Source organism: Toxorhynchites rutilus, chromosome 2 (assembly GCF_029784135.1).
Source record: "Toxorhynchites rutilus septentrionalis strain SRP chromosome 2, ASM2978413v1, whole genome shotgun sequence".
Lineage (NCBI taxonomy): Eukaryota > Metazoa > Arthropoda > Insecta > Diptera > Culicidae > Toxorhynchites > Toxorhynchites rutilus.
The window spans coordinates 344,695,313-344,803,673 of record NC_073745.1 but is presented as its reverse complement, the minus strand read 5'-3'; the positions used below and the strand labels follow the sequence as shown (position 1 = coordinate 344,803,673).

General features: G+C 39.1%; 7 protein-coding genes across 9 annotated transcripts in view; 4 read left to right on the top strand and 3 right to left on the bottom strand.

The window, feature by feature from the left end:
* LOC129767493 (facilitated trehalose transporter Tret1-2 homolog) overlaps window positions 1–6,342 on the top strand; it is an 18,131-nt gene extending 11,789 nt beyond the window's left edge. Inside the window, exons 4-5 of the mRNA XM_055768467.1 lie at window positions 4,332–5,468; window positions 5,529–6,342. Of these exons, the coding sequence (XP_055624442.1) occupies window positions 4,332–5,468; window positions 5,529–5,713 (1,322 nt within the window). The 3' untranslated portion in view covers window positions 5,714–6,342. The remainder of the gene's footprint in view (window positions 1–4,331; window positions 5,469–5,528) is intronic.
* Window positions 6,343–20,534: 14,192 nt separating this feature from the next.
* On the bottom strand, window positions 20,535–21,896 carry LOC129767712 (probable U2 small nuclear ribonucleoprotein A'). Its single transcript, XM_055768868.1, has 4 exons — window positions 21,667–21,896; window positions 21,452–21,599; window positions 20,914–21,383; window positions 20,535–20,686 (listed from the first exon to the last, which is right to left on the bottom strand). The coding sequence occupies exons 1-4, from the start codon at window positions 21,746–21,748 to the stop codon at window positions 20,661–20,663; spliced, it is 726 nt and encodes a 241-aa protein (XP_055624843.1). The 5' UTR covers window positions 21,749–21,896; the 3' UTR covers window positions 20,535–20,660.
* Window positions 21,897–34,883: 12,987 nt separating this feature from the next.
* Window positions 34,884–36,063, top strand: LOC129767977 (eukaryotic translation initiation factor 3 subunit G). The gene is made up of 2 exons (XM_055769313.1): window positions 34,884–35,034; window positions 35,159–36,063. Exon 2 carries the CDS (start codon window positions 35,162–35,164, stop codon window positions 35,990–35,992), a length of 831 nt encoding a protein of 276 aa, XP_055625288.1. The 5' UTR covers window positions 34,884–35,034; window positions 35,159–35,161; the 3' UTR covers window positions 35,993–36,063.
* Window positions 36,064–38,177: 2,114 nt separating this feature from the next.
* On the bottom strand, window positions 38,178–40,443 carry LOC129768801 (uncharacterized). The gene is made up of 2 exons (XM_055770688.1): window positions 40,143–40,443; window positions 38,178–40,087 (listed from the first exon to the last, which is right to left on the bottom strand). The coding sequence occupies exons 1-2, from the start codon at window positions 40,308–40,310 to the stop codon at window positions 39,221–39,223; spliced, it is 1,035 nt and encodes a 344-aa protein (XP_055626663.1). The 5' UTR covers window positions 40,311–40,443; the 3' UTR covers window positions 38,178–39,220.
* A 7,857-nt stretch (window positions 40,444–48,300) lies between these two features.
* On the top strand, window positions 48,301–49,422 carry LOC129769667 (serine/threonine-protein kinase Nek7-like). Its single transcript, XM_055772078.1, has 2 exons — window positions 48,301–48,481; window positions 48,541–49,422. The coding sequence occupies exons 1-2, from the start codon at window positions 48,411–48,413 to the stop codon at window positions 49,319–49,321; spliced, it is 852 nt and encodes a 283-aa protein (XP_055628053.1). The 5' UTR covers window positions 48,301–48,410; the 3' UTR covers window positions 49,322–49,422.
* Window positions 49,370–106,726, bottom strand: LOC129769666 (pancreatic triacylglycerol lipase-like). Of its 3 annotated transcripts, none has more exons than XM_055772074.1 (7): window positions 106,597–106,726; window positions 105,851–106,088; window positions 70,788–70,930; window positions 59,009–59,884; window positions 58,726–58,941; window positions 50,261–50,594; window positions 49,370–50,202 (listed from the first exon to the last, which is right to left on the bottom strand). In XM_055772074.1, the coding sequence occupies exons 3-7, from the start codon at window positions 70,915–70,917 to the stop codon at window positions 50,088–50,090; spliced, it is 1,671 nt and encodes a 556-aa protein (XP_055628049.1). In that variant the 5' UTR covers window positions 70,918–70,930; window positions 105,851–106,088; window positions 106,597–106,726; the 3' UTR covers window positions 49,370–50,087. The 3 variants fall into 3 exon arrangements, with proteins under 3 accessions (XP_055628049.1, XP_055628052.1, XP_055628050.1); XM_055772077.1 differs by having other exon boundaries at window positions 106,577–106,668; XM_055772075.1 differs by lacking the exon at window positions 106,597–106,726 and adding an exon at window positions 106,314–106,561.
* On the top strand, window positions 94,266–97,564 carry LOC129767178 (uncharacterized). Its single transcript, XM_055767801.1, has 3 exons — window positions 94,266–96,341; window positions 96,565–97,414; window positions 97,461–97,564. Exons 1-3 carry the CDS (start codon window positions 94,266–94,268, stop codon window positions 97,562–97,564), a joined length of 3,030 nt encoding a protein of 1,009 aa, XP_055623776.1.
* Window positions 106,727–108,361: the final 1,635 nt, after the last annotated feature.

Genomic DNA, 108,361 nt, shown 5'->3' with positions numbered 1-108,361 from the left:
ATTATAATGAAGGTACAGTAATCATTCGATAACTGGGCGAGAAGGGAAGACCAGTTTTCGACATTCACTTTTGAACTGAACCGGCAGGTAAAAGGTCAAATAAAATCTAGGGGAACTTCAATGAATTTTTTGGTTTGCGTTGATCGTGAAATTGGACAAACAAAAGATTTCCACTGGAAGTTTTGCATTGAGTGCGACAACAAGTATGATATATTAGGCTGTCAAAAAAGTCCTGCGGTATTTCCGCGAGGTGTCGTTGTAAGCGCGTAGTTCTAGTTGCATTCATTGTATCGAGTCATACTATAGCTTGTTGGAAAGGTATTTTTGCGCTATAATATAGCCCTTGACAGTGTTTTGTTTGGTTAAGTCGTTCGTGAGTTATAGTGCCGCAAATATGGAGCAAAATAAAGAGAAAATCCGACATATTTTACAATACTACTATGAAAAAGGCAAAAATGCATCTCAAGCTGCCAATAAAATTTGTGCAGTTTATGGACCCGATACAGTTTCCATTTCCACCGCACAACGATGGTTACAACGTTTTCGTTCTGGTGTAGAGGTCGTCGAAGATGCGCCACGCTCCGGAAAGCCTGTCGTCGAAAATTGCGACAAAATCGCTGAATTAGCCGAGAAAGACCGGCATAGTAGCAGCTGTAGCATCGGCCAAGAGCTGGGGATAAGTCATCAAACCGTTATTCACCATTTGAAGAAGCTTGGATTCACAAAGAAGCTCGATGTATGGGTGCCACACACGTTGACGCAAAAAAACATCTTTAACCGTATCGACGCATGTGAATCGCTGCTGAATAGCAACAAAATCGACCCGTTTCTGAAGCGGATGGTGACTGGCGATGAAAAGTGGGTCACTTACGACAACGTGAAGCGCAAACGGTCGTGGTCGAAGCCCGCTGAAGCGGCTCAGACGGTGGCCAAGCCCTCATTAACGGCCAGGAAGGTTCTGCTGTGTGTTTGGTGGGATTGTCAAGGAATAATCTATTATGAGCTGCTTCCCTATGGCCAAACGCTCAATTCGGACTTGTACTGCCAACAACTGGACCGCTTGAAGGTAGCACTCATGAAGAAGAGGCCATCTTTGATAAACAGAGGCCGCATTGTCTTCCATCAGGACAACGCCAGGCCACACACTTCTTTGGTGACGCGCCAGAAGCTCCGGGAGCTCGGATGGGAGGTTCTTTTGCATCCGCCGTATAGTCCGGACCTTGCACCAAGTGACTACCACCTGTTTTTGTCCATGGCGAACGAGCTAGGTAGTCAGAAGTTAGCCACAAAAGAGGCCTGTGAAAATTGGCTATCCGAGTTTTTTGCCAATAAGGAAGCGAGCTTCTATAACAGGGGTATTATGAAGTTGGCATCTCGTTGGGAACAAGTCATCGAACAAAACGGCGCATATTTGACTTAAAACAGATGATTGTAACTAATTTTATGAACAAATGAAAATTCAAAAAAAAATACCGCAGGACTTTTTTGACAGCCTAATATAATTTGGGGAATTATTTTTTCTGTATGTTAATCAATGTTTCTGCCATGCGAAAATAATGTGAATTTCTATAACATCTCAAATTACATTCGAATGCCCCTCACAGCAAATCTTCAAACTGAAAATAGCGTCAATTGTTTACGAAATTCTGTTTTCTAACTGCAACTCCAAAGACCAGTTAACGTTCGGCCAGTTGAAAAGTAGTCCAGTTAAACCAGGTTCAGTTTTCGATTGATTACTGTATTTACGTTGCCCAATGTGAATAAACATCCCCTGGTAACTAGGCTGACCAAATAGTACCGGACTAAAAACGGAACACCTTAGCATAAAAAACAAAAACCCATTTTTTATCAATTTTATTGAGTGAATGAAACCGAAAATTGGAGAAGTGCTGGTCAACCAGGCCATGTTGCATCAATCGAAAAAGGTAGTAATCTGACGGAGCAATGTCTGGAGAATACGGCGGGAGGGAAAGGAACCCCCCATTTCAGCGTTTTGACCGGTTTCGCGACATGCGGCCGAGCATTGTCGTGCTGCAAAATAACTTAATCATGTCTTTGTTCGTATTATGACTGTTTTTCCTTAAGTGCACGGCTCAAACGCATCAATTGTCGTCGGTAGAGGTTTCCCGTAATGGTTTCATTCGGTTTTAGCAGCTCATAGTACACCACACCCAGCTGGTCCCACCAAATAGACAGTACAACCTTCTGGCCGTGAATACTCCGCGCTGCTGTCGATGTTGATGCATGGCCGGGGTATCCATACGTTGCCCGACGTTTAGGATTGTCGTAATGGACCTACTTTTCATCGCCAGTAACGATTCGATGCAAAAAAAAACCTTTCTTTTATTGTTCGCACGTGAAAAAACAGCGTTCGACGTCCGTGGCTTCAATTCATACCATTCCCATGGCTTTTAAACGATCGGATATGATTTGCTGAGCTACTCCAAGCATTTCTGCAAGTTCTTGTTGCGTTTGTGACGGATCTTGATCGAGTAAAGCCACCAATTCTTCATTTTCAAATTTTTTTGGTGGTCCGGAACGTTAGTCGTCTTTCAAGTCAAAATTACCACTTTTAAACCGTGCAAACCACGACTGACTTTTCGCTCAGTTGGAGCATGGTCACCATAAACTTCCATTAAAATGCGATGACTTTCTGCAGCTTTTTCCTTTATATTGAAGTAATGAAGTTACACTCCCCGCAAAAACACTCTCGTTGGTACGAAATTCGACATATTCGAAGTGGAACAAAAACTATGTTGTTTACGCTTCAACTTTTTGACATATACTGAAAAAGACGCGCAATGACAGTAGCTTTCCAACGAATATCTGGAGATTTGATTCACTGGAATAATAATCAAGTTACGCCATCTGTTGTAAAACCAAAGAAACTTAACTTAAACTTAATAATATTTTTTTTTAAAAGAAGATTAGCCCATTGTATTCAATTTTATATGTCGACTAGCTGACCCGGTAAACTTCATCCCGCCCAAAATTTATTTTTCGTTATCGCATTCACCTTTTCTTGCTAAGCGCACGTTCATGGGTCCAATCGCAGAACTGTTCATTGATTGATCTTCTAATTTACCCTTTAAAATTACCTTTTACTATAAAATTCCTAGTACTTCTACCAAAACTCGTCATTATAATATTATTATTAGGGGATTATCTTCAGATACAATTCTCGTTCAAGATTTTCCAACCACTTGCAAATAACATGTTTATCCGTTACATGGAATAAATGTTTGATAAAGAAAATATGATAGAATAAAGACAGCCCTAAATCGGACAATACCTTCCTCGTGTTTTGCTTTTATCAACACATTCGGCGATCCCTTTTTATTTATATAGATAGAAGAAGCTATAAGAGTGAGTTTTATCACATTGAAATAAATTTCCACTTCCGAACAAAGATCAATTTCGTTAGTGCAAACATCAAATGGACTAACAACGCTTACCGCTATGAAATTGTAGAACATGTGGGAATTGAATTTTCGCAAATTTTCCCATTTTCTTCAGAGCATTCCGAAAATTGTTTGGTTGGAATATGTTTGATTGAAATATGTGTTTTTTTGGAACACCCCCACCATTCCAGAGGAGGAAGGGGTGTCATACCATCATAGAAACATTTCTCGTACCCAAAAACCCTCACATCTCGAATTTGGTTCCGTTTGTGTGATTCATTCTCGAGTAATGCACCATAGAATCGTTTCTTGTCCCCTAAAACCTTCACATGCCAAATTTGGCTTTATTTGCTTGATTGGTTTTCAAGGTATGCAGAAATTTGTGTTTCATTCGTATGGTAGCTCCCCCTTAGGGAGGGGGAAGGAGTGTCTAACGATCATAGAAATATTTATTGCACCCCAAAACCATATGCCAAATTTGGTTTCTTTGCTTGATTAATTCTCGAATAATGCAGAAATTTCTGTTTCATTCGTATGGCAGATATGGCATTGACATTGTGGTTATTGTGATAGATTCGTAGAAATATTTCCTATAATTGATGAAAACATTTTTTTATCTATTAGGTTATAAGCGTTCGAAATATTTAATTTTTTCCCACATGTTTGGTACCTAGATTTTCATTTTACCCCCTATATCATCCGGTTAGACGTAGTTTTTCATCAAAATCAAAATATTATAAATATTGTTTCAATTATTGTACCATGTATTTTGTGAACTGAACGTGATCGTTCGAATAGTATTGCATTTACCAAAGGTATTGAATATTTATCTTGGGGAGGTTAAAGAGAATTCAATATTCAATAAAATGAATATTATTTGATAGTCAGATTAGTTAGAGTAACTATTAATTTTTCCTTTTTGAATTTCAGCATCCCTATCAGCAATCGGCACTCCGATCGGGTGCTTGTTGAGCGGATACGTGATGGATAACTTTGGACGTAAAAGGGCCCTTCTACTGACCGAGATCCCCATGATCATTGGTTGGATTGTGATAGCGTGCGCGACCAATGTGGAGATGATATACGCAGGCCGCATTCTAACTGGCTTCGGGTCCGGAATGGTTGGTGCTCCAGCCCGAGTCTACACCTCAGAAGTAACCCAACCTCATCTACGAGGAATGCTTTGCGCACTTGCATCAACCGGTATCAGCTTGGGAGTGCTACTACAATATACACTTGGAGCATTCACGACATGGAAAATACTTTCTGCAATCTCAGCTTCAGTGCCCATATTAGCTTTTGTGTTGATGCTGTTCATGCCAGAGTCTCCCAACTATCTGGTGACCAAGAACAAATCAGACGAAGCACTTAAGAGCCTTGCTATGCTACGAGGATCTACTTACAACTTGGAACGAGAAGTGAATCAACTGCAAGCGTTTGCACAAAAAAGTAATCAAAAGAAAAAATTAACGCCGAAGGAAACCATTCAAGCTCTGTTGCATCCGTCCTGTTTGAAGCCATTCGGGATTCTGACCATCTACTTCATGATGTATCAGTTCAGTGGTGTCAATACTATCACTTTTTACGCTGTGGAAATTTTCCGCGATTCAGGCACTACAATAGACAAATACACATGCACGATTCTTCTTGGTGCAGTGCGATTTATTTTCACTATCATTGCTGCAATTCTCTTACGAAGATGTGGACGACGACCGTTGACCTTTATCTCTGGTATCGGATGTGGATTCACGATGATCGGTCTCGGAACTTATTTATACTTCAAGAAGTCATGGGAAATGGCAGACCCTCCGATTGATCCTGTTGCTACGTGGTTTCCAGTGGCATGTATATTTCTGTTTACCATTACTTGTACTCTGGGTTTTTTGGTCGTGCCATGGGTCATGATAGGTGAGCTTTATCCTATGAGCGTGCGAGGCATCGTAGGCGGCTTCACCACTTGCATGGCGCATACTTTCGTTTTTATCGTTGTCAAGACTTATCCACTGCTCTCGCATTTGTTGGAGCGGCATGGAGCATTCATCCTGTATGGATGCATTTCATTTATAGGTAATTTTTAGCACACCATCTTTGTCACACAACGAAATTATATTGAAATTCGTATTTCAGGAACTGTCTTCTTCTACCTCTGCTTGCCGGAAACTAAAGGAAAAACGCTACAGGAGATCGAAGACTATTTCTCGGGCCGCATACAATCGTTGAAGAAGTCGAAACAACTCGAGGCCGAAGGAAAATTGTGTAACAACATCAAGCCTCAATTACTGACAGTGGAAAAAAACAAGTTGCTTCCCTGAAATATGTTCATCCATCAAACCGTGCCATATAAAATGCTACAAGTATTCTTAAAACTGGAAGGTGATATTCCTATTCTCCCTTTTTTTAAACCGATGTTCTACAAATCAACAGAAATCAGCGCTTATCAACGAGTTTGTAAACTGACAAAAGAATCTAGAACGAGTTGTATATTCGATGGTCTATATTAGATTGTTCATTGGCTAACTTCTTTTTTCATAGTATTAAACTAATTATTGATTAACAAATAGACCTTGTTGATTGCTCCCTTTCAAAGTGTGCCACGAAAATGAAAAATATTGATCTGATTGTTCAGGGGGAAAATTTATACGTAACTCAGGAATACCACGAAGTGCTTTAAAGATAGAATCATGCGTGAAATGTAGGATTATAAGCTGACAAATTAGAATAAATGGTCATCCTGTTGTTGCCAAAATTTATTTCATTGTGATATAAGATTTCAATTACTGCGACGAACAATAGTTGACTTTAATGAGAAGATACATGATAGTTAAGTGATTGATGTTAGGTACTTAATAGGATATTATACGATACAAGCTAACGGTGCCACACGTGATGTTTATTCTAATAATTTCGAAATAAAAAAAACATACATTATTCTGGATATTAATTTTTCATTTGTTGTGTATGCTTTTAGAACGAAACTATTGGATCACTGAAACCATGAGCTTTGGATACGTTAGAAACAGCGTATGAAATATGTTCTGGAGCGTTCACTTTGAATCCAAAATAATTCCTAGGTCCTTAAAAATTGTAGTTCATCATCATTAGTCATCCGCATAAGAAAGCTTCTTACATACTAGAATCAAGTTGACGTCGTTGAGATACAGCAGAAGAATTGAAGGTCCTAAATGACTTCCTTGTGGAACACCAGATCTAATCTCGAATGGTAAGGATATAAAGTCATCTATTTTTACACACATTGTTCGGCCGATCAGATACAGTGACTCAAACTCGAATTCCTACACCACCATGCAGATCTTTTTTCACTACTTCTAACAGTCGAAAACAAGCTTTCGAAACATTATCATCCCTATTCTGTATTTCGATTGATTCGAAATATTTCAAACGACTTGACAAAATTCCATTCTGTATTCCGTTCGAGTTGTTTTTGCCTTTCGTTCGATCTGTTTCTCTTCGAACATTAAATGGACAAAACGTTCGAAATAGAAGAAATATTATTTTAAATACAATTATCTATATATTCAAAATTAAATAAAATCTGTTACATATTCAAAAATTTCAACAATCTCCATATTTATCGATAAACGGATTGAGCCGCTTGAGAGTGCTGCCCAGTCAAATGATTATATATTTTTGCTCATATCATTGAACTTCTTCAGTGAGATCTGTACTCTAAAAATATCTCACGTTAACTGTGAATGACCTAACTATTTTCTATGATCGAACTGTTATAGTTACATAGACGCTCATCGTGCAATCTATAAAAATGAAAAGATATTATAGAATTGAGATTTCATGATATGCGTCCACCAAAATAATTTCCATCAAAAATAATTTCCTACACATTTCGAGAACAATTAGTATGAGGATTATAATGTCTGTATAGTTTTTTTTCATACAGAACTGTGTGTGAAATCAATTTTCCAAAGTAATTCAATCTCGTCAATTTCTAGGAATCAATATTTACATTTGTATGAGATTGTCCATGCACCACTATAAAAATCTCGTGTTCGTGGTCGACCTCCTCCGAAACGATATGACCGATATTTATGAAATCATACACAAAACTTGGCAGGCATGAGAATAGGGCGTAAACTATATATGATATCGCTAAAGAACCGATTACTATACATGTAATACCGATAAGAGTTACCCTGTCCAGAAAAAAAAATCCGTTTTTTTTCATTTTTTCTTAAATTTGGCTTCAAAAATACATATAATCCCAGATTTTTATCTCTATTTTCGTCGCGATTTTATAATGTTTATATAAACATTATCCAAATAACGCTATTGTCATCAATTCTGATGAAGCACCAACTGGAGAGCACGTTCTTCTTCTTCAATGGCGTTAACGTTCCCTGTGGAACTTTTGCCGTCTCAACAAATGCCTTAACTAGCGTCATTTATTAATACTTAGTTGAGATTTCTTAAGCCAAATAACACGCCTTGAATGTATTCCGAGGGGCAAGCTCTTGAATACGCGTGACCACAGTGCAAGTCGAAGGAAATTTCTTTGACGAAAAATCCTCCGACCAGAACGGGAATCGAACCCGAACACCCGGCATGATAATGTGAGACGCTAACCACTCAGCCACGGGTGCACAACTGGAGAGCACGCGTGCATATCCAATGAGCATGTTCTTGAAGACTTAGCTGGAATTATGCTAGACGATTGCACAGTGACTAGGAATTGTGATGCGAAGAAGAAATAATAATCTGCCAAGAAACACGCCTTGAATGTGTTTTGAGTGACAAGTTCTAGAATATGTGTGACCACAAAGGTTACGAAACAAACGAGCAAATTTGACGCGATAAGGACAACGTCAATATCCGATGTAGTGAGCTGTGTAAATAATTTATGGTCGACATGTACATAATGGTAGAGATCGATCGACTGCACAATCAACAGAAGAAAAGTAAGAAATAATATATTTACTTGCGAGACGCTATCATGAGCAACACCGACGCAGCCTTCACTATTGCCAGACCAAAACGCATACAATGTCATGACATTACAGCACATGTGTTCAAACAAAAATTAAGTGATTCATGGGCTCCATTACCCCATTACACATATTCTGTCCCACACATTGCTGGATATATTCGGTTCAATGGCAACTACGAGAATTACTTCATACGCACATTTTTAGTTTGATTAATCGACAAAATATGTCTTGAGGAAATCGATAGTGCAATTTCCTCGGAAATTCCATATCCATCTACTGACGAACTACTCTTCTGTATTCTAAAATCTGCTCGAGTCAGAATTACCCGAACGGATCGCAATATTGCATTCTGTAGTCCGTTCGACTCAAATCCAATCGGGTTGTGCAAATGTGCCACACAATTCGACAGAGATGTCATTGAACTTCGTGTTCCATTTCTGCGAAGGGAAATGGTAATCATGGTTTATATTCGGATGCGAATTGTTCAACCGCATATTGCGCGTTTCCCTGTTGGCAAACCAGATAGCCGTTACATCTTCGCAGATAATAGCCATAAGACCTCAATGTGCCACAGCAAAGCGTAGCAGGGTACAGCTGGTAAAATTTGAAGCCAAGGGCCCTATTATAGAAATCGAGGCGATAAGAATTTTGCTCGTTAGCCTTATTTTACTATTATAGTAAAGCGAGCGAGTGGTATCTATCGGTGCAGCTTTCAGATTTTTTCGAGTTGTTTGGTTTGCTTGTTGTATACCTTCAGAGAATTATTCTGTTTTGGTTTGTGTCCATGATATTTTCCTTTGAGAAACATTTCGGAAACGCCTAAATAAATATATGCAATCGCAACACATGAAATTCGAGCTCGGTACGAGATTATCTCGATTTTTGCAAAAGACGAGATTTTGCTCGGTGTTACACATTTTGGCGATCCTGTCAGAGCGCTGAATTTTCAGCAGAAATTCTGAATTAAGGGTGTGTCACATCAAATTGCATCACGGAAAAAACGCTGTAGAAATTTAATTTTTAGGAATTATATCTTCAACTTTCGCTTATAATCAGATAAGAGTGTATAGATCACGTTGGCCATGCTTCACTGTCAATTTTTCGTAAATTTGGAAAAATGTCGTCGAACGAAAAAGAGCATCGTGAATTAATCCTGTGCACTCATTTCGAGAATCCGGAGTTGTCACATCGGGACATCGCTAAGATGCTGGGAATCGTCCAATCCACGGTCAGCAGAGGACTAAAACGATACTTCGAGAACCTAACCATCGACCGGAAGGTGAAGAACGACAAAAATGGATGCTCCGTCAGTGAAAAAGATCACAAGCGCGTAGTTAAGCAGTTTAGACGTGATCCGAGAAGTTCGGTCCGGGATGTCGCCAATAAGCTGAATTTGTCAAGTTCATTCGTCCAGCGGACCAAGCAGCGGGAGGGCCTGCGTACATACAAGGTTCAGAAGGCTCCTAACCGCGACGAAAGGCAAAACATGGTGGGGAAGACGCGAGCCCGGAAGCTGTACACCGAAATGCTGACGAAGCCGCATCGCCTGGTAATGGACGACGAAACCTACGTCAAAGCGGACTTTCGTCAGCTGCCGGGCCTGTTGTTTTTCTCCGCAGAGGGCAAATTCAGCGTTCCGGAGGAGATTCGCAAGCAGAAACTATCCAAGTTTGCCAAAAAGTACATGGTGTGGCAAGCGATCTGCTCTTGCGGAAAGCGGAGCACCCCCTTCGTGATGACCGGCACGGTAAACGAGCAGGTTTACCTTAAGGAGTGCCTACAGAAGGGCTTACTACCACTATTGAAGCAGCACGAGGGCCCGACCATCTTCTGGCCGGATCTCGCTTCGTGCCACTATTCAAAGGACGTGTTGGAGTGGTACGAAGCCAACGGAGTCACCTTCGTGCCAAAGGAAATGAACGCGCCCAACGCGCCGGAGCTTCGCCCAATAGAGAAATATTGGGCGATTATGAAGCAGGCCCTCCGGAAGAACCCAAAAGTTGTCAAATCGGAGGCGGACTTCAAGAGAAAATGAATTTCTGTTCAAAAAAAACTACTACCTGACGTTGTATAGAACCTTATGGACGGGGTAAAGAGGAAGGTGCGAGCATACGGGCTTGAGCTCGAAGTATGAATAAAAAGAAAATGCCAAAAGTTGTTTAATAGTTTTTATTTTACTGTCTAAAATTTTCAAAAGGATCGGTCTACTGGGCGAATTTCTACAGCGTTTTTTCCGTGATGCAATTTGATGTGACACACCCTTTATTCTTTTCTTTACTGAGGAATCACCCACACCGCAATTGAGTTTGTTTAATAAAAGGTGAAAAAATCGGAATCTACAACATGATCCGGGAAGTGGTCGCTGATCAATCGCCATCGCTGACGTAAACAGGGATGCCAGGTATTTTTATTTAAATGTCTTTCACATGGTGCGTAATACCAGGGACAGACATACAGCTGTACCTGCGCTGTAAGGGTACAGCGTTGTACAGAATTTTTTCCAAATTTCACCACATATTTCAATGAAAAAGGTTTTTATTTAGCGTCTAAACTATCAAACACAACAAATATGTTTCCAATCTGAGTTATTAACTCAAGAGAAAGTCAGTGAAAAGAATGTTTACCAAGTGTTTTGATTCGATTTGTTCATGCTACCGACCACTAGCCGTCTATGGCGCTGCGCACAGTACAACTGTAGCCATGTACAGCGGTAAAACAGGTCGGTACAGGTACAGCGATTGTACCGAGTTGCTTGCATGGTTCTAGCGCTGTACATGGTGACAGACATACAATTTTCGAAGTACAACGGTAGTACAGCTGTATGTCTGTCATAAGTATAAGAAAGTGTAATCAAATGTCTTCAGAATCATATCGGAGAAGATTAGGATTCATAGCTTACTTTTGAACAAGGTTTGATAAAATATTCTGTGTTTATTCTAATTGTTATTGTTATTAGCGCATTTCATGAAACTAGCCTTGAGGTTTTGAGGTTTATTTCAGTAGGTATGAACAAAGAATGTATCGCGCTGCGGACTTTGTTTAATAGGTTTGGAAATGATAGTTGGCTTGATAAACCATTGACTGAGTGCATGTAGCCCCAGTTCTTCCACAAAAACGGAACTGTGATAACTCAATTTGTTCATTTTAGCTTTGTAGTTTTGGTTGTAACTCAGACCATATCCATAGAGCTAATTATTAAAACGGTATGTGACCGGAAAATCTTTGATTTGTGAAGTGGTCGTTTTGAAAAAAAAGACGGGTGGGTAATGTCGGGGACATAACCGGAGTGACGTAGGACTATACAAAGGGGACAGCTTTTATTAAATATATATATTAAATATATTGTTTTATTTTCTTCTCCTACGTGAATATCTACCTTAAAAATGGATGAGTTTACTGTTTACTCTTCATGAATATGTTGATGGTTCTGAAAAGAACCTTTGGTGTTGTGTTTTTTTTATCACTCGATATTCCCATCTTGTTCGGTTAAACCTTCCTGTTTAGCTATTGCGTTTGCCACTCGCCACAGCTTTCACAGTTGGAATATTTCTTCCCATCCAGCTTGTGACATGTTGTTCAGTAAATTACATTTGATGCGACGTGCCGGAGAAACACTTTGCCACTCACTGAAACTAATTGTTGCCTTGATGAGCGCCGAACCGAAGCTGCTCTGTTCTTGATGCGGGTTTTCTGATTGTCGTGAGCAGCTTTGCAAGCCAACTCGAGCACTCCGACGGCCGAAACTCTATAATCGCTGGTGCTCCTATATACTGATGCTCCGGCACCAATCCGTTCGGCCTAGTTACCCTTGCGGAGCAATCAGTGAATGCGACCAACAGGGAACTGGAGACTTGCACGGTTCGAGTGAGACTTTGCCTTTCCCTTAACTTGTCCTCCTTTGTTACGTCCACGATGCCGATGCCGTACAACCACACGGGTTTACGGTTTGAAAGAAAATAAGATATTTATTTGGGGTCCGCGTGTTTTATACTCTAGCGGTACACACTCACAGGATAGAGACAAATCGGCAGACTCAGCCAGAGGGGCGAGTCCAACGAGACGAACGAATGAGCGTTAAAAGGGAGCGATGGCAAAAAAATACATTCATTACGATTTGTTCGCTCGTTGGATTCACATGCAGGCTAAAAAGGGTCCTTTTCAGGATCACAATCTTCAATCTAAAGAGTTTATTGTTTTGTTATCACTCGATATCCCCATCTTGTTCGGCTAAACCTTGCTGTTTAGCGATTGCATTTGCCACTCGCCACAGCTTTCACAGTTGGAAAATTTCTTCCCATCCAGCTTGTGACATATTTTACAGTAAATTACATTCAATGGCACGTCGCATTACCACCACTCAGTATCGGATTGGAGGTAATTTTAACCTGTAATTGAACATTTGCGATGACAGTGGTACAGTGTCGACCTTCAATGTGGGGTCATAATTTGGACCCCGAACTCTATGTTTACAAAAATGTCCAACTAAATATGTCGCATTACTGGTCCGTCCAATTAGCTAAATGTCGAGAGAAGTGTAAATTACTGTACTTTCAATCTAGAAGCAATTTAAGAATTGGTGAAAATCAATAAGCTCAGAACAACTGCCAAATTCACATACTCATCATATCCTGGCAAACAAATTATGAAAAAATCAATTTGTGTTTTATTATTATTTTGGATATTGTTTTAGAAAGCATTGAACTGTATTTCCTAAACTCTTTTTTGGAAGGTTTAATGGCCCTGAAAAGCGCCTTGTTTTATGGAATGGTTCCAATTTAGAAAACTTAGTACTCGTGGTTTTGAAAAAAAACCATTTCGAACGCCCTCGATGCCGCCTTGTTCTAGATTTGCCACCAAAGCAGTGTGTATAAAGAACAAACTTTTTTCTTCTGCTACCTGATGCCGTTTTGCGATTGCGTTTGCCACTCGCCACTCGCTGCAACTGCCTGTTGTCTTGATGTCCATAGAACCGAATGTGTTCTGTTCCGAATGCGGGTTTTCTTATCGTCGCGAGCAGCTTTACCAGCTAACTCGATCACTTCGGCGGCCGAAACTATATAACGCCGGCTAGGTGGACTGGTGCACTGGTACTAACGCGCTCGGCCTAGCTACCCTTGCGGGGAACTCCAGATCAACACGGTTCGAGCGGGATTTTGCCTTTCCCTTCACTTTTCCTCCTTTACCATGTCCGGACATGGCTGCTTGGGTTGGTTTGTTGATGTGTTGTGATGCGAACCGATGTGGTGTACGGTTTGAATGAGAATGATCGTTACGACAGCGGAGCGAGGATTTTTAAGCTGACTGGCTGGCTCGAGAATTACGCATGTGTGAGACTGCGACCAATGTTTCGTTCATTTTTTTCTTTTTCCTTTCCAATCGTGGTTCATTCTATTTCGCTGCTGCTCTGGTTGCCCGTTTTGGTCGGTTCGATTTGAGGAGCACAAAATGGACCAATCAAAAATGGGCACATAGTGCATTTTGACAATGCTCGATATTTCACAATTATTCAATTATTTATCTCAAGAAAAATGAAATGTTATTCGTTATGATAGATGCGTAGATATATTTCCTATCAATTGATGCAAAAACCTTTGCGGTCTATTGAGAAATGCTCGAGTTATAAGCGTTCCAAATCTTGCATTTTTTCCTACTTGTTCAGTGCCTAGATTTCCATTTCACCCCCTATATCTTCCGGTTAGACGTAGTCCTACGTCAATAAAAGTTAATCTATGGTATAGTATAGGCTCAATAATAAAAATACAATGTCATAATCATCAATCATTCGAACTCTTGAGTGCAAATTAACTAATGTCTTCTAGAGACAATATGTATTCATAACGCTGGAAGTTCTCCATAATTTGAAGTAAAAGTTGCTTCGTTGTTGAATCTATTCTATATGCTTGTGGATTTTATGCTTGGAAAGGTTTGAAAAAAGCAAGTGAATGACCCCGGGACAAAAGTTTCCGTTGATTACTAAGAATAAAAGTAAACAAGTGACACAAGCGAGCGAATGACACTGAGACATAAGCCCTCTCTTCTTTTCGGCGATATTTTCGACCAATAATTAGAATTTCATGGTAATAAGATCCCTCAAAAAATCCCACGTACACTATCATACTGAACAAAATTAAATGTCTTCACAGTATGTCAAATGTCTTCAAAATGAAGACATGTCTTCAAACCTAGCATCTCTGGACATAAGTGGTTCTCTTGAGCGACGGGGGCATTGGAACTCAAGATTACGAGTCATATAATAATAATAAGCGTTACTCTAAAGGAAAACGAACAAGTTATCAACATCGATATGTTCCACTTTTTTTAAATATAGCAAAGTAAAAATAGATAAATCTTTGATAATAAGTATGGATTGGGATGAGCGTATAAAAATGAGTGCGGATCGGGACGACCGCGCACAACCAGTACGGCTCGGGACGACCGTTTGGAAAATATAATGGTAAGAGTGCGGATCGGGTCGACCGTGCCGTGTAAAAATGAAAGTAAAATTATTTGCGGATCGGGACGACCGTAGGAAAAATATAATGATAAGAGTGCGGATCGGGACGACCGTGCTGTGTAAAAATGGAAGTAAAGGATTCTGTCGATAGCGACTCGAAATGACTGCGTAGGATTCGATCGATAGCTGCTCGGAATGAGTACGCGCAATTTTGTCGATAGCGGATCGGTATGATTGCGCAGAGTCTTGTTGACAGTGGTTCCAGAACAGTCGCGTTTTTGAAAACTGATAGCAAGCGAAATCATTCGCGAAGGATTTTAGTGCCAATTTTTACTCACAGCAGGTAAAAACAACTCACGACGGGTGTTATCGATAGCGTATCAGGATGACCAGATACTTTTTGACAGTGAATAACCGAACGATAGGTACAGCAATAGAATTTTCGAGAAATATTCTATATGAAACCGATGAAAGGTTAGCCAAATGATCATTCCGTTATTTTACGTTTTACTTTGCACTTTTTCTGTATTTTTGGGATGGGGGAGGATAACCATAAGCACCATAAGCTATAATAATAACCTTGCCGATATCGCCTGTTATGCCTCACAGTAATATCCCACCTTTTATGCATATACACACACGCGCGCGCGTTACCCACATCCACGTGGACAACAGAGGTAGCGGTATGAATATGTCCACACTTGTTCCCGGAGGGGAGTCTAAAATCGAGGCAGATTTTCGATTTTTCACAACTTGCAGAAAAAAAGTGATTTTCATTCACATAGAGTACTAATTTGATTGGGAAACGTTATTCTTCATTGATATTTCTCATTCTAAAAGCAGGTTCATTCCACCTGAAAAACCCATTATTGTCTTTGGGTCCTATTATATAAATCGAATCGAGAAGTCGATACAATCACTATCACACCGAGCGAAATTTCGTATTTTGTAAATCGAGATAATCTCGTACCGAGCTCGAATTTTTAACTGGTGGTATCGATATCTCAGGATCTATTCGACCGACTCGGCTGAAATTTTTTATCAGCATGTTGAAATGAATTATCTAAAGCGTTACATAGCCGTTTTTTGATAATTCATTTTTTCGATTTTTTATGAACTTCTAAACAGCGATTTTTCATGAAAAATAACTCATTTTTAACAAAAATGACCGACATTTTGGTAATTTTTCGGTTTTTCAAAAACCCGTATGTAACGCTTTAGGTATTGTCCTGAAGTTTAAAATTTTTTATTGGGATTCGTTCTGCGATATTTCGTTTCTTCAGAACCGATACCACCAGCTAGGTACCAATCTCCGACAGCATCTACGCATCCAGCTGTCAATGGCGTAATAATCATTATTCGTGCTATCAAAAAATGAAAAATTCTTTTTCAAATATACCTTAAACAATAACCAAAATACCCGTATACTTCACTTCATTCCTAAGGGTGGGTTTAGACTAGTGATATATTCATGTGAAGAAATATGATGAGATTTATAGAAATCGCATCAACCGTTTACACTAGCGTGAACTTCTATAATGAATATTTTCGGTGAATTTATTCACCTGAAGTAGAACTGCACCCAACTTCAGTGATTTCTCACCAGTGAGAAATTCACAAGCGTTTACATATGCTGAATTTATTCAAGTTATATATACCTCGAATAAGTGTATCATATTTATTCTCACCCGTTTACACCTATTTTCACGTGAATAAATCAATCTATAGCTATAGATCTCCCTAATGTAAACCCGCCATAACATTCGAAAAAAAACATCACGACAGTTCATTATATTTCGACCTTCTAGACGGGTGTCCCCCCTTAAGCGTTTTTGAAACGTTTCCCAAAGGAAAATATCAGGGACGCAAACCAAAACAGAATGATACTCCGAAGATACGCAACAAGCTCGGTATCTATCAGCATCAGCTATCAGCACTTCACGGTGAAAACTAAATGAACGGCACGCCATTGAACTACGTTTTACGAGTTAGTGAAGCGTCAAAGATAACTATGGGTTTTCAGGCAGAACGAACACCTTTCAAATGGAAATTATGAATGAAAATGACCTTCTCAGTATCAAAATAGTATTCAATGTGAATGAAAAACTTTGTTTTCTCCATGTGGTAAAATAAGCTCTCACAAAAATTGTATCTGAAGATAATTTTATATTGGGCCTGATTCTAGAATACACTTCACGGTGGAAACGGTATGAAACGCATTCGCGATGACAACAGTACGGTGTCGACATCTGGATGCGTGATTAGTTTCCCACTAAATTTATCATAATAAAATCAAATTATCTTCAGATTAAATTTTTGTATGAGATTATTATATCACACGAAGAAAACAAAGTTTTCCACTCAAATTGAATACCAGTTTGATACGAAGAGGTTAATTTTCATTAATGATTTTTTATTTGAAAAGTGCTCATTCTGCCTGAAAACTCATCATTATCTTCGACAGTTCACTAACTCGTAAAACGTAGTTCAATGGCGTGCCGTTTATTTTGTTTCCACCGTGAAGTGTATTCGAGAATCAGGCCCATTATAATGATAAGTTGTAGTGGGGAACTAATTTCGTATCCAGATGTCGAAACCATACCGTTGTCATCACAGAAAAACTTCATTTCGTTTCCATCGTGAAGTGGAAACGGGAATAAAGCCGTATAAAAAGTATAATAGGGCTAACGAGCAAATTTCCTATCGACTCGATTTCTATAATAGGGCCCACTATAACTATCACACCGAGTAAAATCTCGTATTTTGTAAATCGAGATAATCTCGTACCGAGCTCGAATTTCATGTGTTGCGATAGCATATATTTCCGAAACTTTTCTCAAAGGAAAATATCTGGGACACAAACCAAAACAGAATAATTCTCTGAAGGTATGCAACAAGCAAACCAAACAACTCGAAAAATTCTGAAAGTTGCGCCGATAGCTATCACTCGCTCGCTTCATTACAATAGTAAAATAGGGCTAACGAGCAAATTCTTATCGCCTCGATTTCTATAACAGGGCCCGATGAATCGAATGCATAACAAAAGGTTCATAACTGTAGACGAAACAGACGAATTTTGGGCATTTGATTTGCATCCCACGAGAGCAGTTTATAAACGATTTCAAGGAACTCCCGAGAGGACCCCAAATCGGTATTAGCCAGCTACATTGCCCGTGTTATTCGCTTAATAGTAACAGGATCCCGGTCATTGAAGTGGATCTCGTTTATTAACACTTTGGACGCCCCGTCACCAAGATATGGGTGAAACTTTCCTCGTTTGGGGAGGCGATCTGGCGTAGTGGTAACATCCATGCCTCTCACGCTAAAGGTCACGAGTTCAATTCTCACTCCCGACATTCTTCCAAAAATGGAAGTACAAGTGACGAACCAGCCAAATTGAGTTGAAAATCACAGATGAAAAGAAAACTTTCCTCGTTCAAATTGAATGGGATTTTCAAAAGGAATTTGACAGAATAGGCATCTAAATGTAACTGTAGGATATGTAGAAAAATAATAAAATCATAACCATATTAATATAATGTTTATAATATACTTTTTATCAATTTATAGTACAGATGGTTTGTACTGGAGTTTTTTTCGAAAACCGTATAATATGACTTTGGCATGTGCTATTGTTGTCAATTCGTATTCAAAAATTTCACTAGATCATGTAAAAGTTATCTACGAACTAAGTTTGATCATCATTTAATAATTCATCTGCAAGATAAGCCTCGCGAGAAACTCAAAAACGGCGCATTGAGCGATGAACGTGTTAAACGTTTCACATCCTGATCCAAATTTAGCGAACAACGAAAGCTATACCCATAACACAAAAATGACTATTCAGATTCTGTCGCTTGCTTCCATCACAGGAGAACAAGAAAGAACTTACCTTCACATCAGTTCCAGAAGGAAAAAATTAGTGGGTTATATCTATGATATAACCGCAAGGTTCACGTGGAACTACCTTAGCTTAGAAATCATTCGTTTGTATTGATTAAATTCTTGATTGATATATTTGCTCTGTGCTCTGTGAGTGAAAAAAATGAACAAATGCCATGTAAAGTCAATTCATTTATTGTGATTGATTGTTCTTCGTTACAAGTAAATTTAATGACGGACCTTTTACGTTTGGTATGATGACTAGATCAAAATATATGTACGGAAGAATTATCAAACGTTTGATGAACCAACCTAAGGCTGAAAATCTTTCCAATAAAGACAAAAAAAAAATTATCAAACGATTATTTTATTTTACATTTCCCTCTGAAGTTTACATCCCAAAAGTGTACATACTTCTCGAATCTCGAATTTGCTTGAAACTGGGAAGTTCATTTGCTTCTAGTGTCTGCACGATTTTCCCAGGTTCCTAAGTTTAGAAGATCATGTTAGGACAGACATATTCCACTCTGCACAAAGGCAAGCGAGGACAAAAGTACTCGCAGTTTGCATTTATTTGCAGAGCCGATTTCCCCAGAAACCTCGGTTTTGAAGTCTGTGTTAGGGAAACACATTTCAATCGGAACAAAAATACCCCCGATTTGTATGAATTTGCAATGCCGATTTCACCAAGGCTGCTTGGTTTTGATGGCTGTGTTAGGGAAACCGTGAATCGGGCCAATCAAAACGATGCAGTTAGGGCGTTTAGATAACGCCTAATATTTTACAGTTATTCAATTGTTTATCTAATGAAAAACAACATTTTGTTAGTTGCGATAGATGCGTAGAAACAGTTTCCAAATTCAATTGAGTTCAATATATTTGCTCTGTGAGTGAAAAAAATGAACAAATGCCGTGTAAAGTCAATTCATTTATTGTGATTGATTGTTCTTCGTTACAAGTAAATTTAATGACGGACCTTTTACGTTTGGTATGATGACTAGATCAAAATATATGTACGGAAGAATTATCAAACGTTTGATGAACCAACCTAAGGCTGAAAATCTTTCCAATAAAGACAAAAAAAATTATCAAACGATTATTTTATTTTACATTTCCCTCTGAAGTTTACATCCCAAAAGTGTACATACTTCTCGAATCTCGAATTTGCTTGAAACTGGGAAGTTCATTCGCTTCTAGTGGCTGCACGATTTTCCCAGGTTCCTAAGTTTAGAAGATCATGTTAGGACAGACATATTCCACTCTGCACAAAGGCAAGCGAGGACAAAAGTACTCGCAGTTTGCATTTATTTGCAGAGCCGATTTCCCCAGAAACCTCGGTTTTGAAGTCTGTGTTAGGGAAACACATTTCAATCGGAACAAAAATACCCCCGATTTGTATGAATTTGCAATGCCGATTTCACCAAGGCTGCTTGGTTTTGATGGCTGTGTTAGGGAAACCGTAAATCGGGCCAATCAAAACGATGCAGTTAGGGCGTTTAGATAACGCCTAATATTTTACAGTTATTCAATTGTTTATCTAATGAAAACAACATTTTGTTAGTTGCGATAGATGCGTAGAAATATTCCCTATCAAGTGATGCAAACATCTCTCCTATCCAGTACGAAATGTTCGAGCTATAAGCATTCGAAATCTTTCATTTTTTCCTGCATGTTCTGTGTTTAGGTTTTCATTTTACCCTCCATATATTCCGGTTAGACGTAGTCCCACGTCAAAATGAAACGAGAAATGAACTGAAGCTAATCTTCTACACCGAAAAAGACAGTCTACGGTTCGCTAGGTTCTTGACAGCGTTGTGTGTTCGATTGAATACAAAATTTGCAGTTTAATACCAAGTTCTCAACACTTCATTTAATTCTTCTCGGCCTTTACAGGAATAAGTATGTATGTATCTGTTATTATCGATGAATGCAAATGATTATCTATTTGACTCTCGGCTCAACCTAATCGGTTTCCATATTGCCATTTCCTGAAAATATAAAGAAGAAAGTATGAAATATTGTCGATTTCTTTCACAAGAATTGAAAATTGGCGATCCTTTTTCAAATTCTGAAAACTCTGAAAAAAATTTTGCATCAGAGCTTTAATCAAATAGACGAGTGTTCGACACAAATGATCTGCTGCTGGTCTATTGAATTCCACAACCCTAGAATGAGACAAATGCTTAGTGGTTTTATACGTCTTCATCAAAATTACCGTTAAAATTGAAATCTCCGGTAATTTGACCCGATTGTAGCATCCGTGTTAATCGTTCGACCTCGTGTAGATTCGTTGCCCTTTTGATAGCATCTCTTATTTTCTGAATATCGGCCGGGGTGGCATTGTGGACCGTTGGCTTATCGGGAACCGGAATCGCAAGTTTCGCTTTCCGCATAATTTCCCTTTGTAATTCTTTGCCTTTTTTGCTTTTGAACAATTCTTTGGCAGCTTCTCGTTCCTTCAGTTTTATTTTTCTGAAATCCAATAGTCGCAGATTGGGAAATCGAAAAGCCACATACTCTCGATAGTGTTGCTTTGTAGAGACCGGATTCGTCAGCAACGAAAGAGTATGCAGGTTGGTTATTTTCGTTAGAGGTTCGAGGTCTCCCAATTCCTGAATATTATTCCCGGTCAGGATGACACTCTCCAAATTTGGTAAGGACTCCTGCAATGTGTCACTTATTCTCCTGAAATGGTTGAAAATAAAATAAATTCAAATCGACGAATTCTAACAAAAGCTATAATTTAAACCAACACTATCCGATTATTGTTCATAAGTAAACACTTCAGCCGAGTTAAGTGAGGAAATCCATCTAATTTACGAATATCGTTGTCGGAGAAATCGATTGTGTCGAATTGATCCAATGTTGCTCCCATGTTCTCAATCTGAGGAATTTTGTATCCTGTGAATAAAACAGCGTCGGCTTGAGTGATACTAACCTATATTGCAAACCACTAGCATAAACTCACCTCGCAAGTCCAACTCACGATCTCTACATGGGTTCATGTACTGCATCGATTGATTGATTAAATCTGGTGTTAACTTTACCATTTTGTAATGAAATTACACAAAAAAAACTATGAAAGATTTTCGTTTTTGGGATTAGCAAGAAATAAAGCGAAATTATAAAGCGCTCTTTAGATGTTGACGTTTACAATACACTCCTCATGGACAAAACCAACGTATTTAGCCATCTAAAGGTATGCTGCCCTTCGAATCACACGCTTGTTTAGCAATGCAGATTTTTATTCGTGCGCGATATTTTTTTTATCTGCTCGAGTCACTGACAACTGACAGTAACTGACAGACTCGAAAAATTGTATAGAACTGAGTTGCGTGACTATATTGCTTTGATAATTTTCCTCAAGGAGTTCGGATGGTTGGGGTTAAATTGTACACATTTTCTGGTTAATAACATGACAAGAGAAATAACACATCTATCTCATTCGCTTTACCCATTTTGAAGAAAATCGCTTTTGTATACAAATCTACATTTTTTTTTGGGTATAACAGTCTTTAATAAGGATTCTAAATAGTTAATTTTTTGTTTTTTGCGATGCTTTGTATATCGTTGTTTTAAAGATTAAACGATAATTTATAATTGTTAACCTTAGGCTGTCGATGTCCCTTTGAAGTAATCGCAACCCCTGACACCCTCTTCTCTACTCATACAGTCATCCTCTTTGATGATTTTATCCGGAGAAGAGAGAGAGTGCTGGAGCCCGAGAAGTTAATTTTGTTCTTATATGTACACTAAAATCCCATGACTTGCATGGTGAAGAAGGTCCGCTCAGCTGTATGACACCCGCCATGTTTTTGATGCCAACATCTCAAACGTCAAAAGCATTTATTTTCTTCAAAACAGCAATCCGCTTTGGCGGCATTGTGCTTCGTTTACCAGTTTAGGGGAGCGTCAACGAATAGCTGATTTGTAGTCGGAACGAACGTTTTTCAAAACTAAAATTATGAATGAAAATTAGCTTTTCCATATGAAGTTAGTATTCTATTTGAATTAAAAACATTTTTGTTTTTTTCAGTTGGTGAAAAAGTCTCATGCGAAAATTGTTTATGAAGACAATTTTATATTATGATGAAAAAATTCAGCAACAATTTTGGAATTGTATAGCCATATGGTTGAATGAAAGTCAGAAGTACGTGTTTCAAGTAATTAAATAACATGATGTGAAAATTTTCATTCAAATTTTAAAATTTAAAAACCGGCTTCGTGTCTTCTAATCTGATAGAGATCACACTAACGAGTTTGGGACACAAATTATTGCCCTAAGTTGAAGCCGCCACCAGACGTCGACACCATCGCGAATTATCAATATAGCACCATCTGACATATCGTGATGTCGATGATGAATTTTTACAGCAGAGGGATAGTGAGATATGCGATGACGGTAGGTAGAGTGAGATAGCGATAATCGTGTCATACACCTGGGTCCGCTGCATCAGTAACTTAAGGAGGTATTCTATTGTAGAAGCACGAGGCACGAATCGCGTCAACGACACAAATCTGACGTCACACCATTGCGAATCATTGGAACGGATTACCTCACGTGTGACTTTATCGGGCAAAATACTTATTATGGGTGACTTTAACATGCGTTCTATTAGCTGGTCTCAAGGTTCTAGTGGCTATCACTATCCAAACATTGCTCGCTCATCTATGAATTCAGTCCAGAAACAACTTTTGGATGACTATAGCACCGCTGAGCTTATCCAACTCAACTTTGTTCACAACTTTAATGGTCGCTTACTTGATCTCCGCTTTATCAGCCGTGAACTCTCTAACGACATAACCGTATCGAATGCTCCTGCTCCGCTAGTAAAGGATTGTCGGCAACATCGACCTCTACTCTTGTTCATAAAAGAACGCGTTCCATACAAATTCACCCCGTCAGCTGAAGTTACTCGTTATAACTTCAGGAAAACGGACTTCAACAAAATTAACTATTTTCTGTCTTCCGTCAGCTGGAACGACTTGCTGCGCGACCTGTCAGTTGAAGCATCAGTTGATATTTTTACTTCCGTCATACTCTACGCAATCGACTAATTCACACCTATTTAGTAAAAATTCAATATATCCACCTTGGTCCAACTCCACTCTTAGCGTAAGAACACACTGGACGGCTCTCCCGCGCGGATTTTCCAAAGACAGACCGCCGCGGGACCTCGATAATGAAATGTGAATGCGATAAAACATATACGGCGGGGCGGGTGTGTGCAGTTCCAAAATCACTGTTGTACGGTTCCTTGTTCGCTGCGGTGGCCCGATGAAGATGATGCGCCGCAAGGGCTTTGCGAGAGTATTAGCGTGGAAACACACTAGACGGCTCTACCGCGCGATTTTCACAATGACAAGTCGCAGCAGGAGCTCGATGTAAAACACATTCAGCGGCTTTCGACGGTTTCACTATCTGCCGTTATTATATGTTTATAGACGGATGCAAGACGATTCTATGGTACAAGGTACAACTGTTTGGACAGTAAGCGGGTTAGAGGGGCGGTATATAAAGACAGAATGCTGGGAAACGGAAGAGGGGATGTTTACCTGAGCGAGAGGGAGAGAGAACTTGATCACAAACGTCTGAAATATTGCATTTCTCGACAATTTGTATGGAATACGATTATCCGCAGCTACATGACCGCAGAGTGGATTTCACGTATTGGCTCACCTGAGAGTACATTTATTATTGGCTTGCTTTATTTTCACCTTTCAAAAGCGCATAAACACTAATACTCTCAAAAAACCGTTGCGGCGCATCATCTCCATCGAGCCACCGCAGCGAATGGGGAACCGTACAACAGTGATTTTGGAACCGTACACACCCGCCCCGCCTTGTGTGTTTTATATCATACACATTCCATTATCGAGGCTCCGCGGCGGTCTGTCATTGCAAAATCCGCGCGGGAGAGCCGTCCAGTGTGTTCCTACGCTTAGTGTTTATGCGATTTTGAAAGGTGTAAATAAATCAAGGCAATAATAAATGTACTATCAGGTGAACCAATACGTGAAAACCACTCTGCGGTCATGTAGCTGTGGATACTCGAATTCCATCCAAATTGTCGAGAAATGCAATATTTCAGACGTTTGTGATCAACTTCTCTCTCCCTCTCGTTCAGGTAAACATCCACTCTTCCGTTTTCCTCAATTCTGTCTTTATATACCACCCCTCTAATCCGCTTACTGTCCCAATAGTTGTACCTTGTACCATATATTCTTCTTGCATCCGTCTATACAAATAAAATAATGGCAGATAGTGAAACCGACGGAAGTCGCTGAATGTGTTTTACATGAAGCTCCTGCTGCGACTTGTCATTGCAAAAATCGCGCGGTAGAGCCGTCTAATGTGTTTCCACGCTTATAGCGAATTCGTTTTTGTTCAGTTCCAACCAAGGCGCCTAGAAGTATATCTAAGGTGAGGCCATTCCGTCACTAAGTGGGTTAGGGGAGCGGTATATGAAAACAGTACAGAGAAAGCAGAACGGGAATTATTTGCTTGAAGCGTGAAAGAGACAGACTGATCACGAGCGAGCTTGGGCACAAACGTATAGTGTTTGGTTTACAAACAAAACACAGTAGCTTCCAAAATGGCTGAGAAGTGGTGTTAGCAAGTTGGCCCACCTTAGAATATACTTCTAGGCGCCTTCCAACCTTCCAACCAAGGCGCCTCTATATATACCAGGTGAAACAATCATATGAAATGCACTTTCAGCCATATTGGAATTGCTGTCGGTATTGTTTACAAACAGCTGCCGACGGCTCTATACAAACTGCTACGACGCTTATTCAAACGATGCCTACTATATTCGGCTTTCGCGAATTTATGTGAGGAAGAAGGGATGATTTTGTAGAATTTCATTCTCATCCAGTTCATCCACTACTTTCGCATGTGAAAATGCAAAAAATGGCGTATCCTAGCAATAACAAAACAAACAACCCCCGCTCCAAAAACCGTAATCCCCTTCTTATTGAAGTGATGATGTTGCTTCACCTGTTATACATTTATAGAAACACCTTGCTTCCAACCACGATAAATACAATACGGTAGCGCGACTTATGAGAAAGGCCTTTCAGCCATCTTGGATTTTGTATGTAAACAATTTGCAATATTTTTTTTGCTCTATTGCTCTATTTCCACCAAAACTATTCCACAAAGTTTTGGTGGAAATAAGAGCATTGAAAAGTTGAAAGGAAAGTCTTTTACGGTTAATGTTAGGTTTGTAATATACTCTATCTTATTATATGCTTCAGCAAAAGAGAATAAATCGACTCTCGGTGTCGGTTGGTGATGTAGATATTTTTCCAGCGTTTTGCAGTTAGTGACGTCGGTTAATCGTTCGATAGATTCAAATAATCGAATATCTGCAATTTTGATCGATGAATTTTGTATCGAATAATGAAAAATCAAAATATGAATACATCGAATAATTATCAAAGCAGTCGTGATTAATGAAAAAGGGAACCACTCAAAAAATTCTGCGCAAAATTTGTTTACCCTTCTGTTCTCGCGTGCAAAATCCTAACACATATGCTCGCGTACGGTGTCACAGACCGAAAGTTGAACTTCTTCGTAATATTGCTATTATATATTTTTTAGCTTTATTGGTATTTATTTGAAGAAGAGGGTATAATTGAATGCAAAATGTTCAGAAAATATGTCTTCTTCATCTTCATTCAGTTTTAATAATCATCTAATTCATCCTCTTCAAAACAGATAAATTTTTGATACTGCAACACAAATAACGAAATTCGACTTTTTCCTGTTATTAATAGAAAGTGAGCAACTGAATATAATTTATGAAAGTATAAAAAGCTATGATATAACATAAAAACGTATTTATCGATTTAGATTTCATTAGTAAAAGAATCAGAACATACCATAACAGCATGATCGAGACAAACATATTTTTTACATTTCTTACCGTTGTAGCGTGTTTTAGGGTCTTTTTCGAAGAGAATAATGTATAATGACCTTCTAGATCGTTACCAGATGATAAGGGTTCTGAAATTTCAAGTTTTCCTATATCTAATATTCTTTGTTTCTGTGTTCTTGGTTAACAAAAACTTAATGCCTGTTTTTTACAGGGCATGAAAAGATGACAAAAAGGTTTCTAGGAACTTCCAGCGATTTGTTTTATTATCGAGATTGTTCCCGAACCCGAAGCTGTAACTGTAAAAATAACCATAAGCCACCGATTAATTTATAGTTTACAATTTACAATTCTTTCGCAACTGCAATTCTTTCACAAATGTGTATATGTGTGACTATTGTATTTAGTGAACAACTATACTAATGTCAAACATTTGTACTTTACTTTTGCACGTATGAATCTAACGACGAATAATATATGTAAGTTACAATTTCAGCTGGTGGAGTTTCTTTTTAAAAAAGGGAATCACACCTGCTGTCAAGGGAGTCTAAATCAGAACTGACTTTATTTGTTGCTCGAAATGAATTTACAATAAAATGCTTATTCTACAAAAACCTACACCTGGCGACAAGTCGATCGGACGATCGATTGCGCTTGCCTAACTCAGCACTAAATGTGTATTTTGGTGCACTCGTGCGATGAGTTAATCGGGTCAGCAATATTATTTTTGGTGCCATGTGTATCTGCGTGTAACTGCCCTCCTCCTAAGTGTTGATCCTCCTGGTTCAACGGTCCGAAGGGTCAATGGTCAGACTCCTAACGACTGGGGTTGGAATAAAAAAGTAGGTTTATTGTTGCTAGCCATCTCCGGTTCGTCTGCTCTGGTTTCTGTTATGATAACTGTAGCTGACTGACGTCTGATCCTGAATAAGACATAAAAAGTAAACAGAAGCATTATTGTTGATGAGGAGGTTAGTCCTCCAATGAGTGTCCAATGATGTGTCTCCGATGTCAATTGCAGCTTTCCCAAACGTTCCAAATTCTTGTGGTGCAACTTGTTCAATGTATGAATATCCATGGGATAATCGATGTGGTGCTGAGAGATTTCTAAACCTATAGAGGGTAGGTAGATCGGTTGGTTTATTGTTTCGATCACTTGGTTTGTGAACGAATAGTTTCTTATTGATACCGAACAATTCTGATAAGTGATCAAAAATGATCCTGTTAGGTTTCTGTTCGATATTCCACAAGTGTTTCGTAATGTGTCATTCACCTCATTCAATAACAAAGTTGTTTGACTCATTTCGGTTACTATTGGATGATGTAAAATTTGTTCGTAATTGCATCTGCTGTTTTTGCCAGATATTATGTTAAAAATGCAACTGTTTTCTGGGACGTCTTCAAGATCAGACAGATTACATAGGCTCCAATTGCCTAATTTACGACAAATATCAGTTTTAATGTAGAGTTTATCGTCACCGTAGAGGTATTCGTTGCCATCCAGTTTTATGCGTTTCGATTTGGATATTACGGGTTCAATTTTAAGATGTTGGTACGTTAGGTTTCCAAAGTGGGGGATGTTGATGATGTACAAGATGATCTCTCCGTTGGTTCCAATGGTGGTGGTCGCAAAGCCGAGTGCCTCATCCAAAAGTACTGGGGAGATTCCCTGCTTGCTAAGAATCTGACCTATCAAATCGATCTCTTTAGAGTTGAGCAGTTTTCTGTTTATTATTTCTAGTCTTGCTAGTAGTATTGCATCGTGAATGTTACTGATTTCTTCATTTAGAATGTCTAAATTCATTATAATGTTCAAAAGATCTATTGCTGTATTCGTTTTTTCGTTAGAAATAATCAATTTGTTGATGCTATCCGTTATATTATCTACCCCTTGGTACAGTTCGTCATTTATATTGATTTGTTTGTTGTTGTTGTCCGAGATATCACTTAAATCTTTATTTATAATTTTGAGGTCGTCAGCGTCTGGGGAGCCGGACATCCATTTCCAGGCTCTGCCAAGTGCATCCCAGCGTTTCATTCGTCCGGGTTTGATTTGTTTCAGGTTGTTCTCGAGTTCGAGGATTTTTCGTCTTAGTATGGTTGTTATCTCGTTATCATTGTCTTGTCGAATAAGTACTTGGTCTTTTATGTCCAGTAGTGTTTGTTGTATGAAAGTGGTATTTATCTCATGAACTATCTTCTTATAGCCCTCTATAATCTTGCAATTTTCTAGATGGACAACAGCTACATGGTCTTGATTTACATTCCTGATAATAATATTTCCAAGCGCAGCTTGAACCCTGAAAGATTAAGATTTCAAACTAATATTTTTTACATTCGTTTTGTGTAATTTGGAGTTTCTCTCATTTTTGAAGGTGACTTCGTTATTTTCTTGCACATGGGTTTTTTTAAACAATTTTTTATGTTTCGGCTTTATAATTTTATCCTTAGTGTAAACCATTTGACCTACTTCTAACTGTGGGGCGGATTTTCTATTTTTATTGAACTTTTCTAATTGTTTTGTTTGGGCTTCTTTGATTTTTACTATAGTTTCGTCGTACATTTTCTGTCTAATTTGTTGTAGTCGATCTGGGTCGATTGGTACGTCTGAGTCTTGTCTTTTTCCAAATAGAATTTCTTTAGGTTTCTTTAAAGTAACTGAGTGGATCGTGTTATTATACTTTTCCACAACTATGTGAATTATGTTACGGGGAGGTAGACGGGGGGTTAGTTGTTTTTGGATTCTGTAAAGTTCGATGATGGTAGAATGAAATCTTTCTACCGGTCCGTTTACTTCGGATTTACTATTGGGAGTTAGGTATACCCTTACATTTAAATCTATCAATTTTCCACGAATATCGGGTGATTGAAAATCTCGTTCGTTGTCAACAACGATTGCATTTGGGACTATGAAGGTTGTTACTGTTTCCCATATTGCTTGACCAATATGGACAGCGTGTCGGGATTTGATGGGGATCATTCGTCCAAACTTACTAAATTTATCAAGGCTTGATAAAAAGTAGTTGGATTCGATTTGGAAAACGTCTATGTGAAGAATTTCATATGGAAGATTAGGTGTTGGTGTTTCTTGAAGTGGAATCACAAGAGGCTGTCTGTCATATTTGGTTTCATTGCAGAGATCGCAAACACGCACATACTGACGAATTTTATCAGTTAATTTCGGAAAATAATATTTCCTCAAAATTTGTTGTTTATTTTCGTCGATACCACGGTGTGCTCTCTCATGTGTCTCCTGTATTATTCTCTGTTGTACGTCCGGGTCGGTTATGTCTTGAAGAATGTTTTGCGTGAATCGAATTTTCAAAAGGCCGGATCGGCTGAAAAACTTTTTGTAAATTTCTTGTAGTTGGCCTAAGATTGCTTCGGTTGTGTGTAAACCAATCAGTTTTGAAGGTGCAAAAAATTCTTTCATTAAAACTGTTAAAATTGGTTCGTCGTATCTAGTCCTTTTTATCGTTATTCTTGTGAAACCGGGAAAGGGGTTAGTGGTTATTACGTCGGGTGCTGTGTCTGTTGTTTCTAAAATTATTTGTAGGCGAAAGGCATTCAAAGGGGCTTCTGTTGAGATGATATAATTATTATCATCATCATCGGCAGAGTGTTGCGTCGGTGTTAATGAGTTGACCTGCAAACGACTCAATGCATCAGCAACAACATTGGATTTACCGGGTTTGTAAACTATTTCGTAGTCGTGCTCTTCCAGGTAAGATTTCCAGCGTTTGAGCTTTGCATTAAAATTTTTCGCGGATAACGAGAAAGTTAACGGTTGGTGGTCAGTCAGTATGACAAATTTTTGGCCGTAAATATAATTCCTGAAAACTTTCAGTGCCCAGTGAATTGCAAGCATCTCTTTTTCCGTAGCGGAAAAGTTCTCTTCCGTACGATTAAGAGTGCGAGATGCAAAGTGAATAGGTTTGTCTTTACCCATCACCTTGGCTTAGAACAGCGCCAACCGCGTAATTCGATGCATCTGTAGTAATTAGGAATGGTTTTTTGAAATCGGGGTAAATTAAAATGTCGGCACCAGTAAGAATCGACTTCAAATTTTCAAAACTTTCTTTGGCATTGATATCAAGTTTGATTGCTTTTTTCGAATCTATATTCCTCTCCCCTTTCAAAAGGTTTGTAAGAGGTTTTGCTATTTTGGCAAAATCTTTTACAAATCTCCTATAATAGCCAATTAAGCCTAAAAAGCTTCTAATTTCTTTAATACTTTTTGGTTCTGGCCATTTCTGAATTACTTCAATTTTCTTATTATTCGGTTGGATCCCATTTTCTGTGATAACATAGCCTAAGAATTCAACTGATTTCCTGAGGAACTCAGATTTATCAAGTTGAACCTTGAGATTTGCCTCGTAAAGAGCTTTCAAAATAATTTTCAAGTTGTTGTTGTGTTCATCTAGCGTCTTACCAAAGATGACACAATCGTCAATATAAACATAACACCTTTTTCCGATGTGCTCACGAAGTACATCGTCCATAGCTCTTTGAAAAATAGCCGGTGCATTTTTGAGCCCGAATGGCATACGCACAAATTCATACTTGCCATTGTTAACCGAAAATGCGGTTTTTTCTATGTCAGAGCGTTTCATCTTTATTTGATGAAAGCCAGAAGCTAGATCTAAAGTGGTAAAATAACCATTTCCACCTAGCTGATCTAAAATATTCGAAATTTCCGGCATGGGGTAACGATCTGAAATTGTTTTCTGGTTCAAATTGCGATAATCGATTACCAGTCGAAATTTCTTCTGTCCAGATGCGTCCATTTTTTTCGGCACAATCCATACAGGAGAGTTCCAAGGGGATCTCGAAGGTCTTATTATTCCATCAGCTAATAATTTTGAAATCTGTTTATCAACCTCTTCTCTATAAGTTGCTGGATAGAGATAGGATTTCTGATATACGGGTATATCATCTTGTGTTCTTATAGTGCATTCGACATTCGTAGTACATGTTAGAGAATTATCAGGGCAGTGAAATACCTCTGGACATGAATTAATGATGGAAAACAATGATTGTTTTTCAGTCGGTGTTAGATGTGATGTTCTAACAACTGTACTCAAATTGTTGACATTGTTTAATCTTCTTTGTGAAGGAGTTGGGGAATAAAAGTATAGAGGAATTTTCAAATTTTGTTTTTCTCCTGAAACAGATAAATTTTTTTTATTTGTCATGAGGTTAAAACTCTCATTGAAGATTATTTCGGTTCCGATTAAACCATCGAAGAAGGGATGAAAATCGAAGACTAGAAATTCAAATTCGTTGTCTACGATAGGTTGAAAAATGTCTAATTTAACTACTTCGGAAACGTAATCTTTACCTATTACACCCTTTACTGGTTCATTTGGAATTTTATGTACGATTTTTCCAGAATTGTAAGCCCATTTTCTAGAGATTAAATTTATGTTAGCGCCACTATCGACGAGAAGTTTAATTTCACCTCTTGTCGTGGGCACTTTTATGTAAGGTAGCGGAGAAACTTGTGTTCTTAATCGCACCATTTGCTCATCCATTTCATGTCTCTTTCTAAAAAATTGACAGTGTTTTCATCTTCTGATTCGTTGGAAACTTCTTCTTGATCATAATCAGTTTTCACATCTTCAGTTTGAAGAAGATATTCTTCTTCTGTTTCTTTGGTTTATTATTTGGAATGGCTTTGAAGGCCGTGGTGGTGGAAGCGGTTGCGGAATATTAGATCTGGGAGCAGGAGCCGGTGCGTAATTATGTCCTTTGAAAGGAACATTTCTTGCGTCTAAATTTTGATAGTCTATACAATAGTGATATGCTCTTGCGAGGCTTTCTGGTTTAAAATTTTTGCAGAACATCGAAAGAGGTTCCCCTAGACCTCTTATAAACGTGTCTAGGGCGATCATATTGTACAGTTTTATTAGAGTTGACTCGTGGTCTTTCCATGCTTCGTCCATGACAATTGCTGAACTGATCAGCATTACAATTTCGGTGATCTTGCTGTAGTAAGATTCGATTGATTCACCTCGAGATCTGGAAGTAGATTTTAGTTGGTGATCTAATGTCATCAGATCACGTTTATCAGAGTAATAAAGGCGAAGAACTTCCTTTATACTCCTCCAATCATTTGGGGTGTTGTTCGTGATCAAAATATCACTAGCTTCACCTTTAATTTTTCGTCGAATAGTTTTTAAAATGAGATAATATTGGAAGGAATCTTGTTTGTCTTGGAAAAGTTCCAAGATTTCTTCCACATCAAGAATGAACTGGGATAGATTTCTGGGGTTTCCCACAAAATCTGGCAGATCGGACACGATAGCAGGAATTTTGCCTCTCTCGTGGAATGACAAGGAGGTATCGACCACGAACCGTGGAGAAAAATTTGAGGTTGAGGGAATTGGTTCGGGATCCGGGATCGGGTTTGCCATTGTGGTTGTTAAATGGAGGGAATTTAATGAATTAATCAATTCGTCTATTTTTAAAGTTTGTTTAATTAGTGTTAGTTGAGCACTTTTGTGATATTCAGCGTTTCGATTACGGGTGCACCCAGGTGCTCCGGTCTAGACGCTCGTAATTAGTAAAGCGAGTCGCGTTTAAAGTTTAGTTTTTAAATGATTGGGATTTCACACTTCTTAAAATTAATTTCTTTCTGTTCTTTTTATTGTACTCACAATAATATCAGGAAACGTCTCATTGAACGTCGCGGGACAACGCCTTGGTCCTTGGTCCTATTTTGTTGCTCCGGGTAGGTTCCTTAAATTGGTGCACTGCTTCGCGCCTTCACCCTCAAATCCTCTGGTTGACAGTGGACGGCTCTTGGTCCGGAATGAAAGGTTCCTTCCTCAGGATGCTCAGCGTGGCTTCGTTCAGCTCGAACTTATACTTTTACCAAATATAAAGGTCCCGTGTGAGGGCGCCAGTTACAATTTCAGCTGGTGGAGTTTCTTTTTAAAAAAAGGAATCACACCTGCTGTCAAGGGAGTCTAAATCAGAACTGACTTTATTTGTTGCTCGAAATGAATTTACAATAAAATGCTTATTCTACAAAAACCTACACCTGGCGACAAGTCGATCGGACGATCGATTGCGCTTGCATAACTCAGCACTAAATGTGTACTTTGGTGCACTCGTGCGATGAGTTAATCGGGTCAGCAATATTATTTTTGGTGCCATGTGTATCTGCGTGTAACTTGTATCCGTTCAATGAGGTGACAAGAAGGACTAAAATCAAATAGGAATAGTCCGAAAATGGTACTATGCATTTTATTTAATAAATATTCCACGCCACTGACATTAATTTATACATTTCATTGAACAATATTCTAAAACAGCAAAAAAGTCACTTGTACAAAAAAGTTACTCCTATACTCGTGTCTGTGTCTCAGACCGAAAGTGGTGAAAAAGTGATACCCATCTCCATCGTACCAACTTATACGATGACGAACGTAGTGACGTCGTAGTGTTGATGTTTTCTGAGAAATGAACGAAGTATAGCAAGTAGTCTCAGCTCCCGTTCTAAAATAGTAGTATTCAAATTCAGAGTGCCATGGAAAATATACTATACTAGTGATCAATGATTCTATAAGTATACTTCTTTTGAACTAGTAGCTATAGGGACCAAGCAGAAATATTCAAACAAATCAGCTATTTCAATAACATTCGAAGGATAGGTAATTTTGAACAGAAAAAAAATATGTTGGTGTAATAAAAAAATATTGTGCATCATTTTCATGGCGTGTTTTTTTTTCAATCGTTCTAAAAAATCGTGAAATGGTAAATTTATCAATATACTGAAATACCATTTCATTCAGAAACCATTATTCTGCACCATGTTTATTTCAAAATTATATTTAATGTAACTTTTGAAATCGTGACATCATATTTTTTTTATCATAAATGTCTGTTCTTTTTGATTACAAGACATAAATATTTGCTAGATTTATCGAATACTGAAAGACAATTATTCGAATCAGTCGAATATTGAAAATGACTACATGATTAATCGACCGTCAAACAAACGAAAAAATTAGACATCTCTATTTGCAGTCAAATCCCTTTTCACAGTCCTCTGTATATTTATACCATTTCCCCTCCCACACTTAAGGCTGATTTAGACGATGCCAGTCAGCACTCTAGTTGAGGTATCCAGTGAACAGAGAACAGACACTCTGTCCAAGTTACTTGTACCAGTATCGAACAAGTAATTGGCCTCTAACTTGAACAGAGTGTCTGTTCTCTATTCACTGGATACTTCAACTGGAGCGCTGACTGGCATCGTCTAAATCAGCCTTTATTGACGACACGGTCACACCTTTAGTCCATACATCTTGGATTTTCTTCTATCCAAAAATATTTACCTCACTTTCTGTACATTGCGTCAGCATACAACGTCATTTGTCATTCCACCATTTCTCGAGAAAACCAGCACCACAGCACCGCAGCTCTTTTAATTCAGATTATTCGTCAATGTAAGAATATTTATCTAATAGAAATATAATTATTGTACTCATCATGCTATGGTTCAACTTGTGAATAACATTTCCGTAGCATATGACACAAATTTTTCTATATAATTTTAATGTATTTTTTCAGACGATGCCAGCACTCGATGAAATAAAGTCTTCTTGGGCGGATGAGGTAGAGTTGGACTCTGGCGCACTTCCGCCGCCAACAGAAACGATTGAAAATGGTCAAAAAATTGTCACCGAGTATAAATACAACAAAGACGATAAGAAAATAAAAGTGGTGCGCACGTACAAGATAACACGATTGGTTGTGCCTAAAAGCGTGGCTAAAAGGAAAAGCTGGGCTAAATTCGGCAACTCGGAAAATGACAAACCTGGTCCAAATCCGGGAACCACAATGGTTTCGGAAGACATATATATGCAGTTTGTGAGCAACAAAGAAGAGGAGCAGAAGTCAGACAATGCATTGGATTCTCTCAAAAACGTTGCCAAGTGTCGTATTTGCGAGGGCGAGCATTGGTCCGTGCAATGTCCATACAAAGGAACTACATATGAAACTGGAAAAGCTAAGCCTGCTCCAACTATGGAACAAGAAAATCAAATGACTATGAACGAGAATATCAAGAGTGGAAAGTACGTTCCGCCGAGTATGCGCGATGGACAGAAAATGGGTATTGGAGGTGGCAATCAACGCGGACGTGACGATACCACCGCTATTCGTATTTCCAACTTGTCAGAGGCAATGACCGAAGCTGATTTGGAAGAGTTGGTGAAGCGGATTGGTCCGCACAGTAAAATGTTCTTGGCTAGGGACAAAAATACCGGACTTTGCAAAGGTTTTGCTTACGTTCATTTCAAATCTCGGCGTGATGCTGCTACAGCCATCGAGTTGCTCAATGGACATGGTTACGATCATTTGATCCTGAACGTAGAATGGTCTAAACCACAGAATCCTCAGTAAGCCAAACTGGATCAGATGGTATACATTTATAACACTCTAATATGTGTATTACAAATTACATTTCGGATTTATATTTGTTGTTTTTCTTCCATGTATACTGATATTACATTCCTTTATTTTTAATAGATAAGTTTAATAGATAATGTTTTATATCATTCCTCCAATGAATCCGATTATTCGTGCCTTCCTGGTTGGCTCAGAGTCATGTCCAACTCATTCATCCATCTCGCTCGTTGGATACATTCTTCCAATTCGACTGGCAAATCTTATCGTGGCCGAGCTGCTGTACAGAATTTCAATAACCGGTTATTCGGTAATGAAAATTTCATTACCGGTAAAACCGGTGAATTACCGGTAAGAAATACTTTAAAATAAATCATTTTCTTGAAGAAACGGCTTTTATCGATAGTAATTACTTTACAGAAAACATTTTTGAAGTCTTTGCTACTTAGTTTCTTGGTTAAAGTAATTCTTAAGGACACAAAGAATGATAATTGTGTTGTATTCTAATCTAGATCAAATCTTATTAACAAAATTTCCAGAAGAGGGAAACGCAGGTTCAGAGTACACTGATGTTGGGCGTACATAACGAAGAGTATCGAATACCACTGCCATGTATTTGCTTCTGATGCCCCTGCGTCGTAGTACGAAAACTCTTGGCTGAGGTTTTCATCAATCCGTTTGTAGACGTTTTGCTTGGGCTGGACATTGATACCTTTGATTGCTGCAATCGTCGTTCAAGTTTTTCCTTGATGTTGTCTTCCTGTTGTCCAGCTACTGAATCAATCTCCAAATTTCCTTAAGACACGAACAATTTCAAATGCCTGCTTGATCAGTACAGCTCGAGACGTTTGATAGAAAATGCCAAAGTCATCATTAATTGTGTCACGACCAAGAGCAGAATGATTATTCATATACGCGAACAAATCTGCATATACGAAACGCCTTTGTGCAATCCTTTCAATCAGGGCTTCATGCAGCTGCTTCAAGATTTTTGACGGTTGCTCCAATAGCTGTTCTAGCATAAATTGCGATTCTACGTCAGCTTCCTAAAGGGTGCAGTTCTTCCGGCATAGCAGCTCAACAGTTATCAGAACCGGTTCAAGGGCATCAACCAATTCCTTTTTCGCTGTCAGTTCTTCATCGCTGAAATATTTCTTGTGTTTCGTTCTCCGATCGAGCATCGATTTTTGAACTGAAGTTCGGAGGTCATAGAATCGGCGCAACATTGTCAGAAGACTGTTCCATCTGGTTTTGTAATCAAGGATCTAACAAATAACCATTCCGTAGTCCGTAATGACATGCTTCGTGAGAACTTTTTCACAGAAGAATTTTTGAAGAGCCTAACCGTTTTACTTACTTTTTACCATGTATTACCCGAAGACGATGTAGAGTTAGATTTTTGATACCACACGTCCGTCACCGCAAGCCATGTGCCATGTGTGAGGTGAACTTGATGCGCAGCTGATATGAGGCTTCCTACTTTTCTCAAGACGTACGCGCCATCAGTCTTGACACCCATTATGTCCTCCATTACCGATATTCCATATTGGAATGTTTTCTTAGAGAGTATGACAATACACCGTTCCGCGTTCAATGAGCCTTCAACACGTTACAGATCGAGGTTCCATGTTTTATCGGCCGAACGAGCGTTCACGTTCATGCAACGCCGATTTCTAGTCGACGTTCATTCTTCTAAGGGTAGGCTTAATTTATAACTCTTGTTAACAACTATTTCGAAAAACGTCTTGAATCGTTGGCGAGTTCCGTTGCTGGTTCGAGGAAGGTCCGTAAACCCATGAGCTAGCAGCCCTTGACTGATGTCTTCCGAATTGCAAATAGAGCTGAACTATCTCATCAATTCAGCCAGAACAGCATCCAGAGGGCTTGGAGAAATTATTAATGATGGTCCTCTTATTGGCCTTGGATCTGGATGTTGGTAGAACTTCTTCAGACGATTCAAATAGCGGCATAAAGGCAAATATTATTCATGGTGTAGAAATAGAAATCACCGAAATAACCGGTTATTGATTGTGAATTTACCGGTAATTCGGTAATGTAAAATGACCGGTAGTGGTAAAACCGGTTAACAATCCCTAGTGCCCAGGAAGGCAAATTGTTTGATAGACAAATTTCATACGATGATTTTTTCCAATTACTGCGTCAAAGTTCTCTCCTGAGTTGGCAAACCGATTGGGACACTGGAAATCTTGGGCGGTGGTTATATTCAATTATTCCAAATGTTTTTTTGAGAGCGTGGTTCAAAGGTTTGGACGTAAGTTGTGACTCCATTCGTGTAATGAGTAGACTTATGTCCAACCACTACTCGTTAGATGTGCATGTTTACAGAATAAATCTTGTTCGAAGCAATGTCTGTCGGTGTGGAAACGGTTCGATCACGCGGTTTGGCAATGAACGGATAATTACGCAGCCAGAAAGTACCTTTTGAATGTCCTTGAGCCTCAAGGTAGACAACCCTATGTTCCTATCAGAGACATGTTGGGAACTCGCGACATCTGCTATATGTAGTCGATCTATATGTTTGTGAAACGGCCTAGTATAAGAATTCAATGCCTTTATATTTTTCTTTTTCGTTATTAGTTTGTTTGTCTTGTCCCCTCATCTCACCTTCGACAGCCAGTCGAATACCAGATGCCACCCCTAGTCCTAATGCACAACTCTACAGTGCGAGTGGCAACTCTCGGTTGAGACAACTTTATCCAATTTTCATATCCCAAACCTGACCAGTCCCACAAACTTGTTACCCCCTTAACCTCGAGTAAACCGCGAGTAATCGGTCGAAGCCTTCTAACCATAGATTTAAGATTAATTAATGTAAACAAAACTGAATTAGCGGCTCCGTAAAGCTTCTGCGATTGAGCCTTACGAATAAACGATTTGGAAAAAACCCGTTGCAAAATATGCAAAAGTAGATGAAATGACGCGAAATCATTAATAAATTAAAATCACATATTTTTCTGATTGATTCAAATAAGAATGCCAATAAACAATTTCAATTTATTGGCAGTGAGCGTGTAAAATTTTCAGTTTAATTATTGGAAATTTACAATTAAAATTTTCATCACTATAGCACATCCTAACTTTAATCCAAACCCGTTGGAACAAGGGCCGGTCGGTCAATACATATACACTGGTTTTGACTGATATTCCACTTTAGATTCTTATAATAGCATGGTCTTAAAATAAATCCTTAATTCACTCGTAATTCTACATTGCATCATCGGTGATGGCATTGGCCAGATCATTGAGACCATTCGAGAGCTGTAGCAGCGCAGCCGACATATTGGTCAGGGCTTGGGCAATAGCATACTTGGAATCGTCTAATCGTCGTTTCTTAATCACAGATTCAAGTTTCTCTGACGTGCGTTTCAAATCTTCTCTCAGCCTTTCCTGGGATGGTCGCACTATTTTTGGTTTGAGAAATTCGCTGGTACCTTCTAGCGCGGATGTGGTCATTTCGACATACTCTGCGGTGGTCACCGCTGCTGCTTCTGCCATAGTTTTCAGCTCTTCGTTCGTAGGTTTTCGAATCTCCAACTGCGATGCAACATCCACTTGTGTGTGTTCCGTTACAACGGGTTTCGAAAAACTAGCAACAAATTCCTCGTCCAGGGGATCTTCTGAATAATGTTCTATCACAATTTCCTCTTTTTGAACACCTGTATCATCTGGAAAATATTCCTCATGATCGTTAGACATAGTTGGTGTTTCGAGGCCTGCAACACTTTGTTGTCCGATGGCTTTATTCCACAAGTCCAGAATATCGAAATTTCCGGCAGCTGTAAGGATCCTCACCTCGAGTGGATTTGGCGCAGTTTTTCTCGATCTTCCCTCGGCTATGAGCCGACATTTCCTTTTTAGGTTTATTATCACGTCGGCCCAATATTTGACCCATTTCGCTGTCGACTTCACCGTTCCTCCAGGGATATTGTTCAGTCGGTGCGTTGCATCGATCCAAAACCGTTGTCTTTCCTTGAAATCGGAATCTGGATTTTCCCCTTTTATGTCTTCATTATATTCCTCGAAAATACGGACTAACTCCTCTTTTTGTTCATTGGATGCACTTTTCGGCTTCTGCAAATGAACGAAATTGTAATTCTAACTTAAACTCAGCAAAAGTATTACTCACGTCCAATGGACCCATCCTGAATCGACGGCTAGAACCAGAAATCAGTATTGGCTTACGATCCAACGATGGTATACTCCCGTTGCTTGAGCCCGCCGATACCCCGTTCGATGTAAATATTATTGGTGAACTGTGGATCTGTACCGTAGGAAAAGAATTTCTCACACTCATTTGAGAAGAATCGAGCTGAAAACTCACGAAACAAAAATGGTACTTTCACATACGTGATGACGCTAGCCTCATTTGTGAGAGGCGACAGAAATTACGTCATAATATTTTTCCGAAATCTTGACCGACCATATTATTTCTAATAATTTCACTACTGATTGTTGCAACTATTAGAATATGTATCACATATTCTTCTGCTGTCGCAATTTTTTAGGAGCCAGTAAATGTAATGTATGTGTATTTTGTTACACTGTTTATGGAGGCGTCTTTTATTTGTTATGAGTTTTTCCCCATTGAAAAGAGGACGGCGAGTGTTTCAACTCACGTCGTTTAAAGACAGTGCTGCTAAAAGATATTTTCGTGGTATGAATTCGATTCAGAAAAAATAGTAGATTAGGGGTCGTCCACATACCACGTGGACAACTTTAGGGTGAGTAGGGGTTACGAAAATGTCACGGTGAGGGAGGAGGGGGCTTAGTTAATGTCCACGTTGACACGTTAAACGCGTATTTTGAAATGAAAATCATTTTTGTATTCAACAATAAGTCTATTCTGCATTTCCAAGAAAGGCCATAATTATGAATAAAAGGCTTGAGCCGTCTGATATGTATATTTTCTGGAATACACTTCTATTGGGTTGTCCGGGAAGTTTATGACAATCAAATCGAGACGCTGATCAAGAATAATTCTCAGTACGCTACACATCGAATAGCAGACTCATTACAAATATTTATATTCATGAGTACCTGGTAAACCTTGGTAAAGCTCTACACTTTTTGACCGCTTTATAAACGCAACGGAAATTCACAAAAGCAAATCTTGATGATCGATTAAATTTTTAATCATTTACAACAATGTTGATCGAAAAAAACTCAAGCATCAAGATCTAAACGGCTATCGATGCTATCGGTAAATGGGCTGTTGAACGAGGTTTCCGACTGGCCATGATAAACTCTTGAACGCTTTATCTCCGATTTACAGAAATGCACTGAGGATTATCTTTCTTGCAATAGGTGATACACTCCACCCTTCCACTGATAGCTTAATAGCTTTGGTTTGAAACCAATGGAGGATGCCGGTGATCCGAGTGGAAAACACCACCAGGAAAAAAACATCCGAACTGGGGCAAACTCAGTGAGCCTGAGACAGACTTTTGTAGAATTTATCTCACGAAAATACCACGAAAATAGTACGCATCATAACCAGGTTCGAAGGTATGAAAGTGATGAGTTAGCAATGAATCTTGCCTAGACTAAGAACCGGTCATTGCAAAATATCACACAGCTTCAACAGAAGATCCTTTCACCACCTTCCGATTTGTGCGAGATCCGCAATTCGATCGAACACATCGTTTGTGTTTGCCTGAAATACGAGAACCTCTGGAGCTTTTACGAGATTACCGGGAGCATTTGTAGTCATCCTTGGTGATAACACTTCAAAAACTGCTACACTGCTTCGTTTTTTCAAAGATGCCAAAGATGGGATCTTGGTAATTGGCGATCTAACGCAAAACGTAAACGATCGGTGAGACATCTGGATTTTGTTTTTGAACTAAGAAAATGATGCTAATGTAACCTAAAACTCAAAAACAAATCACGTATATTTTACTTCCGGGCTTTCCAAGGTAGGTCTCACATGCAGGAATCGTGCATTTTTCTACTTGTGTTTGATTGTGCTCTCGAATTTCCTTCTTTAATTCAACCATTGTCAACATTTTTATAGTTTTCTCTACTGAAAGAGGTAAATAAATAACATGTTATATATAAAATTGCGCAGAATTAAATTTCTTACAAACTCATCGCAATGAAATAATCTTTTATGATTATAACATTGTAATTTATGGAAAGAACTACAAAGCTTCCATAAGCTCACATGGCAAAATTTAAGACCATCATCACTTTCACCGCAGCGCCGCCTAGGTGTAGATTTGTACGTTAGATCGCCAATCGGAGATCTTCGTCGAAAAAAAGCACTCAAAGCGTAAATGTGTTGAAATTCTCGCAATATAAAAATGTTAAATTGTTTATCCGTGTCTGTATGTAAAATCAATTAATGTTGGTAATAAGTTCATTGCTAACACATCTCGTGGCACTGATTATGTCTGTTTTACTGAGACTAACCAACCCAGTAGTCTCTGATGAGGAGAGGAAAGCTGAAAGTCTAAAAAAATAAAGAATGAAAACGTAATATAACATAACAACAACGCCAATAGGAATACCTTTATCTCTGCTGTCATTTTAAAACTGCTTATCTTGAAAAATCCAATTTGGCCGCCGCTACAAAATAGCTGATTCCATATCATCTTAAAAAAAAGGTTGATTGAGATATGTGTATCAAACGAACGAACTTGACTTGGAGAACACACTATACATTTTCCGCAATCCACTCAATATCGGTATCAAATGAAATTTTTTGATTGATAGAATACAGTACAATGGTACAATGTACAATGGTAGATAAATATTCTAATGAAACAGATATAACTAGAAAATAAAATAAGCTAAAAAAACTTTTTAAGTTAAACGGTTTAATTGTGATTAAACATAAAAATGTACTATAAGCTAGAAAATAATTAGGCAAGCAGCAGTTAGCAGTTATCACAGCTCTCCTTCATTAGTCTAGGGCATCGATAAGACTAAAATGAAATCGTGGGGCACGTTGGATTTCCATTATCCACAATTAGCGATTTCATCATATGTCCCACGATTTTATTTTAGTCTTATCAATGCCCTAGACTAATGAAGGAGAGGTGTGATAACTGCTAACTGCTACTTGCCTAATTATTTTCTAGCTTATAGTACATTATTATGTTTAATCACAATTAAACCGTTTAACATAAAAAGTTTTTTTTTACTTATTTTATTTCTATGATGAATAATATGTGGACAAAAAAAGGTGACGATTGAATATTGAAAACGTTAAAGCTATGATAATTATCAAACAGAAAATGGACCTGGAATGTGACAAATTTTATGATAAGATTTCCATAAATCATAATCTTCTTTGCAAAATTGTTTCGTCATAGAAGGAATCTTCGTTAATGAGAACAAAACTAGTACACCTAAGAATGTTTAATTGTTTGGTTTAATTCGTTCACTCAATAAAATTCTTCGATAAATATTATAATCAATGTACATAAAAATGAATCGCCAAATGTGTTGCTTAGTACAAAACTCGAGAGCAGAGATGCAATGTAATGGCAAAGGTTTTTCAAGTGAAATAACGCACATTTATATGCATATAAATGTAAATGAATCACCAAACAAGTTCAAAATTCGAGAAGGGTTTGTCCGATTTAAGTTGTTTCATTTTGTTGTTTTCGTCTCTGCCCGAAGATGCTAAGGCTTGGTTGAAAGGTTGAAAGTTTTTGAAGAAAAATGGAAAAAATAATTCCCTTGTGTCCTACAGTGATGTTTATAATTTAATTGAAATTCGTGGAATTTAAATTCGTGTTACGTTGCTATGAATCGAAAATAGTTATGCATCCTCAAGCGGAATAACACATTTCTCTTCATTTATTATTATAAATACTTTATACTACAAAGTTCAGTGGTGGATAGGTTAGGGTGGAACAAAGCCGACGACTTTCATGGCAGCGATCATCACCCGATAACCATCAGCTTTAAAGGCCCGCCGCCGCTCACTACTCGCAGACCAAGATGGATCTTCGAAAGAGCTGACTGGACAGCCTTTCAAACATCCTCCGACTTCTTGATATCTAGAGACAACCCAACCACCATTGCCACTTTCAACAAAACCATTATGGAGGCGGCCTAAGCCTCCATCCCAAGAACGAAAACCACTCCGGGGAAAAAAGCGCTGCATTGGTGGTCCGAGGACATCAAGTGGGAGGTCAAGAAGCGGAGAAAGTTTCTGCGTACGGCCAAACGACTACCAGTAGGAGACCCAATGAAGGAAGCTGCTATGAACAGATATCGAGCGCAACACATCAGAGTACGGCGGATAATCCGGAAGGCGAAGTTAGACAGTTGGACTGGTTTTCTGGAATCTATCAACGAAAACCAGTCCTCTGCAGATCTTTGGCGCAGAGTAAATGCACTAAATGGGAAGAGAAGGCCACACAATCTCATTCTTCAAGTGGATAGTATAACCTTCAGCGATCCGGTAGATACTTCGAACACGCTCGGCGAATATTTCGCGGGATTGTCCTCGATCTCCGAATATGAGCCCGATTTCATCCGTCGACAGGGAGCGGGTATCACTTCGGTCAGCAACTTTGTGGTCCCTTTGAGTCGTCCTAATAATCCTTTCAACCGGAACTTCACCATCGAGGAACTTTCTGTTGCCCTACGTTCCGCAAAAGGTGAGTCAACTGGCCCTGACGGTATCGGCTATAAGATGCTGAAACAGTTGTCTCAGCTCGGACAGTCCACCCTTCTCAGCATCTTCAACGACCTGTGGAATACACACGAATTTCCCGAGGGTTGGAGACACAGCCTAGTAATACCCATACCTAAGGTCGGTCAAAGCAGCAACAACGTGAAAGGCTACCGTTCAATTTCCTTAACCTCCTGTTCATCCAAGATCCAAGAATGGCGAATAGACGCCTGGTCACCTTTCTAACCGAAAATAGGAAATTGGACTATCGACAGTTCGCCTTCCGACCGGGTATGGGCACCAACAATTACTTCGCGACCCTCGGAGACGTGATAGCCGAAGCCAACAGGAACCGTTAGCACACGGAGATGGTAGCACCTAGAAAAGGCATACAACAGAACATGGATCCCGTTAGTGCTGAGAACTCTGGCAGATTGGGGCGTTGACGGAAAATTACTGCACTTCATCAAGAACTTCGCCACACGCCGAACCTTTGAGGTCAAAATTGGTAACATCAGTTCCCGAGCTTTCCACGAGGAAACAGGTGTACCTCAAAGTTCTGTTCTTGCCGTCACCCTCTTTCTCGTCGCCATGAATAGCCTGTTCCAGGTCCTGTCTGGGGGAGTCTTCGTGTTTGTCTACGCGGACGACATTCTTCTGATGGCAGTGGGTGACACACATAGGATTCCACGCATCAGGATACAGGCAGCTACCAATGCCATCGGCCGGTGAGCGGCCGAGAGAGGATTTAGACTTTCAGCGCAGAAGAGCGGCCATATGGTGATTTGCAGCGATAGACATCAGGGTCCCAACTCCAGGGTCCAGCTATACAAGAACAACATTCCCCGCCGAAAAACGCTAAAGATCCTTGGAGTGTTTGTTGACCACAAACTTAACTTCCTCCGCCATTTCGAGGAAGTTAAGAAGAGCTGTGCCACCCGGTTGAACCTTCTGAAAACCATTTCCAAACCGCACCGGAGCAACAACAGAAATATTCGGCTACGGGTGGCCAAAGCCATCATCAGCAGCCGCCTCACTTATGGCCTTGAACTGACGTGTTTGGCTGGAGACAAGCTCCCAAAATCTCGGGCACCGATCTACAACAAAGCACTACGGACTGTCTCCGGTCTCCTTTCGATCTGATTATAGACTCGGCGATCGTAGCCAGGACTGCCAGTTTCTTGTCGAAAACCAGCGGTAGAGGGGAGACCCACCTGACCGCCCTTAGCAACACGATCCTGCAGCGGGTGGCGCACGCCAACCTCCCCCCAGTGGCAAAACAATTCTGGTTTGGTGCGAACGACTGGAGGTTCCCAACTGTTCTCGTCGAGAACGGTATTAGGGACAACTTTCGAGCCAGGGCAAGCTCGATCGGTCTGCTAGAATATTTCAAGGCCATCATAGCAGAAAAATACCGTCTCCACGAGATCAGATACTCGGACGGCTCAAAAGGACCATCGGGAGTTGGATTTGGGGTAAGCGATAATAATAATAGTCTGATTTCCAGCAAGAAACTCGCGGACATCTGCCAGGTCTTCTCGGCCGGAGTGGCCGGCATCTTCGAGGCAACTACAACATCATCTTCCAAGCCGTTGTTGGTCGTCTCCGATTCGGTAAGCGCCATTGATGCCATCGGTGCGACCAGGTCCAAACATCCATGGGTACAGGCCATCAGGAAGAACATATTGCCCGACACTGTGCTCATGTGGGTCCCCGGACACAACGGCATCGCAGGGAATGAAGCGGCCGACCAGTTTGCCGGAATCGGTCACACCAGACCGTTCTTCACTCGGGATGTGCCGCTTGACGATGTGAAGTTGTGGATCACCAACTCTTTCCGCACCTTTTGGACCGAAAGGTGGTTTGCAGAGAGGGGGCAGTTCCTCAGAAAAGTCAAGGGCACGATTGTCAGGTTTGACGATGTTAAAGGAATGAGAGAACAACGAATCCTGTCCAGATTGAGGACCGGTCACTGCTCGGTCTCACACGGATTCAATAGAGGACCCTTCCATCTACTCTGCGACCTCTGCCAAATCCACAACTCCTTCGAGCACTTCTTGTGTGGCTGCCCGAAATTCGATGATCTGCGAAACCTGCATGGAATCAGTGGGAGTGTAAGAGACATCTTGAAGGACGATCCAGCAAGAGTAGCAGCGCTTGTCTGCTACCTAAAAGATGCCGAACTATTTTTTAAGATCTAGTGTCTGAACAATGGATCAGTCAAGAAGATCCTTGTTCCTTCCCCTCCACGATGAAGGGGAATAAGAACACGTCGGCATCTTCAACGGCACGGCTTCCTCTCCACTGGCCTGGAGCCATGGTCCGAGGACATCCATGCCATCTGGTCCAACAAGCAAGTAGCAAGTTCTTTGTTAAGTCATGTCTCGCAAAAGGATTTATATGTGTTGAATTTTTACGTCCAATTTTTATGTGATAATTTTATGTGCAATCTGTTCCCAACGAAACCTTGCGGCAATGCCGTCGATAAAGAGGCGAACCAGCCCTGGAGGCTGAAAACCTCTCAAATAAAGAATAATAAAAAAAACAAAGTTCAGTCGTTTAATCCAATATATATAGTTCAATCATTGAATTGTTCTGGGATTTAACTCAAAAAACTCAAAAAGAAAAGTGAATGAAACTCAAATTTATTCATTCAAAATAAAGTTTTGGGCGGGACGAAATTCGCCGTTTCAATTAGTAATGTTTCTTTTTGGCTTGCGTGTCCCAATTTCAATAATGAACTATTTGGTCAGCCTAAAATGGCAAACACCTATACCAATTCATTATTTATATTTTATGAATTAAACAATGTAATAATACTATTACCTATGCTTTTCAGCGTAGAAAGAATACTTGTAACAGGGAAATTCAAAGAAACATTTAGATTTTCCTAGGAGATTCAAACTAAAAGTTTTTACTAGCTGCGCCATCTGGTTATGAATATAACGTCAATGCGTCAAAGCTGAATCAGCTCATGCGACATCTACATTAGAGCTCAGAACCACAAAAGTGAGGGTGTTTGTTTATTTTACGCACTGAAAAGCAATATTCGGTGGTGATTATTCATTTTATTTCAATTTAGGTTCATTTCAGCCATTGAATGTCGTCAGTATATGGTAAGAAAGTTGGAGTTCTGTATATTTACGGTGGTTTCAACACGCGATTTGACCAAAGTCATAGATAATCTTCGAAAATTTTAAGTTTGATAATGCATACCGGTTATTGATACTATGGATAATCGCGATGAAATCGATATCATATCAAACTGGCGGATATCATTGATTATGTAGGGGCCGATACGAGAAGGATTTGCAGTATTTTTAGCGCAAAACACCCTATTCATCGTTTACTTAGTTGAAAAAAAATAAAGTTACAATACTTATAACAAGCCATTCCTCGTAATATACATAGCACATTGTAAAATGTTGATTTTCTAACCTTTTCAGCGTGGAAAGTATACATGGAACCGGAAAATTTGAATATAAATTCTGATTTTTCTAGAAAATTTGAACGAATTTCATACCAAAAAAACAAAACATCCTCATTTTACTCGCTACGCCATCTGATTGTAAATCCAACTTAAATTCGTCAATATCTCTATGTGAAAAATGAAATTCCCTTTTCCGAACAATGTCGCTCGAAAATGACAAACAAAGTCGACTTTATGAGGCCGGTCATAATAAATTCATAAGAACAATAAACTCAATGTGAATTCTGTCTAGTTTTCTGTTATTTTGTATGTTTTTGTGCTATTAGGAAAAGTACATGATGAATATAAGCGTGGATCTGAACTCAATGGAATTTGAAACATTTCTGGGCGCAGGCTGTTATGGGGGGTAAGTCGTATATTTGTCGTTATATACCACAACGTCAATATGATTATTTTCACATGTAGCACTGTTCGATTGTATCGTAATAAGAAGGATAAGCGCAATCGTAGAATTGTGATAAAATCAATTCCTTACAACAGCCCAGATTACGCCTATAAAACCGTGCTCAAGGAACACACAATTTTATCTCAAATTAATCATCCCCGAATTTTACGGTATTTCGGATTTTTCCAAACCAGCGACTCTTGGAATATGATAACAGAGTTTGCAGAACGAGGTAACTTGGCTGACTTTCTCCGTAGACGCAAGGAACAAGAGACTTTTCTGCCACAACGTGTTGTCATGGTGAAATTTATGGACATGGCCGAAGCGTTGCAATACTTACATCAACGCAAGGTTATCCACAGGGATTTGAAGCCGGAGAATGTGTTGATCGATGCGGATAATCGCTTGAAACTGGCTGATTTTGGAATAGCAAAAATTTGCACTAACATTTGTTTGGAGGAAGAGTTCAATATGACGATCGTTGGGACACCATTGTATATGGCACCGGAAATAGCTAGTGGAAAAAACTATGATTATAAAAGCGATGTGTGGCCGCTTGGGATTATATTCTTTGAGCTCTCCACATTAGAGCATCCTCTCGTGGATGGTATGCTTGATATAACCGCAGAAGGAAAGAAAAAGTTTATCATGCCTCAAATAGATTGTAAAACAAAAGGATATCGTGAGGAAATGCAAAAACTTTGTGAAATGATGATTCAGGTGGATCCAAAAAAGCGCTGGACGCTTGAGAAAATTTTAAAGGATAATTGCGTGATTCGATTAATGGAACGAGAGTTATAAAACCGGCGTATTTCTGAGGAGTTTCGAAAAAATATCTTTTTGGTCAACTTGAACATTTTATTTTTATATTGGACAATAAAAAATGAGTAGAATAAGTAAGAATAAAGCAAACATTTTTATTCAAAGAATTATCACATTTCTTAGTGGACTAAGTCACTTCCAATAGTGTATGGGATTGTGGAATGATTTAGAATTATTCGATATTTATCTAACGACAGAATGGTTTTTGAATGACAGATGTTTGAAAATTTAACCATAACAATAGGCAAACTTTTCAAGTCAAATTAGAAAGTCAATTAATTTCATAGAAATAATCTAATGCATAAACAATCATCGTTATAGTATACTAAAAGCACGCGAAAAGTTTCATTTCTAAGTTGTTACACATTAGGTAAATTTGTACCATTGGATATAATCGTAGGGAACAAGGTAACAGTATAAAATTTTACTAACATCTTCCATCATTTCATTTCATTCAATTTTTTGAACGACTCAATTTTTTATCCTCGCATTCAACTCCTAAAATAATAGCCTGGATGCGTACATGTTCCATTAAACTATTATAATCACATATAATACTTCTATTTCATACAGCTTTATATCAACACATAACTGTCGGAACAATGACAGTGAAACTTAACATTGGTTAGACGTCGTTGTATAGTAAGAACAATATTTATAATCTCTCTTGCTACTCGTCGCCACAATGGGAATATATTCGTTTTCAACATTTAAGCCTTCGCAACACGAACTGTAGACGTTACTATTAAGAATTGTATCTTTTGCAATTGTCGTAGAATGAATAGGTTCCTCGGCTGGAAATGTCGGCAAATTCGCGCTTCTGTGCGCATAGTTTGTTGGTGTACTCTGTGTTACGTTTCCTACAAAAAATATCCAAATTATCACAAGCCAGCATAGGTTTCGCAAAACGGAACTCACTCTCTAGATGGCATCTGCATTGTTTCTACTTGGATCGATTTGACATAAAGATGATTATTGCACCAAAGAAGACAGAGGGTTGTTGGCTCCAGTACATTCATATCATGTGTCCAGGACAGTTCCACCTTTCGAATCCGATCTCCAAGATCGTGTGGATTTGTCACAACCACCTGGTACACTGTGCCATGCTCAAAACGCGCCGTTCCTTTAGGTGTAAGGTCAATACTGCGGATCGCACCTCGTTCGGAAAAGATTCCGGCTGTCAGATGACCCTGAACCCATGGTTCCGCTGATTTTGGCTTTGCCAGCTCGATGGTAAATCGATAATGGCGCTCTGGAATGGAAATATTGTAAAAAAAAACATGATAAAAATGATATGAACATTTCGCACAAATCAGTACCGTTCTGAATCATATTTCGGACACTTTGTAATAATTTCTTGAAATGGTTAATGCCCTGATGATATAAGTATAAAATTAATATCACGATTGGTTGTTTAGAGTAAAATCTTGGTTTCACTAGAACTAGCTGACCCGGCAAACTTCGTATCTTTTGTTATCAATACCTTCAAACATTCACGTCTTTTTACTAAGCGCACGTTCATGAGTCTAATCGTAAACTGTTCATTGGTTGATCTTCTAATCGACCCTCTAAAATTACCTTTTAATATAAAATTCCTAGTACTTCTACCAAAACACGTCATTATAATATCAGATTATTTTGACGTATGACTACGTCTAACCGGAAGATATAGGGGGTGAAATGGAAATCTAGGCACTGAACAAGTAGGAAAAAATGCAAGATTTGGAACGCTTATAACTCGAGCATTTCTCAATAGATCGCAATGGTTTTTGCATCAATTGATAGGAAATATATCTACGCATCTATCATAACGAATAATATTTCATTTTTCTTGAGATAAATAATTGAATAATTGTGAAATATTAAGCATTGTCAAAATGCACTATGTGCCCATTTTTGATTGGTCCATTTTGTGCTCCTCAAATCGTACCGACCAAAACGGGCAACCAGAGCAGCACGAAATAGAATGAAGCACGATTGGAAAGGAAAAAGAAAAAAACGAACGAAACATTGGTCGCAGTCTCACACATGCGTAATTCTCGAGCCAGCCAGTCAGCTTAAAAATCCCCGCTCCGCTGCCGTAACGATCATTCTTTGTGTGGACACCGACTGGACAACATCGTTGCTGAACGAGCTGGACGGCGAGGGATCGAGTGCCTTTCTCAAGGCAAGAGGGCGGAGGTGGTAGTGCTGGAGTAGAGTAGAGTAGAGTTTTCAAAGGGCCTTTCTCAAGGCTAGAGACGAATGAACTGCAAAAGTTTAAAGTCTCTATAATACAAGACCTTCCTTCCTTCCTTCCGTAACGATCATTCTCATTCAAACCGTACACCACATCGGTTCGCATCACAACACATCAACAAACCAACCCAAGCAGCCATGTCTGGACATGGTAAAGGAGGAAAAGTGAAGGGAAAGGCAAAATCCCGCTCCAACCGTGTTGATCTGGAGTTCCCCGCAAGGGTAGCTAGGCCGAGCGCGTTAGTACCAGTGCACCAGTCCACCTAGCCGCCGTTATATAGTTTCGGCCGCCGAAGTGATCGAGTTAGCTGGCAAAGCTGCTCACGACAATAAGAAAATCCGCCTACAGAACAGAGCACATTCGGTTCAGGGGCAACAACTAGTTTCAGCGAGTGGCAAACGCAATCGCAAAACGGCAGCAGGTAGAAGAAGGAAAAAGTTTGTTTATACTGACTGTTTTGGTGGCAAAACCAGCCACCGTAAAACACGGCGCTTTTCAGGGCCATTAAACCTTCCAAAGAAGAGTTATTAAAACTTTTTCACAATACCAATGCATTCTAAAGTGACATAATATGACATATAATATAAACTGATTTATTTTGTTTATGCTTGTTCTTGAACTTATTGGTTTGGGGTCTTTTAAATTGATCATTCAGTTTTCACAAACCCATGCATGGTTTCCGAATTAAAAGCGGCTTCAAATTACAACACATTGTATGCAGGATGGCATTAACAAATTTTCTCGGTACCAAGAACTGCTTTCTTTGGTTGATAACTGATGTTGAAAATTGACTGACGTTACATCTGCATTGTATAGAAACATAACTAAGGAGCAACATGATGAGCTATGTATTTCCTGCTGCTTTTGAAGGACTTTAATCCTGTGTTTATTTACTGTTGGTTTTTCAGAACGCTTATAGCTCAGTTCTTTTTCATTTCTATTTACTTTGTTTGCGGAGATACAAATCTTACAATTCATTCGTCTCCGAAACCACAGTTGAGGGTACGGTAATGTGCTCAATAGTGAAATATATGATAGTGAATGAGCTGATGACCACCTATGCATTCCCTATCACAGCCATCATTTTGATTGTACGATATGTGCATACGCCAAAAGATGCCCGGCATTGAACAATTAATAAGTACAAAGCCTTCAGAAAAAAAATCAAGAATCAACTATGAGATAGTGAGAAAAAATTGAGAAAGTTTGTAAAAAAAAAGCAAAAACACAACACAAAAGGTTCTTTTTAGAACCCCCAACATGTTCATAAAGAGTAAACAGTAAACTAATCCATTTTTCAGGTACATAGGTAGGTATTCACGTAGGAGAAGAAAATAAAACAATATATTTAAAATATATATTTAGCAAAAGCTGTCCCCTTTGTATAGTCCTACGTCACTCCGGTTATGTCCCCGACATTACCCACCCGTCTTTTCAGACACAATTTCCATTCAAGATTTTTCAACCACTTGCAAATAACATGTTTCTCCGTTACATGGAATAAATGTTTGATACAGAAAATATGATAGAATAAAGACAGTCATAAATCGGACAATTCCAATCTTGAGTTTTGGTCTTATCAACATATTCAGCGATTCATTTTGATTTATGAAGATAGAAGAAGATATAGGAGTGGGTTTGATCACATGAAAATCCATTTCCACTTTCCAACAAAGATCAATTTCGTTAGCGCAAACATCAAATGGACTAACAACCCTTGTCACTATGGAATTATAGAACATATGCGAATTGAATTTTTAGAATTTTCCCATTTTCCTTAAGAGTTTTCCGAAAAGTTTCAATCGTCATGTTTGGTTGGAATATGTTCGGTTGAAATATGTGAGATATTTTTATGGGATCCCCTCTCCATTCTAGTGGAAGGAGGGGTGTCATACCATCATAGAAACATTTCTCGTACCCAAAACCTTTACATCCCAAATTTGGCTCCATTTGCTTGATTAGTTCTCGAGTTATGCAGAAGTTTGTGTTTGATTTGTATGGCAGCCCCCTTCCCCTTAGAGAGGGGGTAGGTGTGTCGAACCACTATAGAAACATTTATTGCTGAGGTGGAAACGAAATAAAAAATTGCGCAGGTATCATATCCATTGTTGTTTATCATTGACTTGTAGCATGCCGAAAAGATGGAATGCCTCCTTAACAGCACTGCTCATTATCATTTGTGCTTAACGTTCGCTCAGTGTGAGTATGTAGCATTTATCCGTTCATTAATATTTCAATTTCTCTCGTGTTTCATTAGTTTTCTTCATCGTTATCAGTTTACTGTTATTGATTGGTAAGTGTTTCGCAGTTGACTATAGAATATAATCAACTATAATGTAAAATTTTTCTTCAAAAAAAATACAGGGTGCGTGACGAATTTTTGCAGTAAATTTCAAATAGCAATTTCTCATGCTTGCGGAACAAGATTCAGTTATATCTGCCAGCACTGGATAGCTTATACTTAACAGCTAAGTGGTGCGGACTCAATTCACTTCATTTTCAAGCAAATTCATGCATTTTTTCAAGTGATTTCTTGCAATAAATTCTCATACTACCAGAGATGCCAGATTTACAGATATGTTTGTAAATTTACAGACATATGTGTAAAATACTTTTAATTTTTGTTGCAGACCTTTTGGATATAACAATATTTCACAGGTTCATTAAAAATAAGAGGCTCTATTCATCACATCAAATATATTTGACTCACCGTATGACATTTTTCCATAGTTTTAATACATAAAAAGTTTTCATATTTAGTTTATATCAATACACATGACGTTAGACCTATTTTTTGAGTCATTCATTAACACTTTGTCGTCCGGCGTAACCACAGTGGTTACGTTCGCAAAATAGGTCCCACCACAGTGATGTCGTGAGCATAGTATCGCTCAGTGGCCGACGATGCGATTCTTCACGATGAATGAAAAATTGCATTCATTTACTATACATACTATACTACACTTCGAAATTTTATGACAGTAAGAGAACAGAGTCGAGAACCTATGAGAACTATCGATGAGATTGGTAAAACTTAAAATGTTGTAATTTCTCGATAATGTCAAAAACGGCCGGCGACAAAAACTAAACCGAATTAGCGCCAAGCGAATCATTTTTTAGCAAACGTGTGGACGGCAAAGTGTGCGTCGCTAATTTCCTTAAAAATGGCTCTCCTAGAGGGGTCTCTTTTGAGCAAACGACAATGAGTTGATTTTCAAAGCCCTAACAGAACATCTTTGAGCAATATTAAGATTGACTACATCCAAGCGATAACGGAGATCGTTTCATCCCAGTTCATGAGCATCCCTTCAACCTAGCACTGTTAGTCTATATCTATCTATATAAATAAAAATGGAAAGCCAAATCTGTTCGTAAGCGAAAAACCCGAAGAAGGGATGGCCCGATTTTAGCCTTCTTTATTTTGTTGTATTTGTCTCTTCCCGTAGATCAATATAGTGGAGAGCAAAATCGGACAATTTTCTGAAAACTCTGAAGGAATGTCGCAAAATTTGGAAAATTGAATTCCCATATGACCTAAAATTACATCATGATGAGCGTTGTTAGGCCATTAGATATTTGTGCTAACGAAGTTGAACTTTGTTCGAAAGTGGAAATGGATTTTCAGGCAAAAAAAACGCTTTCCTATATCTTCTATCCATCTATAAATATAAATAAAAATGGTGGAAAAGTTCAATATTTTTTAATAAAAAGCAAGCTCATTGGCTTCATTTAGATATGTCGATAATCTAAACTGGCTCAGTGGTTCTGAAGTTATGAATTTTTGAAAAAACTCAGTCTTGGGAAAAAGTGGGGAAAAATATTTTTCGGACCACCCTAAAATGGAAATGGTTATCCCAAAAAATATAAAAAAACACGGGTCTAATGTTTTGCGATAAAGAACAAAACTACCACTTTTCATCGAAATCTGAGAACCACTATATCGGTTTGGCATGGAATGGCTGTATATATGCAATATACAAAAGACAATTTTACGTGCATCGCGATGTACAAAATATCAATGAATCTATGGAAATTAACGTTAAAAGACATTTCTACAGATCCGCACACTTTTACAGACATTTCCACATTTTTAACAGACTTTCACATATTTTTACAGATTTTTTTTAAAATCATCTGGCAACTCTTCGTTCCACTTTTTATCGAATGTTTTCAAAATGCAGGAGTAAACATTTACGTGACTGTGACTTCGTATTTATGTGACTGTGATTTTTTCGTTCGGAGAAATATTATATCAGGGAAAGTGCACATTAAAAATTAAAACAAAATGCTCAGTGAAAAGCTGCCCGAATACGAGTGAAAATGATCGCGTTAGCTTTTATCGTATACTCTCGGAAACGTATTTACAGACGTGCTGGGTCGATTTTTGCGGAAACGACAAACTAGTTCCGAATAAGGGTTCCTGTATCTGTGGAGTAAGTACGATGTTTCAATTATTGAAAGCTACAATTGCTACACCAAAAGTGTAGCAAACCTTTCAAACACATTTACAGGTTACAAATACATCGTTACATTTCGACCGGAGAAGAAACCTCGTGAGAAACCGTAATGCCTTCTCCACAATTAAGCCGGTAGTTGACTCAGAAGATTACGTCCATCAACACGAAGCGCAGATTGCTTTAACGTTATATTCAACACCAGGACTAGCGGATCAGAATTAAGCGGATTTCATTCGGTTAGCTTCACTAGCAAAGCTGTTTTCACCGACGTTAGAAAAAAACGCCTCCAAAACATTTTATTTTGCTTTGTATGTGCGTATCGAAATTCACCAATGTCGAATTTTGCTCCCACATTAAAATCTTGGAGTGAACTAAGCGTTATTCGTAGGTTGTTTATACTCTGTCAGGTTCTGATACCTTGCAATATAAGATGCTCTTTCAGAGATGCAATGGTCAATCAAAAATTGACGGAAAAAGGTAGTTCGTTCATTTTATAAGTTTATTTATTTTTGCCTTTGATAACAATAACTTTTTCATAGTGTTGATTATCATAAGAAAAATAACACTCCTGATCATTGGATCTTTTTTGACATTTCAATCGGATCTTTTTTGACAGCCGTTTTGATTCAGTCCGCACTACCTAGCTTAACAGTAAACAAACAGTGTTGTGTAAACGTAAATATGTCGAAACAAGAGAGTAATCGGTCAGCCGTCGTCGTTTTATTGCGCGCCGGAACAAACGTGAAGGAGATAGTTCGGTCGGCAAAAGTGTCGGATAGAACAGTTTATTATATAGAGACGGCTTGAAAAAGTGGAAAAACTATCATACGCACCTACCCGGAAGAAATACAAGTGTCGTTCCATTACCGCTGAACTGAGAACGGATGTAAAAAAAGTAGAAAAAATGATTGAAAAGAATCTAGCAATGAGGTCCATGGCTCGAGAATTCGGGTATTCAGACTTCTCAATCCAATGAGTAATGGCCAAAAACCTTGGCTATAAGTCGTATGCGCTACGCAGAGGTCAATTTATGAACGCTGCGACCATATCACGTCGATTGGAAAAAGCTAAAAAAAAACCTAAGTCGGTTGAAGCATCCTCGTCATACTAAACTTATACTCCTTTTTTCTGATAAAAAAAAACTTCAATCAAGATCAAAAGGTGAATCGAAAGAATGACAGGTGGCTTGCACCAGATCGTAGTCAGGTTCCTATCGTTATGTCAACGAAGTTTCCGATCCATGCGATGGTTTTAAGCGTAGTCTTCGGCGAGGGGGATGTGATGCCTCCGTATTTCTTTGAATAAGGACTAAATGTAACAGCCGATGTATACTTGAAGGTTCTGCAGGTGTCTCGTGGATGAAGAAGGTTACTGCTGGCCGTCATTTCATCTTCCAACGAAACAGAGCACCTGCTCATAATGCCAAGAAAATGCAGAATTGGATTGCTGAAAATGTTCCGGAGTTTTAGAAGGAAGTTTGTTCCCCTAGCAATTCCGATATCAATCCTTTGGATTATTTGCGTGGGGCGTCGTCCAGCGGGATATCAATAGAACACCCAACACCACACTTAGGTTGTTGAAAGTTAAGATCACGGATGTGATGACATCTATGAATCGTAATATGGTAAAACGTGCATGCGGAAGTTTTCGGAAGCGTCTATCAAGTGACCGAAAAGGGAGGCGATTTTTTTGAATGAAATAATTTACAATTCTCACAAAAAAAAAACCACAAAATATTCATCGCATATATCTCTAACTAGTGTAAATTTTCTAAACTATGTCGTTTACTGCAAACATTCGTCACGCACCCTGTATGTCCGGATTTGAATCCATTTTTTTTTCTACGATTCCCATTTCGGACAAATGAAATTGATGAATCTACAATTTGAGTTTTCAGGTTTGTTCAGGATGCAAAGTGTGAATACTATAAGAACAATGTTGAAGACGCTTTGAATGCCATTCGAACAGGATCATCCATCCGTGCTGCTGCTGCCATTTCCAGAAGTATTCTTTTCGACTGATAGAAGAAGTAACACACAAGCCCAGTCGGAATACCAACCGTTCTGACGGGAACAGAAGAAGGAGAAATCGCTGCTTGTGTGGAGGAAAGGGTTGTAGCTGAGCTTTCCGTGTGCGAGAAAATCCTCAGAATCAGTGTCGACCAATATGCAATGCGATTGGGTGAACATGATGTTTTCCTCCACGAAACACCGACAAAAAAATGGGTTGCAGGGTTGTTAAAAGACACCCTGCTATTTCCAAACCGTACCGCTAATTAAATTTCGAAGAAAAGGATCGTTGTTGCAGCAAATGTGCGATCTTGGTTCGACGAAGTCGTGACAAACCTGGCGTCAAAAGATCAATTAGAAGTATTAACAGCTCCCAGTCGGGTGTTCAACATGAATGAGAGCGCGTTCGAGATGGCTCCCAATCTCAAGTAAAAAACGTGTGTTCGCAGTTAAGATGCTGAAAAATGTACAAGCGTGAAAAAACATTCTTATTCGATACATTTTGATGTTTTCAATCAAGTATCATAGTAGAAAGCTTAATTGAAGAATATTGAACTAATCTACTAAAAATAACAACCAAATAATACCTGTGCATAAAGTTTAAATCTGTTTTCAGCATTAAATGCTTCAAGCGCCCAAGATACAATTCAGAACGGAATGAATGAATGAGATACTTACGACAGAAGGGAAAATCACGTCCCGTTGCTAGGAAGTACTTTCCAGGTTGGGGAGCGACTGGGATCGACGAACCGACCGCAATATCATTCTCCGAGATATTCTGTCTAGTTGTTGTTATTGGGAGAGATGCATGGTATCCCATTAGAGCACAATTTCCGGCGGTACACTTGAAACAGTTTCCACTAAGGAAATGCTGGTAGGATGGACAACGATGGGCTGCAAATGTGATAATATTGATTGTAATAATTCCATTCATTATCTCGAAATTTTTCTTGGAACTCACCTACATACGGACACTTGCCGTTAATACTATCGATAAATAATTTAATTGCTCTAATATGATTACAAGCTAGCAAAACACGGGATGCTTCTTCGATGCCGTCCTTGATCAGTGTAAGCGGAATTGTTGCGGCTCCTTCCTGAGACAGAGCACATCCCGGTTGCTCCTTGCCATTGTTTGGATAGAAGTCAAGATGGCCACAAGTGTGAGACATACCGTAACCGGGTATCTCTAAACGAAATACGCTTCGGCCATCTGTATGAATGACATCCACCAGACCGGCATCCGTTGGATCTAGTCGCACAATTGGATCCATTCCCTGGAAATAAGGCTCAGCAGGATCGAGTCCAGTTATGCGCCCTAGTCCTGGAATTCTCTCCGCCGCGTAGCCGGCAGTATGCGCTCCCAGAGAGTGTCCTATTAGATGAACATCCTCAGGCTCTATTCCTTTGTATTCCATCAATTTTTTGATTAGATAAGCTATCTCTAACCCTACCAGTCTCGTGTTGGCCGTGGCCTGCGTGTACAGTGGGAGTGAGCCTCCCGCCCAATCTACAACAATAACATTCAGTCCACCCCTGGTTATGAGTTCGTCTCGCATCTCAGACACCCAGTTAGACAACGGCGTATCGATGAATCCATGGATGATGAATTTGGTTGCCCAATCAGAGCGAATATTACTTTTCATTATAGTATCCTTCACTTCAGCTTGAAGCAATTGGCCGTCTGTAGGGTTTTTCTCAGTGTATAGAATGAAGCGAGTATTGATTACACTCCTAGGTAGTGGAAATACATTAAAAGGACGGAAGATCAGATGGTACCATTCTTTGGTGATGTTGAGACAGCCAAGTTCCCCGTAGCAGCGGGTCATGTTTTCATCTGTGAAGAAGAAGGAAAATGTAATTTTAGCGATCGTCTGTGATTTTGTTTTTTGTTCGATATTATCTTTTAGATATGTAACCGAGCTCGAACAAAACCCATCAAACTTGACCTTGAGAGCTTCTTCATTCCACCTTCACCTTCCGAACAAACGATTGAATGAGATGTGCCAATGTCGACGAGTTCAACGTGCTATTCGATTGATTGTTCGGGCCCCAAGTTCAGGCTTTATATAATATGTAAATTGAACGTTTGCGGCGCATGTTAGTTGCCAAAAAAGCCACTGTTTTGTTTCTTGATGTCTGCTATCCAAGTTAGACGAAATAAGACATGCGAAAGTATTGTTTATTTTTGCCGAAAACTGGAAATCACTCAAGGTCAAAACGCTAGAAAATCGAATAGCAAACGAGCCTTTGCGGTCGCACTGGAGAGCTTCTGAAAACAAGTTTACGACATAAATATTTACCCAAACATGTGAACGAGACAATAGATGTTATGAATTAATCTATAACCTTTAAATCTACTCCTAAATAAGAGCATTAACAAAGAGGATTTCAACATTAAAGATTAATTCATTGCTATTCGAATTATATTCTCCGACAATAAAAGAAAGTCAATCTTCTTTTCATTTTGGCAAGTTTGAGAACTAAGGCAATTAATTTTTCTTCTCATAGTTCATATAACACGCCATAATGATGTATTGTCGTCAAGAATTGGCGCTTAAGTCACGCCTATTAAGTTTGCAAGTTTAGACCGAGTCCTTTTCTAGTATTAATTGGTACACTTTTCATCAATCAGGCACTGGTAAAAGCAACTTTTATCGATTCCATTGGAACCCGACCATCCAATACTCACGTCAATTGTATAAATCAACCACTTGTACCTTTGAAAAAAATGCGTTGAGTTAAATCGCATCCATTTCGATATAATTGTAATTTTTTTTTATTAAGGTTGTACTCATAAAATTTTCAGGACATTCGGCCCACAAATGAAGGATCAGTATGAACATATAAAAGGGTATAATAATTTCCTACAATTTTGGCATGTGTCCCAAAACAATTCATCAGAAGCCAATTGGTTGTGCAGAAAAATAATTGACCTGTCCGATGGAATCAATGGAAGTTTCCATTGACACTGGTCGCCACGCCAAATGATTAAATTGAAGGAATTAACCGGCTACCGTTTAATTTATTCCGCATGGTTTCCCTTTCTCATGGGCGTAACGCTGAAAAATTCAAACATCGAGCGAGTTGCAATTATGGATTTTCGTCTGTCATTTCAACTTGTGTTTTCATTATTCACTGAATGAATTTACATTATTGTCTTTTTAATTCACCATATTTTCATTTCCGTTACATCCCGAGTCCATGATTGCTAAAATATACGAAAAACAAAAACAGATGAACTAATGTCATTCCGAACCTGACATGTGCATAGTTAGAAACCGTCAGATTGTCTTATCAAAAAATTGAATCTAATCTAAATGGATATCGTTATGAAGTTCCTTATAGTTCGGGAAGATGCATTGTTTTATATGCATTATCTGTAGTCTCTCCTCTGTCATTTTTGTTTATTGTTTTTTCTTGAATGGAAATAAAGGAATCCTCAATGCTGATGTAAAAATCTTATTCTATAAATCAATATTTTTCCTTCGGCCAATAGTGACTCTATACCTTTAGTTCAGATGTAGTTCCAATGTAATTCCTCACAGAATCTACATACCGAGAGTGTTCTTCCTATAAATCCTTCCCTTATAAAACAATACCCGGATGTTCAGAGCGCTTTGAAAAAAACGTTGCGTGGTATTCTTCCATCCCAAAGGGAAACTTTTAAGAGTGACTTAAATTTGTGAAGACCCTTTGCCTTTACGAAACCCGAACTGCGAAGGTTATTAGATTCTATCCAGCTTTCTAAACGATAGAGAATCATTTTCTCTAATAATTTGCGAACGTAAGAGAACATTTCTCTTGATCTATAAAAATTACAATTGGACGCAGGTTTACCAGGATTCAGAATAGCTATAACTTTAATCCGTTGCCACTCATGTGGAAAAATGTTCTGCCCATCAAAAAACATTGAACAACTTTAAGAAACGTTTCTTCGTATTATCAGCAGGGTTTTTCAACAAGATGAATTTGATCCCATCTGACCCCGGAGCCAAGTTGTTGCATGACAGTAGTACAAGAGAAAAATCAGCCATACTAAACGGAGTCTCAATATTTATAGTTCCAGACGATTCAGAATAATTTTATCTAAATTGTCATGTTAAAGTCATTGCATATATCATAAAAAAAATTAGTTCTTTGAACATCATTATACTCACCCCAACCAATGCTATGTGGGTTGAAATCTCCCAAAATTAGATGCGGTGGAAGTTCAATTATATTCTCAAGGTTTCGATAATTGAGCATTGTTCTTGGTGGAATATGTATTGAAGCAATGCACAAATCTCGTCGTGCCTGACACACATGAATTTCGACTCCTGTGACTAAAAAGGGTTACATTTTTTAATACCTATGAAAACTCCTCCTTAGGAATCATAGCCGTCTAAACGAATAATATTGAAATCATGGAGCTTTAACACATTGTCCGAGCAAAGTCATGTCTTAGAAAGAGCAAACACATCACAATTAAAAAAATGGAGCATTTGTTTGATAGAGCCAAATTTAAGTGGAAAACTTTCGCAATCCCACTGTAAAATAGTGGATTTCCCTGACTCATTCAATAAACACTTTGAAACCATTTGTTCAGCTATTTAACTGATAATGGGTAGTCAAGCAGAGATGAAACATTTTAATCAATCTGAAATTCCGAAAATATCAAAGATTCATTGAATTGGGGTTTAGGAACCGATTGAGATGCAAATTTGGAATGACTTGACAATTCAGGGAAATGAATGTCATAGTTAGAGGATCCTCAACTAGGATTCTTGGAAGGAGCAGAATAATAAGAAAAAGCTTCTGGTTTGTTAGAGATTAATCCTCTTTTTAGAAGGATTGGAGGAGAAAGTATTTTTTCTCTTCCTGGCTCTTCCCGCGATTATTGGATCGAAAGTAGTATCCGATTCATCATCCTCTGATAAAACAGAGAATCGATTTTGTGAACCTCGGATACCTGAGGTGAAGCTGCCTTGAGCACATCAGCGAAGAATCGATTAGAATGATACGTAAGTTGAGTTCAATCGAACGAGGTTTGTATTTTGGATAATCTAACTGTGTGAAAAACACTTCCAGGAACAATGCATTTATCACTACCCTTATTGCAGGTTTATAATAAAAGGTCTCTTTTTATAATAAAATTTGTCTTTGAGGCAGATATTTTGAAAAATGAATTTGTCCGGCATCCATGAAAAAATAAGATTGAGTCGGGAAAGACGGACACTTGGCGGGAAAGATGGACACCTGCGATGGGAAAGATGGACACTAACTGAAAATTCAAGTTTATGTACTCGATAAGTTTTTGAGGTTTTCAAATATGCCTTAAAAATGATCTAACAAAAAGGCTAGGCTTTCGAAATTCGCGTGAATTCCAAAAACCGCAAAAAATCCGCGTAAAATAAAACCGCGTAAAAAGCGACTTCAGTGTATGTCGGTGGAGTGTTCGTCTTACCCGACTTGATTAGTATTTCATTTTCGTCAATATTTCTGGAGTAAAAATTAGAAAACTTCACCGTTGATTCGATAAACAGGAAGAGAAGTGATGGTAAAACATTCACGTAACGAAAAATACCCAAAAAATTACTCGATGTCAATGAGAACCAGAAATTTTTTCTGCAGAAATTTACGTCGAGCTGATTACTTTTTTGTTTTTATTTATAATTTTAACAAAAAGTCAGCTTGGTGTACGCAGTAAGTGTCAAAGGTATTGATACACTGTATTGCAAGTTTGTATCATTAAAATTTAAAATTAAAATGTAATTTATCAATTATACAGGGGTGTCCGTCTTTCCTACCCTGTCCGTCTTTCCCGACTTTCCCCTACTTAGAAAAATGACTGCCTTGCGCTGCTTTCATCAACAAATAACATCATGGGCTGCATAAGCAACATATGGCAACAGTGTTGCTAGCTATCAAAGGTTCGTTCGATTCAGTTCATCTAAATGGGTTTTCTCCATAATTAAATAGTTTTCAGTTTATCCTAATGAGAGACATTCTCGTGGACGTGCACTTGAATATTATCAGAAAAGTTAGAATGCTAGTGATTATCTAGATCGGTGGTTATATTTTATCATTCCTAGAATTTCCCTCAAATCATGGTTTAAAGGGTACAGAACATGATACTAGTGTGTAGACTAAAGTGGGTTTCGGATGGACCAGGAGAAACACAAAACGATTTAAAACGAGATTTACTACTAGCGATAAAAGTGTGACTTTATTCTCACGTGTTAGTTTTTGAAGTGACATAAAATGGAGAGCAGCCAAAGACACCATGTGTATACAATAAAGGTGGGGCGACAAAGATGCAGTGGTTGCCATCTCACCACCCCTGCTCAATCACAGCATCGACCAAGTCCCAGCAACGAACGTAAATGCTTGAAAGGGGACGACGGAAGTCCCTTTGTCATATATCAGCCTGTCCGATGTTCCGACAAATTTGATTTTAAGCACGCCCTGCTGTATCAATTCGTTCAGAAAGTGGTACTTCGTATCGACATGCTTGAGTCTGCCGTGGTCATGACAATCTTCTGCAATCCGAATAGTAGACTGATTGTCTTCATGTACTGTTATAGAATCATCGATTCTCAAGCCAAGATCCTGAAGCAATCGTATCATCCACATCGTGTGACAAGCTGCTGTGCACAAAGCTGATAACTCAGCTTCCGTTGACGATAATGAAACGGTTTTTTGCTTTCTTGTTATCCAGTTAACAGTGCAACCGTATAACTTAAATATGCAACCAGTTACGGAACGACGATCAACCAAATCGTTGGCCCAATCAGCATCCGAGTATGCTTCCAAAATTGGCGACCGCTCGTCAACCCGAAAAATCAATCCGACATCCAGGGTCTCCTTGACGTAACGAAGCATTCGCTCCACAGTTATTCCCAAAAAACTGTTTTACCTCACCTACATCTGTCATTCCGATTTCCTTCGAAAAACTTTTCTTTACGGCTTCCAACTCCTTCAGAGATGAACTGGCCAATAAGATGTCATCTACGTAGAGTACTACGATGACTCTGTTCTTTCCTTCACCTCGTGTATACAAACCTTGCTTCACGATGAAAAAGTGAAATCGTTCATTCCACGTTCTGGACGCTTGCTTTAAACCATAAATGGAACGGTTCAAACGACAAACAAGGTCTTTCCCCTGCTCAAACCCATCTGGTTGAGTCATAAATATTTCCTCGTCTAGTTTAGTGTTCATGAACGCAGTCTTCACATCCATGCCAAATGCCAAAACAACTCGAAGGGTATCCAGCCTCGCTAATGGAGAGTACGTCTCGTTGTAGTCGAACCCTCTTTTCTGCGTAAAGCCCTTTGCCACGAGTCTAGCTTTGTACCGGTCACCAGCTCCGCCACTTCCATGCTTAAATCGAAAGACCCATTTACAGGCAATCGCAGTTCGGCCCTCAGGAAGGCACGTCAGCGTCCAGGTGTTGTTACGTCTCAACGAGTCCATCTCATCTTCAATCGCTTTCTTCCAACGATCCCAGTCATCGCGCTTCCGCAGCTCAGCAATCGTGCTCGGAATGTTATCAATAAAATTCATAGCACTCAATGCGAACCCCGCGTATTCGACCTCGAATCTCGAATCGCTTCTGCCTCCTGATTCAGATCTGCTTCCACATTCGGATCTTCCACAGTCGAATCTTCCAAAAAGCTTCCGTATTCTTCATCAGAATTATCCTCATCCGCATACTGGTCATCCGATTCATCAGTATTTCGAGGTATAGACAGCAAATTGTCCTCATAGTTTGCCCTATCAATAGCATTCGATGGTGTTCCAGTTTCCACAAACACCACGTCACGAGCAACGACGATTTCTTCTTTTTTCGGATCCCATATCCTATAGCCATTCGGAGAGTAACCAACAAATAAACCTTGCCACGACTTCGGATCCAATTTCTTTCGCAGTTCCTTCGGAATGTGAGTAAACACTCGGCACCCAAAAACTCGAATTTTCGAAATATTCGGCTTTCGCGACTCCCATAATTCGAACGGAGTTTTGTTCGAATCTAACGCACTGGTCGGACTTCTGTTGACCGAATACGCGGCCGTCTGGGCCGCCTGACCCCAGAATGTCTTACTTATCCCAGAATCCTGTAGCATCGCTCTCGCTTTTTCTATAAGAGTACGATTCATTCGCTCGCTCACGCCCTTTTGCTCCGGAGTATACGGCACAGTGAATTCTTGTTGGATCCCTTTTGACCTGCAGTATCGCCTAAAACGTTTTCCACTGTATTCGCCATCGTTGACACTTCTCAAGCGGGAAATCCGCCTTTCGAACTTGGCCGCCACCATTGCCTCGTACGCCATGAAACATTCCAACACTTCATCCTTTGACTCCATTAAGTACACAACGCAAAAATGGCTCCAGTCATCGATAAAGGTTAGACAATATTTCGATCTGCACAGCCCTACCGGCGTTACAGGGCCATATACGTCCGAATGCACCAGCTTGAGTACACGCGACGAACGTTTTCCATTCCCCGACGAAAACGGTTGTCTCGTTTGTTTTCCTTCGACACAGGGTCCACACACGATCACTTCACTGTGGTCAAACCGACGGTGCCACAACTCAAAATCTTTTCGTATATGACCGCACGAAAACAACGACAGTAGCAAAATTCGGTCCAAGTGTCAGTAACAAATGGCATACTGCATCAAGGTTATCCATTTCCGCACCTGTATCACGATAGTTTGATATGCATTCGACTGGCAATGCTCTTCCGCTCGAACACTCTTTTCAGCGCGTCCCAAACCTCCTTGGGTGTACGTTTGTCCTGTACGTATTCCAGCTGGATCCTTGATATAAGTAGCGATTTACACTTCCTCTCTTGCTTGATCTGTCTTTACGAGCTGCTTCTTTCTGTTGCTTCACTGCAGCACTATCATTGGCTTCCTCTTTAATCTCTGCAATGTCAGCCAGATTCCGTTCGATGCAGCTGACGGAATTTCCACGCCGCATAATTGCTTCCGTCGAACAAAGCCAATTGATATCGATCGTTATGCACTTCCTCCATCATCGTAACACTTTAATTGGTTCCCGCACTTCCTAAACGACCTGGGCCCATAACCTAAAGTGGATTTCCAGGACCAGGAGAATCACAAAACGATTTAAAACAAGATTTACTACTAGCGATAAATGTGTGACTTTATTCTCACTTGTTAGGGTGAGTTTAGACTATTGATATATTCATGTGAAGAAATATTATGAGATTTATAGAAATCGCATCAACCGTTTACACTAACGTGAACTTTTATAATGAATATATTCATATCTTAGGTGAATTTATTCACCTGAAGTAGAACTGCATCCAACTTTAGTGATTTCTCACCAGTGAGAAATTCACAAGCGTTTACATATGCTGAATTTATTCAAGTTATATATATACCTCGAATAAGTGTATCATATTTATTCTCACTCGTTTACACCTATTTTCACGTGAATAAATCCATCTATAGCTATAAATCTCCCTAATTTAAACCCGCCATTAGTTTATGAAGAGACATAAAATGGAGATCAGCCAAAGACACCATGTGTATATAATAAAGGTGGGGCAACAAAGATGCAGTGGTTGCCATCTCAACACAGACTCATGTCCAATAATTGTTTCTCAAATGCGGATCTTTTTCGAATAAACATTAGTGATAGTAACCTCTGTATTTGTGGTATAGGTAACCACTACATTGATCACATTGTGTGGCTTTGCTCTGAATTTCAAAATGACAGGCCTTCATTTATGATTTTCAAAGTCCATACACCTTCAAGTATGAATATGTGTATGGTTTTTTCTAATTTTTTTATTGTTTGCATCTCCAACTTTTTGAAAAGATCTATGTTCATTAATTTTTTTTTCTTCTTCAACTACTCCCCTCAGAACTCAAAAATATCCAGATGTACACAATCCGTCTGTTTGGTTCTTTAGTTCCAAGGAGGTGTTTGCTCCATTAAAAATCCATAACAAGAACAGTCAAATAATGCATTGTTACAATTTGTTATATAATAATTTATATTGTAACTTTTTTTTGAAAAGATGATAGGGTTTTAATGCCTTTTTGAGAAAGAACATTTCCATTGTTCTATTCACAGAGGCTTTCCACTACTCAGAAACACGGTTCATTGATAACTTATGTTGCTGAGCCAGTTGAAAATAAATTCAGTACAAAAAACATTGCTCTATATTTTTCAAGTGGGTCGATTCGGGGGCAATTGAGTGGGTTGAGGTCCATTTTGATGAAATCTGCTCTACTGACACGATATTACGGAACATCTCATTAAACTGTTGCCTTTTAGAACTTTTGGTCTGGAAGAGAACGAAAATGTAACTTCACATGTTTCATAGTTTTCCTGAACAACTTTCAAGCGCGAGTCTTAGGCCGTCTACACATTAGGCAACCGCAATCTATGTTGCTGTTGTCTAATGACATCGCCATCAATCGGATCTCCAGCTCAGCTCTGCACATTGAGGCAACTCAAACGTGATGAACTCGTTTTATTCCGTCATCATAAACTGCATAATTGCTAATCGAGATGTCATTTCTTTAACTACATAGGAAGAGCGAATTTTGATTTGTTTTCTTGGCATTTTTCCTAATACGAGCGAAAAGAAAAAAATCACTTGGTTTTGAAAATGTCATCAAATTGAAGGTATGCGATACATTTTAAACTCTAAAATGGAGTCAAAGTGGGCAGCCTTAAAATGCAATTTGAACTATAAGAGAAAAATCTGTACATCTGGTGTTCCCGAATACATTTTTTTCAAAAGTGTTACACCTCATATGAATCGGAATTTTGCGAAATTATGTGATTATTATGTAGAAGTAAGGTCAGGTTCAATTATTTAGTCTCCTAGGACGAAGTTACCTGGAAAAAGTGGACAATATGTGAAACATTAATATTTGCTAATCGAGCTAAAGGCGGCATATTCAGCTAGGCTCGCTCATAACAATAGACGTCAATAATCGCAGTGAATTTCGAAAAATCACTTCCAGCGGAAACTGGTCTGCACAAGGTCTTGGGGACCAGCAATTTCTAATTTTGTACACCTTCTTGAGCAGTCCAGTAGTCTCTCCGTACAATACTCCAGGAGGATTTGCATTTGCGTTCGTGTTTCTGTGAACTGTGCCGATATTGTTAACACTGTTTTGTTATTCCCCTGGCAAATATTGAAACTCAACGAACGCAGAAATCGAAACGTCAATAGCAATTGAACGAAAACGTTGCCGATACACATCGTGCGCAACTAGACAGGTTGAATCGAAATAGTTGGTTCGACCTAAGTTGCCAGTTGCCTAGTGTGTTTGCTCCCATTGGATTACACATGCTCTCAACTTTTTTGCGATATTCGTTAATTTGGTTTCCAACTTAGGTTGCCTAGTGTGTAGATGGCCTCGGCGACTAAAGTCTGCTTCAGCATCCAATTTGTATGTCTTCTGATACGAATCCTCTCATAGACGATATCTCCGGGCGACATCGGAATCCGAGACCCCCTTTCCTGATAGTTGGATTTTTAAAGTTGGTATCCGATTCATTGTTTTGCACATTATGCACAACATTGGGCGGAATGGTAACGAAATTTTCATCACTGAAACTCTTTCAAATCAAACTGTTGCCGAAACATTACAAAACCAACTACTAGGATGGCGCATAAAATTAAAAGTGATTCTGGATTTCCAGTTGAATGCCATGAGCAGGAATGTTAGGTGGAGCAGATGGTATGAGATAGCTAGCGTAGTGTGCGTGATAGCATGCACTGCCATAGCTACCTTTCATATCGTGACGTCAATAACAAGTAAGTCACAAAACAATTGTCATCTATTAAAAAACAATCAGTTACGAGATTCCATGAGAAATTTGGCTCATAAAATCAATAGCCGTGAGATTTTTCAGCATTGTTTTGTTTCTTCCATGTACACTTCATATTGAATCCAAATAATGACGACACCATATTTTGTTCACCAATCCAAACGAGTAACTCGATGCGAGAAAATTCGAACTCAAATCGAATTGGTTTTAGTATTATGTATCTTTTTCAAGTTATTATTTTTAGTGTACTAGATTTAGAGCAAAATTTGTCTCGTAGAGAAGGGTAAAATTTTTGGTGTTTTAATTTTTCTCTGAAAATATGAAAATATGTTTTGCAACTACTGGATGAATGAAGCGCTTTCTGATGTGCATATTACTCCCGAAATTTCATAATTATTTTCACAATAACGGATCACAAAGCTCAATGTCATTAGCCTTCATTTCAGTTGCAGAAATTAAATCCAATTGGACAAACTTTTCATTTCAGAACAAATGCGCAATATGATTTTTCGAATATTCCCATTGATCTTCAATATAATAATACAATACATTGAACATTGTATTATTCCAATTTGGGTGGAGACGAACACAACGATATAAAGACGACTCAAATCTGACCTTCCGTTCTCTTGTGATGATTTTTTTTATCTGTATTATAGTGACTTTTAACACATTTGGCTGGTTCGTCACATAACTTCCATTTTTGGAAGAATGTCGGAAGTGAGAATTGAACTCGTGACCATTAGCGTGAGAGGTATGAATGTTACCACTACGCCAGATCGCCTCCACTCTTGTGATGACAAGTCCTACGTACGAAGAAAAAACCTTTGTTTTATATATAAGAAGATGAAGCAAGGTAGTTCTAAGATCTATCATAGAGTAAAGCGTGAAAAGTGACGAAATATAAACAGCTGTTATTTAATCCATCACTTACATGGCAACCATGGCAGATTGATGTTGTCCATCCGGGCCCAGCTCAGTGCATCGAGCGGACCGGCGCTACAGGGATCAATCGAGTAGATGGTGCTTATAACTAACAATGATGAAGCGAGGTAGCCCAACATCGTTGTGGCGTGTCTGGAATTGAATTAGATGGTAGAATGAAATTTAGTATGAGCGGATACTCAGCGAATTTATTATGCATAAGTGGACGAACAATAAGCCAATGATTCTACAATTGGTGCTGGTTATTAAAATGGAATCAATCATACATGGTTATCTAGACGAGTGTTCAAGTATACTGGTTTTATCCAGTGGACCGGTACGAAAATTATTTGAACTGCGAAATGGGGAAACGAAAAAAAACAACACAGGAATAACCGCATGTTCCAATGAAATGCTCGTTACTGTCATGTCGATCTTTTTGTGAACCTGCACAACAAATTTCGTGTTCGATCGTCCGGCATGGAAACATGGAAGGAAGTAATAAATAATTAAACCTGTTCATGTGGTATAGTAAAAGAGGGAAATAAACATACTCTGCGAAAGTAACATAATTTGTGTAGGGTCGATTAATGTTGTTGTTTTGCGCACTTTCCGGAATCAACACTCGTTTCATCTACATCACATCTACAGTGTCAGCTACTAAAGTAACGTCCTAACGCCCTAGAATATGCAAGTGCACCATGAATGACACTCGATGTTGTAGGTGAAAGGTTTTGGACCTCGAACAAGCCCAACTAATGAAAATGTGTTGACATGGCAACACTGCCGCAGATGAATCTGGAAATTTCATGTTCAAGGATATTTTTTCTAGAACTTTTAGGCATGGTGGGTTTTGACTAGAACAAAACGAATTCCATTTAACAGACATCGAACTCAAACATATGATGTGTTTGCTAAGAATAAATTAAAACATAAAGTAATAACGACAAGTTTCTACGACATGCCATAATTATAGCTCACAATTTAATAACACAATGAATGTCATTCATGTGGGTTATTAGATATTTATTGTTTCGCAATGATGTGCAATTATTTCCCCTGTACTCTGCAATCAATAAGAATGTTATTTGAATTCAATGGAGCGCTAAACAGCTAGCATCAACTCACGCCAATTCAGCAGTTTTCAACGAGAAACTACGCAAACCCGCGATAGTCTTCGTGCTTTACCAGGTGTCTAGTGACATCGAACCATTCTTACCAATGACACAAGGCACCTGTTTCTGCACTGAATGGTTCGACTTACAATCGTTATATAACGATTGTCAAATCACCGGGCTTTGTGTGATGGGGTTCGTCGCTTGCTTACCAAGTAATTTCAAGTAAATCTCCCATCAAAAGTATAGAAATAAATCCTAATCTCAAATGACACAGTTACATAAAATTGTCATTTATAAACTTATTTATAACGCTGTACATCAACAGGTGAATGTGCTCGTTTGCTCGATCAGCGAGTCAAAACGATGGCTGATTTGCATATTGTGCGGGAACAAACTAACGTCACCATCAGGTGGTTTTCTTCTTCTTGGATGGCTCTAACGTTCCAGTGGAACTTTTGCCTTCTCAACGTAGCATTACTTGCCTCATTTTTATTAGTAATACTTGTTTGAGATTTCTATGCCGAATTACACGCCTTAAATGTACTCTGGAGTGGCAAGCTCCAGAATACGCGTGACCACAGTGCAAGCCGGAAAAATTTTCTTTGACGAAAAATTTCCCGGCCAGAACGGGAATCGAACCCGAACCCCCGGCATGATAGTGTGGGACGCTAACCACTCGGCCACGGGAGCACCATCAGGTGGTGCCGAGAACAATTAACCGCATTCGCACGTAGATTCAGTGTTACGCAAGAAACATAATCGACGGAGAGTAGGCGGGTGACAATTCTCGGTATTAAGAATGACAACAACAAAAAGACACTTGCAAACAGTAGGTCATGATCGGCTTGTTAACATCTTCATTCCCACTGTACATTCGTTGGGTCAAAGTGTTAATTATCGTGTGACGACTCTTAATGACGGTAGTTAACATGCTTCAAGCGTGTAACGTTCGCTCTAAATATCAAGTTCTACATTTCTGAATTACTGATTGTACCGTTTTGTCGTTAAATAGTGTCTCATTACTAGGTATATCATCTGCTTAGAAGTAAAAATCACTGCTACTATTATGACCAAACCATTGTCATTCTTTGAGATATAAATGGAACAAAAACACGTTGTATGTGATTTGCATTTTTAGGCCAATATTTTCAATTTTATTTATTTAACACTTTTCTGGGACGATCCATGCGGTGAAAATACTTCGAAAATGATAGCTTTTTCTGTACGAGCACAGGAGTTTTTTTTTGCGATTTTCGAGTAATCAAACATAGCGCAATAGTACCGGAGCACGATCCTTGGATTTGAATCTGTGATGATACATCACGGAATGACGGGAGCTCCTTTCACAGGGCAAATCTGCTGAGTGACTGATTTTTTGATTTTTGAACCACATAACTCAGCATACATTTGGAATTGGATGCCAATCGAATATTCGAATATTCTTGCAATGTTTCGGTGTTTGGATATGCTGTCAAACTTCTGTTTCAACAAAACGACAAAATGTACAAATGTACCGCTGTTATCTACTACACGTATGAATCACAAAAGCAACATCTAGCCTAATAATCATTAAGTTCAATCATTAAGTTCTTCTGTGAAACAAGTATACTACCCGTGCAGTTCGTCGGAAAAATGAAACATTTAGATGTTTGAAAAATCAAATTGGAATATCGATACACAATACACAGAAACAACATTGTGGCTGGTGAAACTAAAATTCTTGATGAAAACAGATGAAAACCAATAACCAATGAAAAAGTTTTACTGAAAAAAATTATAATTCCTCAATGAAATTGAATTTCTCGTGAAAAAAAAGACAAATGCTATAATATTAAAAATAAATCAGGACGCTCCAAAGGACTCAAAAAAGGACATATCCTGCTAAATCAGGACAGATTACTCAATATGGTATTGTTTCCCGAGAATAATTTGATTTTTAAATGCAATAGAGTCTTCTATCCACTTAAACACAATAAAATTGGTTTGTAAATCACTATCCATGGCAGAAAACCAACACTTGTTTAAATTATATCTGACTCAAATTCCGAACATCATTTTCGTCACTGACTTAAATTCCGAACTGCAAAAATGGGCAGGATTTTTGTGGCAGTTCTAGAGGCGAATGAACTGCAAAGTTTAAAGCCTATCTAATACAAACAAGGAAAGGAAGGTGGCAGTGATAGTCTTATCCATAGAATCTTAACGAATTAACGATGGACTTTTATTTTGCAGTTCATTTTTGGGAATTGAATATTTTTTTTTTTATTAATTCGTTTATTTTTACAGGCTCAGTTACTTAAGTTTAAAGGAGCCGAATTCTTAAATATAATTTTAAAACTATATACATAAACAATTTTCTTAGATCTATGGTTAGTAAGGTGGAAAACCGATTACTCGCGGTGTACTCGAGTTTAGGAGGGTGACATATTTTTAGGAGAAGGATGGGATATAAGGAAATTGTAACAATGTTGATGAACACTCATTTCTTAAATCTATTCGTATATCTATAGTGTATTTACATTTCAACTTATTCTACTATTTATAGCAAGGGGACGAATTACCCGCAAAGGAAGGAAAGGAGGGTATAAGGATGTAGGGACAATCACACACGAAGATCTATAGCTTTAAGGAAAACATATATATGGGACATGTAATCAAGGTCTAACCGAGCCAACACATCTCTCACCGGCACATTGGGCTGCCTTCCTCTAGCCCGAAGGGAGTTTTCTAAATTCGATCTGGCAACAAGATACACCTCATATGCCCAAACAACGTGTTCGATGTCGTGGTAACCTCGGCCACAAATGCAGAGATTGCTACCGGCCAGATTGAAACGAAAGAGTAACGCGTCTAACGAACAGTGATTGGACATGAGTCGGGAGAAGGTGCGAATAAAGTCCCGACTCAAGTCTAGACTTTTGAACCACGGTTTGAGGCTAACCTTAGGGATAATCGAGTGAAACCACCGGCCCAATTCATCTTCATTCCACTTGCGTTGCCAGTTAGCGATGGTATTTTTGCGGACTAAAGAATAAAATTCATTGAAGGCGATTTGACGCTGATAAATATCGCCTTCAATTGCACCTACCTTTGCTAATGAGTCAGCCCTCTCATTACCCGGAATGGAGCAATGTGAAGGGACCCAGATAAAGGTAATGACATAACAGCGTCTGGATAAAGCACTCAAAATTTCTCGTATTCTCTCAAGGAAGTACGGCGAGTGCTTTTCCGGCCTCACTGAACGGATAGCTTCGACAGAGCTAAGACTATCCGTTACAATGTAATAGTGTTCAACAGGTCGTGAGGCGACGCTGTCCAGCGCCCAATGAATTGCTGCCAATTCAGCAATATACACTGAGCAAGGATTCTGAAGACTGTGTGAGGTGCTAAAAAATTCGTTGAACACTCCAAATCCTGTGGACTCATTTATAGTGGACCCATCAGTAAAGTACATATTATCACAATTGATACCCCTATATTTTTCATCGAAGATCGTTGGAGCGATCCTCGATCGTTGGTAATCTGAATATCCATGGATATCTTGCTTCATGGACAGATCAAAATGCACAGAGGAATTGATGTAGTCAGGGAAACAAACACGGTTGGGAATATACGAAGAAGAATCAACCTGCATGGAGATGAATTCATGATATGAACTCATGAATCCGGAGTGAAAATTTAGCTCGATCAGCTGCTCAAAATTTCCGATCACCAATGGGTTCATGACCTTACACCGGATGAAGAACCGAAGAGATAATAAATTGAAGCGATCTTTTAGTGGGAGTAGGCCTGCCAAAACCTCGAGACTCATGGTATGCGTTGAGGGCATACATCCCAACGCGATACGGAGACAAAGATATTGAATTCGCTCGAGTTTAATGAGGTGTGTTTTGGCAGCTGATTGAAAACAGAAACTGCCATACTCCATCACTGAGAGAATAGTTGTTCGATACAACATTATAAGATCTTCGGGATGGGCTCCCCACCAGGTGCCGGTAATTGTACGGAGAAAGTTTATTCTTTGCTGGCATTTTTTACTCAGATACCTAATATGGGCCCCCCAAGTACATTTGGAGTCGAACCAGACCCCAAGATACTTGAATGACATAGCATGAGTGATCGGTTTACCCAAAAGTTGAAGCTTTGGTTTTGCTGGTCTATGCTTCCTAGAAAAAACCACCATCTCTGTTTTCTCCGTGGAGAATTCGATCCCTAGCCCAATGGCCCAGGTTGAAAAATTGTTCAAAGTATCTTGTAAGGGTCCTTGCAGGTCGGATTCGTTTGATCCTACGACAGACACCACTCCATCATCTGCAAGTTGTCTTAGGCTGCAATTTTGTGTAAGGCAATTGTCGATGTCGCTTACATAGAAGTTGTACAAAAGGGGGCTTAAACATGAGCCCTGGGGGAGGCCCATGTAAGAGACCCGACTTACTGCCGAATCTCCGTGAGAAAAGTTCAAATGTTTCGCACAAAGCAAGTTATATAACATATTATTCAATAGAGGCGGCAGACCCCGAGAGTGTAATTTGTCCGACAAAACCTCTATTGAAACAGAATCGAAAGCCCCCTTTATGTCCAAGAATACTGAAGCCATTTGTTTTTTTTCGGCGTAAGCCATTTGAATTTCTGAAGAAAGCAACGCAAGACAATCATTCGTCCCCTTGCCCCTGCGGAACCCATATTGTGTATCTGAGAGTAGGCCATTCGTTTCAACCCATCGATCAAGGCGAAACAAGATCATTTTCTCCAACAATTTCCGTATACAAGACAGCATTGCTATTGGGCGGTACGAATTGAAGTCGGACGCGGGTTTTCCGGGTTTTTGAATAGCTATAACTCGTACTTGTCTCCAATCATCTGGAACAATATTATTCTCCAGAAATGGGAATTGAATATGGATCAGGAACATTTTAATAATCAATGGATTCGGCGTTCCTTGGGAGCAGGTCATACTTTAGAAATTAATTGATCAGTATTTCGTCTTTATTTTCCGTTGAGTCTAAAGCTTGGTTTAGCAGTGGAGCGAAATCTCATTCTGAAATCATTGCTCCTCCATTTTCAAAACGTCACTTAATGAGTGTAGTTAAGCATTCATTAGTTTGAAAAATGAAGCGTTTAGTGACTAAATGAAATGAGCAAGGATTGGAGTCAGACAGACCAAAATAATGGGTCTGATCATGAACGTCATGAATACGAAGTGAATTGTATAGAACCTTAGTACGGCTTCCACCGTGTGTGTAGAATGTGGAGGAGTTCATCCGTCGTGACAACTTGGATGAACTCGGTGTTATTATGAATACCACGATACTGTTATGTCACGGAGAAAAATAACGCTTGCCTTGTATTGTATTGGTAACAGCTACAGGTTTTTGTAATTCAATCATTCGCACGATAGTTATAACGAACGATAGTAATAATTGATTTTTTTCCTTTTTATGTAATAAAGATACGATACGTTTTTGAAAAATTAAAAAAAAAACGGGGTAAATCTAAAAATAAAAAAACCGGGCAAGTTTTGTTAGTATATACCACAAATACGAATAAATTAAATTTCGCCATGGTTGATTTTCAAATGATTTCCACAAATCTCTTAAATCCATCGACAGTTGGATGACCAATAAGCAATAGAATCCAGATTTATTCAATTTGTACCCTCAAATTGTTCCCGAAAGACGAAATCCTACGTTAGAAAATGCCAAGTCAGTAATGTTAACATAAAACAAGAAGAGCGCTATCGCGCTCCCCGTACTTTAGGCATATAATCAGGCCCCAAAATTTTCCAAGGTGAAAAATGAAGACCGACTCTACTCTCAGTAGCTTCGCTTCGACTAGAACTGCTTCGGCAGTCGACAACAACAAAAAGTGACTTGACTAGAGAATGAATTGATTAGCGTTGACTAGCGAGGGTGATTGGTGAACTAGTCCAGTCAGTGGTTATTTTAACTGACTCGATTAATGAATACAAATCTGCCTCGTCATTCAACTGACTTCAATCCACACTTCCAATTCTTCTGACACTAATTTTATACACGTGTACACAATCTTATTTTTACGTCCATATAAAGAGGAACGAAAACATGATTTCTGATGCAAAAAAGAAGTTACCCCATCAATGGACGGTTTTTTGTCTACCCATCGTGAACTCAAACCAACGAACTTTGGCATTTATCAAGTATGCTACAAAAGTCCTCGAGTTAGTATTAGTAAATAGCGTGCAAAATAGTGCACACACGCTGCACGCTATTTTATACGTGTGAGTAATTTTCGTGTACGATACGGAAGAATCTAGTTCACCTGTAGCGTATGTCAAACCACATTAAACTCAAACATCGATGCATGCACACGTACATGGGAGAGAGAAAGAGAGGAACGAATTCGTTTCGGGGGAAGTCACTGCAAAAAGCATTGAGAACAATTTGACTGAGAAGAATGAAATGATATAGTCGAGTCGGTATAGGGAGATAGTGACTAAACGCCCGACTGACTGTTTAGTCGTTTTGGCGGAGAAATTGCGTGAAGAAGCCAAAAGTCATCATTAACTGAATACGGATATAGTCAGTCAGATAGTCAGCTGACTATCCTCAGTTGACTATGACTATGCAGAGCCCTGCATATCATAATAGGAGCGCTTTCGCGCTCCCCCTTCCTCAAACGGTTGAAGAAGGTATTATTATTCAACAAAATTGTAGAAATGGTGCTTACAAAATGATTTTAACCTTGACCTATACTAAATGCTTCTCACTATTCAAACGAGTAAGACAGAGCTAAAAAAAAGAATATGCGAGATATCGATTATTAAACATGATAATCATGTTTTATCTCTAGAGTATTTTATAGAAAGAGAAAATAAAATAACATTCCCATATGTTCAACAACTACATTATTTACGATTAACCAAGTATTCCAGCGTTCGATTCAGCAAACTAACGCACCAAACAAATGAATCATGAGATGAGCCCGAATAGTTGGCATTGAAATACCGAATCATCGAGGTATAATCGCAAACTTGTCATTCTAAAACATACGCTTAATTAACATGTTGACTGGTCAGTCACCAGTGACTGGCACCGAGTTTTCGTTCAGGCTGCGTCAGTCACCTGTGACTGACAGTATAACATATGATAATAAAGGTAACTTAAATAAGCATATAAGCTCATAAGCATTCCTTTTCGAACAAAAATACCTTTCACTACGATAAGAAACGATGGCCCTAATACGTTTAAAAATTTCCATAGAGTCGCTATGAAACCGTGGCACTCAACGTATTAAATGGAATATTATTTCATACACTGTATTAAGTTTAACTACATCACGTACATTAAATGGAATATTATCGCATACACTGTATTAAGTTTAACTACATCACGTTCAGATGTCCGAAATTATGCAACCGGCATAACGTTCATGGAAGCGATGCCAATCGACAGAAACAACGAGCGGAAGTTTAATTTTTTCTTGGTCAAACAATGAATATGTTTGTCATATACTCGTAGAAGGCCTAAGAGATCATCCAGAAACTATCAGTTCGTCTGAAACTTTTTGGATACAGGATTTCCCTTTCGCTTCGAGATAACGGTAGGATGTGATGGTATTCCGGATATTTCCGCTATACCCAGATTTTTAGCGTTGATTCTAAATATTTCTTCACAAATTGGATGATCTGTAGCGACCATATCTTCTAGCCATCTCATAATCTCTTACTGGATTTTCAGCAGCATCTCTGCGATACACAGAGTTTTTCCTACGTACAGCTTAGTTACAGGATAACAAACAAGCTGCAGCTCGACCATTTTTCATCTTTCGACCTTCGGTTTTCAGTCTTTTCCATAGATTTTATTCAGGAATTCATTTTTTTATCGTTTTTAAGTTGAAAACCTGGTAAAAAATCATTTTACTCTCGTTGGCTCACATGTGTGGCTTACGATTTGCGAGAAAAGGCTTACAAATATTTATTCACATATGGTGTTAGGTCTTTTTCTTGCTCCAGAACAAAACAGTCCTTTTAGCCCAATTAGTGAACTATTTCTGTATTCACCAGAACATAATATTTTCCAGCATCTACTGTTCGGAATTTGAATCATGCGTCGAAACTTGATTCATATTACGAACACTAACGTTTGCTTTAAAAAAAAAAGGACATAATTGGCGATTTTTCATGGATTTACTTTTACACGCACTGACGAAACTACCCATGCATAATCAATCATAGTAACCCATGAGTCAGCAGAAAAAAATTGACAGCACTATCAGTCGAACTCTAACCGTGACGGCGAAAACAGTGAAGCCACTTCGTTCAGAAGTGTGCGCGTTCATAGAACGGTATCCCGCCGCGTCGATAACAAACATCGTGCGGAGCTTTGTGGACGCTGGATACGCCCGTTCCGGCATCTACAACATCTTGGCACTATTAGACAGCAATAAGAGCATCGAAAGAAAGCCCGGTTCCGAACGGCCGACGACCCTGAGCGACAAAAAGCTCCAAAGGATGCTGAAGAGGAAGATCGAGGGAAAAGTGACTACATCGCTCCGTGCGCTTGGCCGGTAGGTCGATGCAACCGATTTTTTCGGCGAATCGCGACGTGGCGGTGGTGATGGACGACAAGACCTATCTCACCCTGGATGGCAACGACTGGCAGGGCGCTTCATATTTTACGTCCCCGACGAAGGAAATGAGCTCCGAAGTGAAGTTTATTTTACACACCAATTTCCCCAAGGTGCTGCTGTGGCTGACAATCAGCGAGAAGAGGATGTCAAAGCCGTTCTTCTTTAGCTCCGGACTGCCCGTGAACGGGGAAATTTATAGTACGAAGTGCCTGACGGAAGTTACGTCGTTCATCAAGAAATACCATAAGGGCGAAGAAGCGGTGTTCTGACCGAATCTGGCGTCGGCCCACTACTCGAAGCGATCGTTAGAGGAGATGGAGCGGCTGAATATCGATGTGGTACCCAAGTCGGCGAACCCGCCCAACGTCCCCCAGCTGCGTCCCATCGAGAATTTCTGGGCAAACCTGAAGCGTAAGATCTTTACTCAATTTTGTCGCAAAAACTGAGAAGAAATTGATAAATAAAACGAATGAAGAATGCAAAAACATGCCTACACGTCCGCCATGGCGAATATTTCGGTTTACTGCCGGAAGGCCGCTCGCAAGGGCGTAGATTTTTTTTTGCAAGTAAGCTATATAATTACGTTCTACGGGAAATTTATCAAACTTAATTATCTGTCTTAGGTGTTTTTTAACACCTCCAGAAAAAAGTACATTTTTTAAATGCAAACGTTACTTTAATACTAATTTAAATTATGGTTCCTTAATTGTAGATTCTACCTTTCTAGCGCTTAGCCTGAAAACAGCGAACCAAATAGTGAAGACAACTACCAAAATAGAAAAATTAATTATGCTTTTTTACGGAATCTGCTAACATAAAAATTTTATTTCTGATTTTGACTGACACTTTCTGTAAATGGTATTTTAAATTATAGACTGTATCGTAAATGATATTATATGGAAGTATATACCTCATAGAATGTTGGAGTATTCATTATTGAATTATTTATAGCATTAATGCTCAGTACATTTACATTTCGAAATGAAATGTTCGGAATATGAGTCAAAATGGTAGGTAATTTGCAATAATTACCGATAACATAAACAATATTGTTGGATAGTATGTTTTCGATTAGTAAGTAAGTGTATAGTAACATTCTTGTCCATAATCCACCAAGGGTTTCATAGTAGCTTTTTGTATAGCGAATTACCGAAAAAAGCAAACACCATCAATAATTGAAACACAAAACTGTTAAGTTCATTCACCCACCGTCATTCGTTTGATCGAGTTCGAGGACACCCAAACGTAATAATCATCAACGGCGCTGGTATGCAACTACGACCCACTTTACGGTATTCATTTCCAAGTGACCTCCATCATCCATCAGCTGTTGCAGCAGCAGTGAAGTCTATTTATTATTTGGCCACAAACGCTAATCGAAACAAACAACGTCAAACGTCAACCCAGTTTCAGGTGTTTGAAGGCTCCACGACAAGGTGATATAACATATGTCTGACCATTGGTGTCCATCGTGAGATGAGAGAGATTGTGTGTATGTCGAACTATTTGGTTGAAGTACCTATCAAAGAGCAGCTGATGATTACTTTATTATTACATACTCTTCTTCATTCCTCAACTAACCTAAGTTTGAGCGCTAGATTTCTGCAATGGTATGAAACCTAAAGGCCCATTTATACGTTGCAAGTAGCTGACTTGACAGTGAGCGGCTACTGAGCCGGTGAACTCGCTTGACAATTGGTTGACTCACCTTGTCCGTTCACACAGTGTAAGCTGCTGGCGAGAAACTAGACACTACAGCAGGGATTTACCAGGGATGCCAGGTGATTTATCTAATGTCCAACAAATAGTCAGAAACGGCAACCATGTCCGAACTGACAGATGATTGATTCCGAAATCGATTTCTCTGTTGGCAGTTTTCGTCTCTATCGTCTCTATCCGAAAAAGCAGAGAGGCGAAATGAATTCTCGCGTAACTTTTGAAAAGGTCCTAAGTAACAAATGTAAGCAAATCAAGTTAATGGATGCACACTATTAGTGCTCAATCATTGAATGCATTGCGAAAACAACCGTTCAAGTATCTATTCTTTTCACCTTTTTATCGCCGATACAAAAAATGTCCAATGTACAGATTCGAATTTCAAAGACCTCGACTGTTACTTCGGACGCAACTTTCCTGTGACGCTCGATATGTCCGAAGTGACAAAGCAATCAAAACAACACGAAGTCGTACTCCGGACATTTTGAGTTTTTGTTATTTTCGGGTGTAGATACCGTTTTTAGTGCAATTCAACGAGTGAAAACAATAATGATCTGCGTTTAGCACGAAGTGCAAGTATTTGGATCGTTGTTCATTAGTTATTTTCAAATTTTCATCGTGCAATGTAATTTGTCCAATGTACAAAGCGGTCAGTCAAAACGCCCAATGTAACACTTTTCGCTCGGAGGCTTCAATTTCAAACTAAAATCACATTACAACAGTTACGATTGGTTTTTCAGAGTTATTATTGGCTGCTAGGGGTAAAACAAGTGATAAAGATCGATTCCTTTTAAAACAATTCGCGGAACAATGTTCCGGTCTTTAACTCCGTTTTTCTCGAGTTTATGTGTATGTTATATGTGACCTTTTCAATAGTTACGCGAGAATTGTATGCAAAGAAAAGGAGCAATATATACAATAAAACCTGAACAAGTGGAAACACTGTTGGATTTATTTGCTCCAAAAATACTCACGAGGGATGATATACCTGCAAGAGTGAAATTATAAATGACATTGATGTACCTTGCTTCTGGAATATCATTCAGATCATTGTCGATATTTTTTTAGAATCTCGAAAGCATCCATAGCTAAGATAATTCCGGAAGTATGTGATACTACAAATGACAGTCTAGAAGTTTTTTTTTTAAATTTTATTTAATTTGCTTTGATAACAACTAACAACGCTACTAATTTGGTAAGTGTAAATGTTAATAGATTTACAGGTGAAATAATCAAGCGTCAAAGATTAAAATAATGAATGAAAATGGACTTTTTCAAATCGAATATGTATTGTGTTTCTTGGAACAATACCTTTTCTTGCAAGTGGTGAGTGAGGTTTGAATGAAAATTGTGTCTGATAATGATTTTATATTATAGATTTTCAAGAAAACTATCTCACATAAAAGCTTGCAAAACTAAATAACAACAATTTCGTTTAGAAACTATGAGGGTTCTATTTGTTTTTTCAATAATTTCCAAGTCTGTTCATAGCTTCGCATATTTTTAAATATCTTCAAAATGGAGATATTTCTTTATATTTTGCATCCCTGATTCGAACGCTAAATGCTGTTTTTGACGTTTTGAGGGATGCGAGTACGAGTAAAATAAAAAAAAACCTTGAAGTAGCTCGCACGCCGGATCTCGCATGACACTAACTGGCATACCGTATAAACTAGGCTTAAAGGTCCATTTATACGTTGCTAGTAGCTGACCTGACAGTGAGCAGCTACTGGGCCGGTAAACTCGTTTGACAATTGGTTGACTCGCCTTGTCCGTTCTCACAGTGTGAGCTGCTGACGAGAAACTAGGTACTACATCATTGGCTTACCAGGAATGCCAGACGATTTTCCAAATATCCATCCAATAGTTAGAAACAGCAATCAGATCCAAATTTGAAAGATGATTGATCCGAAATCGACTTCTCTATTGGCAGTTTTCGTCTCAGGTTTTCAGTTGCTTTTGTCATTACACAATTTTATCGCGAAATACACGCTTACCGTGTATAAAAATAATTTGTGCTGAATATCTTCGAACTGAAGGTACTATCCGAAAAAGCAGAAAGGCAAGAGGATTTGGGCCAGGAATTGGATGCAATGAAAAGGAACAACAAATAAAATATTGAAAGAACTCTACGATGATGATCCTCTAGAGTACAGAGCAGTGTTGACGAAAACACCTGAATTAGTGGAAACACTGTTGGATTTCATTGGTTCAAAAATACAACGCCAAGATACACTCATGAGGGATGCTATACCTGCAAGAGTGAAATTAAAAAAACGACATTGATGTGCCTTTCGTCTGGAATATCGTTCAGATTGTTGGAGATATTTTTTAGAATCTCGAAAGCATCCATAGCTAAGATAATTTCGGAAGTATGTGATGCTATAAATCGCAGTCTAAAAGATTTTTTAAAATTTTATTTATTTCGCCTTTCCAGCACTAATTGTGAATTGAAAATGATTTACAGATTGAATAAATACGCCTCAAAATAAAGTAATGAATGAAAATGTACTTTTTTAAATCGTATATGCATTCTGTTTCTTAGAACAATACTTTTATTTGCAAGTTGTGAGTGAATTTTGAATGAAAATTGTGTCCGATAATGATTCTATATTAGTGATTCTCAAGAAAACTATCTCAAAAAGAAAACGTGCAAAACAAAGTAACAACAATTTCGTTAAGAAATTATGAGGTTTTTATTTGTTTTTCCAATAATTTTCAAGTCTATAAATATCCTCGCATATTTTCAAATATCTTAAAAATAGAGACATTTCTTTACATTTGGTATCCCTGATTCGAACGCTAAATTTTGTTTTTGACGTTTTGAGGGATGCGAGTGCGAGTAAAATCAAAAAACTTTGAAGTAGCTTGCATGCCGGATCTCGCATGACACTAACTGGCATGATGTGTTCACACGGTGTGAGTAGCTTCACTGCAGTAACTGTCTAGGCCGACTCGTATGCTTACTCGCACCGTCTGAACCCGGCTTAAAGGCCCATTTATACGTTGCTAGTAGCTGGCTTCACAATGAGCAGCTACTGACCCGGTGAACTCGCTTGACAAATGGTTGACTCGCCTTGTCCGTTCACACAATGTGAGCTGCTGGCAAGAAACTAGATACTACGGCACAGGTTTTCCAGAGATGCCAGGCGGTTTTTCAAATGTCCATCAAATCGTCAGAAACAGCAATCAGATCCGAATTTGTCAGATGATTGATCCGAAATCGACTTCTTTATTGGCAGTTTTCGTCTTAGATTTTCAGTTGAATTTATCATTACACAATTTTATCGCTAAACACACACTGGCCGTGTTTAAAAATACTTTGTGCTGAATTTCTTTGAACTGAAGGTACTATCCGGAAAAAGCAGAAAGAAAAAAGGATTCGGTCCAGGAATTGGATGCAAAAAAAAGGAGCAACAAATACAATATTGAAGTAACTCTACGATGATGATCCCCGAGAGTACAGAGCAGTGTTGAGAATAACACCTGAAAAAGTGAAAAAACTGTTGGATTTAATTGCTCCACAAATACAACGCAAGATACACTCATGAGGGATGCTATACCTACATAAGTGAAACTAGAAATGTTGTACCTTTCTTCTGGAATATCGTTCAGATTATTGTCGATATTTTTTTAGAATCTCGAAAGCATCCATAGCTAAAATAATTCCGAAAGTATGTAGTGCTACAAATGGCAGTCTAAAAGATTTTTCAAATTTTGAATTATTTCGCCTTGACAGCAGCTTCGTGTACCAATTTGTGAAATGAAAATGATAGTAGATTTGCAGGAGGAATAAATACGCCTCAAAAACTAAAATAATGAATAAAAATCTACTTTTTTAAATGGAATATGTATTCTGTTTTTTAGAACAATACTTTTTTTGGAAGTTGTGAGTGAATTTCGAATGAAAATTGTGCCCGATAATGATTTTATATTTAGAATCCCAAGAAAACTATCTCAAAAAGAAAACGTGCCCCACCAGCGTGCAAAACAAAATAAAATGAGTAAAAAAACTTTTTAAGTTAAACGGTTTATTTGTGATTAAACATAATAATGTACTAAAAGCTAGAGAAAATAATTAGGCAAGTTGCAGTTAGTAGTTATCACACCTCTCCTTCATTAGTCTAGGGCATTGATAAGACTAAAATAAAATAGTGGGACATATGATGAAATCACTAATTGTGGATAATGAAAATGAATGGATTTTATAATTTAAAAAGTTTTTGTTTACTCATTTTATTTTCTAGTTTTTAGTACATTATCTGTTTCATTAGAATATTTCTCTACAATAAAGGCATTGTACTGTATTCTATCAGTCAAAAAATTTCATTTGATACCGATATTGAGTAGATTGCAGAAAATACATAGTGTGTTCTCCAAGTCAAGTTCGTTGGTTTGATACACATATCTCAATCAACCTTTTTTTTGAGATGATATGGAATCAGCGATTTTGAGCGGAGGCCAAATTGGATTTTTCAAGATAAGCAGTTTTAAAATGACAGCAGTTCCTATCCGGTCAGTTCCTATTGGTCAAATTTCTATTACTGTGGGACAATCCTACAGACATACATACATACATACGAACAGTTCAAGCTAAATAAAACCGTTTAATAAAGTATATTGCTATTTTGTGATTGCGGCCATCTTGGATTTTAATTTTTCATGATCTACTGTGATCTACTATTCAAGCCCTTTCATTTGATACCCATATTAATGGTGTTTTGACATAATATGTAGTCCGCCATTTGGTAGAATTTTGATGGATTTGCATTTTTCACAAATAACCGTGTTCTGCTAGTCAATCCCTTTCATTTGATACCCATTGTTACGGGGGTTTCGGAGGTTCTATTCAGCACGCGTTTTTATCAATGTATAGCGAGCTCAAAGCTGTATTTATTAAGAGAAACAATAATTAAACAAGAACTTTACATTATTAGGTTTTACCTACATTTGATCTCCTCGTTTTAAATTCAAAGCACGACAGGATGATTCAATTATTTAACAATTTGGGAATTCAACTTTATTTTGGGTTCTATCTCTACTCCTTTTTTGTGATTAGCAAAGAATGTGTGGTACGAGAGAAGTTTTCAGAATGACAGTGATGACAGCTAGCTGTCAATGATTGTCTGGGTGCGTCATGGAGTGGCACCGTCCGGATGCGCAGGTTCAGATCAAGTCATCAGTGGCGTAGTTTGCTTCCCCCCAACACCCATATTAATGAAGTTTTGGGAAACTATGTAGTCCGCCATTTAGTAGTGGCAGCCATCTTGGATTTGCATTTTTCTTAAATAACTGTATTCTGCTAGTCAAGCCCTTTCATTTGATACCCATATTGATGGGGTTTTGGAAAACCCACATTGATGAGGTTTTGAGGAAGAAAGGGATCCGCCATTTTGTAGCGGCCTCTATCTTGGATTTACAAGATAATGAAATACGCAGTTTTGTAATGACTACAGAGATAAAGGTGTGTTCCAAATTTCAGATCAATCGGTCAACAAGAAGGGGGTCAAATTTCTACTAATGTGGGACATGTTACAAACATACAAACAGATTACAGGGCAAGCTAAATAAAACCGTTTAATAACAACGATTCCGCTTAGAAACTATGAGGGTTTTATTTGTTTTTTCAATAATTTTCAAGTCTATAATAATCTTCGCATATTTTCAAATATCTTAAAAATAGGGACATGTAAAGACAATGTAAAGATTTGGCCTCCCTGATTCGAGCGCTAAATTCTGTTTTTGACGTTTTGAGGGATGCGAGTGCGAGTAAATTCAAAAAAATTTGAAGTAGCTCGCACGCCGAATCACACATGACACTAACTGGCATGATGTGTTCACACGGTGTGAGTAGCTGTACTGCAGTAACTGACTAGACCGACTCGTATGCTTACTCGCACCGTCTGAACCCGGCTTAAAGGCCCATTTATACGTTGCTAGTAGCTGACTTGACAATGAGCAGCTACTGACCCGGTGGACTCGCTTGACAATTGGTTGACTCGCCTTGTCCGTTCACACAGTGTGAGCTGCTGGCGAGAAACTAGATACTACGGCACGGGTTTACCAGGGATGCCAGGCGACTTTTCAAATGTCCATCAAATAGTCAGAAACAGCAATCAGGTCCGAATTTGTCAAATGATTGGTCCAAAATCGACTTCTTTATTGGCAGTTTTCATCTTAGGTTTTCAGTTGAATGTATCATCACACAATTTTATAGCAAAACAAACGCTGATCGTGTTTAAAAATACATACTTTGTGCTGAATTTCTTTGAACTGAAGGTACTATCCGAAAAAGCAGAAAGAGAAAAGGATTCGGGCCAGGAATTAGATGCAAAGAAAAGGAGCAACAAATACAATATTGAAGGAACTCTACGATGAGGATCCCCGAGATTACAGAGCAGTGTTGATAATAACACCTGAACAAGTGAAAAAACTGTTGGATTTAATTGCTCCACGAATACAACGCCAAGATACAGTCATGAGGGATGCTGTACCTGCAAGAGTTAAATTAGAAATGACATTGATGTGCCTTTGTTTTGGAATATCGTTGGGATTGTTGTCGATATTTTTTAGAATCTCGAAAACATCCATAGCTCAGATAATTCCGAAAGGATGTGATGTTATAAATGGTAGTCTAAAAGATTTTTTTTTAATTTTATTTATTTTGTGAAATGAAAATGATAGTCGATTTGCAGGTGCAATAAATACGCTTCAAAAATTTTAATAATGAATGAAAATGTACTTTTTTAAATCGAATATGTATTCTGTTTCTTAGAACAATACTTTTTTTTGTAAGTTGTGATCTGATAATGATTCTATATTAGAGATTCTCAAGAAAACTATCTCAAAAAGAAAGCGTGCCCCGCCAGCGTGCAAAACGAAATAACAATTATTTCGTTTAGAAACTATGAGGGTTTTATTTGTTTTTCCAATAATTTTGAAGTCTATAAATATCTTCACATATTTTCAAATATCTTAAAAATAGAGACATTTCATTACATTTGGCATCACTGATTCGAACGCTAAATTCTGTTTTTGACGTTGTGAAGCATGCAAGTGCGAGTAAATTCAAAAAACTTTGAAGTAGCTCGCACGCCGGATCACACATGACAATAACTGGCATGATGTGTTCACACGGTGTGAGTAGCTGCACTGCAGTAACTGACTAGACCGACTCGTATGCTTACTCGCACCGTCTGAACCCGGCTTAAACGAACATCAACGAACGAAAGAGTTGTGAGAGCAGGTGATTGCATGCGGGCTTTCCGTTTCGTTTGACAAACTTGCCCAGCCGCATGATTTTTTTTTTGGGAAACAAGTGGAATGAAAAGTATAACAACCAGTTACACACACGTTAACGGTTTGGCGAATTCGTCCGAGATCTTGGTGAGTAGACTTCGCTTGTGTTCCTTTTATGTTACTGTTGCTTCATTGGGGAACTTTGGCATCTCTACATCCATTGCCTGTTATTTCCTTAACACATAATTAACTCTTTGCGGTCGGAATTAATTTTCCTTTAAAGAGACCCTCTTATCTTTCCACGCTGATAATATTTTGTTCATACTGAGTACCGTTACCTAATATTCATAGTAACGTGAAAAAGTTCATTATACTTATATTATACAATTATACAAGCGTGGACATTTCTTATACCCCTCCCCTTTTGTCCACGTGGACAATTCTATTTTCAAGAAAATAATTGAATTGCGTTTGAATATCATTTCATTTCTATATTCTGTTTTATGTTTTTTTTTTGAAAAACGAAAAAAAATGAAGGGTTGCTTCCGAACCATGACTGAATAGTTGACGTAGGATTACTATAAGATATTTGATGATGTTCAATGAGTAAAGATATGATAGATGATGCTCAAAAAATGAAGTAGTCACGGGCCGAGGTTATGTTACTTGTAATGTTTTATGAGTATGTTTTGCGCTACATTAGAAGAGAGGTGGTCCAAAATCCGTATTCTTTAGCGTTACGGTGCATTGGTACCCAATGACATAGCAGTGTTTTGTTCTTTTTTTTTTCCTCTTAAAAATTACCCGGGAGGTTTTTTGTAACGCTCTTCAGTTCCTTTCGAATTCCATTTATGTTGTCTTCGGCTAGCTTTTGTGCATAAAAAATGCTATAATTGTTTCTGACAATGGGTGTAAATCCTGCATCTCAAAGTTGCTCAGTCATTTCGTTATGAATTTACGAAATGGTCTGCAGGGAATTGCTTCACACTCATTTGCGTGAAGCTCTCTCTTTTCCAGCATTCCAATATCAGATCCCACGATCACAAAGCACAATTTCTTTTAACTCACTCCAGTCAATAATCTAAGAATGCTACAATAAGTGTATTCGATAGCTTCGCCCACATGTATGTCGAGCCGTTCTACAGTGTAACTCTCAAACAAACTGCATCACGCACATTCTCTGCAAGGAATTCAATTTCCATTGCATTGCTGGCTCGAACAGCCACGATGATATTATGTTTATTTTAGCTTTGAAGTTTTGGTTGTAACTCTAACCATATCTATAAACTAATCATTGAAACGGTATCTAACCGGAAAACCTATTGTACAGTATAGGCCCAAAATAAAAAAATAAAATACAATGTCACAATCATTCCAATTCTCGAGCGCAAATGAACTAATGTTTCTAGGGGCAATATGCATTCAAACCGCTGGAAGTTCTCTAGAATTTGAAGTAAAAGTCGCTTTGTTGTTTAATTCATTCATACTAGGTGAGGCCGTTTCGTCACTAAGTTGGTTAGGGGTGCGGTATATGAAAACAGTACGGAAGAAAGCAGAAGGGGAATTATTTGCTTGTAGCGTGAAAGAGACAGACTGATCACGAGCGAGCTTCGCCACTAGCGTATTGTGTATTGTTTACAAACAAAACACAGTTGACTTCCAAGATGGCTGAAGAGTCGTTTTAGCAAGTTGGCCCACCTTAGGATATACTTCTAGGCACCTTGATTTAAACAAGCTTGTGGCTTATCCACGAGCGAGCTGATGACGCAGATTATTTCTTGTTCACGATATGTCGTCATCATCCCTAAGTTTGTTATTAGCGGCCTCAATCGACCGATCAGCGCTTACATATGTGCGCTGAAGTGCGGTTTCTTCGGTCATATCGAGACATGGGGAACACTATATTTTTCTTCTGCAGAGAGTTGAAAAAACTGGAAGACCTTGGAGCAGCTCTGAGTGTGCAAATAGTGCTCTTGAGCATTCCGACCTCTTTGATCGAACGCTGAACTGTTTGTTTCTGGGAGAATTATAGCCGATGTATTGTAAATTGAATTGCACTCCGGGGGCTCAACAAGTACCATTTGTTTTTCTCGGTACACGAGAAAAGTATAATTTACTCCATAGGCACCTTGAACAAAAAAGTTGTATTTTGTAAATCTAAAGCATTTGTCAATCGCTCAAACGAAGAAACGGAGAAAATGTCTATCGAATTGTGATATGAAAACTATTAGCAAAATTAATGAGCGCGTGTCTAGCTTTGTTTTGCTTTTGTCACAAATGAAATCACCCAGACGAATAACTTTGGTTTCTATCCTTATCATTCACTCATTGTCGCTGTGGATTGTGGTGCACAAATTATTATAGGGTAAATGATCTTGGTTTGTCCAGTCGAAAATATGATCATGGTTTGCCCACTTTTTTGAATGCTCTAATTCAGCGCTCCTGTGTCAAATAAGGCCTTCGAATGTTTCGAAACATATAAATGAAATTGCCTTTTACATGATTTATAGTAGTTTGATAGTATATTTTTTCGAAATCACATGTTTTAAAGGATTATGAAATACACCTTCTATTTGTGTCAATGCGCCCCTCATTCGAGCTAACTTTTAATCGATCACCAGATGATTATTTGGCACGTATTCAGACCTTTTCTGGATTACAACACTTATAAATATTGTAAACATCATGATTGCACACCATTTGTATCGGATTTACATAGCTAAACCATTAAATTAACGCATTTTGATGAACTCAATTCTGGTCATGAGTTGTCCAATTCAATAATGTTGTTTTGTCCGCATGATTTCTATGGCAACCGCTTGGCGCGCTGCAGTTTGTTTATGTTTGTTTATGGTGTGCTTCGCGCATAGCAGAAGTATGGTTTTTCTGTGTTGATTGTGTTGAGGTGAACACTTCTAAAATGCCCAAGAAAAGGCAATATTCTGAAGAAAGCCTAAATTATGAATAAATCAATATGATGACAGTAAACTCAAGCAATGATAAATGCAACATCTAATTGTGAATTCGAATGTTTTCATTCAAAAATGGAGATTTCTAAAACCGGACAAACCATGATCATTTTTTTGGGTAAACCATGATCAGAGGTGGTCAAACCATGATCATAATTCTTCTTTAAGGAAAATCGTTAAAAAACATAAAAATTTGAATAATTTCAACACCTTATGGTAGTATTAGCAACTAGAGACTTGGGGCTTTTCAACAAACCCAAACTCGTATCGATTATGTGTAATTTTCATGAAGAAAAATCGATTTGCATTTACTAGTTACGTAAAAACACCCCAAATTGGATAAACCAAGATCATTTACCCTAGTTATTTTCACAAATTATGTTCAATACAATCGAAGGTATGGAAATTATACCATTTTCGTTTTTCGTGTTGTAACCAAACGTTGGGTTACAATAATGAATTTGGTGGGAGCGCCAACCGTGGGTTTGGACTTTACCGATATTGTACAAAAAAATGTAAAATATTTGTTTGTGATGTATTGTCATATGAGAAATCAGCAGTCGATGTCCACAATTTGTGTTTGACCTTTCTCAGTTTCTCATATGACAAAAAGAGAAATGTAGTGTTGGGTGTCTGTAATTAATTGTAGTAGTAAAAGATGACGTAAAGGGTGTGTCACATCAAATTGCATCACGGAAAAAACGTTGTAGAAATTTAATTTTTAGGAATTATATCTTCAGCTTTCGCTTATAATCAGATAAGAGTGTATAGATCACGTTAGCCATGCTTCACTGTCAATTTTTCGTAAATTTGGAAAAATGTCGTCGAACGAAAAAGAGCGTCGTGAATTAATCCTGTGCACTCATTTCGAGAATCCGGAGTTGTCACATCGGGACATCCGTAAGATGCTGGGAATCGTCCAATCCACGGTCAGAAGAGGACTAAAACGATACTTCGAGAATCTAACCATCGACCGGAAGGTGAAGAACGGCAAAAATGGATGCTCCGTCAGTGAAAAAGATCACAAGCGCATAGTTAAGCAGTGTTCTGTCACACAGTTTGTGAAACTCGTGTCGGTACATCTGCTGAACCCACCACAGGAGCAATTCGCTATAAAATTATTGTTGTCTTGTGTGCCATAAAATTGTTAAATGTACTTTGTGTTTAGAAATAAATGTTCAGTTCGAGTTGACTATCCAAGGTGTTAAGACACTATTTCCTCAAGTCCGTCACTCCGCCCGGGTCACAAGTTTCCTGTCGAAGATCATTCCGACACGTGGTCTCGGATTGCTGTTCCTGCTGCTGGTTGATTGCTGTTGCTGGTCCTACAGCTGGTTGATTCCCGTTGCTGTCCTACTGCCGGTGGATTTCTGCTGCTATTCCTGCGGTTGTTATCGCTTTCTCTGATACTGGGTTGAGAACGGTAACAACAAATGGTGCCGTGACCAGGATTCTCGCCAACGATCACGGAATCCAGAGCAGGTTTTGAGACTCGACTTCCCAACTGTGAGCTATTGTGGTCAGACAATACGCCATTGTTGCTGAATAATACACAATTGTTATCGAACAATACGCCATTGCTGCAGAATAATACGCCATTGTTTCCGAACAATACATCGGTCGTACAAAGCCTGAATAGTGAAGGACGACCGGAATTTTCGACGTTTTGGACGAACATAATCATACAAGGCATTACATTGCCTTTGAAAAGGTAATTAGCTGTCCAAGAACTCACTTCGTTACCCCAGGGCTACTGGTCTTAAAATTTTTCGCAGAATCCGGACGCTCTAATCATTGACGTTTTCGCTTCGATTGGATGAACACAACGATCATCGAAAAATGGAGCACGAGCAGAGGCTACACCAATTGACGGTACGACGGACTACGCTTATGGCTTCGCTGGATCGTGCGGAACAATTTTTGGAAAGTTCCGATGACAACAGGGACAGGATTATGCTACAAGTACGACTGGAAAATTTAGATACGATTTGGCGTGAATTAGAAAGCGTTCAGGCTGGTTTGGAATGTGAAGTAACGAGTGAAGAAGGTATGAATCAAAACGCATGTCACCGTACCTCCTATGAAAACAAATACTTTCGAATAAAGGCTGGTCTTCTCTCTAAGCTCTCTCCTTTTCTTCCCAATGAAAACATCCCTCAAACTCCGCATGCTATGGTTTCCTCTAGTCTAAAGGGTCTTAAGCTTCCAACTGTCGCTTTACCAGAGTTTGACGGAGATTTTAAACAGTGGTTAGCGTTCCACGATACGGTTTTGGCGCTAATCCACTCCAATTCGGACGTACCGGATATACAAAAATTTCACTACCTCCGCGCAGCAGTGAAAGGTGAGGCAGGGCAACTCATAGAATCAATCGGAATTAGTGCTGTGAATTACCCGTTAGCCTGGCAAGCTTTAGTCAATAGGTATGCTAACGAGTACCTGTTGAAAAAACGGCATTTGCAAGCAATGCTGGAAGTTCCACGTGTCAAGAAAGAAACTTCAGCGTCCTTACACGGAACTGTCGATGACTTCGAACGGCATTCAAAGATATTGAGACAAATTGGTGAACCAGTGGATTCCTGGAGCACAATCTTGGAACATTTACTGTGTATTCGACTACCGGACGAATCTCTGAAAGCTTGGGAAGACTATGCGTCCACTATTGAGGAGCCTACGTACAACGCTCTCGTTGAGTTTTTACAGCGCCGTATCCGCGTTTTGGATTCCATCTCCGTGAACCACACCCACTCACCAACTTCTTACGTCACGACCACAAATGTTTCAACAGCTCGAAGGTCTTCCAATCCTAGACCATCTACCAGATCTGCTGTGGATACCTCCACTAGGTGTTACGCGTGTGAGCAACGCCATCCATTGTTCAAATGTTTCAAATTTGAAAGGCTTCCTCTGACAGAAAGGATAAACCTTGTCACGCTAAAACGACTATGCATGAACTGCTTTCGAAGTGATCATTTTGCTAGGAATTGCCCATCGAAGTACAGTTGCAAAACCTGCAAGAAACGTCACCATTCGCTCCTCCATCCAGGGTATGTTGACAATGACGGTCATTCCCACTACGAATCAACTGCTCCCGCATCCGCGCAAGCCACCCGGGTTTCATCAAACGTAAGCGTTACACCCCCAGATGAAGGTCCTTCGTCCGCCGTCTTCACCGTTGCCACTTCTACCGAGTCGATAATGAACGAATATCCTAATCAACCCCAGAAAAACGTTTTCATGCTAACCGCGGTTGTGAAAATTACAGATCGCTACGGAAAGGAACACCTTGCGCGAGCCCTGTTAGATAGCGCGTCTCAACCAAATTTGATGACGGAACGAATGGCGCAAATTCTGCGATTGAAGCGGAAGAGAACAAATATTCTCGTCCAAGGAATTGGAAAACACTCCCAACAATCCCGAGAATCCATAAGTACTATAATTCGTTCTAGAAGGGAAAAATTTGAAGTCAACGCAGAGTTCTTGATCCTCCATAAGATAGTCGCGGAGCTTCCAGTCTACAATGTATCAACTCGTGATTGGAAGCTACCCCGTGATGTTTTCTTGGCTGACCCGGAATTCAACAAAACCGGTGAAATAGATTTGCTGATGGGCATCGAACACTTTTTCTCGTTCTTCAACACAACCAGACGAATACATTTGGGTAAACATCTGCCAACGTTGATAGACAGTGTGTTCGGATGGCTAGTATCGGGGAAGTTCAGCCCAGTTCATCCGAGTGGGCAGAAATCTCGCTGTAGTATTACTGCAATTTCGTTAGTTACCCTGGAAGAAAGTATAGAGCGTTTTTGGAAAATGGAAGAGCTGTCGGATCGCATCAACTATTCACAAGAAGAGAAGCAATGTGAGCAATTTTACTCCTCCACTGTATCCCGTCAAACTGATGGACGCTATATGGTTCGTTTACCACGCAAACATAATTTCGATGAACTGTTGGGACAGTCAAAAACTATGGCACTGCATCGTTATGAACTTCTCGAGCGTAGGCTACTGAAAAATCCTGAACTTAAGGAAGGATATAATGAATTTATGTCAGAATATCTCTCACATGCGATGTATTCGATACGATGACGAGCAATATTCGAAGACAAATTACCTCCCGCATCATCCTGTTACAAAGGAAGAAAGCACGACTACTAAATTACGTGTAGTGTTCGATGCTTCCGCCAAAACCAGCACCGGTTTCTCACTCAACGAAGCACTGTTGGTGGGTCCTGTAATTCAGGACGATCTTCTGACAATCATCCTTCGGTTTCGGACATATCCAGTTGCAGTGGTGGCGGATATCGCCAAAATGTACCGCCAGATTCTACTCCACCACGACGACACTACCCTCCAGAGAATCGTGTGGCGCTTCAAACCAACGGATCCAGTAGAATGCTATGAACTTCAGACCGTTACTTACGGGTTAAGTCCATCATCCTTCCTAGCAACGCGTACGCTGGAGCAACTGGCTGTGGACGAAGGCGAGTCCCATCCAATTGGAGCTCTGGCTCTGCGAAAGTCCTTCTATATGGACGACTTCATAGGAGGTGCCCAATCCGTGGCAGAAGCAATCGAATTAAGAAATGAATTAACAGATCTATTAGCCAAAGGCGGTTTCTCGTTACGTAAATGGGCGTCTAATAAACTAGACGTGCTAGAAGGTCTGTCGGCCGATAAAATTGGAACTCAATCGGCTATCAAATTTAATGAACATGAAACCATCAAAGCGCTTGGTATTTCCAGGGAACCCGAGTCAGATTTCTTTCGTTTCGATTCCAAAATTCAGCATCGAAAAGGATCTCCTACGAAACGCTCAATTCTTTCTGACATTTGCCAACTTTTCGATCCGTTAGGATTGCTATCGCCTGTGATCATTAGAGGAAAAATGTTGATGCAACAATTGTGGTTGCTACCATGCTCGTGGGACGACAATGTTCCAGATACAATCGAGGCCGAATGGAGGGCGTACATTGAGCAACTTCCTAGTATTTCTGCATACCACGTTGACCGCTATACGTTTCTTCCAAACAGTACTGTGCAATTGCACACATTCTCGGACGCTTCCGAAAGAGCTTATGGTGCGTGTACTTACGCCAGACAACAAGACCAAAGTGGGAATATTCGTGTTCAACTAATCGCCTCCAAAGCACGCGTGGCACCGTTGAAACAAATTACACTCCCACGTTTAGAACTTTGTGCAGCTGGTGTTGCTGCCAAACTCCATAACCACATTATCGCTGCACTCCAAATTCCTATCACAAGATCTTACTTTTGGTCCGACTCTACCGTCACCCTCCAGTGGCTGTGTTCGACGCCAGGCACTTGGAAAACATTTGTCGCCAACAGAGTGGCGGATATACAAACCCTAACTCACGGAGCATATTGGAATCATGTCGCTGGTAAAGACAATCCGGCTGATTTATTGTCACGTGGAATGAATGTCAACGATTTCGTAACCAGTGTAAAATGGAAACATGGTCCCGCATGGCTTTCAAATACGGAAGCAGAATGGCCAATCACTAAACGCACGGATTATCCACACGATGGAAAAGAGAGAAGAAAGGTTCTGACGCACACTATTAGAACCACAACGATATCAAGCCCTCGAGTAAATCCTATTTTCGTCAAATTTTCTTCGTATCGTAAACTGAAACACACGATTGCTTACGTTCTGCGTTTTATTGAAAATGTTTGTTCTAAAGCTCGCACACAACCCCGCCACACCGATGATTCAAGACCTAGTATCTCACTAACTCGCAACAACACAGATGCTGCTGAAGAAAAACTGATACAACTCGCTCAAGCTGATAGTTTCACGGAAGAAATTCACCAACTAAAAGTTCACAAAATGGTAGCAAAACGTTCGTCAATACGATTGTTGATTCCGTTTCTTGACCCTAGGGGAACCATTCGGGTAGGGGGGAGATTGAAGCTATCTGACCAGCCTTTCATTAGCAAACACCAAGCCCTACTACCAAACTTTCACCCTCTATCTATTCTAATCGCCAAACATTATCACCTATCGCTAATTCACGGTGGCGGCCGATTAACACTCGCGGCCATGAGATCTAAATTCTGGCCATTGAACGGTCGAAGATTAGTACGCAGCGTGCTACGTAGCTGCTATCAATGCATTCGAGCTAATCCTGTCCCGATGAGCCAACAAATAGGACAACTTCCAGTACACAGAATCACTGCAAGTCGACCTTTCTCAATATGCGGGATCGACTATGCAGGGCCAGTATACATCAAACCAGCCCACAAGCGTGCCGCACCCACAAAGGCATACATCTGCGTCTTCGTTTGTTTCTGAACGAAAGCTGTCCACCTTGAGTTGGCCAGTGACCTGTCGACGCAAGCTTTCCTATGTGCTCTACGTCGCTTCATCGCTCGCCGTGGCCGACCGTCGGACATTTATTCCGATAACGGCAAAAACTTTGAGGGAGCAGCCAACGAACTTGGAGAAGTGTATCGGATGCTGAGAAATGAGAACGAGAGGGAGTGATTCAGATCCTCAGAAACAAGCGAGGAAATCAACTGGCACTTCAGTCCACCAAAGGCACCACATTTCGGAGGACTGTGGGAGGCGGCAGTGAAAGTGGCGAAACGACAGCTGTATCGGCAGCTAGGAAATTCGAGACTTTCCTTTGAACCTTTTTCCTAACAACAATCCTCACTCAAATCGAAGCGAGCATGAACTGTCACACAGTGTGTGAAACTCGTGTCGGTACATCTGCTGAACCCACCACAGGAGCAATTCGCTATAAAATTATTGTTGTCTTGTGTGCCATAAAATTGTTAAATGTACTTTGTGTTTAGAAATAAATGTTCAGTTCGAGTTGACTATCCAAGGTGTTAAGACACTATTTCCTCAAGTCCGTCACTCCGCCCGGGTCACAAGTTTCCTGTCGAAGATCATTCCGACACGTGGTCTCGGATTGCTGTTCCTGCTGCTGGTTGATTGCTGTTGCTGGTCCTACAGCTGGTTGATTCCCGTTGCTGTCCTACTGCCGGTGGATTTCTGCTGCTATTCCTGCGGTTGTTATCGCTTTCTCTGATACTGGGTTGAGAACGGTCACAACAAGCAGTTTAGACGTGATCCGAGAAGTTCGGTCCGGAATGTCGCCAATAAGCTGAATTTGTCAAGTTCATTCGTCCAGCGGACCAAGCAGCGGGAGGGCCTGCGTACATACAAGGTTCAGAAGGCTCCTAACCGCGACGAAAGGCAAAACATGGTGGGGAAGACGCGAGCGCGGAAGCTGTACACCGAAATGCTGACGAAGCCGCATTGCCTGGTAATGGACGACGAAACCTACGTCAAAGCGGACTTTCGTCAGCTGCCGGGCCTGTTGTTCTTCTCCGCAGAGGACAAATTCAGCGTTCCGGAGGAGATTCGCAAGCAGAGACTATCCAAGTTTGCCAAAAAGTACATGGTGTGGCAAGCGATCTGCTCTTGCGGAAAGCGGAGCGCCCCCTTCGTGATGACCGGCACGGTAAACGAGCAGGTTTACCTTAAGGAGTGCCTACAGAAGCGCTTACTACCACTATTGAAGCAGCACGAGGGCCCGACCATCTTCTGACCGGATCTCGCTTCGTGCCGCTATTCAAAGGACGTGTTGGAGTGGTACGAAGCCAACGGGGTCACCTTCGTGCCAAAGGAAATGAACCCGCCCAACGCGCCGGAGCTTCGCCCAATAGAGAAATATTGGGCAATTATGAAGCAGGCCCTCCGGAAGAACCCAAAAGTTGTCAAATCGGAGGTGGACTTCAAGAGAAAATTGATTTCTGTTCAAAAAAAACTACAACCTGACGTTGTACAGAACCTTATGGACGGGGTAAAGAGGAAGGTGCGAGCATACGGGATTGGGCTCGAAGTATGAATAAAAAGAAAATGCCAAAAATTGTTTAATAGTTTTTATTTTACTGTCTAAAATTTTCAAAAGGATCGGTCTACTGGGCGAATTTCTACAGCGTTTTTTCCGTGATGCAATTTGATGTGACCAGGGCTTGGAAATATTGAGCTTGTTAAGTAATATTGAAAATATATTTTTATCAGTGTAACGCGTTTATTTTGCTTGTCGATGCTGCTGTCATTCATTCGACGGCAAAAAAATTTACAACTATGTTCATTCATATTCATTCTGTGCTATCTGAGCTTTCCTCAAAGCTCGAGTCATGAGAATTCATTCACATTTATTCATTGCCATTGAATTTTCAGGAATGTTGTGACTGTTCATTTTCAATATCCCGATATGTGTGTGATTTTCTCATTGAGTCAGTGCCTTGCTTGTTACTCCGAAAGGGCAACGCAAATCGGTGGTGCAAGCGGAAATGCCAACAAAAGAGCAAGATCTGCATGCACACACAGCTAAGGATTGCATAGGTTTGGACGGCGAGGAGGCATTCTGCAGAATAGACCCGCGTAGCGAATGCAGCCGTGTCAGCCAAAGCTGGATGTTGGCAATTTCATCCGCTAATTCTATAGCATAGTTTAATCCGTTTGCAAAAGGAAGCTCGAAATATTCCCATTGCGGTCGTTTCTTGGACACCACCATTTGATGTTCGTAAGTACGGAATTTGAGTCAAAAATGAAATGTTTGGAATTTGAGTCAAGACGGTGTTTTTTTTACATCGGAATTGGAGTCTTTTGAAGCATTTCTGACAAGTGGAATTGGAATTGCATATTCACCATGTAAAAGGGAAGCATTTTAACTTAGATGGAAACCTTGCATGCTTGAACAATTTAATTTCTTGTCACTATTATGAGCATTCTGTACTTCGTTATCTTCCTCAACGAATTTCTCCGTTTTGTCAGTGTCCGAGAACGATGTTGATTGTGAATGAACTGGTACATTAATATCAATGAATGACAAAACTAGGGATATTTTCTTTTGCTCACATTCCGTGAACGCAGAACAGAAAGAAAAAGAGAATGAAAAAAACTGGATGAATCAACTGTGAGGGGCTTGCTGTGATTGTGAGGTTCGGCGTTGGTTCATTTTCGGTATCCCGAATGCAATGGTATAATGATCGAATGTGGTCGGAAATTCAGTGAAATTGATGTGATACAGATATTTCCAAGCTCTGGATTTGACACACCCTTTATAAGTCCAATTTTTGTAATAAACCAAATAAACTGTTAATCGCAGACCCCCAGGTTGGTGTTTCACAATGGATTATTTTTTTGTTAGTTAGTTTTTTGTATTTATTGATTTATTTACTTGTTTATATATATATATATATATATATATATATATATATATATATATATATATATATATATATATATATATATATATATATATTTATTTATTTATGTATTTATTCTTCTATTTATTCAATTATTTATTTATTTATTTATACATTAAAAGTTTATTTACAATTTCGTGTTTTGTTCATTGTTTATTTATTCATTTATATGCGTAAAGCAAGTGCTAGGTTTATTTGTCCAGGTATAGCAAATGTTTATTTATTAGTCGTGACACCAACCGAAACCAATAGTATTAAGTTGTGTTTGTGTTGTCGGAGTAGTTATCGTGTTTCTTGTCGTCGCATCGTAAGGGGGACGGCTCGGCAAAGGCATTGGAAACGCTACCTAATGGAAAATTACCAGAAGATATGAATAGGGTCGAGAGGTTTAATTGTTTTATGCTAAAGAAAAAGGAAAATTAAAGGTTTGGAGGAAGCAAAAATGGAAGAGTTCGGGGAGTCTTCGCGAAGATCTGGTCACGGACGGACGCAGTTGCTATTACTGCGAAAATTAACTAAAAGTTATCCCTAAATTTAAAAGGGTTTAAGTCCTCCGTGTGTGAACTAGCCACGTAAAACGGCTAGTTCACAGAGAAATTCAACTGTTTCCGGTTCCCGGTTCCACGGTATTTACCGTGTGTGTTCGCGAGACAGTGAGTGCGAGCAATTTAGCCAACTCGATCCTCTGGCTAACCAGTGTCGCCGGCGGACATTATATACGGCCGTGCCACGTGAGAAGTTTGTTCCCGTCTTGTGATCGTCATCCAGTATCCTGTCCAGCCGAAGCCGCCCGTTCCCGTCATCAGTTCCAGCCCAGAAGATCCCGGAAGTGCACCAACGCAGCGAACGGTCGCAACGAACCGGTAAGCTCGAGCCAAATTGAAACCAAAAAAAGAATATAATAAAAAAAAAACAGTACATGTACAGAATTTATATAATAAGTTTATTTATTGTGTGGCCGTCCAAACTGCGGATTTCATTATTTTTGTGTTAGGTTTTCCCAGTGTAAATCTTGTTTTCCGCCATCCGATAAAAGTGACTATGTAACGTGCTTTTCCACCAAATAGTCCGTCATTTTGTTTCCACCATTGTTCTGTATTCCCGTCGCGAGTTATTGTTTGAAGTTTCCCCAGAGATCCCTCAACAGACGACCCAAGCTGCGTCGAAAGAACCAGCTAAATCAAGTAAAAACTATCAGTGTGTCGAACGGTGTTGTCAGTGCTTCTTAGGTTTTGATAAAAGACCTGAATTAGGTACTTTTATAGTTTTCTTCAATGATAGAGTTTTGCAGAGATCGTTGTACTGAAAATTCCTTCTACAGTTTTCGGACGTTATGGGATGCTTCGAGAAATTCCAACTAAGGTCATGTTGTTTTTAATGGCTCAATCATTCGGAGTGAAATAATATTTCGATCGACCTAAACGAGGTGTTGTGGACTGTCAAACTATTCGATGGATTATGATTCATCAAGAAGTTTGATTAAATCAAAAAGATTTTAAAGTTCTTTGTGTTCGGGAACTTTGAGAATGAATTCTAAATAGTATGGACAAAATGAATGAATCGCTACAATCAAAAGGAATGACCTTAGTCGTAACGAGTAAACCCCTTAAAACCTTGCGAGCATCATTCGAAGAGATGAAACATGAGGAAGCATCTAATAAATGTCATCCAGTACGCAAAAAAAAAAGATGTATTCAAATTGGTATCACAGTTCAAAATACAATTTTAAAGCTACTCGACCATTGATGCGAATTTAACAAACCATAAAAAAGAAAAATAAATTCAAAATGAAAATAAACCTTTATTTTCATTTTCCCTTAATTTTTCTATACAGTTTTTTATACACATTTATTGCTCAAAATACCGATATACATTTTTTTTTTCAGAAAATTTTACAGGAATCAATGTGGCAACCCCTTCACACTATCCGTCAAATACTTCTCCGATCAAAGAAATAAACGTTTTCGTGACTCGGACTTAGTTTATTTACGTTTGTGTCCGAAGCAGAATTTTACCCGAGAAAGTGGTCAGTTTTATTAGAATGCGTTATTCAGTGAAAGACCGAATACGAGTAAAAATACTCGTGCAAGTTTCCATCGTTTCCCTAGGATGCGTTCTTACAAATGCACTGGATCGGTTTTCGCAGAGACGACAAACTTATTCCGAACAAGGACACCCGTGTCTGTGGAGTAAGTGCAATGGTTAAATTATTATAAACTAATAGTGTTGCAAAGTATTCATTTACTTTTGCAGAAACATTTTAATAGAAATACGTTATTCCAGTCCAACCGAAAAGGGAATCTGGTGTAACTTCGAAACGCTCTCCAACAATTAGGCCGATTGTCGAGCAAGAGGACTACGTCCAACACCAACATGTTGCACATATTGTTTCGAAGCTATATTCATCACTACGCGGATTTCATCCGGGAAGATCCCAATCCACTGAGTGTGAAATTCCGGAAAAAAGATTTGCGAAGCTCTACCCATCGACCCAGGGAAAAGTTAAAACACCAAAATGTTGTGCCAAATATCAAAGGTAGTTTTTCTATTTATGTGATACTAGCAGCTTGATTGGTACATTCAGAATATTTTGTTTACAGATTGCACGAAATTCAATCAACTGAACAAGCAGTTCGAAGTTTCACAGCGCCTCAGTAAAGTGTTCAATGGAAACCAGATTCAGGTGGCACGATAGCCGAAGTATGTTCATTTAAGTATTATTCATTGATCCTGTTTTTTTTCCTTTTGTATGAACTCGAATTGAATATGAATTGAAATGTGATTCATATTTTTGTTTTAATGATAGAAAAATGTTTATATAAGGTCCGAAAAATAATAAATTTTTGCGGGAGGTTGAATTAGAATAAGTTTAAATTACCTCAATACAGTGGAACCCAGATTATCCGCGAGCGGATGATCCGCGGTGCGGATTATGCGCGATAGCGAGTTTCATAGTAAATCTATAGGCCTTCCCGGAAATTGTCAGTGAGTGATGTTTCATGTACATTTATTTTGGTCATGGCTTTCACATTATTTGACCACTGGTGTACACGATCTTGTAGATGGATAGTTTAATGATTTTTGTATTGATAAAACATAGTTTTCATGCCGAAACATCGTTTTTTGTGTTTCGAACTCATTTTTAGTCCTCTATTGCGTTATCCACGATTTTCGTTATTCGCGATGAGCTAGCCAGACTATTCCGCGGATAATAAGGGTTCTACTGTAATATGGAAATTTCAGTTCCTGTCAATCTTTCCTGCTAGATCTTTCTGATTCCGAACGCTAGCATTAATTGACGCAAGAAGTTCGTTCATTTTTATTGATTTTGATTTATTTTGCCTTTGATAACAATACTTTATCTACGAGGGTGGTTCAAAAAATAAGTTTCAGTGCCTCAGAAATCGCGGAAAAATAAAGTTAGGACAAAAAACAAGCTGATTTTCGTAATCTACGTTTTATTTTCTATTTTTCTACATAATCGCCGTAACGTTCGAGGCATTTTTCATAGCGTGGTACGAGTTTTTCTATTCCGAGCGCGAAGTGCGTAGCATGCAATTTTTTGAAGTACGATGTAACTGCGCCACGAATTTCTTCAGTGTTTCCGAATCGTTGACCGTCGAACGCCTGTTTCATCACCGTGCTATTGTGAAGTTTTGGACCGATTAAGAACCGTGATTAAGAACAAAAGGACAGGTTTATTGACAAAAGGAGTGTTCCTCATCCACGATAATGCGCGGCCTCATTCTGCTCGCGTAACTCAAGAGCAATTAAAAAAATACAAATGGGCTGTGTTCGAGCATTCTCCTTACTCCCCAGACCTCGCCCCTAGCGACTATCACTTATAATCAATTTTAGGTTATTTTATTTTTTTAGTGCCACTCACGTAGAGAAAGATGCTTAGTAGTAGGTTAAATACTATCATCGGAATTGAATTCACTGTTCATTATTAACAAGACATGATACTAGCTCGAAGCACTCAGTTTTTTTTTTGTAGACATAGGAGAGGTTGAAGAAAACATTCTTCACTACAAGTCGATACTTAGAAATCGGTCTTATATCATACATTCTGCATGTTTTTTGCATGTTATCGGTACACAACAAACTCTGATTCAGGCGAAAGAAAAAGAACAAATGCGAACACAAAAAATAAGGGCAATTCAAAAACTTACGTTTTCAAAAATATGCATCAAAGCTAAGGTTTCCTCACCGCCTTTGAGTGAGCCAGCTCTACGCGTTTGGTACACACTCTATCTCTCTGTCAATGGACATAGAAAATGTAAATTCCTGCTCGCTTACTTCGAAGTCCCTCGTCGGGTGTTGCGCTTTATATCATTAACATCAACAACTTTCCAATGCACTGCACGCAGTCGTCACTTTTTCAACTCACTCTCGATAAGATGTCACTCTCTAAATGTGTAGTAATAAAATGAAATAATGATATCATTTAATAGAGTGGTAAGATAGACTGAACATGAAATAATTTAGATTTTTCTTGTAGGAAATAACATCGAATTCACTGTTTCAGATTGGCTCACACAAACTGCTTTTCTCCCCTCTTTGCCTGAAATAGCTTTTAACAAATTTTCACTTTATTTCATTAAATTAGACACACGCTGGTTAATCTAGCATTACTTCCTGGATAATTAATCCATATTAGTCCGGTACGCTGAATATTCACTTCAAAACACTTTTTTACACGCTATTGCCTAATTTGATAAACGAAACTGGTTTGATGGCAAAACAGTGGCAAAAACATTCCATCGTTTCAGATGACACAGGTAATAAATAGTAGATGTTAACAACAAGCATTGCAAACGTTCCGCCGTAACCCGTCAAAAGTTCGATAGTATCTCCATAATCATCGGTTGCAATGTTTGGTTTGTGCAATCACTCACTGACTGATCAATTGACCAACCTGCAACTGTTGCGGTCCGTTGTATATTGCAATAAAAGCAGCGCGGGCGCGCAATATTTTGCGACCGAAACCGAAGAGAAGTGCTCACTCACTAGTGGCTGGTTGAAGACTAACGCGATCGCGCTCAGCTTCGGACTGTTTTCTTCTGCTTGTTCACCTGCTTACGGTTTACTATTTCATCGGCATCCGATCGGATTTCGACTAGGATCATGGTAAACGGCTGCTGGTTAAATCACCGACAGATGAATCCTCCCTGAGACCTGCTCGAAGTGAGTTATTTTAAAGTTATGCATTATGTCCCCATACATTAGTGAATGCAAATGGCCGTCTCACATGTTTGAATGAAAAAAAAAACGACGAGAGCTTTTGTCATGTGAAAACATTCTCTATCAAAACAAGTTTTTTTTAGCTATTGAGGGTTTTATCTTTTCATATGCATAATATGCTGCAGTCCGCAAAAAGATACATCGGAATAATATGTGTGCTAATCCGGTGAAGAACGAATCATTTCCTGGTATCTACAAAGGTCGGCCTAGGCTAGATGAATTCTTATGATAATCTAACGATATCCGTGTGGGATGATTAGTATGCGACATCAGTATTCTTGATTTCCATATGCTATATCTTCTCGGCAACGAAACTTCGCAGTCCTGGAAAGCTGCATTAAGCAGGCAACTCAAGATATGTGTGAAGAAGAAATCGGTTCTTTCCTCCCCTGCTTGAGTGTTCCTAATTACCCATGTAAGCACGGTAGTCTTCCACTTAGATTACCTAATACTGCAGCGATGAAGGTTTTTACTAGCACCTAACGGTACAAGAACCTGTTCATGATAACTTTCACTTTCAATTATCCGTTCGCTATCGATTCGGACATTAGCTGGGCTCCGGTGGGAACCTGTTTGCTTGCTATTTCTAACCGCTAGTGAGGTCAACCACCTGATCTGGATTGTTTTGTTGGATTGTTGTGGTCGGTCCAGCGTAGTGGCACAATGAAAGAGAATGAGCCGATGTTTGTTCCATTTTATTCCTCTGCATTCCAAATTCGAAAACCTTCCATGCAATTGGGTCTCCTCGGTAAGTCGATGTTCCACTAGGTGTTCAAGTGTGTTGAGATTGACGGGAGGATACCAAGGATTTGTTTTTACATAATTTTAGATATGCTATGGGTATGTAAAGTAAAAAAAATCAAGTCATGTCATATACACATTTTTACACATTTCGTCACGTACTGTAGCTATACCATTTGAAAACATTTTGGAAAATGGTGAATACAAAAATTCATCCCCGATATGCTTCATTCCAGAATAAACTATCGAAAATTGATTTAACTCATTCTTGCCAATGTGGAGGCGATCTGGTGTAGTGGTAACATCCGTACTTCTCACGCTCAAGATCACGAGTTCAATTCTCACTCCCGACATTCTTCCAAAAATGGAAGTAAAAGTGACGAACCAGCCAAAAGTGTTGAAAGTCACTATAGTACAGAAAAAAAAAATTCTTGTCCATGAAGGGCGAAAGTATGACATGTAATTTGTCTGAATAAATAATCAATTAAAAATGAAAAATTAACTTCAAATAGATTTCTCGTAAACCATCAGTCTACTGTAGAACGGCCCAGCGGCAGTATAGTATATATTCAAGGAGCCGATGGTTTTTTTCCGGAATTGGATTATATTGAATCTAGAAGGAAAAACCTCATGATGTACAAAATTACATAGGAAACTGGCTCGGGAGGAATTTATTCTCGTTATTTATTAGAAGCACG

Coding starts and splice junctions, on each gene's coding strand:
- LOC129767712 (XM_055768868.1), bottom strand. CDS start 21,748: ATGGTAAAGTTAACACCAGATTTAATCAATCAATCGATGCAGTACATG. Junction 21,600..21,666: donor TCGTGAGTTGGACTTGCGAG/GTGAGTTTATGC, acceptor TTTTATTCACAG/GATACAAAATTCCTCAGATT. Junction 20,687..20,913: donor CGGAGATTTCAATTTTAACG/GTAATTTTGATG, acceptor TTATATTTTCAG/GAAATGGCAATATGGAAACC.
- LOC129767977 (XM_055769313.1), top strand. CDS start 35,162: ATGCCAGCACTCGATGAAATAAAGTCTTCTTGGGCGGATGAGGTAGAG.
- LOC129768801 (XM_055770688.1), bottom strand. CDS start 40,310: ATGAGTGTGAGAAATTCTTTTCCTACGGTACAGATCCACAGTTCACCA. Junction 40,088..40,142: donor TCAGGATGGGTCCATTGGAC/GTGAGTAATACT, acceptor GTTCATTTGCAG/AAGCCGAAAAGTGCATCCAA.
- LOC129769667 (XM_055772078.1), top strand. CDS start 48,411: ATGATGAATATAAGCGTGGATCTGAACTCAATGGAATTTGAAACATTT. Junction 48,482..48,540: donor GGCGCAGGCTGTTATGGGGG/GTAAGTCGTATA, acceptor TTTCACATGTAG/CACTGTTCGATTGTATCGTA.
- LOC129769666 (XM_055772074.1), bottom strand. CDS start 70,917: ATGTTGGGCTACCTCGCTTCATCATTGTTAGTTATAAGCACCATCTAC. Junction 50,595..58,725: donor ACGTGATTTTCCCTTCTGTC/GTAAGTATCTCA, acceptor TTTCCATTCCAG/AGCGCCATTATCGATTTACC. Junction 50,203..50,260: donor ATGCAGATGCCATCTAGAGA/GTGAGTTCCGTT, acceptor TATTTTTTGTAG/GAAACGTAACACAGAGTACA.
- LOC129767178 (XM_055767801.1), top strand. CDS start 94,266: ATGGAGCACGAGCAGAGGCTACACCAATTGACGGTACGACGGACTACG. Junction 96,342..96,564: donor AAACTGATGGACGCTATATG/GTTCGTTTACCA, acceptor CCTGTTACAAAG/GAAGAAAGCACGACTACTAA. Junction 97,415..97,460: donor GTACATTGAGCAACTTCCTA/GTATTTCTGCAT, acceptor TCTTCCAAACAG/TACTGTGCAATTGCACACAT.